The sequence below is a fragment of the Cupressus sempervirens genome, chromosome 7 (assembly GCF_028749045.1).
Source record: "Cupressus sempervirens isolate cs-2001-9-10 chromosome 7, ASM2874904v1, whole genome shotgun sequence".
NCBI classification, from domain to species: Eukaryota; Viridiplantae; Streptophyta; class Pinopsida; order Cupressales; family Cupressaceae; genus Cupressus; species Cupressus sempervirens.
Window position 1 is genome coordinate 534,021,584 of NC_143124.1, and position 144,179 is coordinate 534,165,762.

Below are 144,179 nucleotides of genomic sequence, written 5' to 3' on the forward strand. Positions count from 1 at the left end.
ACAGTCTTATTCATGCATTTAGCCACTCCATTTTCCTATGGAGTCCTTGGAACAATTTTTTTTCTACAAATATCATTAGTGAAGACATAATCTTAAAATTCATGACTGCAATACTCACCACCATTATCAAATTTGAGATATTTTAATTTCTTACTAGTCTCATTTTCAACCAAGCATTTCCATTTCTTAAAAGTTTGAAATACATCAGATTTTTGTCTCATACTTTTCTAGTTGCATCATCAATAAATGTAATGTAATAATGAGAGCCACCAAGGGAAGATGCTTGAGTTGATCCCCATACATCTGTATGCACAAACTCTAATCTCAAACTTCTCTTTTCCTTCTTGCTCTTCACAAAACTCACTCTCTTTTATTTTCCTTACAAAAACTTTCACAAAAATCCATATTAACACATTACAAACCTGGTAAAAATTTCTTTGAATGAAGTACTTTCATACATTTCTAACTCATGTGCCCAAGTCAGTTGTGCCATAGTGCTATATTAAAATCTATAACAACTATTTATTCTCCCTACTCAATTGTAGCAATTGTTCCTAAACATTCATTTTTCTCTACAACAATCAAAGTAGAAACAATATGACCTATATAAATATATAAGGTGCCTACTTTCACACCTTTTTCTACTACAATGGAACCTTTTGAAACCTTCCAATTTTTATCATTAAAAGTAACTACACAACCCTCATCACCAAGTTTCCCTGGCAAAATTAAATTCCTACTCAGACTTTGAACATGTCTTACCTCATGTAGTAGCCAATGATTCCCATTTTGCATTTTAATATTAACTTTTCCCTTTCCAACAATCTGACAGGGTTCATTATCGCCCAAATAAACAAGCCCAAAATCCACTTAGACATAATAAATGAAATAATCTTTATGAGGTTTAGCATGAAATGAAGCACCAAAATCTTAAACCCATGAATCATCAACACTTTCTAAAGAAAGAAGAAAAACATCCTTTTTGAATTTGTTATTTACCAATTTTTCCTCCTTGTTCCCTTCTGGCTTATCTCCTTCATTGTTCTTTCGATTCCAACAACCTTTCTTCTTATGCCCTAGTTTACCATAGTACCAACAATTTGTCAATCCTCTAGATTGAGATTTCTTTCCCTTTGACATTCCCCTTGATTTCCATGATTTCCATAATTATTTCCTCTCTCAATCATTTTGCCTCTTCTTTGTGCATTCAAAGTGCTTCCTGATGTAGATCCACTTGAGATTTTCCTATGAATTTCCTCACTCAGAATAACACCAATCACATCATCAAATTTTAGGGTATTAGATCCAAAAATAGAATTACTCACAATCATTACCAAGTCATTCTAGCTTTTAGACAAAGAACACAAAATCAAGAGAGCCCTATTTCTTCATCAGAATTGATACCCACAAAAGATAGCTAACTAGTAACAGTATTAAACTCATTTAAATGATCTATAACAAATCTACCTTCTATCATCTTCATATTAAATAAACACTTCATGAGAAATACCTTGTTTGAAGAGAAGGGCTTTTCATATAGTTTCACTAGGGTTTGCATCAACTCTTCCATCATCTTCACTTTTGTAATATTAAATATCACTGATGGTGCCAAGCATAATCAGATGCTTCCGAGTGTCTTTTAATCTTAAATCTCCCAGTTCTCATTTGTCATAGTTCCCTATTTCTTAGATTTTATTTCTATTAACTTCCATAAATCCTTCTGATAAAGATAGCCTTCCATTTGCATCTTTCATAACTAAAAGTTCTACCCATTAAAATTCTCAACCTTTAGCTTACCCTTTTCTTCCATAGCTCTCACTCAACTATGAGACTCCCACATGACCATGAGACCTTCCTATAGAGGATCACTAAAAAGATGATGAACTTTGGCTAAAAACAACAATGACCATATGGCTCCAATACCACTTGTTAGGATTAACCTCAAAAAAAAAATAACAATAACATGCAAATATAACCAATACCAGAAAAAGTAGATCGCATAAAAGAGAACATAGGACACCAATATTTAATGTGGTTCACCCAATCCCTAGGCTATGTCCACCAATAGAAAGTCCAATTTTATTATTATCCAATGATTACAATCTGCAATCCCTTATAGCTCAATACCACTGCAAGAAGCTACAATATCGCTGTTACATTATGAAATCCCTAACCCTATGACTTTTTATACAAGATTTTACCACTTACAAAATTAGTTCTAGAATAAGTCATCCAATAAAAAATAGCAGCTAACACGTTTTACAATATAAGGTCATTTTTGGCTTCGGAGGTGCTGCCCCCCAAAACCCCTGCTAGGGCATTACACCTGGGGCACTACCCTAGGACCCCATAGGGGTGCTACCCCTCTGACCCCATCTTGGGGTGCTACCCACAAACCCTCATAGAAATAATATGGGGAGAAACTAGTGCCAAATAAACCTCTGGGTCTCATTAGGCTCCACATCACAACATCCACCTCACCTCTATCATATGTCAACAACTTCACTCAAATTTTCTAATGTGTAGGAAGAGTTTAATAACCATATTATCTATCAGTGTGAGGAGGATTGGTTTTGGTGTGGGAACTTAGCATTTGATTTTTTGTAATAGAAAGATTCAGATGGTATGTGGTGAGTAATCTCAAATGTTTGAGGTTTACTTTGAAGTTTTAAAAATAAATAGAACAATCATTAATCCCACACCAATCATGAAATTGATTTATGTGTGTTTAAAATATAAAAACACTCACATTAGAGGTGTCTTTAAGACATAGAGATTTTATGATGAGGCTCATGCATGATGAGCTTGGATGGATATCTAGTGGTAACACTACAAGATATTTTGATCTAACATGTAGGTGATAGGAGGTGATGTGGTGATAGGATAGTGAATAGGCACATGCCACATGGCACAAAAACCAAGGAAAGCTTAGAATTTGCAGCTTTGCAATGGTATGGACATAGTTAAGGTTAATGATGGAGACAAGGAGATGAAAATTAGTTAACTACTTCATGAAATCTCTGGTTAAGTCTCACAGTTAAGGAAAGGGGAATAGAAGTGGAGATGAAAGGAATTTGGAACTTCTCGGCAGTTAAGCTCATAGTTAGCTTGAAGGTGGAGATGTGGAGATGGTAGTTATTTCCACATCTCAGTGGTTAATGTTAAGTAGAGGTTAGAGGTGGAGAAGTAGAGAAATTGCACCATGTGAGAAGGGATGTTGATGAGTTCATGAGGTAGTAGATCTAGCCTATCAAGCAATAACACATGGCACATTAGTCAATTGGGTTTGACCAATGAGGATTGTAGTCAAGTGCAAAGTTTGAAATATTAAAAGATATTAAAAAAATCCTTCAAAAATTAAGTGCACATTCTTGGATATGAAAATTTTAAATAAACTTGGGATATAATGTAAAGTTCAAACTATGAAAATGGTTAAATATTTTCAACATTTAAAATGCTCTATTCAAGGCTAATGGCCAAAATTTTCAAATGCACACCAAGGGCCTTGATGTTTGCCAAAATATCAAGTGTCATATATCAACAAAAAGGGGAGAAGATGAAGTTTTCAAAACTATAATCAAAATATGTGCAAGTCATCAATGGTGAAAGATATGGGTAGATTTGTAAAATTAGGGGTATTCTCAATATAACAAGTGTTTTCCATGGTGGGGCTTCAAATTTAGTTCAAAGAAAAATAGAGAAGTTTTTTGGCTCTGAATTTGGGGGAAATTGTTCCTAAGTTTATTTTTATGCCTCTAAGACTATTAAGCATGTGTTTTGGCATGAATTGTAGTGAAATTTGTGTCTTCTTCCAAATTAGTTGCGTTTTCCATTAGTTTGAAGATATTTTGATCATATGGTAGAGGCAAAATTTCAATTGAAGAAATGAGAAGAGAGAGGTTTTGCAATAGCATGTGGAAGATTTTCAAGTGGACAAGTGATAGTTTTAGACCAGATCTAGGAATTTTTCATGTCTTCTTATTCTCATATTTTCTCTTTCTCTAGTTGTTGGTTGGTTCCATATTTTTGGAGAAGTTTTCCATAGCTATGATACTACCATGCTCGACATTTCTCTCTTATATGAACAATAGTGATGAAGTTATAGAGATAGTTCTAGTCTATTTTGTTATTTCATGAGTTATTTTCATGCATATTTTATGTATTTGTTTCAAAGAAATGAATTAAATGCAGCAATGAGTTTATCTTCAATTTGATTCTTGTCTTCTATTTACAGTATTTGTAATCTTCTATGGCTTGTGAACAAAGAGCATAAACCTAGTTGTAACTTGTTTTAGGTTGTATGTTTTGGTATATTTTTCTTTTGATTCAAGGAGTCATGTAGATGCTTGATTTATCATCATAGGGTTACAGATTTTATGAAGGGATTGGTTGAGTATGAGATTCAGTCATGATGCAGATGTCTAATTCACAAAGTGATAGGATAGATCTGGAGTCTTGATATATGAGATATATCACTGATATCCAAGGATGTATGTTTATGGTTTGTGGAATTTTCCAATAGATAAGGCATTGATCAACTATAGGATCTATATGTTTTGTTGCTCATATCTTGGTTATGCTGAAATCAACATATTAATCAAAGTATTTTCCCTTTTATGTTGAAGAGATCAAAGGTTTAACCCTCACTTATCTTGTGAATGCATAGGTCATGTTATTTCCTATTTCCTACCTCTGTTATTACATGAGTATAGAAGGATTTAGGGTTTTATCTGCTTTATATAGACTCAAAATTATGGTTTTACACTAGTCACAGTATGGAGTCTAAGGTTTACTTGCCTAGGTCTTGTAGATCCTAAAGAAGAAAAGAAAGGAGTTTTACTTATAGTTGGCCAAAATTCTATTCAAATGCATTCATCATAGGAGTTAGCTACCCATAGGTGCACTTTGATTTAATTATTTGGCTATTGAAAAAATGTTAAATTAGGATCCAATAGAGTGTTCATTAGATCAAGATAGGAATTTTGTAGAATTCATTGTTGTAGATCTCTTGTTGAATCTTTGTCTTCTTTGTGACTATTATATCGATCTTGTTTATGGAAATCGTATGTTAAAATGAAACCCTTGTTTTATGTAGTGCCTCTCCCATTTGATTTTTGTAAGTCATCTTGATGGATGCAACCTTGTTGATCTCCCCTTGAGAAGGGACCATAATTGGGACCATGAGTAGTCTACACCCTTGAGCTGATTGGATTTTTGTTACTATACCAGTTGTTATGATTTTACTTTGGTTGATTATGAGATTATGATGTTTTAGATGGTTCACGGAGGTTTGTGCTAGTAGTTAACAAGATCAATGTGGTATCATGATGCTCTTCTATGATTACTTTGAGATGTGTGTAGAGATTGCACTATAGATTATTATCTTGCTACACTAGACTAGGTTATTGTACTAATGGCTAGTCATGTATATGTTTGTGTTCACTTATGTGTTTTAAGTGCCTTTTCATGTTGTTTAAACAACCATTGTTAAGTACTTAAATAATTAGAAATGAATTTTCCATGTTAGTTTATTGTGTTTTTCAGTTGATCATATTTGCATGATGATACTTTCTTTTGAGATGATAGTATGTTTTATGATGATATCCAATCTTTTGATATTTGGACATATCTTTGATTATTTTGGATGTGAAATCAACATTATGGTTATTTATTTCATTCTTTCTTTGTGATTCTTTATGCAAAAGTGAGCAATGTAAATAGATTATTTCAGTATAAATATGTATTTATCACAATGGCTATATTATTATATGCAATTGCACTTGATCTTGTGGTTTAGTGTGCAAGATTTATGTCCATGGCAAAGGCACATGGTATTAGTAATTCACCTATTCATATTTTATAAATGTCATCCCTGTATCGTTAACATAACTTATTTAAATGTTTAAATTAACCCTTCTGATAATTTGATTAAATTCATACTCATTTACATTAAGTGATTAGCCTTGTGAATGTGTCTATGCATTTAGAGGTACACATTGTCACAAAATTGTTAAGGATTCTATGATTTTGGTTTTTGGGTTTTTGGACTTTATTTTAATTAATTTTAATTTTTGACAACTTTTCCATAGATAAGTTCCAATTACTTGGAATGGCCTATTTTGATTTTGGTTGATTCAAGGTTTAACTAGTTTAGCTAGTTATTTACCTTGATTGATTATTCACTCAAAAAGTGAATAAGTATCTAAAAAGGAATTTTATTCCTCACTCCTCACTTTTGAATTAGAAAGTTTGAGAGTAAAACCCAAAATCCTCTTCATGAGAAATTACTGTTATATTTTTTGTGGGAGCTACAAGTGTGGGATCATTACAAGATCGATCTTGTTTGATCTAGTTGTGAGAGATCTTGGACTGCCATGATTTTTGGCTACTTCTATGAGATTTTTATTTTATGGTTCAGATTTCCATTTTTCCCCTTTTGGGTACAAGGTAGGGCTCTCCCATTTTATTGTTTTAGCTTCATTTCTACTTCTATTTTTGGTAGTCATTTGTTAGGAGGCTAAGAACTAGTGTTCTCCTCCATTTATGTATGCTAGCTCTACCCTGTTGGGTGGGTATGAGAATTTTCCCATTTTTCAGGATGAGAGTTTGGGATTTTGACAAATTATACTATCCATTTTTGCATATGGACTCCAAACCTAGATTTTATTGGATTTTCATGGCTTTTGCACCCTAACACCAAATAGGTTTTATTTTTAAAGTTTTAAAGTCTTGGAGTTTTTACCTTGATTTGTATGCCATCCAGTTTTCTTGGGTTTTATTGGTATAATTTTGGTCATGGACTTGGATCATCCGTTGGGATGCCAATTATATCATTGTTGCATCTTTTTTTAACATTGGGATGTGTGCCATATCTATACTCTCTGCATTGTATTCAGTTGAGTGATTTTATACCTGGTTTTATTATTTCTTTTGGACCCTTGTTGTTATTTTGTGGACACTAGGATTCATGTAGAATCCATTCTCTCGGATTGAGGCCACTTGAGTGAGTTCATGATTTTTGGTCTTGTTACATCATTGGGATTCATGTAGAATCCATACTCCCAGATTAAGGCTGGTTGAGTGTGTTTATGATGCACGGTATTATTGTTCTTTGGATTTGTGTGGAATCTGTTCTCCCAAGTTTGGTTTTGGTTGAGTGTGTTTTTCTTGTGCTCTCATCCAACCCTTGTGTTTTGATATTTGTGATGGTGGTGTGCCCACTAAAGAGCACATGCGAGTGCATTTATTGGATGACTTACGAGGCCCAAACTCCCAGTGGTAATGTGGTTGAGTTATCTCTTTGGGGTTGGGTTAGGAATATGCATGCCTATGGGCGCTCATCATTGGATGAGTATGGGTAGGGTAGGGTAGCCTCATGGAGGGGCTTCTACTACAATTTTTCTAACTTTTCCTAGGTTGATAGTTAGAAGGCTTAATTAGTGATAACTAAATAAAACACTAGGTGGTAATAAAACTTAAAATAATTAAAATGTATGAGCACCAGATTAAGTTCGAGGACATAGTGTGTTAGCCTTCCATTTGGAAGAGAGATCAACACCTCACTAGCTTGGGCTACTAGATGCCATGTTATTTCCCCTCCAAGCAAGTCTCTACACACTTATCCATTGAGTGTATAACTAGAACATGTAGTACTTGCATTATCTCATGATATTACTTTTAGTCATCATTATTGTCTAGCATGAGTGTTAGCCATGAATATTTGTTTCATGTGTGTTTGTGGTTGTATCATTATCTCCATCAGCATGATGAGAGTGGACTTATGGATTTTACATAGTTGGGAGGTGTAGCTACCTATATCACTATTGGAGGACTAATGTACAGAAATGATCTATTGTCCTAATACGATCGTTAACAGATATTTTAACTTGATACTTTGAGTTCTAAAGTATATTTTCTTGTAATTTATGCTTTCATTAGAATGCTTGGATATCATGTTTAGATGATGTTAGTTATTTGACACATTCTTATATTATGATGTTTATCATATGATTAGATGATGGGATTTTGATTAGTTGGAATATATATTATTTTACGTCTTAGCATGTTAGATTTCATGTTCATATGATGTTTAGCATATGATTAGATGATGTGATTTGATTAGTTGGAATGTCTATTTCTTTACTAGTTAGCATGTTAGGTTTCCTATTCTTATGATGTTATTACATTTTAGTAGTGATGTCCTCATATGACAACTTTGATTATCTAGTTAGCAGTTTAGGATGTTATGAATAGGGGATGGCTAGGACCTTCGAGGTCTCATGATGCTATTACGGTTGGTGTAGGAGCTGATGAAATCCAACTCCATAGCTCACCAAGATCACCTGCATTCAAATAACCTGTCGAAGGGAAACCAAGAAGGAAGAGGTGGAGCTTAGAAAAACCCTAAATGGACTTGAGAGAGAACATATTACAAAAATAGGAAAATGTATTTACAATGAAAATGTGTTGAGAGGTACAATGAGAGAGCCCGAATAAAAAGGCCTCATGGAAGCTTGTAGAACAAGTTGAAAAGTGGTAGAAGATAAGATTGACAACTAAGAACTCTTCTACAGAAAGGTGGAACATGCTAGAAGGGAACAAACTCCTGTGTTGTTAACAACTCATCACTGCAACTATTAACTACTAAATATTAAATAAATACATTAACCTAAGTAAGCTTAAGTAAATATAATAAATAATTATTTATTTATTCTAACACCCCCCTTAAGTGCAACTTAGGAGAATGCCTTAAGCTCACAAAACTAAGATGAAATGTAGAATGGGTCCTGGCAATGAGGCCATGTAAGGTACCCATGTACAATGCAAGAAATGCAACCTCTAAAAATGGGGAAAGAGAGAAAACCACATAGGAAAAACCCTCTCCAAAAAAGAGGTAAGAACCTAGTGAAGAACTAAAGAAGCCTCCAACTAGGGGAATGTCCCCTAAAATAGGAACAAAGAGTGATCATGAAGAGCATCACTAAAGCATGAAGAAGCCAAAAAATATGCCATAAAAAAGAAATTGCTAATTTGAAGAACCTCCATGGAAGAAGAAGGCACAAACTGAGCATGTCTATATGGTAGATGATCCATCTCCCTGAAATGCATAGGTAGCCAGCCACTATAATCACCTTGTATATAGGATCAACCACTGAATACATAGCTCACACTATCAAACCATCAAACCAAAGATGTATTAGAACAATATCATAACCCCCCCTTAATGTAGATGGGGTGAGGTGATAGGCAACTAAGAAGGTGAGCCAAAATCCTTTGTAGATAGAATCAAGAACGATGAGAGAGGAAGAGGTACAAACACCTATAAAGACACAATCACATCGACATTGCATGGGAAAACAAAAGGAAGAAGGCTTAAAATAGCAAAAAACTATCCCCCATGGTGCTTTATAAAAAGAGTGCAAGTACAACTATCTCAAAACAACATTCATGAACATGAAATGCAAAAGTGGCACTTTATCTCAGTGCATATACAAAAAAATGCTTACAAATGATGTTTGCAATGATTAGAAAAGGAAAAAAATTGATACAAAAGATAGTACAATCCAAAACAAAAGAAACTATGCCAAGAAAATGATCCTTAGACCTGAAACGCCCAAGATATCCACCATGGAGAAAAAATGCCAAAAATATGATAGAAAGAGCACGGGCTAGAATCTAAGGAAAAAGACTACATTTCTAAAAAGGTGACAAAACTAGCTTTCCAAAAATATAATGTTTTCAAAAAACTAACATGGGACACAAAATATATGCATGTCAGAGTCAAAAATAGAACTTTAGACTTCAACTAAAAAAAGGGGCAACAAAACTACATCAAAACCTAAAAATACCTACACCAATGTCTTCATCTCAGAACTAGTTTTTTGGAACTTCTTTTGGATTGGAAAAATACCTTAGTATGCTCAAGTTATGGCCAAAAAATTGCAAGCAAGTCCAAAATGACCCTAGAGAGGTGCAAGAGGCATGCTGATGCAGTGCTGACTTCATGTTGATGTCAGCAAATCATATGATTAAATTTGATGGCCTAGTAGTCATTGTAGCAAAAAAGGGGCCATGTGGCAGGCCATGTGGATTCCACATGGTAGGTACGGCTGATGTGGGAGGGTCCATGTGGCAAAGTGCCATGTGGCACCTATGCCATGTGTTAATATCTGTACGGCGCTGACTGTGCATTAAAACCTCCACATAGAAAGTGAAGAAACTGACATGTAGACTAGCATTGCAACCTAGGTAGAGTGGCCTAGTGGAGAAAAATGCTAGCAGAGTAGACGCAAAGGCAGCGGGAAGAAGTGTTGCCACTGGGCCGAGGCTAAAGGAAGGCGGCGGCCAGGTCGAGCGAACTAGTGGTGGCACTACTAGTTGTGGCCACTATGGGCTACACATAGGTGGCACATTGGTGGCCCAATAGTGGCATGGTGGTGGTGGTGGTGCCTTATTTAATTCTTTAAAAAAAAATTTTGCTCTATGCATCTGTATGATCCATACAAAAAGCCCTTAGACTAAATTTTTTTTGCCTCCCAAAGCCTTGTCTCCAAAATTGACAAATTTTATATGATCCTGACTACAAATGGCCTTCCAAATCCAATAGAAACATTTTTTAGGCCCAAAGTGCTCTAAAAAAATTATCTTCGCTCGGATTGACAAAAAAATCACAAACAAACTAGGGTTTATGTCTCCGAATTGTGGCTTCAAAAATCCTTCAAGTAAGAAGTAGCAACCTGGCTTTGATACCATGTAGGAGTTGATGAAATCCAACTCCACAACTCACCAAGATCACCTGCATTCAAATAACCTATCGAAGGGAAACCAAGCAGGAAGAGGTGGAGCTTAGAAAAACCATAAATGGAATTGAGAGAGAACATATTGCAAAAATAGGAAAATGTATTTACAATAAAAATGTGTTGAGAGATACAATGAGAGAGCCTGAATATAAAGGCCTCATGGAAGCTTGTAGAACAAGTTGGAAAGTGGTAGAAGATAAGGTTGACAACTAAGCACTCTTCCACAAAAAGGTGGAACATGCAGAAGGGAACAAATTCCCGTGTTGACAACAACTCATCACTACAACTATTAACTACTAAATATTAAATAAATGCATTAACCTAAGTAAGCTTAAGTAAATAGAATAATTAATTAATTATTTACTCTAATAGTTGGGAAGAACTGTGCACAAGTTTTGGTTGTGTTGGTACTTTATTTTTTATGTTTTCCTTCTTATGATGTTTGGTTTATGAACCATGTTTGTACATTGTGATGTTGTTTTCCACATGTTCCTTCATATGTTGTTAAGGATTAGATGGATAGTTTTATTCTACTCCCTATTTCATGGTGTTGTGTATTTCTTGTGTTTGAGTGACCAAGCCTCAATTTGTGGATTTAGTACTCCCCTATGTGGAGGAATTGTCTTTTCTAGTTTTTTATCCTTTGATTTTTTGGTGTGCTATTATGGTTCCTTGTGCAAAATTTTACTTACAAAGCCTTACATTTCCTCATGTTGCACCTAGTACTTCCTCATGCAAACCTCAGCACTAGTGCACTACTTTTTTACTACTAGTCTCAGAATTTCCTCGCATGATATGGAATTTCCTTGCATGGCTTGGTGTACTTTCTCGTGCAAAGAGGCACTTCCTCGTGCGAGATTGTTAGTTGTAATTTCTCTTGCATGAAAAATAGGGGGCATCTTTGCTATTTTTAGAGAATGCAATTTGGACTTTTGAGTACCCTTTAGGAATGCTAGTGTTTCCATGCTTCACTAGATCGAATATTTTAGGTTTTGTTGTCATCTTGGATTCTCATCGTCAGTTTGAGCATGTCAATTTGGTTGTGGCATCTAGAGATTTGTTGGTTGTTGGGATTTTTGGTAAAGTCTTCTATTGTGATCTTTGTGATCCGTGTATGATGTTTTCATGTGCATTCATACTTGTTTAAAAAAAAATATATCTTGGCTTATATTTATCATTGTTCCAAGGATCTCCAAGTAGGGCATTACATTTAAAAAGTTATTGTTCTTCGTTGCTGAAGTGTCTGTGAGAGAAAAATATTTGATACCCTTATTGTGAATTCTTGATTTGATGGAAATTAGTTTGTGGTTAGCGTTTTGACCCAAAAAGAAAAGGGTATTAATTCAATGACATGAAAGTATTCTCCCTATTAGAATTATAATGAGAAAGTTTACATATATAATATATAATATATAATTTACCATGGTAATTAAATAATTATTGTGATAATTTTATAATTTTTTAAGACAATAATTGGAAAACAAATTTTATTTTGTTTGAAAATAAATAAATTTAAAAAAATATGTTTTTTTTTTTTTGGGGGGGGGGGGGGGGAGGAGGGGGGAGCGACACCACCTCCCCAATCCCCAACACTCTACAAAAACATTTGTAGGTGATGCGATAGTCTACTGTAGTAGCAAAAGGTACTATCTTATGATAGTATGTTGTTGTTGCGGGCATGAGGGTTGTCATAGCCATATAGCCTACAGTCTCTAAAAAAAAAGTAAAAGCTAATTTTTTTCTAGTCTTTTTAATTTAGTTTTTATTAATTAGATTTTTTTAACTAGTTATTATTAATTTATTATATGAATAGTTTAAAATTATAAATTTTATTTAAAATAAAATTAGTTTGATTTAATATATAATTTAGTTGAAATAGTATTGAGTCAAGTTTTAATTAGTTAAGTTTTTTGTTATATTTTAATAATATTAAGTTAGATTTTATTATTTAATATTTATTAAATATAATTGCTATTTAATTAATTAAACTTAAAAATGAAATATAAATGAGAATCTTCTGTAAACTTTAAATCAATTATTTTATTTTCATATGGATTATCATTGGATAATAATAAAAACATAGTTTATTTGGGAAGGTATGGGCACATTAAGATACAAATATGAAATTTATAATTTGATCAATATAAAACTTGAAACCTTTATCCAATTATGAATGGTTATGAAATGAAAATTTTAAAAAGTTGCAAACTAATTGTTATGACTTTATATCATAAACCAAAATAACTTAATGAGTACAATTATTTTAAATGCATGTTGAATTGTCATGTTTTGTCTTGTAAGGGGTTTTGGGAAAAATCTAGGATTTTGGCCAGTTAGGTATGTTTACCAAAGGCTTGGGAGGTGTTTGATTTATGATATTGTACTATAATATTGTAATTTTTGTGATTTAACTTTTGATGAATTGATAAGTATTTATTGTGATTTCCAGTTGCTTGTATAGGACTAATGTGGACATTGTGATTTTATGATATTCTTTGTTATGAGCTTAGGGTAGGTTATCTTTATGTATGTTGGGAAGTGGCTTGCAATGGAGGTCAGAACCCTAAAGATGTTGCCTAAGTGACCCACTATATGTTGTATTAATAAGTGATAACATTTCATTAAAGGGGTTCAAATGAATTAACAAGAGTTAGTGTATTACCTTGCCCATGCCTCGAGTTCTAGTACACATTAGAATGGGAGTAGAGAGGATGCTCAATTGTGACCTTGCCTCATTAGTATTCCTTGTCTGTAAGAAAGGATATCGATGTCACATTGAGTCACTAGGGGACCAAAGTTCAAATAGGCTGTCAGGGTAACCTTAGAGTAGGCTCATGTGATGACAATTTCCCACATGCATTTAGGTATGCTACATGTCTTTGTTGCCTCTAGGATTAAATGTTACTTGTGTACTTGGTACCTTTGAGATAGATTATTATCAAGATGCCTTAATCTAGATTATTGTTGACTTTTGGATTGTTATCCATTAGAGACTTGATTTTATCTCATCAGCATGGTAAGAGTGGGCCATTTAGGTTCCATGAGATTAGGTGGTACTATTTCTTATACCATTGAGATTCTATAGTTGGATGTCAATGCTAGATGTATTTGTACAATTGTTCCATTCTTCTGCTCTTGTGATTATATTCTATGGTCATTTTTTGATTTATTGTACTTGGTTTATTTGAGATCCTATGAGATATTGTAACTTATCTTGATGTATATAATTTTAGCATTTCATACCCTGTGACTTGTACAGAGGATGAATATTCATTTTGGTTATGTCATGTGGCATCTTATGTATTTGTATATTATTTCTTATAATTTTATATTTATGGTTATTCTATGATGTGGACTTTGTTTATTTATCAAATTTAATCTTAATAACAATTATGAATGTGATCCAACATCATGGAACCCTTGAGAGATGTAATTTTTATTTTATTGCTTATGTATGTATGTGATTTATTGCTTCATCTTTGTTATCTTTGTTAGAAATAATAGTTCACCAAGATAATTGAGATGGGGGTGAATTAGTTATCTGATAATTGAAACATTTATCTTCTTTTAAAAAATTTAACCATTCAACCAAAGTAAACAACAACCATAACAAGATACACTTAGAAAATTACACCAGATATGTTAAATAGGGAAACTCTTGATCAACGAGAAAATCCCAGTGGGAATGATGCCCACAAGATTATGTACTAATATAAATATTCCTTGTTAGAGGATGGACCCTGTTAGGAGTCTATTACAACATTCAGTATATAGAGTCCCTATTAGGAGATTCCAACCCTATTAGGAATTTTGCTAACCCTATTAAGAGTTGTAGTACAATGTATGCAAGATGATCCCATTTCCCAAACATGCAATTTCAACTACAAGAAGAGCTCAATGCTCAAACATGCATTTTACTATTATGTTCTTCTTTCCTTTATTATTTCAATTGAACCAATCACTATTAGACATTGTAGAGTAGGTCACAAACCTCAAATCAAAATACCAAACCTCAGATCGCTCAGCAAAACCTTAGCAATGAAGTTTCCTTCACTTTTGCACTGCTTTGCTTAACTTTGCATTCATCTCTCTTTGCTTATAATTACTTTGCATCAATACAATTCATGTCATTCATCATATCATCATTGATAAAGGAAAATTTCACTCCTTTATATTGAGTCCATAAAATAATTTTCTAAGTCAACTACTAGACCTTCTTAATTAATTATTATGGGGCCACATTAAGAACACATTACACTTAGTGATAACATTAATCTTTTTCCTTGTAATTTGAATAACTTTTTGTACACACAATATTATGATGACTGAACTTAGCCACGTCATCAAAAACATGTCTTCTTCATGTCCTCAACCTCGATTCTCAAAATATCAACTCTACTAAGAGATATAACAAGTTTACCAAAACATGCCTCATAAACTCTATCTCAAAATAGACATCACCAAATCTTACACAACTTCTTCTAGACTTATTATTTCTTCTTCTGAAATTAACTACATACACAAAATACTTAGAAGTATCTCCCATAACCTTGAATATTTATAATACTTAACTAGCCATCTGTACCAACTTGATCTTTCCATTGTTCTTTTGTCAGATACCACAAAAAAATGCTTTGTTGACATCAATGACAAACTTAGTCATGAATATAACATATCTACAATACTTCTGCATAGGAATATCATCAACATTCATGCTTGCAACAATCTCCCCCTTTGGCATTGATGGTAACATAGATGAAAAACATCTAGTTCCAAGAATACCAACAAAAAACTATTCATCTTTTCAAATCTTCTTCATCAATCATTCTCCCCCATTGATATACCTCAATGTGCTTTCTATCAAACTATCATTCCATGCTATACTTATTTTAATACATTGAACTCTTGTTGAACTTTTTCAACTATTAAGCATATTATTTTTCATGCCAAACTTCTCCCCCATTGACACTAATGTCAAAGGTTTCAACAACCAACTTTACTGGACCAAACTATGCAACAAGTAATTCTTACTTAGCTCAAGTGTCCAAAGACACTATTCAAAATGACATCCAACAAGAGCCCTAGATGACTCTATCCATCATAGATACTCCTCCATACAAGAAGCATCAGCATTCAGTCCAGACAACAATTATGCTCTGTTAAACTAGATTAATGCACTCTTACATATTCTACTCTGATGTAGGAAGAGGCATAACCCAAAGCATACCTCGCAAATACTCAAAAGTCTCTTTAGGAAGAGGCTTAGTGAATATATCTACAATCTATTCTTTAGTGCTCACTTACTCCAATCTAATTTTCTTTTTTTGCAACTTTCTCTCTCAACATATGATACTTAATAGAAATGTGCTTGCTCTTAGAATGCAACATTAGATTCTTAGACATATTTATCGTGCTTGTGTTGTCACAATGTATAACAATAGGTTCATTGATTTTTGTCCTTATATCCTTCAACATTTTCTTTATCCAAATGACTTGGTTGCAATTTTTTTCTGCTCCAACATATTTTGCTTCTATTGTACTTTGTGATGTACAATCTTGCTTCTTTCTTAGCCAAGAAACCAATCTTCCTCTAAGAAAGAAGGCTCCACCACTAGTTCTCTTTCTCTCATCCATATTGTCTGCCCAATTTGCATCAATATAAGCACTTAGAGTAAAATCATTAGATCTATCATACCATAATCCAAACTCAAATGTTCCCTTTAGATATCCAAATATCCTTTTGAATACTGCATAATGTGCTTCTCTGGGATCATCTTGGAATCTCACAACAATTCCAACTGCATTTTCTATATATGGCCTTGTGTGGGTCAGATATTGTAATCCTCCAATCATAGATTTGTACTTTTTCTTCTCAATAGTATCTATCTCATCCTTCATAGATAACTTGTGTCTAGTTATCGTAGGTGTTCCAATGAGTTTGCATGTTTCCAAACCAAAAATTTTTAGTAAATCCTTCAAGTACTTAGTCTAAGAAATAAAGATCCATTCTTTATTCTATACAATCTACAATCTTAGAAAATATTTCATCTCTCCTATAATACTCATTTCAAATTCTTTCTTCATCTCCTAAGCAAACTTCTCACTTTCTTCATCATTTCCTTCAAATATGATATCATCAACAAATCATTATCAAATTCTTTCAAATAGAGATTACTATCTATCATACCTTTGTTATATCCAAGCTTTGTCAAATGCTTGTCCAACCTTGAATACTAGGTTTTGGGTGCTATTTTCAAGTCATACAATGCTTTCCTCAATCTAAAAACTATGTCCTTGCCATCTATCAAAGGAAATCCTTCAACCTACTCAATGTTCACTCCTTCAAGTTCTCCATTTAGAAATGTTGACTTGACATCCATCTAATAAAATTTGAATTTCTTCTATGTTGCATAGGCTAAGAATAATCTTACTGCTTCTATTCTAGCCATTGGAGCATAAGTCTCCTTGTAATCTATCCCTTCTTTTTGTGAGTAAACCTTATATACCAATCTTGCTTTTTTCCTTACAACTTCACCTTGTTCATTCATCTTGTTTCTGAACACCCATTTAGTTCCTATCACATTCTTGTATGCTGCTCCAAATTCCCATGTCTCATTCTTTACTATTTGATCCAATTCCTCTTTCATAGCTTATTTCCAATAATCATTTTTACATGCTTCATCTACATTCTTAGGCTCAACTTGAGATATCAAGTATAGTTCTTCATCGACTCCACTTCTTTTCATCACACCTTTGTCTTTTCTTTTGATGATCTATTCAAATGGTTGATGATCTATTCAAATGGGTGATTATTTATCATATTCTTTCTTGAAGCAGGAGTTGCTATCTCAACTCTTGGCTCTACTAAAGGTTCTGAGCTTTGTTCCTGCCTTGGCTCTCCTTCATTCTGCAAATCATTGTTAGTCTCAAGAAATACCTCATCATACCTTGGCTTAGTAACAACATCATCATCTAAATTGTAATCAAATATTCTCTCTTGCATCTTGAATTTCTCATTAATTCTCACATTTGTGATTTCCATAATAGTCACCAAAGTTGTTTCTTCTTATACTTGCTTTTCATTAACCAATCTAGACTCATTAACATAGAATTTCTAGGATCTTTCCATACTTGCTCTAAATTCTTCAACTTTATTAGAGAGTAGATTCTTTCTATCTTTTCTCAATCTCTTAGAACATCTACTCAAAAAATGACCAAACTCTTTACATGTCCAACAAACAAAAAATTTCATACCTTCTGGCTCTCTCTTTGTAAGTAGATCAATACCTCCCTTTATCTTTATGTCTTCTTTTGATCTAGATCTATCTTCTCTTGTGCTACTATTCCATTGTATACAACAAAAGGATTATGGATCAGAGAACTCAATATTCTGCTCTTTACACAAATATGATAACTCACTAAGAATTTCCATCATTTGGGTGTCAAAATTTCCTCTATCAGAACTATCTTTCTTGAACATGCTCACCATGGATCTCCCAAAGATATTAAACTTTATCTTCAAGGACCTAATGCTCTGATACCATGCTCTATGGTGACTTGATCAACTCAGAGTCTTGATGCTCTATACTTTTCTCCTCTTTGGCTTCTTTGCATGATCACACCTTATGACCAATTCCCTCTCATACATGCACACTTGATCTCTAACCTGTAACTCCTAATAAAGAAGTTTTGTTCTCAATTTCAGCTCAAATCTTAATTTTCTTTTGAGAAAATGGTATTATTTTCCCTCCAAATCGTTTCTTCTAGAAACTTCATGATAAATCCATTAGCATTCACCTTGAATTGGTTTGCATGGTTTACATAAAATTTTGTGACATCTACTCATCATCCTTATCATCCAACTAATTCACAAATTTTGATGTAACAACCTTATCACTGCTAATCTGGCGAATCTTTGACTTTAAAAAAAATAATGCAGTAACTCAACATCATTGATTTACTAATGCTTGGCTCCTACTATGTTATTTGGCTTCTATTTTTATTTACTAGCACTCGACACTTGAAAAAATTTTGTGAAACTCGGCACCTGATCTTTACTCAGCACTAGAAAGTTGCTCGGTACTTAAAGATCACTCGACACCTAATCTTCACTCGGCACCTAATCTTCACTCAAAACTTGAAGGCCACTCGGCACACACTAAGTTGAACTTGCTCAACTTCAATTGAGAATCTATTTGGCACTTACTAGCTAGCTTGGTTCTCTCCAATGAACTTAGTTAATCCTTACATCTTTGATGTGTCTTAGTGTGTCCATCCTCTATGTCTTAGAGTATGTCATCATTATACTTATTTCATCAATGGCTTAGCTGATCCTTGTACTTTATTACAACATCATAACTTCAACCTTTCTCTAGGTACTCTAGTTACATCTTATTGATTTCCACCTCTTGTCAATCAACTAATTGATAGTATTTGGATCACTAAAGCAATTGTCATTCCTGCAAGTAGCAAGTTTGACATCAATAAAAAAACAATGATTGAAACATTCTTTACCAGTTCTATTATTCTTCATTCATGTTCTTTTCAATCATTTGAAACAAAATAGAGGTTAGGTAAGGCTACATAGATGAGAGACCTAAAATGATCTATATCAAACCCTTCACCAGGGAAGGTATTGGTTATATTGTAGAGTAGTGGTTGATTTCCTTAGACAAATACTTTGTGGTGCAAAATTAGTGACCTAATAGGTTAATTTCTTTTGGGTTCCCTGGTGGGACCTTGAAAGTCTCAAGATTGAGGGGGAGAAATGATAGATGAGGGTAAGCTGAAGGCTGAAAAGTTTAATGGTCAAAACTTTCAGTTATGAAAAATGAAAATGGAGGACTATCTTTTCCAAAAGGATTTATGCACCCATTGAAAGAAAAAGCCAAGAAATAGGGAACCTTGACAAATGAGGAGTGGGAAATTTTGGATAGAAAGGCACTTGGAAGTATTCGGTTATGCTTGGCACAATCATTGACATTTAACTTTACAAAAGAGAAGACATCATAAGAATTGATGCAAACCCTAGTGAAGTTATATGAGAATCCCTCCACTTCAATTAAGGTATTTCTCATGAAGTGTTTATTTAATATAGAGATGGAAGAAGGCAGATCTATTGCAGATCATTTAGAAGAGTTTAATACGATTACTAGTTAGTTATCTTCTGTGAATGTCAATTTTGATGAAGAAATTAGGGCTCTCTTGATTTTGTGTTCTTTATTTGAAAGTTGGAATGACTTGGTAATGGTTGTCATTAATTATGTTTCTAGATCTAATACCCTAAAATTTGATGATTTAATTGGTGTTATTATGAGTGAGGAAACTTGTAAGAAAACCTCAAGTGGATCTACATAAAGAAGTGCTTTTGAAATGCACAAAGCAAAGGTAGAATGACTGAGAGAGGAAGTAATTTTAGAAATCATGGGAAATCAAGAGGAAAATTAAAGGGGAAGAGATCTTAATCTAGAGGACCAAGAGATTATTGGTATTGTAGGAAACCAAGGCATAAAAAGAATGATTGCTCAACTCAAAAGAACAATGAAGGAGATAACTAGAAGGGAACAAGGAGGCAAATGTGGTAAGTAACAAATTTGAAGAGAATGGTTTGCTTATTTCTTTAGAAAGTGTTGATGATTTAGGGATTTTAGATTGAAGGGGTTTCATTTCATGCTACTCCCTATAGAGATTATTCCCTATATTATGTCCAAGGGTATTTTGGGCTTGTCTATTTGGGGAATAATGAACCCTATCAGATTGTTGAAAGGGAAAAAATTAACATTACGTTGCAGAATAGGAATCATTGGCTATTACAAGAGGTAAGAAATATTCTAAGGTTGAGTAGGAATTTAATTTCATTAGGGAAACTAGGTGATGAGGCTTGCGTAGTTACTTTTAATGACAAAAATTGGAACATTTCAAAAGGTTCCCTTGTAGTAGCAAAATGTGTGAAAGTAGGCACCTTACATCTTTGTACAGATCATATTGTTTCTTCTACTTTAATTGTTTCAGAGAAAAATGAATGTTCAAGAACAATTGGTGCACTTGAGCAAGGAGAAAAAACTTTTGTTGTACATTCTAACATAGTGCTATGGAGAAATAGATGTGGCACATGAGTGTGAAAGGCACAAAATTACTTCATTCAAAAAAAAATTTACTAGGTCTAAAATGTATCAATATGGATTTCTATGAAAATTTTGTATATGGAAAAAAAAAGAGAGTGAGTTTTGTGAAGAGTGGGAAGGAAAAGAAAAATGAGAAATTAGAGCTTGTGCATACAAATGTATGGGGACCATCTCAGGTGTCTTCCCTTGGAAGCTCTCATTATTTTGTTACATTCATTGATGATGCAACTAGAAAAATATTGGTTTATTTCCTTATATAGAAATCTAATATAGTTTAAACTTTTAAGAAATGAAAATGCTTGGTTGAAAATGAGCCTAGTAAAAGATTAGAATGTCTTAGATCTAATAATGGTGGTGAGTATTGTAATTATCAATTTGAATATTATTTCTCCACTAATGGTATTCATAGATAAAAAATTGTTCCAAGGACTCCATAAGAAAATGGAGTGTGCAAGGATCATGAGGTTTCATATTGGGATGACCTTAAACATGTTGGCAAAGGCTATCAATACTATTGTATATTTGATTAGTAAAGGTCTCTTCACTCATTTAGGTTGATGTATTCTAGAGGAAGCATGGACTGGTAAGAAGGTGATTTATTTATTTCTCAAAGCCTTTGCTTTTGAAGCATTTTCATATATAGATTCTGAAAATAGAACCAAGCTAGAAGCTAAGTCAAATAAATGTGTATTTGTTGGATATGGCATTGATGAATTTGGTTATAGGCTTTGAGATTTTAAAAACTGTAGAACTGTAAGAAGTAGTGATCTCATATTTAATGAGAAAACATTGTAAAAATATTTTTTGCAGCAATATGAGAAGAAATAAAATGACTATGTAGTGTTGGATGATACTTGAAATGAAGATGGTCTAGCAGTCCCTTATTCTTTGCAATAACCACAACAAAAAATACCACACACCCCAATGAATGTTAGATGATCAACAAGGCTAAGTAGACTTCCAAAAAGATTTTCTCCCTCTTTGTACTCTAGTTTACTAACTGATGTTGGTGAACTTAGATGTTATGATGAAGTTGTGTAGGTGGATACTAAGATCTAGTGAGAGTTTGCAATGATAGAAGAAATGGAGTCCTTGCTGAAAAATTGGACTTCATATTTATGCAAGTTTCCTACAAGTAAAAGGGCTTTATAGAATAAATGGTTTTATAGGTTGAAAGAAGAGGATGGAGGTAAAAAAATATTTAAAGCTAGGTTAGTTGTAAAAGGATTTGGATAGAAAAAGGCATTGATTTTGATGAGATATTTTTTTTTTGTTAAAATGACTTCTATTCATATTGTTTTAAGTATTGTGGCTACTAAAGATTTGCATTTAGAGCAAATTGATGTTAAAAAAAACTTTTCTTCATGGTGATTTGGATGAAGAGATATATATTGCACAACCATAGGTATTTGAGGTCAAAGGTAAGGACAAGTTAGAGTGTATATTGAAGAAAAGTGTAAATGGCTTGAAGAAAGCAGCTCAGCAATGGCATCTTAAATTTGATAGTTTGATGCATTATCATGGTTACACTCAGTGTCATTCTGACCATCATGTTTATTTTAAGAGGTTAGATGATGAAATCTACATTATTTTATGTTTATATGTTGATGATATTCTTGTAGTTGTGTCTAACATGGATCATATTAATGAGTTAAAATGATAGTTAGTGCATTCATTTTCTATGATGGATTTGGGGATAAAAAAATAAATACTTATTTTGAAGATTTGCAAAGATAGAAAAAAAATAGAAAATTGACTTTATCTTAGGCTGATTATATTGCAAAGGTATTGAAATGTTTCTCTATGGAGAATGCTAAGTTATCCACACACCTTTACCTAGTCATCTAAAATTGACTAGGGACATGTGTCCCAAGACATGGGAAGAGGAGGAAAAATTGTCCAAGGTACCCTATGCTTTAGCTATAGGAATTTTAATGTATCCCATGGTATGTACTAGGCCAAATATTACACTTACAATGGGTGTTGTTAGGGGGTATACGAGTCATCTTGGAATTGAGCATTAGAATGCAGTCAAATGGATTCTCAAATATTTGAAAGGAACATCCTATAAGTGTTTACATTTTGGGGCTCTACTACTACTTTATAGAGCTATGTTGACTTATATTTGATATGGGATCCCAATACAAGGTGGATTAATATAGGTTATGTATTTACTATTAGTGGGGAAGTAGTGAGCTAGGTTTCTAGGTTATAAAAGGTGAATGATTTATTCACTATAGAGGTAGAGTATGTTGTTTCTATAGAGGTAGCCAAGGAGATGATATGGCTTCAGTTCTTAATGGAATAATTGGGACACCCATAGAGGGATAATTATTTGTTCATAAATATCTAGAGTGTCATTCATCTTACAAATAATTTTTCTCTACATTCAAAGAAAAAACACATAGAGTTGTATTATCATTTCACTCAGTCAATTTTAGATGATAGATAGTTAAAGTTGGAGAAGATACATATAGATGATAATCTATCAGATGTCTACCAAAGAAGTAGCAAGGGAGACAATAAAATCCTCTTCAATTTTGGTTGGTCTTCTAGACTAAATAGAATAAAAGAATAGTAGAGTCAAAGGTGGTTTGATATTCCAATGGGAGCTATAGGTTTAGTGGTGCTATGATCAGTCTCTAAGTGGGAGGTTATTATTCTAGAGTCTGATTAGTCTCCAAGTGGAAGATTATTGTGATGTGGAGCCTAATCAGACTTAGTAGTTTTTTCGATGTGGTTTCCCCCATATTATTTCTATGGGGGTTTAGGGATAAGACCCCATGTAGGTTTTTGGGGCCCCAAAGCCAAAAATGACTTGACTATTGTAAAAGGTGTTAGCTATTATTTTTTATTGGATGACTTATTCTAGCCCTAATTTTGTAAAAGGGAAAGTCTTGTATAAAATGATGTAAGGTTAGGGATTCAATTATGTATGATGAGGTTGTAGCTTATTGTGATAGTATTGAGCTATAAGGGATTGTAGATTGTAATCACTAGATAATAATAATATTGGACTTGCTATTGGTAGACATTGAAATCCTTGTGTCTTGTGTTCTCTTCTATGTGATTTATTGTTTTCTGATATTGGTTATATTTTCATGTAACTATCATTTATTTCTATGGTTAATCTTAATAGTTGAATTAGTGTAGATTCTTTTATGTATTAGAATAGAACACCTAGTTTAATTAGAAGGCTTGTAACTCTTTCATCTTGCTAGTTAGCTTGCATTGTTTGTATTTCACATAGTTTGGTTGTATTTTTCATAGCATCTCATAGTGTTTCTTTGACACCAGCATCCTTTCTCTTATCTTAGAATCTCTTATTTCATGTTGTATTTGTAAGGGGTTGCATTCTTAGGCTCTGCTGAGAGCCATTTTACTTCTATTTGTATTCCTTTGCATGCCATGACTAGGGAGCTCTAGGTTGATATTTAAGGCTCACAGTTCATGAGATACCTTGAATAGAAGGACATAGAGAAGTGCACATTTCTATGTGTACAATATATATGAAAAGGGGTAAAATATTCTCCCAATAAAGCTTAGGAGATGTCAATCAAAAGTCCCCCCAAATAATTACTTCAAACCCTAGTCATAAGGCAACATGAACCTCACCAAATAACCAAGGCCCTAATGTTGCCACATTAATGAAAGTTAATGCAATATAAATCTACGGACCAAAGCATTTCCCCAATGTGCTAAATAACTTGCCAATCTAACCATTTAAATAACCTCTAATAGATTTAATCATTCTTGAGTAGTTCAAGAGAAATAGATTGTCATTCCCAATCCTCAAGTTGAAGTTGTTATATTTAGAATTAGCTTGAGAAATATCATTATGGTAATGAAAATCATTGACCATTAATGTCCTATTCCAATTGTGAGTCCAATACACCATCTTTAAATGGTGTCTCATCAATGATAGCTTCTAGAGCCGCACACAAATTTAGTCGCCAAAGGATTCAAAAGATGATAAATTCCCTTTGCATAATACAAGGAATAAACTACAGCAAAAGGATGAAACAAAAAAAAACTTCTACAATAAGATGTTCTTGAAAAACCAATTACCAAAACAAAATCAATAGACACTTATAAATCTCTTACCCAAATCTGATGCCAAACACTCTACATTGTAACATCATTAGACCTTTGGTATTCTATAAACCTATGATCCAATAAAATGTAACTCATTTTAAATTTAGGAAAAATATGTCATGTTTGATCATACAACCACCAACCCATTAAATGGTTATCTTGCAAGTCCAAAATCTAAATGTATGTGCAAATTGATAGGGAGGTTAGATGAACCAATCATTAGTTCATGCTCTTAGTATTCTTGTAAGAATTTTAGGGTGTCTTCCCCATACCACTTGCCACCTATAGGACCTTAATAGTCTAAGGATCCTCTGATCTCTCTATCCAACCCAAATCCCAAGGAAGATTCATCAATCAAGTCTAAACTTGATGCATTCTTGCTCCACTCACCATGGCCTTTAAAAAACCATCAAAGATTTTAACCTCCAAATCTTGAGCTAAGCCTTGAAAAGGTGTCGAGGTGCTATAAAATAATTCAACTCAACCAAGTAGGTGTGTTATAATTCCCACTTGATTCATCTTCTCATCTGATTTCATCCTGTTGGTCTTAGATTGGTTTTGACAATTGAGTGTCAACACACTTAAGAAATTTTCTAAGTTGATGCCAAGTATAATATAGATTTTAAGTAGATAGACAGTGCTGAGCAAGATTCAATTGTCGAGTGACTAATAGATGCAAAGTTAGCATATGTGCTAATTGAACTATAAGTGCCAAGCAAGATAGATTTCTATAGATGCTAAGCAAAATAGAATTTCTATAGCTGTTGAGCAAGACAAAATTTGTATATGTGTTGAGCATTAGTAATTAGTAAGTGTCGAGTAACACAAAATTAGCATAAGAGTTTGTGCCCTCACAAACTAAGATGTAAACCATTTTTGAGCCAACACAAGATGAATCTCGAAGGATTAAAAGATAAGATCAAATCTTTCTAATTCCCTATGAAATCAACATGCAACCAATCAAAAAAATGGAAAGATTTGAGGGGAAAAGATGGATGAATCTCAATCATAGATTCATACCTAACCCTAAGTCACAAAATCTTTTTAAGGAGGTCAAAACCCCATAATTTAATAATGTATAGGAATGTATGGGAATGCATGAGAGAATGCTAGTGAATTTTGAAGGAATTGAAATGGGTGTAAAGACTTAGAAGAAGGACAACATTGCAGTATCAATTATTAAAATAGAGTATTAAAACTTTGAGAAGAATCATATTAGATCAATGAGGATCAGATCAAAATGGACAAAACAAGGATCTAAAATCAGCAATTGAGGATTGTAAGTTATTAGGTCAACACATTCTACTATACTTTCTATCCATTGTATTAGGAGAATGAAAATCCTATGAAGATGGGTTGGTTTAACAACCATTTTGTAAATTTGTTTCATGTTGTTCTAAGCTTCCTTTCTCTGATGTTCTTTTCTCTTAGACTTATGTTGATGTAAAGGTTTCAGGTCATTTAAAACCTATTTTTACTTCCATTTTGTAAATTCTTTAACAGGGTGACATTCCAAATGAATGTTTGTAAATCCTTTAGATAAGTCACTTTTAATAGGGTGGTGGAGCCTTTAACAAGGCAGGCCTTTCATAGGGTAGACCTTTGATAATGGTCAAACTTTCTAACCTTAACAAGTTATATATTGTTGTAGTGATAAGTTGTAGGTGTCATCCCCACCCCAGTTTTACCTTCTCATTTTGGAGGGTTTTTGGGTGATCAAATATTGTGTTGTCTATTTTCATGCATGTGTATTGATTTCAATTTTATAGCTTAAAGTTTGGTACTTCTAATTCAACCCCCCCCCCCCCCACCCCCCCCCCACCCTCCTCCTCTGAGAAGTATTCTTCCCACATGTAAATACAAAAAATTGGTATCAAAACCAAGTTCTTACAAGGAGAAGCCTTATAGCTTGAAGAAAAGATCTAGAAATAGAGGTTTGCAAGCTTGGGAATATTATAGACAATCAAGAGATTGAGATACATCTCATTCTACACTCTCTAGAAGAAGCTAGGGAAGAATTGAGGAAATCCATATACAAAAGAAAAGAAATTGCCAAAGCTGAAAATGATACATGGTACAAGGAGATTGACACCTCAAAAGTGTTTGCCAATGGAGATTCTAAAGAGTTTGAGGTAACAATTGTAGACCTAATGGAGAAGAATAGAGTTCAAGAAGAAGAGATTAGAACTCTCAAAATTGAACAAGAGTCACAAGCCATGATGCTTTATGAAGTGAATGAACAAAAGAAAAGAGCTATTGAAGATAAATATATGATGGAATATGACAAGAGAAACCTTGACAATAGACTAGAGGAAAAGTCATTTGAGGTTGCAAGAATTTCCAACATGTAGTTAGACACCCTAAGTGAAATGATGAATGCCCATGATGAGCTAAATGTCAAAGATATTGAGATCTCCACACTAAAGATGCAAAATGAACAACTAAAAAATGAATTGAGAAGAGAAAAAGAAATTGTAGAAAGCTTCAAGAAACCTAATGAATCCATCAAGTAATTTGAATAGCTATTGAAATCACCAAGATCTAGCAATGACACTTCAGGACTAGGATACACTAGTACTAAAAAAGGAGTCATCAAAGACTGCAGAAGAAAGAAGTGACAAAGGTAAGAACACAAAACACACTTGTCATTTTTGTGGTAAAAAGGGGCATACCTCTAATTTATGTAGGAGCAAGAATAAAAATCAACATGACAAACCTAAAAACATGGGTCATTGTCACAAGTGCAATAAGCAAGGTCATCAGGCATATGACTACAAGACTAGAACCATCAGGACACCAAGATTTTAAGGTTATTGCTACAACTACAAGAAGTATGGACATAAAGCCTTTGAATGCATATCTAAGCCTATATGGACACCAAACCAACCAGAAAAGAAAAATAGTCATGGACATCACTACAATTTGCACTACAACACTAGGAAGAGCTATCACTATTGTCAAGAATATGGACATGTTGGGTGTTCATTTTGCATGAGGTCAATGGCAAGAATTCATAGTGTAATTCCTCTCTTGAAAAGCAAATATTTTTAAGGATCCACTCCAAGGTTTAGTGTTTGTCTTGCGATGTACCAAAATCCACTCAGTAGAAGATAAATGTGAGTGTTCACAAGGAGGCCTTTGCTGGTTCTAAAAACTTTTTTTAATCTTGGAATCGAAGTAAAATCTGTTTGCTATCTCAAAATATCACACCAAAAGAACAATATTTTTGTATTTTCTATTTTTTCAATGAATGCAACTCTAACAATGCAGCTACTATGAGGTCCTACTCTAACAAGGGGTTAGCAAAGCAAATAACCAAACTGAAAGAAAATAACATAAAATTAAATAACTTGAAGTTGAAATTCCTAAATGGACATAAGCTACAAAACACAACATGTTGCGAGTTAAACCTTCGAAGAAATCAGTAGGAAACCAATGAAAATAGGAGTAGCACTTCCTAGAATCCACTACGTAATTGTCAATGAGAATCTTTAACAAATCAAATGATTTTTCACTCTTCATCAAATCACAAGGCCACGAAAAGTGCACTCATGCGAGACAAAAAGCTATGTAGACACAATTGGGTGATCTCTTCTCAAGCTCATTACCTCAGTAGAATTCATACATCTGTAGCAAACACTAGAATTGAAAGATTGCACATCCAGAAACAATGCAATAAACCTTTGGCTCAATCACAATCTCATGAATAAAATCCACAAAACAATGACACATTCAAGCAAGAATAACTACACTCTGAATGCTAGCACCAAAAGCATAATTTTTATTGCATAATAACGGCGACCCTTTTTACATTTTACAATGGGGCATTTATAAGAAATCATCTCCTCAATTTGTGTTGAGAATGAGAGATATCTTAAATGCAATAAAATACTTTTTAATAATAAAAACAAACTAAATATATACAAACTATCAATTAATCTAGTGCTTAGAGGGACTCCATCTATATTTTACTCATTATTCGAATGCATGAGCCCTTTACATGTCAAAAACAATGAAATCATGAGAGAGAAAGTAGGAGGAAGCCATCAGTAAAAGTAGAATTTCACGAAGGCATCAAAAATGGAAATTGGCCCTTCACTAGGCATGTGTCGGAGTTAACTTGCCATCAGAATGCACTCTCGATGCATAGAAAGCACTATTTTTGGAACTGGCAGTCAACTATCAGTGCACCTCTAAATTGTGGAGCTACAAAACTCAAAAATGTAGAGCTATAGACCTACATACCTACAGAGCTCAAAAATGTAGACTTGCATACCTATGGAGCTAAAAAATGTAGAGTTGTGGACTTGTGTACCTGCAGAGCTACACACCTTGATAGCTCAAATCACCAAAAAATCAAAGTTGTTAATTTTGAAAATGGTTTATGGGTTTTTCTCAAATGGGGTTTTAGATCACTTTTTGTATATATTCTTTTCTCATTTTTGATGATTTATACCCTCTTTATAGCCAATCACTTTCATAAACTTGAACTTCTTCTGCTTCTTCGATCTAAAATCCTAAGGCACCTGTGTTGAATCTTACCATTAATAGCTACATAAGATGAGGAACCTATTCCACTTCATGTTTCCAACCTCTGTATCTTTGACCTTTGTCTTCTCTCCAACTGCCCTATCCTTCTTAGCAAGAAACCAAGTGATCCAGATGATCAAATGTTTGAAAAATTTTCATTTTTTTCACAAATTTTTCTAGGCATTTTTAAATGGCTTTTTCGAAGGTCTTCTACTCAAAATTTCAAGTTGATACTTTCATTGGTCCCTAAAACTAGGCAACCAAAGGCTCACTATTTTAGGGACTAAAATTAGATCTTCAGTTCTTCTTTCCAATGGTATAAGCAGTTTTCAAATTTTAAGCTTCGAGTCAAAAGTTATGACCCTGACAAGTTAAGGATACCTTTTTTACCTACAAAAAGAATCAAACATTAGCTAGAAGAGATGAAAATGCTTAATTAAGACAGATTTTAGTGCGCTATGTGCATCCTTTTATTTTGTTTTTTAAAAAATATTTTAGTTGGTTTTTTGAAAAATGTGTAGGTGTGTGGTGCAAAGGCACGAGTGGAGGAGAGTGTGGAGCTCGTGGCAAAGGAGCGCAATTTGTTATTATGGGCACGCGCACTAGCAGGGTGCGCACAACATGCCTTCATGAGGGGCACATGCGATGTCGCAATGGAGGGCATGTGCGACATGCCTCCATAAGGGGAGTGTGTGGCACCTCCATGGGTGGTAGGTGCGTGCGCCACCATGGAGGGCACACACTGTGTGCCTCCATGGGAGGGGCATGCAGTGCACCTCCATGGATGGCATGCGCATGCCACTATGTAGGGTGCATGTGCAATGCCTCAATGGGGGGCACAAGGTGTGCCTCCATGGATGGTACACATGCACCACCATGGAGGGCACACACCACACACCTCCATAAAGGGTGCGCATGGTGCCTCCATGGAGCATGTGTGCAGTACACCTCCATGAGGGGTGAGCACACAGTAGCGCCACCATGGTGGATGCACGTGTGGCATGATTTTATTTTATTTTATTATTATTATATTTTTTTCTTTTCTAATTTTTGATGATACTAACACTTTTGACTTCTAATGTTTTCTGCCAACTCTTGAATTATGAGTCCGAAGTCAAAAAAAAGTAGGGGGCCCCCATTCCTGACTAGAAATGAGGTGTGTGTTGTGGAACCACAACAAATAGCCCTAAAAAAAGGAAGAAATGACCAAGACATTTCTTCATCAGAAAACATTCTTCTAACGTGTGTCAAACACCAATCGAACTTTGAACACCTCAAGTGTATTTTGAATGACTTCATAGTCAAAAATCTCAAAATTTGAAACCTTCAAGCTTAGTGTGTGCATTGTGTATTCATTCCCTCTGATATGTTGGATGCATTCAATCAAAGTTTTCTAACAACTCAAAACAATCTTCCACTCCTCCTAGCTCATTCATTTGGAATCTCCACAAAGACTCTTTATCAATCACTTGCTTGACGAGATGAGAGAATCAGTTTGAGGACTCTTGGTGGGATACCACATTCTTTTAATTTTTGGCCTTTTGCATAATTGCTTCATATCATTAAACATGTAACTTTTGATGAAACAATACTTTTGAATACAAGACACTTTGTTTTGCAATGTATCTTTAGCCATTTTAGATCTTTAGAATCCTTCACACTTAACATTGTCTTTTCTTTCTTTCTTTTCTTTTTTTTTTGTTTTTTTTTTTTTTGTATCCTGACTATGGTTAGACTATGTAGTCAGAACATCAGTGTCATTTCTTGGATTTGATCTCTTGTGAACATCCCTTGCATTCCTCTTTTAGAACTTTTTAGGACACTCTCATGCCAAACAATGATCTTAGCAACCTTTCGAGGAGACTCCTCCTGTTTGAACCAGTCAAAGTTTGGATCATCTGTTCATCATTTTTTACATAAATTCAACAACACCTAAAACAATCAAATTTTTAAATTTGAAAAGTGTTGAGAACTTGTTGGTCTAGGCTTCTAATTTTTAGACTGAAAGTCCCCTATTTCCACAAGAAATGTCAATTGCTTGGTTAGTATAAGACACAGTTGTCCAAATATTTTGACAAAGAAATACCTCTTCCTAAAATCAGAACCAAAGAGTGGTTAGTAAAATCTTGAGAAACATCTCAAGTACACCTTACCCCTGGGACTGACATGACTTAAAGAGAAAAAGAAACAAAACCCAAACAAAAAGACTCGACTCAAAGCAAACTAACACCTAACTAGAAAGACTAAAAAGACTAAGAAAAACAAAAACAAAAACTTATTTACAAAATAATTGAATAATAAGAATGTGGGGTAGTTGTCAGTAGATTTCTCATTACGTGAAATAGTAATGAACCACCCCATATAGTTCTAAAAAATGCTAACTTGTCTTTGTACTCAGAAAAATAAACTCTGGAAAATCTTGGTTCAAATTCGGGGCACAAATCATACAAAATTAGAAGTTATGGTAACTCTTTATGGCCATGATTAATCCACAAACAAATTCTCTTATCTTTAGCATCATATTCAAATTTAAAATCATCAAACTGAGAGGGATAATGGAAAGATATTAGCTCATCCAGCAAGTCCCCCACCATAGGGGTGCACTAACACATTGTAATTTCTCCTTCTGGTGGTCTCATCTCATGGTACACCACTTCATGCACACATGGAGACACTGTAGGTTCTATTCTAGGCTCCCTTGGACTAGAAAACTCAATTACTAGCTTCCCTTCTGAATTACAGGATTCATTACTATCATCGAACAAGATGTTTTCTGCCTCGTATCCCAAAGAAGCTTGTTGAAAATCATACTTTCCCTCCATTACGATCTCCCAAGCTAACAAGAAATCAAAAAAAATTTCTTCTGAATGGAACCCAAATGGATGGATTCTAAATGACTCATTTATTGCATGGTTTGATATATGTGTATAATACCCACAAATAGACATCTCCTCAGTCAAGCTTGAGACCAAATTGAACACTCTATCCATCTCTTCTAATGACAAATCTTGTTTTGAGGGATCTATCTTATCTTTATCCAATGGGGAATCAATATCATAGTAGGAAGAATTGGTATCTTCTTCTTGATGACTTTGTGATTCAAAAATCTCACCAACCTCAAGATCTTCTACATTTCCATCACTTTTTGCAACTTCATGGAGTTTTGGAACTTCAAAATTTCTCGCACCCTCAAGATTTCTTGGCATATCCACACTTATTGCGACATCAACACTTGGAAGAATTTCTTCATTGAGTGGGAACACAAACTTCTCTTGACCATCTTCATCATTTAGTCCTCCTATAGATTTATCATGTGATTCAAACACCATTGCACTAAACTATAGGGTTGTCCATCAATGATTTGGTGAGGCCAATTTGAAACATCATTGTGCCCATACCCATTTTCACTTGCACTCATACTTATAATATGATTTTTCTCATTGTTGATATTGTTGTAAAGGCCAAAATTTCCACTCTAATTTTGAAAATAATTGTTCTAGGTAGAAAGTTGTCTTGGATGATTGCCTTGGTTTCTTCACTAGTACATTTGAGACCATTTTTCGACCATTATTGGTCAAAATTTTGACCCAATTTTTGACCAAACTTTGACCAACTTCGACCAACCCATTGGTCAAAATTTTTTTGGTCAAAATTTTGACCATCCTTCTGGTTGGCTAAAATTTTGACCAATACATTGGTCGAAAAACCTCCATAGCCATGGTGCAAGTTCTGCCAAGAATTGGTCAAAATTTTGACCAATGAAGGTAGAAAATTTTGACCAATAAAGGTAGAAATTTTGACCAAAGAAGGGAAAAAAATTGACCAATAAAGGTAGAAATTTTGACCAATAAAGGTCAAAAATTTTGACCAATAAAGGTAGAAATTTTGACCAATGAAGGTCAAAAATTCTGACCAATGAAGGTAGAAATTTTGACCAATGAAGGTAAAAAATTTTGACCAATGAAGGTAGAAATTTTGACTAATGAAGGTAGAAATTTCTACCGACAGGTAGGTGTAAAAATTTTTTTAGGCATTCTATAAAACAGTCACATGCCTTGCATATGATATGACATTTTGCATGCATCCTACAGTCTCTCATTCGGCTGATGATGGATTACGGAGAGTGATCTGAAACCATGATGCTAAAAAACACACACAATAAAATCCAAAATGAACTTGCATTACAAATGGATTGTGGAAATCTAATATTGTTAATTTTGCATGCATGTCTACTAGAACAAATATATGTTTAAGTTGTGATTGTCCTAGTAGACATGCATGCAATTTTACCAATATCAGATTTCCACAATCCATTTGTAGTGCAAGTTCATTTTGGATTTGATTGTGTGTTTTTTAGCATCATGGTTTCAAATCACTCTATGTAATCCATCATTAGCTAGATGAGAGAGAGTGTAGGATGCATGCAAAATGTCATATCATATGCAAGGCATGTGAACTGTTTTATAGGATGCCTGAAAAAAATTGACAGTAACTAATATGAAAAATATATAATTAGTTATATGATTGAGACAAATCATGTACCATTGAGTTGGTCAAAATTTTGACCAAATAAATTTTGACCAATGGGTTGGTCAAATTTGGTCAAAAATTGGGTCAAAAATTTGATCAATGAAGGTCAAAAAATGAACCCAAATGCACTAGTGCAAGTATGCTCGCCAAGTTGACTCTTTGAGTTCAGTCATCAAGTCACCCCACCAAAGTGCCTCATCAAGGTTAGTCTTTAGGTCCGCTCATCGAGCTTGCTCACCAAGTCAACTCGCCATCTCATGTCTCTAAGTGGCCTCACTAAGTCGACTCGCCAACTTGCCCCACCAAGTTTCCACTTTAAGCCCACTCACCATGTTAGATCACCAAGCCGACTCCCCAAGTTAGCTCGCCAAGCTAACAATTGAAGTACGCTCACCAAGTCGACTCTCTAAGTTCGCTCACCAAGTCTTTGCCCTAGGCCAACTCTGTAGGTCATCTCACCAAGTCACCCCCACCCAGTCACCTCAACGAGTTGACTCATTAAGTCATCTCACCAAGTCTATTGTTCAAGTACACACGCCGAGTCAGCTCGCCAAGCCAGCCCACCAAGTCATGTCACCAAGTCGATTGTTCAAGTATGCTCACAAATTTGACTCTTTAAGTTCACTCATCAAGTCACCCCACCAAAGCACCTCATCAAGGTCAGTCTTTAAGTCCACTCACCAAGTCAACTCGCCAAGTCACCACACCAAGTTGACTCACCTCTCGACTCACCAAGTGGACTTGCTAAGTCGGCTCACCAACTTGCCCCACGAAGTTGACTATTCAAGTATGCTTTCCAAGTTGACTCTTTGAGTTTGATCATCAAGTCACCCCACCAAAGTGCCTCATCAAGGTTAGTCTTTTTGTCTGCTCATCGAGCTTGCTCACCAAATTAGCTTGCCATGTCGCATCTCTAAGTGGCCTCGCTAAGTCGGCTCTCCAACTTGCCCCACCAAGTTGCCACTTTAAGCCCACTCACCATGTTAGATCGCATCTCTAAGTGGCCTCTTCTTTAGTCAAATAAATTTGTTCTTCAACAGTTTCAAGAAGTACTGATGGATCAACCAACCCTAAAAACATTAAGAGATGAAACCAAAATCACATCAGTTGTCTGAGTGAAAATATATATCTTTGGTTATATTCTAAGATAAGAAGCAAAACAAGCAGTGCCAAAAATTTACCAAAATCTAGGGAGGCAATTGCTTCATCCATAGCAATATTACTGTCTGAAAAAAGATGAGTTCTTCTAGAAATTTCTTCCAACTCTATTCGCTTCTTTAGAACAAGTTCCTTCATCTTGCTTCCTTTCAGCTCCTCTAGCCTTGCAACCTCTGCTTCAACCTGTAGAATAATAATCATATTACATATACAAAAAGAAAAAGTGAGCTTACATGCACAAGAATGATATCAATATCTGCAAACATTAGATTGGATATAGGTCAACCTGCATACATTTTCAATGAATTCCTCTGACAAAGAATTGGGAGAGCAAATTTCATGCTCTGAAGCTGTAATATTACAAGTAACACTCTGGAACATCAGTTGCTCTTCAATAGGTGTGTCCATTAACTAGAGTTCAAGCATAGTAGTAGCCAAATCTTGAAGCTGTAAACATTTGCAGTAGAAGAGTTTTAGCACTGACACAGATCACAAAACACACAACTTGCACAAAACAATACAACAAAATAAAATAAGTTGTGCAATTAAAACAAATGACCTATAAAAGAACTTACCTTTTGCATTCTATTTCTTTTTTCTTCTCGCAATCTATGAATTGTCATTGCTAATCTTTCAATAGTATCATCACTAATGCTCTTTGCCTGTTCTCACTCATCCAAGCTTGGATGCACTTCTTTCATAGTGTATGAGAAATCTATGCCAAGGACCAAGCATAATTCATGAAGGGTATTACAATACTCAATTACTTCGAACAAGTGATTATTCTGGGGTAAAAACAACAGAGAGTGAGAACAAGGAAATGTGGAACAAAGACAATGAATGTAATAAAGGTGTTAGGACACATTAAATGAAATGATGTGGTAATCAAGAGGAAGTTTACGGTAAATTAAGACAAAGCACAAGTAGGTTGACATATACAGTTTAAGAAATGGTATTTTGACACATCTTATGTTACTGGCCATCAAAATTCATCAAATGTTAGGAAAAAATAAATGAAAAACAATCAGTCTAGTGTCTACAAAAAAGCCCCTCATAAATGAAAAATAGACATCAATGACAACTACCTCATAATATGTTTTCAAGCCAGAATCAGATAAGAATAACTGGGGTCACATATTAGAACTTTATATGCAATCTAGAGAATAAATATTTTAAAAGGATCCCTACATATAAAACAAGACTTCAAACATTCAGTAAGATGGGAGAGTGAAGAAAGCATTAAAAGCCCCTCATAAATGAAAAATAGACATCAATGACAACTACCTCATAATATGTTTTCAAGCTAGAATCAGATTAGAATAACTGGGGTCACATATTAGAATTTTATATGAAATCTAGAGAATAAATATTTTAAAAGGATCTCTACATATAAAATAAGACTTCAAACATTTAGTAAGATGGGAGAGTGAACAAAGCATTAAGATTGAAGCAATGTGTCGCTAAAAAGTAGGGAACTATGAATTAACACCAGGAAAAACTGATTGAACTGCAGTGATTACAATTGATCTCATGAGTAATAATATTACCCCATACTTGTAAACAATAATTCTATATCGCAGATTGGCCATTGGATTGAAGAAAGTTTGAATCCCTTAAAATCGCTGACATAACATAACAAAGCCTAGATGTTTGAGCAAAATATGAAATGAACCAATCATAAAATCCTTACCTTCTCCTCTTGAAGTGCTTGGAGTTGCCTCTGGTATTCTTCAAGCTTTCTTACAGATAAATTGCTATAGTCTACACTAATAGCAGAAGGATTGAGTTGCATATCTCCAGTAATTTCATTTGAAATCCTTTGAATTTGTGTCTTAACATCCACAATCTGCTTAATCCAATCTTCCTTTCTCCGTCGCATTTCTTCCAAGTGTGGAGTAATAGCTTCAATTTGTTCCTTCAAGCTACCTGGCTTTCTTTCTCCCTACATAATCAAAGTGTGTGCACATGTTTCGCTTCAAAATTTTGACATAAAAGGTAATGATACAAAGACTCATAAATTCCATTAAGCCAGAGTGGTCTGAAGAGTCTCTCATTATGTGTTTAGGAGATTGTTTATCTATAATAATTAAGTAAGAAACATTTTACTAAATCTTACAATGAATTATTACTGAACCTGCTTGAGCAGAGGGCGATCTCCAAGCACTAAAATTATGGAAGCAAGCTCTGATTCATAATCTACTATCATCTGATGAAGTTGAGCCCTCGATCGGTTCGCTTGATCCACTTTGCATGTGTATACCTCCAAACACTCTTGTTCGAGCTGAAGCAACATTTTATCTCTTTCATCATCCAGTTCCCCTATTTCATCCCATATCAACTAAAATCAACCAACTACTAGTTAATATCTCACCCAAATATCTTTCAGGCTATTAAAACATTATGATTCATAAGCTTCATTATGTTATCATCATCACATATATCATTAATACCCAGAAAAATAAACCTGTGTAAATCTGCAAATTCTTTTATCAGAAACATATTTTGACTGAAAGGAAATAGACTCAAAAAGTTAAAAGAAATTCAGTAGGGCCAATAGACTTTAAGATACAATTGCCCAGTGGGAAAACCAGCATGAATTCAACTAAAATAAGCACACAATTTATTCATTTTGTCAACAAAAAGAAAGAATCTCATATAAAACAATTTTACTTGCAGCTCGTATAGAAGAGAACCACAAGTTGTTTCCAAATGGTATAGTTGATCCTGTTGCATGCTTGACATTTTGAATATGCTACTAGGTGATTCCAAACTATTCTGTATCCACCAACAATAGCAGCTTTATTAGATCAGGAATTTATGTAAAATAGATTTAAACATTTGTAAAATATGAAACCCTACTTAATTTTATTTCCATGAAAAGATTCTTATTATCAGGCCCAGACTTCCAAGTCTAGAAAAGATAAATGCTTGGTAATATTAATTTGCCGCAAAATACTTGCATATTTTTGATTCGTTGTCTATAGCTTAAAACATGAATACATCTACTAAACAAAATACAAATCACTCAACAAATTTGAATGTGGTAGAAGAGTGATCAACAACACAGTGAATCGAGTCTATAGGTTTGTGGCATTGACAACACTTGCTAGTTTGAGAAGAGATTCAAAAGGAGGCCTGGTTCAGGATGCATTTCAACAACAAGCAAGACCAAAGACATGATGCATGCATCACTCTGATGAAAAGACTGGCAACGAATAACATGCAAACATATGCTTATTTTATAAACGTCAATGAAATCTATTTTCTCCTGATCAAATCAAAAGACTACAAGACATCACTCAAGGCATTCGCATCATGATCTTAGCCAAATTACAAGAAGTCATTGTAATCAAATTACTTTCTTTCAATATAATGGGAGGAATCTCCTTTCACAGCAATTCACCAAAAACAAAAAACTCAAAACATGTAGAAAACAAAAAGTAGAGAATGCCATTTAAAGAACTTTTTCGGTGTGTTGAAGAAAGCTGGTAGGCAATATGGTACAGAACTAGATTAAATGTATACCCACCATTTTAATCTCAAACAAGACATCCAATGAATTTTTATCCTATCTTAAAACAAAATCAAGATTCATGAAACTACCAATTTAAAAGGTTCATAGTGCGTTCTATCCATTAAGCAAAGTGCAACTTGAGATAAAATTGTTTGAAAAGTTTGGATCAAGGATGTTCTACTTCTAGATGAAGAGGTTCTGCAAGTCTAAAATAAAACTACAGCTCCAAAATCAATGACAATTTTTCTGTTTATAGTGTTATTGCTGCCACAAACATAGGAAATATACATAAGAATATGCCCACTATTTAGAAACATCAAGACAGTAAGACACGAGATCTTGAAGGGAAAAGAAGAGCAGGTTCATAGAATTAAAATTACAATTAATGAAAAAAAATCATTTTGGCATATATGTGAAAAAGGAAAACTTGCACAGTCTAAGCCAAGGATAAATTCCATTTTAATTTTAGGCTAGGCATAAAATGCATTCACCAAGCACAAATGATTAAATAATATCTAGAGAAATTCTTGATCTATTTCTCTAAATTTAAGCTCCTTCTAAACATAATATAGAAACTCTAACAAAAAGCTATTTAACTATTAGAAGTTACAGTGTTTTGATAGATAGGACTAGCACCTTCAGGCCCTAGCTACCTTGTGGTAGATAACTATCACGCTTGACCCAAGCAAAACAATCTAGCTGGCATGCAAATTTAGCACGGCATTCACCTTGAATTTTATCACAATGGAATCCAAGTTCCTACAGTCAACCAACAGTAATATCAGAATGATACAGTATCTTCACATAATGCAAACAACTTTAGGATAACGATTTACTGGAGATGAAAACTTATAAGCAACCAAACACAAATTAACAAATCATTTTGATAGGGTCCAAGTGAGAAATTGCAAAACCTTCTCCTATTTGAAAACATAAATTAAACTTGAATTTTAAACTATATTAGTTTTCATGAATAAGGGGACCAGGTAAAAAACATTAGAGTGCTAGTCTCAAATAACAATCAACTGGAAATGATATAGGAAGAGTTGTTCCTAGAGCAAGAGAATAAAATAAATCAAAAGAGAGAAATGTATATATAACATTTTAAGTTTTAATTTTAATTTTAATTCTATCCAAACATAGGAAAAGTTAACAGTAACAGATTTCCACAATCCATTTGTAAAGATACTGAGTTTTCTGGATTAGATTGTGTTTGTTTATTTCATCAACGTTTTGGATCACACTACATGATCCATCATCAGGATAAGAAAGTGCAGGGTAGTAAGATATGCAGACTGGACCTTTCTCAAGAATTATAAGAAGAGAAGGGGGAAGCTCGTAAAACCATGCAAAGCTAAAAATAGAAAAAAAAAGCAAAAAGGTACCCCCACCAAAAAGTATAAGAAAGAAGAAAAAATGAAAGAAAAAGGTTTAAAAGAAGGAAACTAAACAGAAAAAATAGCTACATATATATAGAAACAACAATATCCTGCCTATATATATATATATATATATATATATATATATATATATATATATATATATATATATATATATACGTAAAATAGCTATTAATATATTGGCTATTATATGATAAAATAGCTATATGAGTAATGTATAGCTATGTAACCACTTACAATAGCTAAAGGATCAAAATATAGTTATATACAAGAAAAATACGATATACTATGAAAGAAATATATAAATAAAAAAGAAATATGTATATCTAGGAAATATATGCCAATATATATATATGTCTATATGCGAAATAAGTAAAATATACTAGACATATATATATATATATATATATATATATATATATAAAGGGTTGAAAAAAAAAACAACAATCTATATGTATACCAATTTTATGAAAACAAGAAAGTGAAATTGACCAAAACTGCAAAGAGAACTGAATAAAAATAAATAAGAAGGAAGAAAATGCCAAGCATGTAGGGGTAAAGGAGAAAATTCATACCTACTTAGTAGACTAGATGACAAGGATAGAGCAGAAGAATCGGTAGGAGGACGCACAAAAAAAAAGGAGAAAACCACGTGAAAAAATAAACAACACTAGAGACAACCAGACACTAAAATAAAAGAAACCCCGGTGTCTAAGCACAAAACCCACTCACAAGAAAGAAGCAAGAAGTGTGCTCAGGATAGAGAGAGAGAGAGAGAGAGAGAGAGAGAGAGAGAACACTGCCCACCATGGAAGAAGAAACAAGCACCAAAAAAGGAAAGAGGAGAAGAGAGGGGGAAAAAGAGAACGAGAAGAGGAAACAGCGAAACAAAAGAACTAGAAGAGCACACAAGAAGGGAAACCGAGAAAGCATCAAAGGTGGTGGAGTTTGTTGAGCGTGCTCGAATGGCGATTGTCAAGGGAATCAAGCAAGGGGCACCACGAATGGTTAATGGACCACCCATCATCCTGATTGAGGTTAATGGGATGATAGCTAATGGCAATAGCCTCCTTTAACTTCCTTTTGAAAAGATTGTCCTCTTTTGATAGGATTTTGGTATTCTCCGAACAAATATGATGCTTGGTGGAAGTTGAGTGCTCAGCTAGGGCGGATTTTAGTATCCTCTCATGCTTGATGTCAGCACTGTGTTCTCGAATTCTGGTGATGACAAAGCGACCAGTTTCACCAATGTAGGGCATGCCACATGAGCACTCAATCTTGTAGACCCCTGAGTCTAGAAGAGAGTTGTTTGAATCCTTGAGCGGGGGGATACAATTTCTTAACTTAGAAAGGGGTTTGAAGGCTACCTGGATGCCCTTTCTGGTCAAGATTTTGCCAATTTTTTGGGAGATGCCCTCAACAAAAGGAAGAGAAGCGAGAAGGGGAGGTGGGTTAGAGGAGATCTTATGACTGATGCCAGAAAGATAAGAGGACTTGGCTTGGGTGAGGGCCTTGGAGATTTTCTTATGAGAGTACCCGTTGAACTTAAAAACTTGGCGTAGATGATCAAGCTCTTGGGGTAAGTTATCAGCATTGCAAATTCTATAAGCTCTAAGGGAAAGAGTCTTGAGGATACCAACTTTCTGGGATGGGTGGTGGTGGGAAGAAGAATGGAGGTAAAGATCAGTGTGGGTGGCTTTACGATACACTCGACGATCGAAGGTCCCATCAGGCTTCTTCATGATGAGGACGTCGAGGAAGGGCAACTGGTTGCCAGATTCAAGCTCCTTGGTGAAGGAAATGGTGGGGGCAAGCTTGTTGATGTGTTTGAGAAACTCCTCAAGTTTTTCCAACCCATGTGGCCAGCACACGTTGGTGTCATCAACATAACGCTTCCACCATTTGGGCTTGAGGGGAAAGGTGTGGAGAGCCATCTCCTCGAAATGCTCCATATAGAGGTTTGCTATGACTGGGGAAAGGGGAGAACCCATCGCCACTCCCTCCACCTGCTCATAGATGACGTTCTGGAAAGAGAAGAAAGTGGATCTTAAGCAGAACTCCACCAAACTAGCTAGCTCATCCCCAACCTTACGCCTCACAATTTGCACAGCGTCATGAATAGGAACCTTGGTGAAGAGCGAAACAACATCAAAACTAACCAAGACATCACCAGGCTCCCACTTGACATCTTGAATAAATTGGACAAAATGGTAAGAATCTTTGATGAAAGAGTTGGACTGCCCCAACAACGGAGAGATAATCTTGGCAAGGTGAGAATCTAATGTGTAGGTGGGGGATCCAATGGTGTCCACAATAGGTCGTAAGGGAACACCCTCCTTATAAATTTTTGGAGCCCCATATATGCAAGGGGTCACTTCCTTTGAAGGAACCAATTTTTTCTTAATCACGTCATCAAAGGAGGAGTTAGACACGAGAACTTTGACTTTGACAGGAAAAGTTAATTCTAAAGCTCGCACAAGTCCCAGCTAAAAATATTTTTTGTAAAATAGACTTAATTAATGGGGTCATGAGACTGGAGCCTAAGAAGCATCAATGCATTCAGACCTAGACAAATGAGGTAAGAAAAGAGTAAAACATTCTAACCATAATTGCAAAACTTGTTTAGTACTCAAAAGCCAGATTGCTACGCGAGTTGTTATTAAATTCATGGTGATTCTTCCCTATAAAACTGATTTGGCAGTAGGGAAAAACACAATTTTTTTGCTAATACTTGTCCAAATCCACATTAAAAGCTTTTTCTGCCTACAGTTTTTAAGAAAAACACTATTTTTCACTTCATTTCCAAACACAATTGGCAACTTAGTGTAATTAATCTTTCATATTTTACTTCATTTATTAATTTAAGTTATCTTGGCCGTGCATTTCATATTTTATATTTTAGTATGTCAGCAACAAAGGATTTTTTATCAACAATAGTATGAATAATATTTTGTCACATGCTTGTCCTAAGGTCAAATGGGATAAGTAATGGAATATACTTCTTTATACATAAGAACATAACAAACACTAATATATAATAATCTATAGGATGGGCACGGTGAGAGAGAGGGATGGAGCGGGTGGGAACTACAATTCGAATCACATTTTTTCAAATCTGGAGAAAGGCGGGAGACAGGAGAGCACATCTGCAGGAGAGCATGCAGCAAGGCATGCAGCAAGCACAGGGCAGGAAACGGAGGGGAAAGATGAGGATGCCTCAAAGGATGGGGACCCATGGGTTATGATGCCCCAACCAGGTGAGAAGATTCCCCCTCCCCCCCATGTGGGCAGTGGGCCATCTGGGGCATGGGGACGCTGGTCGAATCTATTCCGGATAAAACCATAAGGTAAATCGTCTTTCCCAAAAGTCATTGACAAATCTGATAAGGAGAAAGGTATTTTTGCTCTGGAAATCCCTAGGGAAATTATTGACCACAATATCCTAAGCATGGCGAACACTCTGGTAGGAAAATTTGTAGGGCCAAGACCTAATATTGATGTAGTGAGGACATTTACCAGGAGAAAATGGGACCTTAAAGGGCATGTAGAAGTGACTGCTATGGCCAAAGGCTTCATGTCTTTCGAGTTCTCTTGCTCGGAAGATTTTTCTTGTATACTATGTGCTAAAAACTGGTCTTTGGGCAGATCCAACCTAATATTGCAAAAATGGACATCCAACTTGGATTTGAACAATGATTTCCAATCTCAGGTTCCAGTTTGGTTAAGACTTCTAGAACTTCCTTTGGAATATTGGCATGAGGATGTCTTTGATGGCATAGCTAGGACCTTTAGAGAGCTCCTCTCCATTGACCCTGTCACAGCAGCTAAGAAAAGATTGAACTACGCAAGAATCTGTGTAGGAGTCATCGAAGGCCAGGACATGCCTCAAGTTTTAGAACTACAATCTCGTCTGGGAAACAGATCTCAAAAGATTGACTATGAAAGTGTGCCTTTTGCTTGTTTCCATTGTAAGAAGGCTGGCCACAAGGCTAGATCATGCCCACTTTTCAAAGGGAAGAGTACGGTGGGAAAGGATCGTCCACAAGGGGGGATAAAAGATTCTCTAGATCCCAAAAAAGAATGGAGGAAAAAAGCATCGCAAGTCAAGGCAAATGGAGAGGCAAAAGGAAAAACAAATACTGCTCCTAATGCGCCCCAAGAGAAATCAGGGCCTCCTCGGGCGACTAGAAACGTAGGAGGGGGAGAAGAGAAAGGAGTGAAAGACGATTCAACACCTCTCCCCAATGCGAAGGAATCTGAGAAGAAACATGAGGAGATAGGTGAAAATATGACTCTTCCCCCTCTGGATTCTCAGGAGGATGACTTGAAACTATCCTTTGTCCCAAACTCCATGGAAGAACTAAAGGAGGGGGAACCCATGCCCCAGGACCCTAACCTGGTGTGCTGTCCCCCCCCTTCAATAGTAAATAGAATCATAGAGAGGCTGTCTGCATCGACAATGGAAGATTTGGCGAGAATTGATGCTTGGCTGGACAAAGGACTAGAGGGAGAAGAGAATCCCTGGACAGAAGTTAGGAGTAGAAAGAAGAAGAATAGTAGGGACCCTTCTCCAGTATCTCCCCCTTCTACTAGAAGCATGGCCAAGGCTGATCTCGGCCACAAACCTAACCTAGTGGGAAGGAAAAACAAGAATGAAATCAGGAAAGAGGAAGCCAGAAGAAACATTAAGGATGGTATGCAGCGCACCATCCAGGAAGCATGTTCAGTAGTTAAATCATGAAGATCTTATCTTGGAATATTCGTGGACTCAATGGAATCCACAAGCAATAAGTTATTAGAAATATGATAAGGGACCAAAGGCCTGATGTGTTTCTAATCCAGGAAACTAAAATGAAGAAGGAAAGGATGGAAAATATTAAGTTCAACAATAGCATGAAGGGCATAGCCTCTAACTCTGAAGGAGCATCTGGAGGACTACTGTTCCTTTTCAATGATAAGTATCTCAATATAGTAGCTGAGTATGATGAAGATAACATTCTTTTCTGCAGAGTTCAACATTTGCACACCAATGATTCCTGGTTTTTAGTGAATATTTATGCCCCCAATAATAAGAGAGATAGAAAAAACTTCTGGACCAAAGTTGGTAATATGGTGCAAGATTGTGACATTAAGAAAGGTATAATCATGGGAGACTTTAACACACCGCTAGAAGATAAAGAGAAAAAGGGAGGTATGCCCCTGGATTGGGAAAGTAAACAAGATCTTTCTAACTTCATAAATAATCTGGCCCTTATGGATGTAGAGCTTAAGGGCGGATCCTTTACCTGGTCAAACAAGAGAAAAGGCCATGATTGCATTCAGGTTAGGCTGGATAGAGCTCTTATATCTTCGGACTGGCTTCAATCCTTCAGCTGCAGACTATCTCTGCTTCCTAGAATTGGTTCGGACCACTCTTCCATTTCTCTTTTAGTTTCCCCTCTGGTATATAGGAGATACCATCCTTTCAGGTTTGAGAAAATGTGGACCTCTCACCCTGACCTCCTGAATAATATCAAGAAATGGTGGGGGATAGAGGTGGAGGGCTCAGCCATGTTCAGAGTCACCAGAAAACTTAGCAATGTGAAGAGGATGATTAAAATTTGGAACAAGTCTGATTTTGGTCATATCTTCCATGAAAAGAAAGAGTTATTTGATAATCTAACTATTATCCAAGATTGCATTCAGAAGGAAGGTTACACTGAGACCAACAGGGTTTTGGAGCTCAAGACCCTGTCTGAAATTCATAACAGTATTAATAAGGAAGAAAAATTTTGGAGGCAAAGATCGAGGATCACCTGGCTAAAGGAAGGAGATCGAAACACTAAGTTTTTTCACCTAACCACCCTCAAGCACCGTGCTAGTAACAGGATCTATGGTATCAAAAAGGGGCAGGAGCTGTTAACTGAAGAATCTGCCATCTCGGAAGAAGCTGTTTCCTTTTTCTCTAGCCTTCTCTCTGAGGACCCAATGCTTTCCAATTTGGACCAGGAGGATTTGTTACACTGTATCCCTCAGCTCATTCAACCTATCCATAATAAACAGCTCTGTGCTATTCCTAATGCTTCAGAAGTTAAAGAGGCTCTCTTTTCTCTGCCTGCTGACAAGGCTCCAGGCCCGGACAGTTTTCCCACTTTTTTCTTCCAAAGGTTTTGGCCGGTGATCATGGGAGAGGTTGTTCAGGCTGTCCAGGAATTCTTTGGAGCCAAATCTATTCTCAAGGAGCTAAACTCGACTTTTGTGGTTCTCATTCCTAAATCCCCTAGGGCAGACTCGTTGGACAATTTTAGACCTATTAGTCTGTGCAACTCACTCTACAAGATCATCTCTAAAGTTCTCACTTTAAGAATGCTCAAGATCTTGCCCATGATAATCTCGCAGCATCAATCAGGTTTTGTTCTAGGGAGACAAATTTTGGATTCTGTCCAGATGGTGCACGAAGTCATCCACTCTCTTGAGGCATCCAAACGGGAAGGTATGTTTCTCAAACTAGATCTTTCTAAAGCTTATGACAGGGTAGACTGGTCTCTCCTTGGAAAGGTCCTCTCGACTTTTGGCTTTGATAGTAAAGTTTGCAAAATTATCTCTCAATTGGTGTCCACCTCCTCCTTGGTTGTTCTGGTTAATGGAGTCCCTTCTAATTTTTTCAAACCTTCCAGAGGCCTCAGACAAGGAGACTCCCTTTCGCCCATTTTGTTCATCATTTTAGCTGAATGCTTATGAAGGATTATAGACTGTAGAAACCATGAGGCTTGTATCAAAGGGATCCTTCCCTCCTCTAATTGCGTTCCCTTCACTCATCAGCAATTTGTTGACGATACTATCTTGGGGGGGGAAGCTTCTGTCAAAGAGGCCAGAGCCCTGAAGAAGATTCTTGATACTTTCTCCAGTGGGATGGGTTAGCTGATCAATTGCAACAAAAGCTCACTCTTTTTCATCAACACCTCTGAGTTTAGACAAAGAAAAATTGCCAGGATTCTGGGTTGTGGGGTAGGCTCTTTCCCCTCTACCTATCTTGGTCTCCCTTTGGGATCCTCACCCCCGGAGTCTTTTTGGAATGGTATTTTGGACAGATTCAACAGGAAGATGGCTGGTTGGAAAGGAGTCTCTCTTAGTCAAGTGGGGAAATGCCTCTTAGTCAAATCTTCTCTTCAAAATCTGCCAATCTACACCCTGAGCCTCTTTGGAATTCCGGAGAAAATAGCTGAAAGAATGGAGAAAATCCAGAGAGACTTCCTTTGGAATGGTAATGAAGGGAAGAAAAGATACCCTCTTGTTGCTTGGGAGAAGGTTTGCCTCCCTAAGAGGTACGGAGGTCTGGGCATTAGAAAGATCACCCACCTCAATAAGGCTCTCCTAGCTAAACAAATATGGCGGATCTTTAGTAGTACCGGTGAATGGCGGGACACCTTGGTAAACAAGTACCTTAGAAGACCCACTCTTCTTTTCACCCTTTTTAATGAAGATATCCCAAAAGGATCGAATATTTGGAATGGGATCATGAAAGCCAGGGACCTGGCTAAGGCTAGGGTATCATGGAAATTGGGAAATGGGAAGGACATCCAGTTCTGGTCGGATAGATGGCTATCCCAAGATCCACTTACCAATAACCCTATTTTTGAGAGATGGATGCAAGCTTGTACTGATCAAATTGGGTCCAAAGTTTGTGATTATTGGAATGGCCAGGAATGGAGTGACCTATCCCTCATCTCTGAGGACTTGACTCCTATAATGCTTATGCTCAATTCCATGATTCCTATCAATTTGGGGGATGAGCTGGTCTGGAGGGATAATCCCAATGGAAGATACTCTGTTGCCTGAGGCTATAATTCCCTTTGGAGCTTAAAAGAGAAGGCCCCTTGGGCGGAGGCTTGGATTTCGGGTCTCACTCCAAAGATCAACATTTTTTACTGGCTGGCTCTTCAGAACAAAATCCTTACTCATGACAATCTCATGAAGCAAGGACATGTTATGCCCAGTAGATGTCCCTTGTGTAAGAATCAGGCTGAGACCGAAAATCACATTTTCATCTTATGTGACTATGCCAGGGAGGTGTGGAATGTCATCACACATGATAATGAAACCCTCTAGTGCAAACCAGATAATCTCATGGATTTTTTCCATCAGTGGAAAGGTCTTTGTAAGATTGCTGGTCGGTAGGATCACTCGGACTGGATTTTACCCCATTTTTGCTGGGGAATTTGGAAGGAAAGGAATAATAGAATATTTAGAGATAGAGAGGAGCCGGCTATAATCCTTGGCAGGAAGGTCTCGAAGAATATAAAGGAAAATCTCCAAGTGCTGAAGGAGGAAGAAGAAGAAGAAGGGGACAGAAAGATAGCTAAAGAAAAAGACAGGAACCTCAAAAGGCAGGATGCTAGTTGGCTTCTCCCCCTAGATGGTTGGTCAAAAGCCAACTTTGATGGGGCTTCTAAGGGTAACCGAGGCCCTTCAGGTTGCGGTGGAATCATAAGGAATAGCTATGGGAAGGGAATAGCTACCTTTGCTTCCCCGCTGGGAATCCAGACTATTCATCTGGCTGAAGCAAGAGCTGCGAGTAAGGTGGTCAAGTTGGCTTTTGAAGCTGGGATTACTAAACTCTGGCTTGAGGGGGACTCCAAAAACATTATTAATACCATTAATGGTATTTCCCCTCCCTCGTGGATGATTGCAAACATAATTGCTGAGACTTGCGCCACTCTCACAAAGTTCGATAAGGTCCACGTCACTTATGTTTACAGAGAGGCAAACCCAATCGCTGATTGGTTTGCTAATAAAGGGGTTAACGCCACCAATAATCTGACCTGGCATGCCGGAAAAGATTTTTCGGCGGAGGCAAAGTTGCTTATCGACCAAGATAAAATCTTGGGAAGGATGGCTCAAATCCAATGCAATTATGGATAATAAAGATTGCTTAATAAATGGTAAGTGCCATTACTGGCATCATGATTTTCACCAGCAAAAGGGGTTTCCTCTGACATTTCGACACATTCGAAAGGATGATACCATTATTTTCAGAAAGGGGTATATTCACGAGTATCATAAAAGAAACATCACCATTTTTTCGAATGCAAATAACTTGCACAGTTCAGAGTTCATGAGAATTGTGGAAGTTGATCAGGTAAACATGATAGGTGAGAGGAGCAGAAAGGAGCCGGTGGGGGAAGTTCAGAAGTGGAAGAACAAGGCCAAAGTTTGGAGAGAGCTGGAAAAGGGTGGGGTTACTAATTTCTTCGAGAAACTTCATGGCTCGGATCCTGAGATCACTAACAGCATGGTGAATTCGTGGAATAATGGTAAGGTTAAGGTGAACGGGGTCTACTTTCAAATTACTGAGGATGTGGTTGCTGAAGTCACGGGGATTCCTATGGAGGGGCATAAATTCTTCATAGACAAGAAGATGTCTTCTAATGCAATCAAGGATTTTGTGAAAAACACTGAAGAGCTGAACAAGCTGGGCAAGAAAGAGACGTTTTTTGTAACGGATACTATAAAAAAGATCTGGAGGTATGTTCTCTACGCTGTAATTGAATATATAACCCTAGACCCCAGGTTTGATAGGGTTAGGACTCACCATTTTGTGATTCTGAATCATTTTCGCCATGGTAGTAAGATCTCCTTCCCGTATTATCTTTTTAACTCGATGAACAAGGCCATTTCTAGTTTTAAAAAGAAAGCTACCGTCAACCCGGCACTGCATGAGGGTCTTCTGCTTCTGATTCATGAGCATTTCCATGCTCAAACCATTAGCAAAAACCCTATCCAGGGGGCAGATGTTGACAAGAGCAGCTCCAATTTTTCCTCAGATTCCGACGATGTCGAGAGCATCAGCTCTGATGAGGTTTTTGAGCATTCAGGTAAGAAGACTAAAAGCCATAAGAAGGATTACCCCTCTATCAAATTACCCAGCAGAAAGAGCCCTAGAGGTCATACCCCAGCTAAAATTGGCTCTGCTGAGGTGGAGGAGGAAATGGATACTGATGATTCTGACAAGGTTTCGAACGAGGAGCTGGATGAGGAGAAACTGAGAAAAAGATAGAAGAGGGAGGGAGAGAGCATGGAGCGCTCCAGTAGTCAGGGAAAGGATTCTCTGCCCATTCCCCTCTCCCCTATACATCCTTAGCCTCCTTTGGAGGAAAATGACAACTCTGGACAGATTGAGGGGGAAGTGCAAGTTAATAACAGAAGGAAGGCTTGGAAGAACTTCAATGTGAGAACGGCCACTATGGGAATCTACAGAGAAGCGATGAACCCCCAACTCCTGGTGGACGACCTCGAGAAGCCTAGACTCAATGAGCTAATTGACCCGGCTATGGTGGCTATTTCTGATAATGGAAGAGAAACGGGCATGAATCTATTGAACAATGCCCGCAATAGCATGATCGACAACTTTAGATCAATTAAATGGCTTTTCCATGAGCTTGAGGATGTCAGAGATAGGGTTTCCCAAATGGAAAAAATCAAGAGCAAGACAGGTGCTGAAAGCCAAGGTGACTGGAATAGCTGGGAGACTCTGATGGAGAGGAGAGTAAAAAATATTGAGAACTACAATCACAACCTGGCAAGCCAAATGATCTCCCTCCTCGCTTCGATCAACGACAACATCATCTCTCTCTTGGAAAATCTCAAAGACAGGAACCAGATGGAGGAAGATTATAAACAGAATAGAGACAAAGATAGGCTGGATGTGGATAAAGCCAAGGATAGCACTATGGAGCAGGATTTGACGAATGCCCAGGATCATAAGGCAGAAGAGCAACAAGAGGGTGCCGAAGCTGCCCAGACCATGCTCGAGATGGAGAAGTAGTCTACTTGGTTGGGTCTCTGTCCTTTGGTTTTTGTTTCTCCTGGCTTTGGCTTTTTGTCTGGTCTCTGTTTTTCTGGTTGGTTCTCTGGCCTTTTTAGTGGGCAGTTATTTCGGGCTGGGCCTTTGGGCTTATTTTTAGCCGTAAGGCTTATGTTTTGGCTGGGCATTTTTTTTCTTAATTTTAGCCTTTCTTGTTGTTAAACTTATGGGTTTCAGGACCCCTTAAAACCTGTTTACCTTATCAAAAACAAACACTAATATATAAAATAAAGAAATATCAACTTTCATGAATTTAAGATATTAAAATCTCAATTCTTATAATTTCAATTTCAATACATTGCTTAGTTACAAATAATTTGTTTACTTTTAAATACTTTATAGAAATTATTAACTCCATTCAAAGTAAGAGATGCTTCTAACATGTACCATCCAATTTCAAATTTTAAATTGGGCAGCCATTATTCTTCCCATAAAATATGATTTCTATCAACTTTTAGTAGTTACTAAATTTGAATATAAAATCAAATGTCAATATGATACTTCCACATGTCAATTTCTAAGCTAAAACATGATTTCATAACGTTTGCCCCACTCAACCTATTGCTCAAACTTTTAGATCTTAAACTATAAGAAATCCACAAAAAGAGAAGCTCGGTGTAACCATGTGATTAGTTCAAATCATACTTTAAAATACAGAATACTTTTTATAAATTGCAGGCCATGTAAACCTTGACATTCCAACTAATAAGTCGAAATCATTCTTCTCCATTGACAGCGCTTTCTATGTCTGGTCTTTTGGTTGGTTTTCAAAATAGTGGTTCTCCATTCTTATTTACAAATATATTTCTTCTTAGCTGTGACGTTTGCCCATAGCTAAGCAGAATCTCTGTAAATAAGAAAAATGTTTCCATCCATTCTCTACTATCTATATAAAAGAGTGGTAGGGTTGCTAAACTCTTAAGACCCACATTTCTGGCTACATCATCATTCTATTCAACTTGTCTCTACCAATGGATGAAAAGAAGAATAAGGCATGTTTCACCGAAACACTCTTTTAACATTACCATATACATTGATTGACCCATATTTTGTAGACAATGAAGTTGATTAAATGATCTTGCTTGGTTTTTTGTATGTGCAGTGTTCATGGCCGAAGTTGGTTGCCAGGAAATGGCTAAATATAAAGTCAAAACCTAAAAAGTTTCAAGCTAATGGATTTATTGAAGGTAATCCCATTCTCACAAGGAAGAATGTGCACTTGATTTTTATAACTGTGGTTCAGTTTGTCCTTGTTTTGGATGTTCATGGTCGTATTGCACTATTGCTTTTACTTTTGAAAACTTTCTAGCTTTCTTCAATGAAGTGTAGTTTATCCTAAGATATTTCAAATTTCTCAAGGAGACCTCTAATACTACAGATCAATGCTCTTTAAAAAAGTTAACTTTTCTAGTATAAGGTCAAATATTTTGGTGCTCAAATCACTGTTTTGAAAACAATGATAAGTTGGGTGTTAATTTGATAACTTACCAAAAGACATCAACTCATTGGGAACCACTCTTTCCTATCTTTGCATTGCTGTCAATTGTTATTAGATTTTCTAATGAGGGGAGGTCTATTTAGTGGCCAAGTAGAATTCAAGTTTTCAAGGTTTCATATTTGATACAAATAAAAATGATAAGTTGGTACAATTAGATTTTGTATTAATCAACATTTTGAATCAAGTTCCATGATCCTATTTGTATATCTGAATTGGCACAGCTATATTTCTTACTACTTTTCTCGAACATGACAGAAAATTTGGTGACCAGACCTACATATGACACACCAGAAAGACATGAGACTTATATGTCTCAAGATACAAACGTGCAAGATCTAAGGTATATCACTTATTAAAGTGGATTCAGATAAATTTAGCTGAGATTTGATAAGGTGTTACTATTTTTCCACTACCTATAAAATCTTTTCTTCTAAAACACTGAGCTATCAATTTAACCCCTGTTGCATTACAAGAAAAATATGACTTCAAATTTTTTTTTTTGGGGTTGCAGGGTATTTGTGGGAACATGGAATGTAGGAGGTGAAGTGCCCCACAATGGCCTCAATTTGGATTAATGGGTATCATCAACTCCAGTAGATATCTATGTTTTTGGGTAAAAACAATATCCTCCCATCTCATTCCAATCAATTGTATCAACAGAAAATGTGTTTACTCTTCTTTTTCTAGTCAATTGGATTTCAATTCATGGGCAAGTCATTTTTTTAGGTGCATACAGGTAATCCTGTTCCTGTTGGGCCAGGGTGATTCCTCCTTTGGCTGAGTGTTCATCCAATCTTTTGATTTTCTTGGAAGTGGCCCTTGATTAACTATCTTCTAGAGATTATCAAGTGGAATCTCATCTCACTATCTTTAATGGCAGGTGTAGTATAACAACTGTGCCTGTGTAGTGTGCATTTGAGGTCTAAAAATAAACAGCTTTCATTTTACTTTTTTCATTTTGATTACCCCAACATGCCAGTTAGTCGATTTTACTACATGCTGACCATCAATAGCTAACAATAAACAAATCAAATACAAACTTCACAAGCATAGATAGTAGCTGCCAAAAGACTGAATTTCTTGGATAAAAACCTAAGTCAGACTAATCAAAAGCTTGGTGTCTGAACAAAAAAGACATCATGAATGAAGTGTATATTGAAAAATGTTGGCAATAGGAGCTATATTAAATGTAATTAGCTTGTTGTCAATCAGTTTCAATTAGGAACAACAGCTTTCTCCTAAATAATATTCTGTTGCATTTTTTCTACTATTCATTTTTATAGTTTAAAAAATAACTGCTTAAACTTAGAAAATTATAGATTGCACCGACAAAACTAAGTTCTCAATCTCAAAATCTGAACCTTTTTCTCAAAAACTTGGAATCTGAGCATTCAATATACTGATAGAGCAACTAATAAATTATGAAATTCCATGAACCTTAAGTAGTGTCTTCCATAATGGGAATCTTAGTCACATAAAGCTATCAATTTGTGGATAAAAAGGAAAAAGCTAAAAGTCATGGTAATACTCTTAAAAAATGATAGAAACATCACTGATTAAGGCTTCACAATCCCTGAATCCCATATTTTACAAAACCTCTCTTTCAAAAGTAAAGGATCCATTTAATTGCATTTAGTTACTACGTCATATACATGCATAACTAAAACTTTCAAAAGATACTCATTTTAACATTTAATTATTAGTCTATTTATGCTTAATGCATTTGTTATCAAAATTAATTATTTTTATATAACTTATAATTTATATATAATGAATATATTTATATAATTAAAAATCAACTAACTAATTGTTCTCTCCAAACCACCGAAAGTGAAAGATATTCATCGAACATCAAAAAAGAAGTCTTCCCATGACCTTTTCATTTATTGATATTGATATTATCTCCTCTCAGAGAAGATGTTATATTCCTTAGTTTTAACCCCCTTTTTTGGATATCTCAATTGTTTTTGCAGGTTTCAGGAAATTGTGCCATTAAATGCTAGGAACATATTGGGTATAGAAGACAATGGTCCTGCTACAAAATGGTTAGCCCTTATTCTCCATACATTGAAAAAAGATAGAAACCAAAGCATCAGTTTTACATTTTGTAGAAAGGATGGGTCAATATCTTCAGAGGATCAAATTTATAGTTCTGATTCTGATTTTGAGGGTTCTCAAGGGCATAATAATTTTGCTCCATCTGGGTCACTTTCATCAGAAGATGAAAGTTCATTCAGTGGGAGAGATTCACCATATTCTCTTTACCGTAGCCCAATCTCATACAGTTCTTCATCAGAAAGATCCTCATCCAACTTGGGTGAGATGAATTACAACTTTAATTCAAGTGGGCCAAATTATTGCTTGGCAGCTAGCAAACAGATGGTTGGCATTTTTCTATGTGTTTGGGTGCGTAGTGATCTGAGAAAACATGTTAGAGATATAAAAGTTTCTTTGTTGGTTGTGGGTTAATGGGCTACCTTGGAAACAAGGTATAATTAGAAAACTTGTTTCATGTTTTCCACACTATTCAAATGAACTATTATTGTAGGGAATAGTTCATTTCAAGATTTTAAAAGTTTTTCAATATTCTTGTATCTAAGATTACTCATACTCCAGAGGAATACCTATTTAACAGATATTTTACTTGTTTACAGGGCTCTGTTTTGATCAGCATGCTTTTCAATCAGACAAGCTTCTACTTTGTTTGTAGCCATTTGACATCAGGAGAGAAAGAAGGTGATGAGGTATTGAGGAATTCTGATGTGAGGGAGATAATGAAGAAGACCCACTTTCGCCAAACAAACAAGATTCTCTCACAGAAAACCCTAGAGAGAATTTTGGAGCATGAGTAGGTTTTAATATTGTATCCTTATACTCCCAAATAGATATTGAATAACTCAATACCATTAAATTTTTAAAGAAAAAGAAAATGAGAAAACTTCATATGAGATCTTACAATTATCTATAATAATTTATGACAAAGGTTTAGGTAATATGTTGTCTGTCTAATTTGGTTCTATATTTTCTTTCCTTCTGCAGTCGAATTATTTGGCTTAGAGATTTGAATTATCATCTTGCACTCCATTATTCTGACAGTAAACAACTCATGGGAGAAAAAAACTAGGAAACTCTATTCAAAAAATATTAGGTAGATACATAATCTATGGAATTGGATTGAAATGCCAGGGTTTGGATTAATTTTATGACCCAAATCATAAAAAAATCATTCTTAATGGATAATTCTATTGAACATTCATAGATTTGATAAGTAGGAGATAATTTCCACAGCTAGTCAAATTGTGATATGAATATCAAGATTTAACTGTGTGACTTTTGAGTCAAACTCGATGACCCATATTTCATGAGTAGTGATTCAACATGAATCCATCTCTCATGAGAATAAATGGAACACTTAGAACTCATTGGATCTAGGTGATGCTCACAGGGGTGAAGCACCGGGACTTCCCGGGAGGTCACCCATCCCAGTACTACTCCAGCCTGAGCGCGCTTAACTACAGAGTTTCCTCCATAGTTAAACCCAAAGCTTGCAACCCCATTTGCAAAACCTTCACCAAGTGTTGTGCCTTATGAACCATTCATTAGAAAGCCCCTTAAGCTCATCAATTGATAAGTAGGAGATAATTTCCACAGCTAGTCAAATTGTGATATGAATATCAGGATTTAACTGTGTGACTTTTGAGTCAAACTCGATGACCCATATTTCATGAGTAGTGATTCAACATGAATCCATCTCTCATGAGAATAAATGGAACACTTAGAACTCATTGGATCTAGGTGATGCTCACAGGGGTGAAGCACCGAGACTTCCCGGGAGGTCACCCATCCCAGTACTACTCCAGCCTGAGCGCGCTTAACTACAGAGTTTCCTCCATAGTTAAACCCAAAGCTTGCAACCCCATTTGCAAAACCTTCACCAAGTGTTGTGCCTTATGAACCATTCATTAGAAAGCCCCTTAAGCTCATCAATTGATAAGTAGGAGATAATTTCCACAGCGCTCAGGCTGGAGTAGTACTGGGATGGGTGACCTCCCGGGAAGTCCCGGTGCTTCACCCCTGTGAGCATCACCTAGATCCAATGAGTTCTAAGTGTTCCATTTATTCTCATGAGAGATGGATTCATGTTGAATCACTACTCATGAAATATGGGTCATCGAGTTTGACTCAAAAGTCACACAGTTAAATCCTGATATTCATATCACATTCATAGATTTGCTAAGATTTTATTGAAACTTTTTTTCAAAAATCTTTTTCTCTGTATATTCAGTGGGATCTGAATATCCAAGGGCGTGCAGTAAGGTGTCTTAGACTTGGCTCCTACTCATGGCCATGATGGATTTGATTTGAGGTAAGTCTTTCGAACCCAAACTGTGGTCTTCGAGCACCAATATTTAAACAGGAGTTAACAAAAAGAAAACAAACTTTGAAAAATATAATGTTACATTATTCCTCCCTGAAATTTAAAGGCATCTATCGGTTCATTGGAAGAAATAGAAGTTTGAAGCTTAAAAAATGACAAACTAGGGTACGCCCATGGCTTCCACTGTTACAACAAGTCATTCTTCCTCAATACTCCACTAATCGATCTCAGATCAAAATGAAAATGGATGAATGAAGACAAGAGAAACTTACAAAGAGCATCTACTAGCATTTCACACTGAGGACAGATCTTTTTGAGGCATTTAGAAGAGTGAAAACCATTTTTGCATGCAACTCCTGCGTGCGGGCAAATGCATAACAATGAAATAGCAAAATCCCTTTTTCAGTTTAACATTATGAAGCCCGTGTTGGTCAAAATTTTGACCAACATGAAAATGGATTTTAAAAAAAAGATGTTTTTCCTTCCATATTTTGACCAATCTAAAACATTTTAATAGATGGTTGAAAATTTTGGTCGAAAAATAGGGTCAAATGTACTAGTGCTTGAAGAATTCAACTTTATTCTCACAAGTTCATTGGATAAAAGAAACATTGTCTCCTTCATGGCCTTAAGCTCTCTAGCCATATTATTTTCTGCTTTAGTGGATGCAACTGCCTTTTGGGGCTCATACCCTAAATATGTAATTGTTGGCATTGGAGTAGCAGTAACTTGATTTGTGAATGTAATAGCCTCTTTGAAGACCTTTTCAATGGTATCAATGTCTCTAGGTGGGAGCCTTCTTAGAAAAATAGAAGTTAATGAATCCATTGTCCCAAAATATTTCTGGATGGTAGCCTCTTGTGGTATAATGTAGGGAAACTCCATTCTTTGATACATCCAATCGAAGCAATGATTAAACTATGAAATAGTCTCATGGGGATCCCTCTTAATCGAGATGAACTGGTGATATAATATGGCTGGATCAATATAGATCTTGAATTTTTCTAGAAACTTTCTCTCAAAAGAATTCCAATTCCTTATTGATGATGGTGGCAGATTGAAGTACCGATTGAATGCCATTTCTCCCAAAGTGTAAGGAAAAAGGCAGCATACCACATCCATATGTTGAATCTAGTTTTGATTACAAATCTCTTTGAAAATTTTAAGATGATCTTCTACTATTCATGATTCTCCATAGATGAATCGTGGGAAAAACTTTTCAAGATTTTTGGGCAAGTCATGTAATGGTCCAATTAGGTTCAAAGGTGAACTTTGGGCATTGAAGAAAGACATGGTGCATAATGATGGAAATATGTGAAGTGGAACGTAAAGTGAACGATGATGATTAAATGTGTAATGTGAATGGGTGGAGTTCTTGGAATCCTTTTATCACTGTGATGCTTGTGAAAGTGACTAAGTTCTAACAATTTGTGTTTATTCTAGAAAAGTGAACCTCTAGAGAAGCACACTTTCTCAAAATAGTGCACCACAGAATTTTGCAGACCTGTAGATTTGCGGAGCTATGGACCTAGACACCTAAGTTTTTGAAAAACTCAAAAAATTTCCTGAACTTGTGCAAAGTGCAGATTATTGCAAGAGTATAAAATTTTAAAACTTTGTCAAATTTCCTTCATTCCAAGGAGTGTAAAATGGTTCATGCCCTCCTTCTAGTGCCACTTATGTTGGGCATTCATTTTGCACAAGGTCAATGGTAGGAATCCATAGTGTAATTCCTCTCTTGAAAAGAAAATCTTTTTAAGGATCCACTCCAAGGTTCAGTATTTGTCTTGCGACATACCAAAATCTGCTCAGTAGAAGATAAATGTGAGTGTTCACAAGGAGGCCTTTGCTGGTTCTAAAAACTCTTTTATCTTGGAATCGAAGTAAAATCTATTCGCTATCTCAAAATATCACACCAAAAGAACAATATTTTTGTATTTTCTATTTTTTCAATGAATGCAACTCTAACAATGTAGCTACTATGAGGTCCTACTGTAACAAGGGGTTAACAAAGAAAATAACAAAACTGAAAGAAAATAACATGAAATTAAATAACTTGAAGTTGAAATTCCTAAGTGGACATAAGCTACACAACACAACATGTTGTGAGTTAAACCTTTGAAGAAATCAATAGGAAACCAATGAAAATAGGAGTAGTGCTTCCTAGAATCCATTGATGCAATCGTCAGTGAGAAATTTTAACAAATCGAATGATGTTTCACTCTTCATCAAATCGCAAGGCCACGAAAAGTGCACTCATGTGAAACAAAAAGCTATGTAGACACAATCGAGTGATCTCTTCTCAAGCTCGTTATGTCAGCAGAATTCATACATCTATAGCAAACACCAAAACTAAAAGATCGTACATCCAGAAACAATGCAATAAACCTTTGGCTCAATCACAATATCATGAATAAAATCCACAAAACAATGACACATTCAAGAAAGAATAACTACCCTCTAAATGCTAGCACCAAAAGAATAATTTTATTGCATAATAACAATGGCCCTTTTTGCATAATAATAGGACATGTTCTAGAGAACTGCATAAGAACACACTTTAGTGGCAACTACAATAGGCGGTTGAGTCAAACCACTTTTTTTAGTTGCCTAAAGACTAGACATATCAGCAAGTATTTCTCAATAAGATCAAAGGCACCCAACTCAAAGTCCAACAAATGAAAAGGGAAAGTTGATTTTGAACACATTAGAGGAGAAATGAATAGAACATGGAAAAGAAAAGATGGAAGCAGCACATCCAATGGAGGGATCACTTCACCTAAAAGGTCAAGTGGTCACACTTCATTTGACTAAGTAAAAAAAAAGGTGTGTGGGACTAATATTCAAATGCTTTATCATACATCAGTTCCCAAAATAAATTATCACTAAAAAGGATAGATCAGCACAAACAAAGATGCAAAGTTTGTATATGTCGAGTTGTTGACAGAACTAGTGGAAGTTGAGTAATTGGTTGCTACCAAGTGAAGGGAAACTCCAGAGTATGCCAAGTGTTGGAAAAACAATGGAAGCTGAATGAAATAGAATAGTATAAGGAGCCAAGTGGATAGTTGTATATGCACTAAGCATTAAATGCTATGAAATGAAAGGTATAAGATTGATTTTTTGATCATTTTTCATCATTGCGAACATAGAGCAAGAGCAAGAAGAGTGTAGAAATGGTTTCCAAGAAGAGATTGATGCCTTTGCAAAGATTCCAACCAAGATTAAACATCATTTTATCAATTCAAGGTATTTAAACTAGTGTTGAGCTACGCAATTAAGCAATTTTTACGTCTTGAAACCCTAGTTTGAAGAAATGACATCTAGCTCTAGGAAACCCCAGGACAAGGAGCTGTTTGAGGTTCAATTGGTCAGTAATGACATTAAACAACTTGACTTTAGACTAATTCCTAAAGTTGCATATAAAAACAACCCTATCAAAGCTTTATCCATTATTCCACCTAAAGTTGTGATGGTGCAAGATGTTAGAAAGTTTTATAACTATAAAATAGGTGTAATTGGTGACATGGAGATTCAGCAAGCATATGATAAACTTTGTGAGAATGAAGTTTTGAAGGAAGATTTTTAGATTGTTGAAAGGAATGGCTTAACCTGTGCCCTAGATTTGTCTACTATATTCAAAACTAAATGGATAAGAATTGTGTTAAGTAGAATCCATGATGGATGCCTATCATTAGAAGATGGACCCATTAAACTGTCTAAAATAATTATACATAGAGTAATCGGGTACCCAACTCTAGAATGGCCAAAAACCCTAAGGAGTGATTCTAAAGAAGCCATAAAGAAGAACACTGGGGAAAAGTGGAACAAGAGAGGGATGACTATTGAAACCATCAAAGATCCTCTTGTAGAATTTGTTGTTAGGGTCATATCCCATAAATTCTACTAGTCAAGTCGACTCAATAGTTTACGTTGTATTGAAATGGATGTGAGATACAAAATTGTTAAGAAGGATCATACTTATGATTTAGCTGAACTACAATTACAATAGATTATGGAGAATTTGGGAGCCATAAGAAGGTCCAAGGGAGCTCAATGAAAATTTGGAGCAATTTTGATATGCATATTCTTTTATGTATAGAATGAATTTCCTTCTTTCGAAAAGGTAAGCTAGAAAACAAACAGGTTAATAGCAGTACACGTGAATGAATACATAAAATAGATGGGGATAAATTTTAAAACCATAATGACTAGCTACTTTGAAGACTTTAAGAAGTCAATAAAATAGAGACTCGGGATACTTGTCTCTCTTGTTGAACAACATATTAATGACATTTTCTTCTTAGTTGACATTGATTTCACATACATCCAAGTAGCAATACCAAGGGTGAGATAGCTAAGGCCACTTGGATATGAAATCAGTATTGATGAGGTATCAACAAAAATCATAGCATTACTAGCAGAGGATATTGATAAAAGTGCAAAACCTTTTGGCACTTTTGATGTTGTGAAGTCCAAAGTTGAAATGGAGTTGAAAATTGCTTTAACTCTAAAGAAAAAGGATAGATTAGTGAAAAAGATTAAGGCTATATTTGGTGAAGGCACTACAAAAGGTGAGGAAGATCATGAAGATGAAGAAGATGAAGAAGAGCAGGATCAAGGGCCACTTGCATTGACCCAAGGCATGGGAGAAGATGCAGAAGAGGTACAAGGTGCTAAGGAGGAAGAGGAAACCAAGGAAGCACATACCAAGTCAGAGGCAAAGAAAAGGAAAGCCACCACCAAACTAGTTGTCAAGTCCAAGAAAGTTGCTAAGCCTAGCCCAGAAAAGCCTAACACAAGGGCCAGTACAAGAGCCACAACAAAGAAAGCTAAGGAGAAAGAAAAGAAGAAGGCCACTAAATAGGAAGGACCAGAAAAGAAGGAGCTAAGAAGAAAATATGTTGCACCCCATGAATCAAATGAAGAAAGAATAGAATCTAGTGACAATAGACAATTCAGAGTGGTAAGTCACACCACTAAGTCTGATTTAGAAAAAATATGTGATACATTAGGGATAATGCAAACTTGTAAGGTTTAAAAGGTATTAATTTTAATAAGTTGAATAGAGAGGAATAGAACATGGTTGAAGGGTCAGTCTACACCATGATGGAAAAGTTCAAGAACACTCCACTTGAACTTGACAATTCAATGCCTAAGGAGTTATATTCAATTGTAGAAAATAAATGGCATTATTACCTTAATATGGAAAGAGAAATAAGAGAGTTAACATTGGCTAAAGTAATGCTTGAACTAACTAAAGGAAAAATTAGCAAAGCAAATAAGAAACATGGGAACAAATTTACACCCAACTATAAAGCATTTAGTATACTATAGAATAAAATTGAAGATGTTGTGAAAAAGTCCACACAAATGTGGAAGTTGATTTATGGGCTAACAACTATGAAAGAAGAAGAGGTAGACCATTTTGAGGGAAGAAACATTGAAGAAGAAGAGGAAAATGATAAGAAGGATGAAGGAGAAAAAGAAAAGGAAGATAACAAAGTGGAGAAGGAGGCACAAAAAGATGATATGGAAACTACTGAGGAGCAGCAACAAGAATAGAGTGTGCAAGACACACAATTTCCACCACCAAGTCCTCCACATATAACTCTCACACCTGTAGATATAGTAACTATACAAGATGTTCCTAACAATTTTGGTTAGAACATAAATCCACTAATTGCAGAGGATCTTAAAAAGATCCTTCACCAGACTACCCTACAAGCACAACTATGTACAAATCTAGTCTTGGTGAGTGTGGAAGAACTACAAAAAGTTGTAGCTAACTTCACAAGGGATAAGGTGAATCCACAAGAACCACCTTATCATACCCAATAGCTACAAGTGCACAATAAAAAATGCAAATAGTAGTAGATACATCTACAAAGGTTGACTCCACAATACCAGTCACTACTACTATCGTGGAGCTAGTAAAGGATCAAACATAATAGATGGATACCTCTATCTCTATAGCACATGAACAAGGTGCACCCCCATAGATAAAAATAATTGAAAAAGAAATATTTGAAGAGGAAAAGGAAAGTCCTAAGGAGAAGGAACAAGAGGCAATAAAAACATTGATAAATTTGCCTACAATAGGGAAACCAACTAGAACAACTCAAAATCCAAGCACTGAGGCAATACCACTTAAAATTTTTGCACCAAGCTCGAGCTCTACAAAGGTTACAAGGGTACTTTACTATGGAGACCCTACACTAGATGAGGACATAGTCATTCCCAAGTATGACTATGAAAATATGAATATTGATAAGATAAATGAAGTGCAAGAGGCACTAGAAAAGAAAAAGAAATAGGAGATACTCAAAAATGAGTATAAAAAAAAGCAAGCATTAATTGAGATTAAAGACATCTTTCTAGATGCATTTAGCTTGCAGGTACCTGATGAAACCAAGCCTATTATGGAACACATATCCAGTATAGTGGACCAGGTACAAAATGAAGACCTTGATGCAAATGCAAAACTATTAGAATGGTTTGAAAAGAAGTTTCAAACAAACATGAATGAAAGAATATCAAGTGAAATAGCACTTTCACAAGTTGATTTGGCCAAGAAGATTGAAAAGGTAAAGGTAGTACTTGAGAATATATTATCATTGTACTCAAAATTATGTGACCCATCAATTTTCACACAAGAAACCAACCAACGAATAATGAGCTTAGAGAGAAATCTAAGTTATCAAGCATGCAACTACCCAAGGATCCAACTCAAAGTAAGAAGTATTTTCAAACTATACTTCACACTCAGAAGGAACTAGTTGTGTTAACAGTAGATGAGGCAAATACCAAGGCCAAGTTAATACAAATTCAATCTGCCATAGCCCCACACATGGAAATTTTGTAGAAAGAATTGGCCTATGCTAAAAATGTATTAAAGAAAGACACCAAGCTTTCTACATTGGAAGGCCTAGTTCACCATGTAGCAAACACAACCATCTAGCTTAAAACATTGGAAATTACATAAGAAAACTAGGATGTTTCTCTAAGGATAGTAATGGATTTAAATAAATCATTTTTGGATAAATATTTAGTTAATGTATAAATCCCTTTGACATAAGTATCAAAAAAGGGGGAGATAAAATTTTGGGAGATAATATTGTTGAATTGGGGGAGATAAATTTTGAGGGGGAGAAAATAGAAAATCCAAAAGAATAATTGCAAGGGAAGATGTGTAAAAGGGGGAGTCAATATAGAGAGAAAGAATGGCAAGGTAGAGATAAAGAGTATTAGAATCAGCATGAGACAAATTCAGCATGAAAAGTTGTGGATACAACAAAGGCACATCAACTCAGAGGGAGTTACAAAATTTGAGGTATCTTCACAAAATTTTGAACAATTTTTTGAAGTTTTGTATATATGCCGAACAAATGTATGTTATACTCAAAGAGATTAGATTCATCATGTATAGTTAAGTGTTTTTGACACTCATGTCAAAGGGGGAGATTGTTGGTCTTAGATTGGTTTTGACAATTGAGTGTCAACACACTTAAAAAAAATTCTAAGTTGATGCTGAGTATAATATAGATGCCGAGTAGATAGACGGTGCCGAGAAAGTTTCAACTGCTGAGTGACTAATAGATGTCGAGTCAATATTTGTTCTGAGTGAGCTATAAGTGTTGAGCAAGAAATAATTTCTATAGGTGTCGAGCAAGATAGAATTTCCATGTGTGTCGAGCATCAGTAATTAGTAAGTGTTGAGTAACACATAATCAACATAAGAGTGTGTGCCCTCACAAAATAAGATGTAAGCCATTTTTGAGCTGACACAAGATGAATCTTGAAGAATGAAAAGATAAGATCAAATATTTTTAATTCCCTATGAAATCAACATGCAACCAATTAGAAAAATGGAAATATTTGAGTGGGAAAGATGGATGAATCTCAATCGTAGATTCATAACTAACCCTAAGTCATGAAAACTTTTTAAGCAGGTCAAAACCCCATAATTCAGTAATGTATAGGAATGTATGGGAATGCATGAGATAATGCTAGTGAAGTTTGAAGGAAGTGAAATCGGTTTAAAGACTTAGAAGAAGGAAAACATTGTAGTATTAGTTATCAAAATAGAGTATCAACACTTTGAGCATAATCATATCAGGTCAACACATTCTACTATACTTTCTAGCCATTGTATTAGGAGAATGAAAATCCTATGAAGATAGATTAGTTTAATAGCCATTTTGTAAATCCTTTAATAGGGTGACATTCCAAGTGAATGTTTGTGAATCCTTTAGATAGGTCACTTTTAACAAGGTGTTGGAGCCTTTATCAAGGTAGGCCTTTCATAGGGAAAACCATTTATGATGGTCAAACTTTATAACCTTGACAAGTTACATATTGCTGTAGCGATAAGTTGTGGGTGTCATCCCAACCCCAGTTTTACCTTCTCATTTTGGATGGTTTCTGGGTGATCAAATATTGTGTTGTCTATTTTTATGCATGCATATTTATTTCAATTTTATAGCTTAAATTTTGGTACTTCTAATTCACCCCCCCCAACTTATAATTATTCTCCCCACTTTTAAATTCCAACACATCCATTCTTCACAAATAGGCCTAAAAGGCTACTAGTCCCAATTAAGTCTCCTATAGTGAGAAAATGGTGATTTTCTCCCAATCCTTCCAAAATAACTCTAAAATTTTTCCTATGATTCTTTTATCATGTGCCAACATCTCAAGGATTTTTAGGGTCTTGGGGTCACCACCTTTTTTACATTACCCTAACTCAATTTGAGTGAATTTAGGGGTTTTAGGACTCCAACTGGTTATTATGTAAGTTGGAAACTGTGAGGCTATCAAATGGATTGGTATGAATGCACTCTCTTCACCATATCTTTTCCAAACTCAAATCTTCAATCTCCAAGTGGAATCATGGATCTAGCTATCAATCTTTGCAAGTTATGTTGATTTCTTGTCAATCTTCCCTAGCTAGACTCACCACAGGCTCACCTAAGGAAAGATTTTAAAAATGGATTCCCTAAATTTGAGGGACCAAGCTTCTATAAATTGAAATTATATGGATTCTACTCACTATTCTCAAGAGCCTATATAGTTTGAATAGAGGGAAAGTGAGTTAGAACTCCATCTTCGACAACTACCTGGACAGAACCAATAGCAATGCAAGAACAAAACTATTTACAAAAAGGAAGTAAATGAATACAGAATTCCTATCTAATGCAAAATATAATTAAGAAACTATCTAAAATAATCTAGGTGTCATAGTAGCAAGTTCAATCCTTTTCTAATTGCTATCATGGAAATGTACAAAGATTTCTCAGAAACCACTTCAAAAGTCCAATGTTCAGAACTTATGTCCATACAATGGGTGTCTAACCCTACATCTTGGGTAGGACATGGATTTTATAGGTTGGATGGATGTTTATTTTTCCCTTAGGATTCTATTACATTGAGTTTCAATTTTTTGACAATGTTGGTCAAGCAACTTTTACATCTTTTTGGCAACTTTTCCCCAACTTAGCCAAATGAGCTCCAATGCTTTCCAAACTTAACAAAAGACCTCAACTAAGGTTAAAAGATCATCTTAACCAATCCTAGACCCCATTTACCTCATTATGACATTATCATCATGCTTGTGTCATGAAGGGCCTTTACATCTTGTTGATCCCTAATTGTAGTTACAAGTGTCCTAGGACTCTTCAATTCACACTCTATTGTACTTCAACCATGGTCCACATGACCCTATGTAAAACTGAAAAAAATTCCCTAAAGAAACACACACACACACACAAAAACCTTGGACTAATCAAGCAATCCTTGGGTGGTCTTGCACCATTTTCCCCCTCTAGACAACTTTCAAGGTACATGAGGAGAAATCGAAGGCAAATCAATGTCTCACTTCTTGAAGTTAGCTTCCTCTACCGATGTGGCTTCATATTCTAATTGTGCCTTCTACTATATTATATGCTCCATATATACCTTATGCCTAGTTGATTTCTTCACCCTAGATTCCAAGATCCTTTCTTCTTGTAATTGAAACTTGGGAGGCAAGACTTTAACACTTACATCCCCCAATATCTCCTAGCTATTCTAGTTCACATCTGTCAATGGTCCTTTGTATTTGGCTAAGTCAAACACATATAACACTAGTTAAAGACTTAACTTTTCTAGAATTTCCACCTTGTATACATTCTATCCATACTTGGCTAATACCTTGCATGGTCCTACTTTCTTCATCTACAACTTAGTTGGAATTCACTTCTGCAACCTAGACTTGTTTAGGTGGACCATAACATCATCTCCCACTTTAAACAGTACATCTCTCCTTAAAATATACAGTTTATTCTTTAGCTTGTGGGTAGTTTACATTATAGTTTTCTTCAATGACTTCTTATATCTCTTTCATTTTTTGTGAGAATTCTTCTGCATGTCCACTTATATACTCCATGGCTCCTAAATCTTTGAGTTCACACACTCCTCTTGGGTGAAAACTATCTCAAAAGGACTCCTTCTTTTGGTCTTATTCACACTTTCATTGTAAGCTTATTAATCTTGTGGGATGATTAAGTCCCATGTTTTTCCATAATCCTTGCTTAGGCATTTGAGAAGGTTACCTAACAGCCTATTGATCAGCTTAGTTTGATTTTTTTTTTGAGGATGGTAAGCTCAACCAAAAGATAAATTAGTTCTCAATATGATCCATAAAGTCTTCCAAAAATGACTCATAAACTTCACATCTATGTCAGATATTATGCTTAGGGGTAGTCCATGTATCCTTACAATCTCTTTGAAGATCAAATGAGAAATATAACTAGCATCATGGGTGGTTTTGCAAGGGATAACATGACTCATTTTGTTAAACCTATCTACAACCATAGAGACACTATACATTCATGTCTTAGTCTTAGGAAGACCTACCACAAAATCCATGCTAATGCATTCCCATGGTCTATTGGAAATAGTCAATTGTTGGTACAAACTTGCATTTCTAGCTCCTCCTTTATCTTTCATACATACCACACATTGTTCCACATACCTTCTAACATCTCTTGGCAACTTGGGACAATAGTAAAACCTTTGTACCAAATCTATTGTCTTATTGATACCAAAATGACCACTTAGACTACCATTGTACTTCTCTTGAATGAGATTCTCTCTCATGGAATCCTGAGGAACACACATTGATTCCCCTTGAAAAAAAGTCCACTTTTTAGTGTATATTTTGAGAATTAACTATGAAAATGATTTTGGAATCATAACATACCTTATATGCTTCAGAGAACTCTTCATCATCTCTATAGAGGTCTTTGAAACTCTCGATGCCAATGCTTTGGAGTTGTATCTCTTATACTGTCAACATCCTCCTAGTTAGTGCATCTACCACTTTCCTCAATTGTCCTTTCTTATGCTTTATAGTGAATGTGAAACCTTACAAATATTATATCCACTTCAAGTGTTTATTACTCAACTTTTCTTATGTGTTGACATAGCTAAGTTCTTGGTTATATGTAAACATCATTTCCTAAGTGCTTGGCTAGGAGATAATGTCTACATTTCCTAGGTTTACTGCATTAGAGAATATAACTTTAAGTCATAAGAAGAGTACTTTTTCTTAGCTTGATTGAGTTTCTCAATAAAGAAAGCTATAGGTCTTCCTTCTTGGTTTAATACTCCTCCTACTGCAATCCCACTTGCATCACACTATACTATGAAAAATTTATCAAAACTAGGTAACAAAGAATAGGTTGGGTAACCACTTCATGTTTCAATTACTCAAGAGCTCTACCTACTTCAAGTGTCCATTTGAACTTGATCTTTAATCCACCCTTGATGGTATCTAATACAATGCACAAATATAGCTAAGTTCCTTATAAACTTTCTCCAAAATTCAGCTAACCCATGGAAACTTCGTATCTCTATCCCTATTGTTGGTGTTGGTTAGTTCAAGATAGCCTCTACCTTTCTTGGGTCCATCTTCAATGAACCTTGTGACACTACAAATCCTAGATAGACAAGTTCTTTCTTGAGGAATTCACATCTTTCTAAGTTGATAGACAATTTCTCTTCCTATAATATTTTGAGAATAATCTCCAAGTGTTGTATATGTTCCTCCTTGGTTTTAATAAAGATTATTATATCATCTAGGTATACTACCACAAAATTTCTAGTCTAATCATTAAGCACTTCATTCATTAGTCTCATGATTGTGCTATGGGAATTTGTAAGCCCAAATGGCATAACTCTCCATTCGTACAAACCTTTAGTGGTTTTGAATGTTGTTTTCCACTCATCTCCTTCTTGGATCCTAATCTAATGGTAGCCACTTTTTAAGTCTAACTTAGTGAAATACCTAGATCCTCCTATGAAATCCATCAAATCCTTAATCGTAGGTATAAGAAATCTGTATTTGATTGTAATCTAATTTATTTCCATAAAATCAGTACAAAGCCTCCACTTACCACATTTCTTGGATTCCAATACCACTAGTATTTCACAAGGGTTGATGCTCTTCTTGATCAATCCTTGGTCTAGTAGCTCCTATACTTGTCTAGTCACTTCTTCGTTCTACGTTGGGGTGAGCTTGTAGGTTGCCTTGTTTAGTAAAGAAGCCCTTGAGATAAAGTCTATATGGTGACTAATAGACCTTTTAGGAGGAAATTTTGAAAGTGTCCCATCATTTATTATATTATTGAACTTCTTAAGTAGGTCTTGCACTTCTTTAGGTATTGGTACCTACATGGTCTTTTCTTTTTCTTTAGGTTGTACCATTATAGCATATCCTTCACCTCCTTGTTGAAGGGTATTAACAAACTCCTTTCCACTACTTAATAGGACACTAGGAGTCTATGATTGTGTTTCCTCTTCCTCCATCAAAGACTATATTTTGAAGGTCCTTCCATCCTTCTTGAAATAAATGGTGTTCTCATTTCCATCATAGATGGCTCCTCTATCATATTGCCTTGGTCTTCCCAATAGGAGATTGTATGCATCCATAGGCATCACATCACAAATCAAATTGTCTTTATTGTTGAAAATTTTCTATATGTAGTGATGTAATTTTTGTCATTAATGGAAACTAATGATGTACATGTTGTAGAAAACCTTAGAAATAAAGATATTTGGCTTTTCGTACTTAGAAAATTGTCTAAGTATGAAACTAGTTTATAGCAGTGTATCATTTTGATGGATGACTTGTTTATATGAAGTTATATGCATGAGAGAGGTTAGATGGAGATAGTATACATGTTTATGATGATGTGTATAGCCTTGGACATTAGTATGGAAAGTACATAAAAGAGTTATGTAAGATTTACAGAATAGTGGAATGAAAGGCAAAGGAATTATTTTGTCTACAAAATAATTACTTGACTAATTAGGGTTGACATCCTAGATGTTTACTCTAAGTTGGAAAATATATTGTGGTCCTAGCTGACCTAGCAAATTTTTTTGAAAAGGAATGGTATTTATGCAAAGACATCTTGTGAAATTATGTGGAAGTGATTTTGTAAGTAACATGAAAAAGTTATGAATGTGAAGTTTTGTATCATATGCAGAAGCAAATTTTGATAACTTGATTTTGTGATCCAAGATCAAGATAAAGTTAAAATTCAGCTAAAATAAGGTACAACATCCATACTTTTGTATTCAAGGAACTTTATTACTTGTTTAGGCAGTGAGCTCTTCTTGTAATTGAAAGTGCATGCTTGGGTAGTGAGCTCTTCTTGCACACATTGTACCACAACTCTTAATAGGTTTGGAATCTCCTAATAGGGATTCAAAGTCTCCTAATAGGGACTCCTATGTACTAAATGAGTTTATAGACTCCTAATAGGGTCCATCCTCTAATAAGGAACATTTATATTAGTACATTATCTTGTGGGTATCATCCCCACTATGGTTTTCCCTTGGCCAAGGTTTCCCTAGTTTTTAAAAAAATGGTGTTATGAGTTCTCCTTATGTATGGTTATAACTACTATTCAGCATTACTTGTTTACTTTCTTATCCATGATTCAAAGTAATAAATAATATCCAGTTGGCAACAAAAGTTTGTAGAATACTGATTCACCCCACCCCACCCCCCCCCCCCCCCCCAACTCTCAGTATTTCTAAAAATTGGTATTAGAGCATAGTTACTCAAAAGAGGTTTAACATATTGAGTAAGATCCCTATGGATATGGAATAGTTGATGAAGAACCTTGAAGAGGCACTTGAACAAATTGATCTCCTTACTGAAGAGATAAGCTAAAAGATACATATGAAGACTCTAAAGTATACATTGGAAAATTGGATGACAAGATTGAACATCTCAAATCCAAGCATGAATCTATTGATTCTAAAACTAGTGATGATGAATATTCAAAATTGAAGAAAAAATACAAGATCTTGAAGCATGAATTGAAGATTACCAATCTAAAGTTGAATTTGAAGAATGTTCCTAGCAAAGTTGAATCTAATTTGAAGATTAAGAATTCAGATCTTAGAGCGAATCTAGCAAAGAGGACATCTAAATTTGAAAAATTAAAAGAAGATCATGAAGAACTTCATAAGTACAATACTATTTTGAAAGGTGAACTAACTCAATGCAAGCTATAGCTTGAAAAGCTCTATTCTAGTAGAGAAAATCTTGATGAATCAATGTCAATATAAAGACCTATCTATGATAAGACTAGTTGTAGTTACCTATTTAACATGTGTGCAAAGAAAGCTTAAAGTAGATCAGATCTAAAAGAAAAAGATAAATCTGATGATATGATTGAATCTAGTCAATCTTCTGAACCTAAGCAAGTGGAATCTCCTAAGGAAACCAAGTATGGATTTAGAGGTAAGTGTTTTTCATTTAATGAAATAGGTCATATGGAAATAAATTGTACAAATAATTCATTTAATCATGTTATGAATTTTTGTTGTCATAATTGTCATGGTATGGGTCATAAAGCAATTGATTGTAAGAAGCCTAACTATGATAATGATAAAAGAAATAGCAAAATGTATGGAAATACTAACCTTATAGATAGAAGAAGATCTAATAAGAGGAGATCAAGAGAAAGATGAACTTTTGAAGAAAGAAAAAAAATCATGTGTTATAAGTGTAACAACTTTGGACACATAGCCTAGAATTGTCAAGCACCTATTGATCAATAGAATCCTAGAAGAAGAACCTTAGTATGTCAGTTATGAAACAAATTTGAACATACAGAAAAGTATTATAGAATGGATCGAAGCAAAAATGGAAGAAAATTTGGAAATAATAGAAGGAATCATGAAAGAAACTTCAGGAACAACAACAACAATGGAAGAAACTTCAAAAATGATAGAAGGAATCATGAAAGTAACTCTGAAACTAAGAAAGAAAATGAAGATTGAACAAATGTAGTTAGTGAACTTTGAGAAGAAATTGATGAGGTATTTGTAAAGGGATTAAATATTTTTGAGGAAAAGTTAGATGAATCAAAGACAAGAAGATTGAAGTCAGGAATTGAGTTTGATTCAACCAAGTTGAATTAAGCTTGTTCTCAATATTAGAATTTGAAATTTTCATTTAGAGACTAGATTGTGAGTAGAGAGTTAAGAGAAGATGTATCTAGATGAGTTTAGACTGTAGCTAAGATATCTTGTGATTTAGATCTTATCAAAACAAGTTACGAAGGAAATAAGAGTTATTATTATAGCATAGAAAGTTTATTCTATGACAGAAGATGAAATCTATGTTTTCATAGTAAATTTCATGGAGTGAAATTTTTTGGAGAATTGTCATGATGAAAGGAAGATATGATTAACCTTGAATAGCATCCAAAAATTAGATAGATGATCTTGAGCAAATATTTGATTTCAAAGAAAAATAAATAGCTTTTTCAATTTGGAAAAGCACACAATTAATGCAAGTTCTAGCTATCTAAATTGATTATTTCCACATTGTGATTATCTAAAAGGCATAGAGCACCCAGAAGAAAATTGACAAAGTGATTTCAAGCAAAACCCTACTTTGAAAAAAGGTATTTTATCATTTTCCACACATAAATTCTTTGATAAAATTCTATTTGGTGTAATCATGGACATGTCAATAGTTTAGAATGCTGAGAATGTTGAGAGACCCAAATAGAAGGTTGTTCCTATGAAACCCTTAAAGGAGAACCCTAATTTGGCTTTATCTATTACTTCAAAAAATGTAGTATATTTGGAATATGTAGGAAGATACTTTTCTAGAAAATTTGGAAATATTGGAGGAGAATTCATGAAGAAAGATATCGAAATTTTTTTCAATCATGATATGATTGTAAAGTCCAAATATGAGCATCTGAAGGATTTAGCCTTAGTCAGATATTATTTTTACCACAAAATTGATACCAAAAAGTGGATTCAAATTATATTAAGAAGAATTTATAATGGAAAGATTTGGATGGGAGAAGATGTAGTTGACATCTCTATTGACCTTATTCATGAGGTTACTAATCTTAGCAAACAAGACAGTGAACCCATTAGTGAGAAACTAGTGAGAATCCTCTTGAATTCACTCAAAAATAATTTACATATAATTTTATGCCACTAGCTCATCATCCTTATCGTCCAAATGGTCCATAAAATTCAAGGTAACAACTCTATCAACTCAGATTTGGTGAATCTTTGACTTTTCCAATAATGCAACAACTTGGCACTATTGATATTCTTGTGCTAAGCACATACTGTGTTACTCAACATCAACTACATTTTACTGATGCTCGGCTCCTATTACTTTGCTTGACACCTAAAGTTTGCTTGGCACCTTTTGTATCACTCAGCACACACTAGATTTTCCACTTGCTTGGCATCTACTAAAAATTATCTTGGCTTGAGCTAGCTTATTTGGTACTCACTAATGAACTTAGTTTAAACCTTGTAGTCAACCTTGTTACAACTTATTCCTCCAAAGTTTCTAAGTGTTTCCAACCTCTGTATCTTTTAGTATGTTATCAATACATCATTTAACCATTTTCTTAGTTGATCCTTACACTTCATTACAAAACTATAACTTAACCTTTCCCTTAGGTATTCTTGTTACATCTTTTTGATTAAATCCTCTTCATCAATCAACTAAGCTATAGTACTTGGATCTTATAAGAAATTGTCATTCCTACAAATAGTAGGTTTGACATCAATGAAAAAACAATGATTGAAAATATTCAACAATCTTTCTCTCTTTCTCAATCAATCTTCTTCTTACAATGATCTTTTCAATCAAATTTCCAACAATCTCCCTCTTTGGCATTGATGGGAAACCAAAATGATCAACCATAAAGCCAAACTATTCAACTATCATAACTCCCTCTAAATTCTTTACTAATAAACTATCTTCTTTCTCTTTGTTCTGCTATTTCTCTAATTGATTCTTTTCTATACTGACTCCCTCTAAGCTTTGATTCTCCTTTTGTATATCTAATAATTCTTTTGCTTTACTTACTAACTCCCTCTTACATTCTCTCCCTCTATATGCATTGCTCATCTTATGCTATTCTAATATTAGTTTCTTAATTCATTTCCCTCTAATTGAATGTTGTTGATCAGTGCTTTGTCTATTGAATGTTGTTGAGTAATTTTTTCTCTTTCTCCCTCTTTGACATCAATGCCAAAGACATACTATTTCAGCATCTTAACATGCAAGTATAGCTTTTGTAGGTAGTCCAATTTTCTCCCTCTATCACCTTGCTTGTGACTGATTTGGAACTTTAGTACATAGATTACTTTAGGCATGATCCTAAAGTAAACATCCTCTACATCAATGTGTAATATTTCAACAATCAATTCATTTGATGTAGGGCAGTCTTACCTATTCTCCAGTAGCTTTGTCTAGAAACATCACCCGTAACTTACCTCTAAGATACTCAAAAGCATCTTTAGGTAGTGCCTTTGTAAAGATGTCAACAATATATTCCTTTGAGCTAACATATTCCATCCTCACTTGTTTGTCTTCCACCAATTCTCTTACATAATGATACTTAATTGCAACATGCTTTGTTTTACCATGCATCACATGATTCTTTGATATGTTGATGGCACTTGTATTATCACAATAAAGTATCAAAGGATCATTTACCTCTTCTTTCATACCTTGCAATAGATGTTTGATCTATACAATATTGGTGCAATTAATAGTAGCTACAACATACTCAACTTTAGTTGTGGATTGTGAGGTACAACTTTTCTTTTTTCTAGTCTAGGCAATCAATATTTTACCTAAGAAAAGTGCTCCTCTACTGGTGCTTTTTCTATCATCAATATTACCACCCTAGTCTACATCAATGTAGGCTCTTAGTTCAAACTTTTCACTCCTCTTGTAGTAAAAACCAAAGTAATCAGTTCCTTTTAGGTACCTTAGTATTCTCTTTACTGCCATCAGATGGTTTTCTCTTGGATTTGCAAAAAAATTTGCCACTATTCCAATAGCTAATGCAATGTTTGGTCTACTATGTACAACATACTACAACTTTCCAATCATTGATTTTTACATTGTCTAATTCACTTCAGCTGACTCACCATTCTTGGATAACTTATGTCCTATTACCATTGGTGTGCTGATTGGTTTTGAATCTTCTAATCCAAATTTCTTGAGTATCTCCTTGATGTATTTAGTTTGGGTTACAAATATTCCATGCTTAAGTTGATGTACTTGCAATCCAACAAAGAATTTGAGTAATTTGATATCAGAAAAATCTTTGCATAGAGTATCTTTTCCTCCAAATATTATATCATCAACAAAGATTTTAGATATCTAAATTTCTTTACAATTTTTTTCCTTGATGTACAAGTTTCTATTGTCATTCGTTCTCTCAAATCCTATCTTCACAAGATATTTGTGTAGTCTCTCGTACCATGCTCTAGGTGTTTTTTTTAGACCATAGAGTGCTTTGTGCAATTTTAAAACTATAGCTCCACTAGAGTCATTTCATACAACTCATTGATGTGTTCTATCAAACTAGGTTGCACGATAAGCATCACTTCCAATGACTCTACTCAGTGTCTTTATGAATTAAGAAAGTAGGAAAGAATTCGTATCAAACAAATGTAAGATCTATGGCTATAATTTAGAGAAATAGCAAATGCAACAACAGATGGTAATCCATGTTGCCAAGGGTTTGTGCCTTGCAGAAAAATGTAAACTCAAACAACAACAAATCCCTCAAGTTGTTCTATGTAGACTTCCTCTTCTAGTATGCCATTTAGAAAAGTAGACTTGACATCTATCTGGTAGCCTTTGATACCTTTTTAAGTAGCATATGCGAGTAGTGTTCTTACTCCTTTCATTCTTGCAACAGGGGAAAATGTTTCCCCATAGTCCAATCCTTCTTCTTGTGCATAACCTTTGCAAACTAGCCTGGCTTAATTTCTTGTGATTTCACCATTCTCATCAAGTTTGTTCCTAAAGACCCATTTGGTGTCAATTACATTCTTGTCATCTGGCCTAGGAACTAGGGTCCAAGTTTTATTTTTCTCAATCTAATCTATCTCCTCTTCCATAGCTCTAAACCGGTTATCATCTTCCAGTGCATCTTTTATTATTTTAGGTTCAACCTTGCTTAACAGACATGATTCATTCCTCAGTTTGTTCCTAGTCATTAATCTGGCATCCTTGTCACCAATAATTTTTTCTAAAAGGTGGTGTCTTCTCACATACTTGGATAGTCTTGGTTATTTCCTTGTTTCCATGTTTGGTTCTTCATCATTAGAATTATTGTGCACTTCTCTTTCTGGTATTTCATCATCTATTCCATGTGTACTATTTTTAGAATCAAAAAGTGCATTTTCTTCATTCTATAACTCAACTTCTAAATGCAGCTTGACATTCACTGGTTGTGACTCAACTAATACTGAAATTTGTTACTGATTTCCAACTTGATTGGTAGCATTATCTTCAACAGTCATTCCTTCATAGAAGTATACAAAGGATTTATAATCTTCTGGTGGGTTGATTTCATCAACCTAAACTTTTGCATGCTCATTAAAATTTACATTTTAACTCTCCACAATCTTGTTAGTATTAGTATTCAAACACTTATATGCTTTACTTCTAGTGGAGTATCCAAGGAATATGCCTTCATCACTTTTTACATCAAACTTTCCATTTGTAGTATCTTTAAGAATATAGCATTTACAACCAAATACATTGAAATGTTTTACATTAGGTGAGTGACCATACCATAATTCCAAAGTTGTTGCATTTGTTCCTCTCTTGACTTGGACTCTATTCAGTGTGTAAATAGTAGTACTCACAACTTCTCTCCAATACTTTAGAGCAACATTTTTCTCCATCATCAATGTTCTAGCACAGTCTATCACTAATTTATTTCTTCTTTCTATAATACCATTTTGTGGGGGAGTTCTTGGTGCTAAAATTTTCCTTTTGATACCTTTGTCATTGCAAAATATCTCAAATTCTTTTGATGTAAACTCTCCTCCTCTATCTGATCTCAGGCACTTCAGACTTTTACTTGTTTCCTTCTCAACTCTGGCCAAATGCCACTTAAACATTTGAAATGCATTAAATTTTTTCTTCAAAAACATGGTAGTATTATCCTGGAATAGTCATCTACAAATAGCATTATTTACTTATATCCTAGGTAGCTTTGCACTTCTATTGGGCCACATAAGTCTATATGGACTAGTTCTAGTACTTCTTTGGAAGTGTATGTTTTGCTCTTGAAACTAGACTTAGTCATCTTTCCTAGTTGAAATTGTTTGCACATTATGTTTTTAGGTTTCTTCAACTTGGGAAAATATTTGACTTTCTTCTTTCTACTGATGCTAATTAGATTGTCAAAATTAACATGACATAATCTTTTATACCATAACCACACATCATCAATTTTAACAACAAGAAAAGTTGCATCTTCCATATCTAGGTAAAAAAAATTACTCCTAGTTTGTTCACCTTTTCCTATCAAATTACCATCAGTGTCATAGATTTTGGCAGTTTTGTTTGCAAATTCTACTATGCAACCCACATTGTCTAACTATGATACACTCAACAAATTGTAATTCAATCCTTCAACATAGTATGCATTATCACATGAAATTTTCTCTTTAAGTTTAATGGAGCCTTTTCCTTTGATTTGACCGGGAGCATCATTTCTAAATCTAACACTATTTCCATCATATTGAGTAAAGGTAATCAACTTACTTTTGTCTCCTATCATGTGATGTGAGCATCCACTATCTATGATCCACTTGTCATTCTTGTTCACATAGCTTACTAGTACAGTTGCCTCATCTTCATCTGATTCATCCTTCATGGCTACATAGACTACTTCATCATCATTCTCATCAAAATCTTCTTTAGCAATGTAGCATATTTTGCCTTTGTCCTTGTAATCTCTGCTATCATCTTCTTTCTTGTTCTTGTACTTATTTCCTTCTTTGTAGTTCTTCTTCTGTGTACACCTTGTAGCAGTATGTCCTACTTCATTGCAATTGAAACAAATGATAAGAAGCTTACCTTTGAATTTACCTTTGCCTCTATAGAATCTTCTAGCCAATAATGCTTCCAATTGTTTCACATCTTCCCTAGTTGTGCTGCTATCACTGGATGCATGTTTTCCTTTTTTACTCTTCTTCTTTGATTTCTCCTCCTTAGTGTCTTTCAATGTTAGCTTAGCCTTGAAAGTAGATTCAAGATTCTCTGGTCTGTAGTTGTCAAAATTGGATAATTCAAATGTAGTAAGTCTTCCCACTATTCCTTCAAAAGTTAGTGTGTTCCTTAGTACACACCTTAGTTCTTGGATGGCTGAAACTCTAATAGCATAGATAGGGAGCAGGGTTCTCAAGTATTTTCTATTGACAGTCTAATTGACCACCTATACTTCTTATTGCACTTACCACTTCTTTCATTCTAGAGCCATATTGAGAAGCATTTTCACCTTCCTCCATTTTCATGGCATCAGACTTTCCTTTGAGGATTTCTCTCTTTGCTCTCTAAACATTTTAATCTCCTCCATAGATATTTGATAGGGCTTTCCACATCTTGAATGCAGTGTCACATCCTTTGATGTCATCAAATTCAGCATAACTGAGTGCAGAGGCAATCTCTAGCACTTCTTGATTGTGCTCCTTCCTTTTGTTCAAATCATCTATAGAGAGGGGTCTAGCTAGATCTACATGTTCCACTCCAATTGAGGTTTGTGCATAGTCACCTATTGTTCCAAGGTGTAGTTTCATCAGACTCTTCCATATAATGAAGTTATCTTTGTTAAGCTTGGGAACTTCTCTCTTTGACATCTTGATCTTCCTCCTTCTAGTACCTTGAAACTAAATCAGTAGATGACTCTGATACCAATTGTTAGAAATGCTTTAGAATAACTAAGAAGGGGGGAATGAATACGTTATTCAAGGTCCAAATTTCCTATTCAAACTTTTCATCAAGTAAAGTGTGCCTATCAAACTATTCATTCATTCAAGCTTAAAACATTCCTTCTTAGCAAGTTAGAACCACCAGCAACATGCTACTCAATTTTCACTCTTTTGAAGTGATGCCTTATGAAATGCCTACCTTGTTAAATGCTACAACACACTATTAAATGTAACCTAATTAAAGGATTTAACCACCCTATTAGAAGCGGGTCTAGTTAGAGGACTTTTAGAACATTCACTTGGAATGCCAACCTATTAAAGGATTTACAAATGGCTATTAAACCAACCTAAGTCCATAGGATTTTGTTTTACCCTAACTGATACAATTGCTAGAGAGTAACAATAAGGGGCTTTGACCTAATTACAACATACAACTTAACTTGCATATTTTAGATCACTTCTTCAGTTGTTCACAATTTTCTTAGCTTTTTGTCTCTGCAACTCTAACAACTTGCCCTCTTTTCAAGCTTTGTCTCCCTAAGTCTCCATGCTCAATGTACAATGTAATCCTCCTTTAAATGACTAATTGAAGTAGATTCTTTGTGCTTTGTTCTTCCTTCCCCTTGATGTATTTTCTTTGACACCCTTCAACTACTTCATAATTTGGCACTCCAGTAGCTCTTGCTTCTTGGTCTATGACTCCTTAAATAGAAGTCTAGAATCCTTTTCCCACTCAATTCTTCCATCCTTTCAGTTTGAATGGATTAGGTAGGATTCATTGAATCTAACCCATATTTTTTTCCTCTAGAAACATCATGAATAATCTTCTTGAATTCACTCAAAAATGGTTTACATAGAATTCTATGCTAGTAGCTCATCATCCTTATCCTCCAACTCGTCCACAAAATTCAAGGTAAAAACTCTGTCAGCTCAGATTTGGCAAATCTTTGACTTTTTCAATAATGCAGCAGCTCAACACAATTGAAATTTTGGTGCTCGACACTTACTGTGTTAGTCAGTATCAACCGACAATGGATTCACTCAGCATCCACTAATTTTTTCTGATGCTTGGCTCCTGTTACTTTTCTTGGCACCTAAAGTTTTCTCAGCACCTTCTATATCACTCAGCACACACTAGATTTTCCACTTGCTTAGCATCTACTAAAAATTTGCTCGGCTTGAACTAGCTTACCTAGCCCTCACTAATAAACTTAGTTTAAGCCTTGCAGTCAACCTTGTTACAACTTACTCCTCCAAAGTTTCTAAGTGTGGCCAACCTCTATATCTTTTAGTATGTTATTAATACATCATTTAACCATTGTCTTAGCTAATCCTTGCACTTCATTACAAAACCATAACTCAACCTTTCCCTTAGGTATTCTTCTTACATCTTTTTGATTAAATCCTCTTCATCAATCAACTAAGTGATAGTACTTGGATCTTATAAGCAATTGTCATTCCTAGAAATAGCAGGTTTGACATCAATGACTAAACAATGATTGAAAAAATTTAACAATCTTTCTCTCTTTCTCAATCAATCTTCTTCTTACAATGATCTTTTCAATCAAATTTCCAAAAACCCTCACCTTTTGTGCCTTTTTGATTCCATGAAATTAAAAATAGCTTTCCATCCCTTCTATCTAGTCCATGACTAGATTTGTCTCCATCTTCTCATTGAAAAATGGTATTTTCTCCAATGTCATTCCACTCCTTGCTTTCAGTGCCTTCAAGAATGGTTCCTCTATAAGGACAGGATCAGGTGTAGGTTCTTCATCCTTTATAGCTACCTCTTTCTTCTTTCCTTCAACCTTACCTTTGACTTCCTCGGTCATTTCTTCCACTTGATCCAACTTTTCTTCTAGTTGGGCTAATCTATTTTTGAGCAATCTATTTTCTTCCTTTTTCTCAGTCACATTATTTTCTAACTCTACATTTTTCATCATTGTAGTTTCTCCTATTAATTCCTTAGTTTGAAACATTTATCCACAACCCTAATCTTTTGAGGCTTTGATACCAATCTTATAGGGAGGTTGAATGAACCAATTATTGGTTCATGCTCTTAGTATTCTTGTAAGAATTTTGGGGTTTTTTCCCGACACCACTTTCCACCTATAAAACCTTAATAGTCTAAGGATCCCTTGGTCTCTTTATCCAACACAACTACCAAGAAAGATTCATCAATCAAGTCAAAACTTCATGCATTCTTGCTCCACTCACCATAGCCCTTAAAAAACCATAAAGTCTTTTAACCTCCAAATCTTGAACTAAGCTTTCTAGAGGTGTGAATGTTCTATAAACTACTTCAACTCAACCAACTAGGTGTGTTATAATTCCCACTTGGTTCATATTCTCATCAAACTTCATCAGTTCTTCACAAATAGGTCTAAAAGGATACTAACCCCAATTAGGTCTCCTAAAGTGAGAAAATAGGGATTTTCTACTAATCCTTCCAAAAAAAACCCTACAAATTTTCCTAGGATTCATGGATCATGTGCCAACCTCTCAAGGATTTTTGGAGTCTTGGGATCACCACCTCTTGTACAATACCTAAACTCAATTTGAGTGAATTTAGGGCTTTTAGGAGTCTAACTAGTTGTTCTGCAAGTTGGAAAGTGTAAGCTTGTCAAATGGATTGGTATGACCACACCCTCTTCACCATACCTTTTCTAGACTCCTATCTTCAATCTCCAAATGAAATCATGGCTCTAGTTATCCACCTCTAAAAGTTACATGTCAATTTCTTCTTAGTCTTCCCTAGCTAGACTCACCATAGGCTTGCATAGGGAAAGACTTTAAAAATGGCTTTCCTGCATTTAAGGGTCCAAGATGTTGCATTGAAAGTACATGGATTCTACTCACTATTCCCAAGAGGTCATATAGTTTGGATGATCGGAACGTGAGTTAGAACTCCATCTTTTCCAAGTACTTGGATAGAAGTAGCAACAATTCAAGAAAAAAACTATTTATAGAAAGGAAGTAAATGAACAAAAAAATTCCTATCTAATGCAAAATAAAATTAAGAAAACATCTAAACTAATCACACTAGGTGTTAGAGTAGAAAGTTCAATCCTTTACTGACTACTATCATGGAAATGTACAAAATTCTCTTAGAACCCACTTCAAAACTCCAATTTTTAGAACTTATATCCATACAATGGGTGTCCAACCCTATGTCTTAGTTAGGGAATGCCTTTCATAGGGTGGTTGGGTTGTTATTTTCCCCTTAGGGTTCTTTTCCATCAAGTTGCAACTTTTTGACAATGTTACTCAAGTAACTTTTTAAAGTTGCAAAATGCAACTTATACATATTTTTGGAAACTTTTTCCCAACTTAGCCAAATGAACTCCAGTTCTTTCCAAACTTAACCAAATACCTCAACTAAGGTAAAAAATCATCCTAACCCATCCTAGACCCTACTAACCTCATGATGATTTCATCATCATGTTTTTGTCATCAAGGGCCTTTATATCTTGTTGATCCCTAATTGCACTTACAAGTGTCCTAGGACTCTTCAAATCCACACCCTATTGTACTTCTACCATGTTACACATGACCTTATGTAAAACACAACCAAAATTCACTAAAGGAACACACACAAAAAAACATGGATTGATCAAGCAATCCTTGGGTGCTCCTACACCACAAATGATATCCAATAGTGATGGCAATTAAGATTTCCATCCTCATAATAAATAAATGTTCATATTCATTATGTATAGAAGACATGTTACATAGATATGACTAAAACCAAATTTTATGCTCCACTTACCACTGGCCTCATCTTCATGAAAAGTAAGCGAAGATCCCCAAGTATCATTAAGTTCACTTTAAAAATTCCATGTATCTCTAATAATCTAGAAAAAGTAGAGAGAAAAATTGAATGACCACTCAAAATAGAACTAATCATTGAAACAAGAAGTTCAAGATTTTGGCCATCACAAACAAGATTTTCCAAAAAGCCTTCTAGTTTATTACCTTTCATGTATGTGGTAAACCCAAAAGTCTTGGAAGGAATCCATTAATTTCCAAATTTGATTTAATATGTATGAAATTTTTTGATTGATGAAGAATCTCAAGATACATGCATTGATAACCACCATTGAATCACCTTCAATGTGCACCTTCACTAAGTTCATCTTCTTTTCCATAGTCAGACCAACACAAACAACATGTGCCTCAACCAAATGGTTCATCCCCCAAGATTATAGGACTTTCTTTAACTATAAACACTTTTCCTTGATGGTATCTAATACAAGTTCCAATGCCTAAAATTCTTGGATTACCCCATGAAGAGCCATAAAATTTAATCTTTGTAAAACCTTAAGATGGAGGGGTCCATTTCATTATTTCCTTGCCTACAATTCCCTTTGTCTTTACATTAGGAACAAGTCCCATTGGAATGTATTTCCATTCTCTAGTAATTCTACCATCCCAAGCTGAAAAATGAATTGTTATCTTTCAGATTTGCACCCTATGCTAATATTTAAAAAACTAGACATAATTTGGAGAAACATGGAATTATTTCAAGGTTACAGGTGATCTAGTATAACTGAAATAAACCTCTAGAGAAGCCTATTTTACTTGAGTATCACCTAAAATTAAAACTTTTCTTAAGGGATTTAGGGTAAGAAATAAATTTGAACTTCAAATAGCTTGAACTACAACTTTTTACTATAGGAGGTGATTCACCAAAAATTAAAGCTATAAAAATCATTAATTACATAGATAACCCTCGCATACATTTTGAAATGACACTAACCAAAATTGTATCAGTGCATTATTCTTTCACAAAAAGATCTAAAATTTCATGAAATAAGAGAGGAAGAAATCAACTCTTCATTACAACAAATTAAAATGAATTCCCCTGATACTACTTGGAACCTACAACAACACAATTGAAACCAAAAAAAAGGTATTACTATTAGACAAAAATGAAACAAAAATAATATTTCATTAACAATTTCTATTAATCATATGTTGAATATACTAATTCTGCAATATACGAGAATGTCTTTATGCAAAATAATGGCTACCAATATATATAATTGCATCTACAACAAGTGAGCTACAAAAATCCAAATAGAGAAGATCCATGATTGAACAAGAATCACTAAGTGTCTAGTCATATTAAAATCATGAAACGTCTACAAAGTGAATGAAACAATCACTAATCCATCTCTCAATTGACTAGGGTTGAATGGAGGAAAATAGCCCAAAAGTAGCCATTCCACTCTCTCAAAATGAAGTCATACACCTAAAAAAGTTCAACCAAGTCATAACCAACCTAGTGACTCATTAAAATTGCCCCAAAAATGCTCCAATTGGTCATAACTACCATCCAATTCTTAGAGGAAAGCCAAATTTGACCTTAAGTCTTCTCCAATCCCCCTACGTACTCTCTATATATTGGGAAAATAAAATTAATTGTAAGAAGTCCCCAGCTCATAAATACATCTCATTCATTCAAATTAGAGTCATTACTTACTGTTTATGAAATATTTTAATAACAACAAACTGATATATAACGTTATCAGATAATAATTATTAAATTGCAACACAGATATATTGAAAAAAAAATTATTTTATTTTATTTTATATATTAATAATATAATATCAAGAGATATATATCATCATTTTATTAAATAAAATAATATAATAGCAATAAAGATGTCATAAAAAAATCCTTTATGAACCCGAAATACATTTCAAAATTATTAAATAAAAAATTGAACATGCTTGATCAACCTAAAAGTTATTCATTTTCAACCAATTCACTTTGCAAATTTCATTCTTTGACTAGCATCCATGAATGGAATGAGGGTTTTAGTGGAGAAAAATGTAGAATTTGTTGTTTAAAAGGGCCACCATGAATGTCAATGCCACCTTAAAAGGAAAAAAATAAAATTTGTTTGAGTTTTTAGAGCTCAACTTAGTTTTTCCTATTTGTTTTTGGCTCCAACTTATGATGCCATCATAGAAGTATTTGGTTGAAGGTTTTGAGTGTTTTCCTTACAAATCTATCATGGTATGATGCAATTTTCTTCTAATATTTTCTTTCTCACAAAATCTAAGATTTTTTTGATAAAAATAGAGGAAAAATATTTGATTTTTACTCTCTCAAAAATCTTTTAAAAATTGTGCATTAAAAAGAAGGAAAAGATGTGTAGTTTCCTTTACCCTTTAACTAAAACCAATGTTATTTATTTATTTCTCAGATCTAAAGATATTAGGGAAAAAAATGTTTTGGTAAGAAAACATGTTTCTCTCCTTTTTACCCATTGTAGCATGAAGAAAAAGTACTCCATTTGTTGATCCAAAACTCATAATACTATGCTCTTGTAGTGTTCTATTTGGATATCATTTACTTACAATTCTGTTTGAAGAAAATATTTGCTTGATTGGAAATATCTATTGCATGCCTTTGTAACACTTATTTTAGAACAACATAAAAACTTAGCCTTCTTTAGTTTGAAAATTTAAACAATAATGATTTATTTCTTAGCATTTAGTTGTTTTTTGGACCTCCATTCTCTCCTTTATGTCCACCACTATTATCTTTCAACATTTCAAACTTGTGGAAATATATGACTGTCCTTTTCTTTATTAATTGGCATGTGACATTGAATGCTCGTACAATAGGCCATCATTATTTTTCTTCACTTTTATTATTCTAAGAATATATCTTAGCATTCTTTTACTTTTCTTGGACAACAAATGTATGCTTTTTACTAATTTTAAAAGTGTTGAGAAATTTAGCCTCATAGTGAATTGTAGCAAATTCCATATGTAATATATGTTAATATGTGTGTGTGTTGATGGATTTATGTTGATATCTGTAAATATGCCATTCCAAGAATATCACATTGAGATGATATATCTCCATATGCTTGAGAGAATATTGTGCTATATATATATATATATATATATATAATTATGTTAAGATTATAGCTACAATCAGATTGATTTAATCGTAAGATACAATGTTGATATATATATATATATACACACACACACACATATATACATATACACACATATATATACATATATACATATATATATACATATACATATGCATATACATATATACATACATATATACATATATATAGAGTACATATGTTATGTTGTGATTTATATTGTTAATATATATTAACTAATAATGATTAACCATAGATACATGTTTCCTCATGAGACATGCCTCCAACTCTCATATTTATAAAATATTAGGATCTAAATTTGGAACATATCTATAACAATGAAAATATAATTACATTTGCAAAAATCGATCCATGTTACTCAACATGATATCTGAGCCAAACTACAAATGTTAGAAAGGATAAGGAAAGATGATAGAAATCATACATGATCCAATGAACTAAAGTTCTAGTAGAAGATATATCGAGCGATCTATTATTATAAGCTTGATATATGATTAGGAGAGAGATATTGTATTTCCAAACATCTCTACCTTGAAACTCACCTCTTATCGAATCCCAATTACATAATATGTTCTTAGTTGCAATGAAACATAGATTAGAGGGGAGATGAGTATATTGGAGAATATGTTTCACATATCATAGAATGTTTTCACATGTTAAATAAGGCAAGAAATATGCATGAATATCATAGAGTAGATGTTTTATAGCAGGAAAAGAGTATCTATCATAGATGGAGAAATAAGGACAACAATTATGCAATCAAGTTTTTTCCATAATACAAAGATGAAGTTTAACAATAAAAATAGAAGGTATTAATCATAAAGTGAAAGAACGATTGTCATAGAAGTAAAAGGAAACAACAATCTTTTCTTAATACCACTCTATGTAGTAGGTCAAAGATGTGATGGTAATATGTTGAAGATGCGGCCAGGCTTAGCTGGCACACTGGAACCATTGACTAACAATGGCTAGGACTGGGCCTAGCCACTCTTAGCCAATAGCTTGGAGCTACACTTATGCATTGGTCTCATGGTATTGGTTAAGAGTGGTTGGGCCCATTCCTAACCACTATTAGTCAATGGTTCAAGCGTGCTAGTTAAGCCACTCGGGAAAGATATGATTATGGAAGAAACATTAAGATATTGTCAAAAGTAGCATTAATATATAATATAGGCATGGTCAAACAAAGAGAAGGACAAAGAGTATTATAGGATATGACTATTAATGGTGGTAGTAAGGCCTCTAGTATGAAAACAATATAAAGTGGGAACAACACCCATGATTCTTAATCGAGTGACTTATCATTTCTACCAAATCAAAATGTACAGAGATATAAATTTGTTATACAGGGATATAATTTCAATGGAACTTTGCTTTCAAATATAGCAACTTTAATACTTGGTCTAGAAATAACGTAAATCTAAAAGTAGTATATATGTTCCATGCCATGAGTTTTTAAATAGGAAGGCCCAATTAAATTAATAGAGGGAATGTTAAATGTTAAATGGGGTCACCATAAGTAAAAGACATCAATTGCATGGAATTATTATTGGAAATAAATAGCACATAAGGATGGATGAATGTTCAAGGTGGACCCATTGCATACTTGAGAAATATATAAAGAGAACTAGATGTTCTATATTCATAGAGTACTAAGTAGGTAAACAAAATATATTGAAAAAATAGATATAAAACTATTCCCATTAGTTGGGTGTAATAAATAGGAAACAATTTTCTCAATTTTGTAATTTTGACATAATAAATAGGAAACTTAAAAATTTACATAAGGGTTAGTGAAATGAGACCACCCAATACTATAAAGTTGATTATAATTAAAGGGAAAAGATGTATGTGTTACACCTATATTGTATGGGGGATATATAACTTAAATATATGATATAAATAAGAGATTAAAGTGGTGATTCAATAATAAGGAAATTACCTTTTCCTACATAGATATAATCTTGTGTACCATAGAAGGTGTCACACAAAGAACAAGGCTCATTTCTGTATGACTTCATGCCCATGTCAGGGAAGAAAGAGGAAGGAAGGAATACATTGCTATTTGGTGTAAGAACCAATTATTATCAATACCAAGGAAATGACATGACGTACAAGGTTACATACACGTGGAAAAATGACAAAACAAGAATGTTTGGTGGCAAGTAAAGGTAATATGGAGATGGGTAAAATTAGATAATCCAATAGTGTGTAGTATATTGATGATGTCATCTACAAAAAAGGACCAAGCCTCACAAGGTAAGTTTTTGATTGAATGAGCCATGGGAATGGGTTCTAATCTATTGCTATTTTTAATATTCAACAATGACAACCCACACAAATGTCTCCTAAATTGCACATGATAATCTAATATTATTAACAAAGAAGATTGAGTTGAAATAAATTTGGTATTAATGGATGCATATAATATTGAGTATTTATATATTGTTGACTTATATACTTCTATGGGAGAGAAGTTTGGGAGAAGATATATTGCAAGCTTACTCTTTCATATGTTGGGAGGAAATAATATTAGATTTTATTGGGAATCCTTTGTCCTTTCCCAAGTACTAATATGAGTGGTGACTAGATGAAGAATTAGTTCCTATTATTATGGATGCAAATAAGATATTAACTTTCATTATTGACAAAACAATCATTAATATTAGGTCTATGAATTCATTACCTAGCAATATGTATAGGATGCCACTGAACATTTAGTTAAGTGAATATCTAAAATTGGTGTCGAGAATAGTATCATGAGTGAATCTTCAAATCTAACTATGGCATCACATATACCAATCATTGTTCAACATTGCTTTGACAAATTGAATAATATAGTATGATTGAGATTGTATAGGAAGGAATAAGAAAAACAAAACAAAAAGGATGCTTTCCATGTTTGATATAATGTGGGATTGTTCAATGATATAAGAGTGAGAATTTTAAATTCTAAGGGAAATTATAACCAATGTTTCATTCCCACTTGAACCATCCTTGTTGGGGAGAAGATTCAAAGGGGGAATGTCTCTTGAACAAAATAAGAAAATATTTTCTAAATTAATGTAAATGGACCTTCATTGAAGCAATTTGTATCAAAGTTGTCAAGATAAGTGTTTCTTATTCTTAAGTATCACATTTATCTACTTATTGTAGTCTCTCTATTATTTGTATTTCTATATGTATGATAAAGAATTACTTTCCTTGATCATTTCCTTTTTCCCTAGAGATGTTCTTGCAAGAAGAGATGGTCAATACTCTACACTTATTGTGTAGAACTCAATTATATGACAAAAGCTCCAAAGAACCTTTGATCTAGAATTAATTAGTTATTCAATATTCATGTTGGATAAAGTAAGGCTCTTGAAGAAAATATATTTGATGATTGAGATTATGGGTACTCTTCCATTAAGAGGGGGTTTGACATGAAATATTGATATTCATAGAAACACATGTGTGTAAATGCATGATTTTGATAGGCCTACCCCTACATACATCATGAGAAAGTAACCACTTATCACTAGAAAATCAAAAGATTGATATCAGATTTAGAGTGAGTTCAACAGGCATCCTTGGGTGAAGAGAGCTTCTAAAGAAGTAATTAGAGGACCTAACTTCCCAGGATCGATGTTCAAAGGGAGAATTTTGAGGTGAAATCCTTTATAAATGATATCTTATCTATGAGGATAATTTCTAAGTAACTTTTAATGTAATGTATTCTTTGCTATGAGATAAAATTGAGGTGAAATCCTTTGTATCACCCTCTAACTTGGTTCATAGTGGTTTCTATTTAACATATAATATGTAATGAAAGGTGGAAATCTTCCATTAACATATATAAACAAAAGGTAACCATTGTAAGGTGACGATCTTATAAATTGTAGATATTATGATATAATTCAATAAGTTGTTGTCTTAGAGTGTTGGAAGTCATTATAATGAATGTATTATAAGCATGATATATGATTAGGAGAGAGAGAGATTATATTTCCAAACATCTCTACCTTGAAGCTCACCTCTTACCAATTCCCCATTACATAAAATGTTTTCAATTTTAATCTTACATGGATTAGAGGGGAGATGAGTATATTGGATAATATGTTGCACATATCATAGAATATTTTCACATGTTAAATAAGGCAAGACATGTGCATGAGTATTATAGAGTAGATGTTTTACATAAGGAGAATAATATCTATCATAGTTAGAAAAATAAGGACAACCATTATGAAATCAAGCTTGTTCCATAATACAAAGATGAAGGTCAACAACAAAATAGAAGGGAGTAATCATAAGTGAAAGAATGATTGTCATAGAAGAGAAATGATATAAAAACTTGTTCTTAAGACCACTCTATGTAGCAAACTTAAGATGTGATGGTGATATGTTTTAGATTACGGTAAAAACAGGTTTTGAAGGGACCCCAAAATCCTTTCACATCCTCAAAAAAGGAAAAAACAAGCCATCCAACAAGATAAACCTACAAAAAAGTACAACCAAAATAAGGTTTTACAGGGACCTAAAACCACTAAAAAAGTCGAAATAAAGAACCCAAGTTTTACAAGGACTTGGAACCATCAGTACATATTAAAAACTAAAAGCCAAAAAATGGGACTAAACACAGGAACCAAAAGTAACAACCAGCAAATAGGACCTGAACAGGAACCTGACCAAAAACTAGGAAGCTATTGTAGTTCTATAATCATCTTAACTTCCTCCTTACCAATCTTTTCCATGTCCTGGATGGAGTTAGCAGCCAAAGATGCAGCAGCAATCAAAGCTTTCTTCCTCGAACTATGTCTAGTCCTCTTTCTTGAGCCCTCTAAAGATATGGTTCCTTCATTAGCTCTTTTGCCAAATGTTGCTGCAGCTGCACAGATGCTTGAGGTAACTTGCTCCATTTTTGTTCCACTTTCCTTGATGAGCACCCTAAGATTCTACTCATAATCCTTCAGTTTTTTTGGGATATCTCCCATTTGTACCTCCATGTGTTGAATAATAGCCCGGTCAACCTCCTGTTTATGTTGCAAGATATCCACTTTCTTGTTCAACCCCATAATTTCATTGTATAACTAGGAGTCAACTTGAAGGAAAGAGTCAACTTTTTGTTTAGCAGAGTGAAGGAAGGAAAGTTTGGTTTCCCTCACCAGGGATTCACCCGCGTCATCAACAGTGGTGTGTGCTAAGGGGCCAACTTTATCAATATGAATCCCCCCATCCAACGGCTCCTACTTACTAGACTCTACATGAATATGATAGCTCTAGCCCCCCTTATCTTGTCACTCAATCTCCTTAATAGGAGTGAAAGCTTTCCCCATTTTTTCCTCCTCACTCAAAATGGCTTGATCATCATTTAAATTATCTTTCTCTTTATCACCTCCCCCTGACACAATATGAGTATCCTCATTATCAGACTTAATCTATTCCAAATTATCCTTAGTAGTATCTTCCTCTCTCCCTTCCTCATTATTGTCTTTCAAATCTGGGTAACCATCTAGTTTAGAGCTAAACTCCCCAGCATCCATCCCCTCCTCTTCCTCAGGTACATTCTTGTCTGAGCCTTCAGTGCTCTCCACCTCCATATCTTCTTCCTCAATTTGTCTTTGAGAGCTCGAGGGTTTTGGTTTAGCCTTAATTTTCTCTTTAACACTCTCATCAGTTTTACCTTTTAAGGGTTTAGGGCTCTTTTGCTTTCCAGCGGATGGAGACAAAGCAATGGACTCAGCAGTGGATAGAGATGAAGTGATATGTTAAAGATGCAGATCTCAACAGTTGAAGAAAAGATGTCATGTCACCTCCAATGCAAGTCAGTGTGGAAAGAAATGCCTTAAAAGATATGATTATGGAAGAAATATTAAGATATTTTTAGAAGAAGCATTAATATATAAGACAAGCATGGTTAAACCAAAAAGCACAAAGACTATTACAGGATACAACTATTAATGGTGGTAGTAAAGCCTCTAATATGAAAAGAATATAAAGTGGAAACATTAACCATGTTTCTTAACTAAGTGACATATTGTTTCCACCAAATTAGAATGAATAGAGATATAAAAATATTATATAGGGATATAGTTTCAATGGAACTTAGCTTTCAAATATAGAAAATTCAATACTATTGGAAATATTGCTAGATAGATGTCTGATGTATTGTAATTTATGGAAACATGTATTTAGTATTTCATTTATGTAATCATAGATAGAAAATTTTCTAAGTGTTAAATAGATTGCAATATTATAGTGACAAATACGACATGTACAGACAAGTGATTTTCGATTAGGGCATGCATGGTTAAGGATTGATAGATGACAATATGGTGATGATGTATGTCAGTGTGTAGACCTATACAAATGGTATGATGCAAGTTATAGTTGATTTACCAGTTCTAGTAATTAACATAACAGAGCATATCATATCAAAGAATTGGATTATATGACTTAAGGAATTATTTTGGTGACAAAATAATTACTAAGTCATGATGGGTCAACATCCTATATGTTTACCCTAAGTTAGTTTTATATTTAGTCAAGTGTGTGAAAGCACCTAAGGTCGATTGAGTAGAGTGTTACTAATTTGTGAGATATAAGTAAAGATTTTATCTTGTGCAGATAATGTGAAGTATAGATGTGATGTGAACTATTGTGAAGAAATATTATATGATATGTGAACCTTATGTGACACAAAATCTAATATACAATCAGAGTAAGTGCAAGATACATCACTAAGATAGTATTTTATATACCTACTCTTGTAAAGAAACTTTTTTGTATAATTGCATGTTAGGGCAATGGGCTCTTCTTACATACATTGTATTTGATCTACCAACTCCTAACAAGGTTGAAGAAACTCTTACCAAGGTTGAGGCTTTTAACAGGGCCTAGTCCTCTAACAAGGACTCTAGACACTATATATATTTCATAGACTCCTAATATGGTCAATATCCTTAATAGGATTCTTTTATTTAGTGGATCATCTTGTGGGTATTCCCCCCCCCCCCCCCCCCCCACGTGCCCCTCCTCTTAGTATTATCTATTTCTAATAATTCATATCAGAACCTAGTTACTTAGAATAGGCTTAACATCTTGAGTAAGATTCATATGGATATGGAATAGTTGAAGAGAGACCTTGAAGAAGCTCTTGAACAAATTGATCTCCTCACAAAAGAAAGATATAGCATGAAAGATAGGTATGAGGATAGAAAAGTCTACATTGGTAATTTGACAGATAAGATTGATGATCTAAAATGTGGTAAGGAATTAAATGTGTAGATTAGTAAAAATTATGAAGTATGAGTTCTCAAGAAAGAAAATGATATTTTGAAACATGAGTTGGAAATTATTGAGCTTAAGTTGAGTCTTAAGAAAGATGATAGTAAGAATGAACCTGATCTGAAATCTGAGAATGCAAACCTTAGATCCTAGTTGAGTCAAATAACATCTAAATTAGATTCTATTAAGATTGAGCATGTAGAATTAGAAAATTACAATACCATTATGAAAGGAGAATTGACACAAGATAAGCAATAATTAGAAAAACTTTATTCTAGTAGTGAGAAAATTGGTGAATAGATATTTCACCGAAGACCTTCAAATGACAAGACAGGTCTTAGATATCTTATTGGAGAAGAGTTAGAAAAGAGAGTTGAAATTAGAGAAGAACCAAATCTAGTTGTTGAGTCCTATAAAGAATCTAGGATCTAAGTAAGATTGAATCAAGAACTATTGCTGAAGTATCTAAAGAGATTGAACTAGTTGGTTTTTTTGTGAAACATGATGAACCTAAGGAAACAAAGAAAGTTGATAAACCTAAGCAAGATGAACTAGCTAAGGAAGTTAGACATGAATTTAGAGGTAGATGTTTCATATGCAATGAAGTTGGTCATATGAAAAAAGATTGCACATGTGAGTCCTTCAAACCTATTACTAATTTCTATTGTTATAATTGTCATGGTTATGGACATAAAGTAGTAGATTATAAGAAGCCTAAGTTTGATAGTAATAATGCAAATAGTAGAATGTTTAGGAATATTAACCCTGTAGGTAATGAAAGAGGAAGATCACAAAGAAGATCTAATGATGGAGAAAGATCTAATGGCAAAAGGAAGCATGTTGTATGTTATGGGTATAATAATCCTAGACATATTACAAGAGATTGTAGAGTGCCTAAAAATTAGAATGGAACTAATCAAAGAAGAAATGCACTTGTATGTTAGTTATGTGATAACTTTAGACACACAACAAGATTCTATAGAATGGATAGAAGGAACATCAATAGGAATCCCAATTATATAAGGAACATTAAGAAGAATGATAGAAGGAATGACAAAAACAATGATAACAATTAGAAAGAAGCAGTAAAAGAACTTGTTGAAAAATTTAAACAATTGTTTGTAAAAGCTAAGGATCTAGAAAGTTCTTATACAATTTTGGAGGAATAATATTTTGATGCACCTGATAAGAAATTGAAGTCAAGAATTATTTGTCACTCATCCTATTTGAGTTAATTATTTTAGTAGAGGAAAAGTGTCAATTGGTTAGAACTAATATTGGAAAGAGGATTAGAAGTTGTACAATTAACAGAAGATAGAGGACATAGAGAGGAAGCTATAGTCAAGTGGACAAGAACAGATATGATTGTAGAAAGTTGTAAGAAATGGACTAAAATGATCCTAAGTGGAGTTCATGATGAGGTGTTTTGGATAGGTGATGTACCAATTGTAATTGGAAATAACCTAATCCACAAGGTCACATGTCTAAGAAATGAGAGATGCAATCCAGTGAATGATGGGAATGTAAGAAAGATAGTTGAGACAAACTTGTATACTAGGTTTAATGGAAGAAACATGAAGGTGGACATGATTCAGGACAAAGGAGTCAAGGTGTTAAGTAAAATTTTACGATACAAGTTTAACCATAGTTCTAGGGTAAACTTAGTGCCAATAGAATTTATGCATGTAGCATATGTTATGAAAATATAGAAAGGAAAGTAAACTTATATGAGATAGTAAGAACACAACTATTGGACAATATTGCAAAGCTAAAGAAGACCAAGAATGCAATCTTTAGATTTGGGTCTTTGTTAACCCATCTATTCTTCTATGCAACCAATTTATTCCCTAGTGTGACTATTGGAAATATATATATGATAGGATAAGTTACTAAGAGAGGAGGGGTGAATCAATAACCAATAAAACTAAGTCTTTATTTACCAATTAATCCTTTATGTGTATTCTGATCTAATTGTAGGAATGAAAAAATGAAAACTTTAAAACATTCATAACACTTTGGCACATAATATGGTGACCCAAAAACTTTCCAAATAGAAAGTAAAATTGGGGTGGGGATGATGCCCACAAGCTTTAGTACTATAGTATAAAGTTGGCCTATTAAGGCTCACAATGATCACTTTTGATGATCTTCTCTATTAGGATCAATACGAACTACTAGGTCCACCTTGTAAAAGTATAGATATACTATGAATTATGTTGTAATTCCCCACCTAGAGATCCTTGGAAACAAGGATGAAAAACAAGCAAGATAAATTTCTTTCTAACCAAGTGTAAGTGCACATGATAACAACCTACAAAGATCATAAAGATTGCAATGGAAGACTGATAATCAACCAACACTAATAGATCTCCAAATGCCACTACCAACCAAAATATAAATAAGAAAATATACGAGATCAACCAAGTTGATAGAAAAAAGCTGATTCCTACAAACTGGCTAAGTCTGAAATCCTGAAGCCCTGAAATTTGGCTAAGTTTGGATTTTTGAAGCTCTAAAATTTCCTAGAATCTTTATCTTAGCCTGTAGAGGTCTGAAACCCATCTCAAATGAATCGTCGCATATATTAACATATATCTTAAGTATAAGGAATTAAATATATGTCAAGTTAAATGATATATTTTAAACCCCAAGAAACTGACTACTGAAACACACACAACTAGAATCAAAATGCAACACCATAGGGTTGAAGAACACCAAAGAGGGTATCCAAATCAACTCGTAAAAAGTTCAAACCAAACCAAAAAGTACCCACTGCCTACTCACATAGGTTTCTACAAAAACCAGGTGATACTTTAATATAGCATAGAAAAGTATTGCATGACATTTGTAAAAAAGGAGGGCAACATTTTTTAGGGACTAGATGGTACTTCTCCCAAAGGTGTGCAACACTTTAAGAGTGTTGTATGACATTTCTTACAAGGAGGTGTGATACTTTCCAGTATTGCGTGACATTTCTCCAAGAGGCATGCGATAGAATCAGGGGATGTACGATACAGTTTAAATGGACATGTGATACAATTTTGTGTCACACCATGCTAATAAAAATTTTCCCATAGAAACACAAGAACACTTAAGGAAAACACAAAAGGGGAAAAATAGAGTAAAACTAAGTTCAGAATCTCCACACCGGGGAGTACCGGATCCACATATTGAGGCAAGAACCCTCGAATTGAGTAAGGAAATATAGAAAGAACAAGATCTAACCATCTAACAGATAAGAGTAAAGGTATAGAAGGAACATCGTAGTGAACTAAAGCAACATCACAATAATTGAAATAACATCACAATGTACAAAACAACCAACTAATTATGTGGTTCCTCCCAACTGTTAATGGGGTTATCCCACTTTCCTAGTTTTGATAAAAACTAGGTGGATAGTTTCGATCGAAACTATGTAAGCGGTTTGCTAATTGCATGGTTAAACCACCAATAGTTTTGATAGAAACTAAGAAATTTTGTTTCTATTGAAAGTTTGTAAAATAGTTTCGATAGAAACTAAGTTTCTATCGAAACTAGCTAGTTAGAAGCCCCCATGAATAGTTTGAAGTTTTTTCAATGATTTCCTTTCTTCGGAGTTGAATTACCAGGTTCAAATGGAATACTAAAGACCTGAAATTGTACATGATTGAAGTACTTTGAACTAGCTTTCTAATGACTATGAATTTGGTGCTTTTCAAATTTTTTAGGTATATATTTTTTAACATGAATTAAATATAGGTTTATTGTAAAAAATAAAATAAGATATTCAACGCTCATGGAAAAATAGTAAATATAAAAATAATTTTTTTGAAAAATAAGTACGGTCTCCGTATTTGAGTCACCTTTCAATCAAATTTTACTTTTTAAAAATTGGGTAAATATATAATAAGTTACATGTGTCAAAAGCCATGTATGTCTAAATTAACTACAATAAAATATGAAATACTAACGATAAAGATATAAGACCAACTCTACAGTTTAGGTATGGATGTTAACAAACTAAATTCGAAAGAATCACATTGATATCTATTGTAGAAAAAAAGTTATGTGTGTCAAAAACAGTGTCACTCTTTAAAAATCAGGTTTTTGATATCATACCAATTTTCATAGGAGAAAAAATAATTCAATAAAATCAATTTAAAAAAAAATTTTAAAAATAGATTTAGAATCTAGACACAAAATCCTAAAAGACTCTAGTTTACTTCATCTTCAAATTCCTAACCGTTAAATAGGAATTTGCATTTGAACGTGAACGTTTTCTTAAAAATTCAGAGTTCAGTGTCAGTTTAGGCAAAAAAGTGTAACCCACTATTATGGGTTCACCCAATGGCGTCATAAGACCATCATGGGCCCTAGCCATACCCCCCACGTGTAACATCCCAAGCCACCAATTAAATCATTGGTACTATCATGATAGGGAGGTCACTACTAAACATGCTAATAACCAAAAGCATAAGGAAATCTAACATGCTAGTAGTACAACAGAAGATAAACTTGCAAATAGATAACATCACCTATCACATGCTAATCATCATAATAAGGAATGTGTCGAAACTAAGACATGATAAACAACATCCCAATGAAAGCATAAATCACAAGAAGCATACTTCGTAAATTGAAGTACCAAGTGAATAGGTTCAACAATGGTCACACTAGGATACAAGACTGTCTCTGTACACCAATCCCTAGTAGTGGTGAATGTAGCTATTCCTCCCAAACATGTGGTACCCATAGGTCCACATCCACCATGCTGATGGAGATAAAGATCCAACCACAAACATGCAAAACAATATCCATGGCTAACACACATGCCAAGTAGTATGATGAGTGAATCCAAGATACAGACAATGCATAAACTACAGGTCTTGGTCAGACATCTCAATGGGCTACTATGTAGGGACTGACATCATGGAGAGTCACTTGGCATCAAAATCCCAAGCTTAGATCTATGCAGACTCAACTCCCTCAATGGAACGCTCATACACCATGTAGACTCAACTTCCTCAACGGAAGGCTCATACACTAAAGTACTATTTTATTATCTTTAATGTTATTACCACCCAATGTTTTATTTAGTTATCACTTCTATAAAGCTTCCTCTACCAACCTCTAGCACCATGAATGTAGAGCTATGAGATAGAAGCCTCCTCCATATGCTACCCTACCCTACCCATGCTCATCCAACGATGAGTGCCCATAGGCATGCAAACTCCAAACCCAACCCCAATGATCACAACTTTCAAAAGTATCATGGAAGATCGGGCCCTGCAGGTCACCTGACAAATGTACACGTGTGTGGTGCACCACCATCATGAAGATAATACACAAGGATAGGATGAGAACACAAACAAGAGTCAATCAACCAAAACATAATTAGGATGACAGATGCCACACACATCCCAATGCAACATAAAGTGCAAAAGTGGTCTAATAGATATCTAAATAGATCATCCAAGTCCACGACCCACATTGTACCAAGAAAACCCTAGAAAATAGGGTGGCATGCAAAACGAGGCAAAAATCCCAAATTTTGGAAATTTTTCAAAATTAAAACCCATTTGGCCTTTGGGTGCAAAAACCCTAAAAATTCAAAAATAAATGAAATTGGACACTGTATGCAAAAATAGCTAGCATAACAGCCCAAAAATCAAAAACCCTATTTTAAAAATAGGGAAAATATTCATACCCAACCAACCAGGCAAAACCAACAAACAGAAATAGAGGGGAAAACTAGTTCTCAACCTCCTAATATACTGCTACAAGAAATGGGAGCTAAAACAGAGTGAAAACAACAAAATGAGAAAGCCCTACCTAATAGAAAAAGGGGCCAAAATAGTAACTCACCCAATAAATAAATCACTCGCTAAATCTGCTAAAAAAGATGACAAAGTAAAAACTCCCTGAGTCGAATCCAACAAGATCAACCTCATATAGATCCCATGCTCATAGCTCCTAGAATGAACAAAAAATGAATCCTTCAGAAGAGGATTTACAAATTTTCTCTCAAAACTCTATTTCGAAAAAGTGAGAAGTGAATAATGAATTCACTTTTTGAGTGAATAGTTGATTTTAGAAATTAGCCAGCTAGAGTAGCTAAACTCTGAATCAACCCAAATGAAAATAGGTTATTATCCATAATGGAAATTAACCTAAGGAAAAGCTACCAAAAATTAAATCCGAAAATATTTAAAAACCCAAAATCACATAAAATCACTTAACACTTTCACAACAAATGTGAACTTCCAAATGCACAGACACATTCACTGGTCTAATCACATAATGTAGATGAGTTCAAATTTACTAATCACTAAAAGGTTTAAATTTAAACAACTAAATAAGGGTATGTCAACCATACAGGGATGACATTGGAAAAAATATGAATAGTTGAATCACTAACTCCATTTTCCATAGCTAGGAATATAATTTCTGCACACTAAAACACATGATCAAGTGCAATTGTATATAATATCATAGCCGAAGCAACATGTATTAAAATACCTATTTAACCCATTTGCATCACTCACATTCATAAAAAGCGTAAAGATACAAGAATGAAGTAAATAATTGTAGCATAAAATTCATCTCATAACATAATCAACAAATATGACCAAATAAACCATAAAACTGAATAACATCATAGATCTACTATCATCTCAAAATAGCATCAACATGCAAAATGATAAACTGAATAGTATAGCAGCATAGCATCTATGGAACTGAGTCAAAGTATAACATCTGACCCTCAAGTCATCACAAGGTACAAAATAAGAGGAACAAGTATCTCTCAAATCAAAATAAACAACAAGGTACATAATGCAAACATGAGAGGCAGTACATATGCACTCGATAAAGAGATTTTAAAAAGAGTGTTAAGTAAACCTTGTGAAAGGATTTAACTGATCCACATATTAGGATGAAATAGTGGTTGGCCTCTGATCTGCAACTTGGTTTTCTCAATAAGATTCCTTTGAGTGTAATAATTACCTTGCTATGATAGATAAATATTTTTTGCTCCTTATACTATTGTAGCCTTTTTACTTCATACTTCTTCTCTTCTCTACTTGTTACATAACTTTCATACTTTTTTCATAAAATGTTAGCTATAATACAAGTTTACAAAAAATACACAAAGTTAGCCCAACTACAAGAACTTAGGTTCTGAAGACTAGCTCGGTAAGGTTTTGATGCTTGCCATCCATTGTCAATGCTTGGCATCATCATGCACTTGGTAGATGTAGAAGCTTGGTCCATACTGATCACTTCTAAGTAGTTTGAACTCAATCTATAGTAGTGACTCAGTGAATACTACAACACTTGGCATATAAACTAAATCACTTTGTTCACGTTACATAGCTTGATCAATGCTATCACTATGAGCTCGGTATGAACTAAATCACTTGGTTCACATTGAGTGGCTCAATCAACAGTGGATTCAAATCACTATAATTGTGAACTCAATAAGTACTACACAACTCGGTTTGCACTAAGAAACTCAGTAAACACTAAGAAGCTCGATTTACACTGATAATCACCAACCTAGTGGAAACTACTTAGCATAAACTAAATACTATTCTTTGAACTCAGTAGCAATTGTAGAACTTGGTAAAGCCTAAAATGATTGGTTGATTTTGTTAACTATACAATAAGCTTGGTAAATATTGAATAAGTGTGTTTCACTAATAAAAAACTTGATTGCAATGTCAACAATCTCCCCCTTTGACATTGGTGACAAAAACACTTATCAATCAAAATTGAATTCTCAAAAGTTCAAAAAACCTTTTATTCTTCATCTTGTTTTTTCAACTTGGTAGCATACTTTGTTTTTGAGATTTTTCAAAATTATTTTTGTAAGAGATATTTTTCTAAATATCTATATATGTATATGTATGATAGAATGATGCTCCCCCATACATATATATACAATATTATATACATCTTCTGATCTTCTCCCTTTTATATTATATCTTCTTTTATAATATGCTTTACATGCTATATACATTTACATCTTCTACCCTTTTACAATATGTTATCTACATCCTCTCCCCCTTTTGACATAAATGTCAAAGGTGTAATCTATACAGTAATACCAAAATGTGACAAGAAATAAGAATGTACCTTTAGAATCAGTTCCATTGTCTTGTCCCCATTTTCTTGCAACACTTTGCTTGTGTGCAATGCAATCTAAACTTTTGTTGATAGTTCTATCATGTGGTCTACAACAGAGAAGTTGTTATCATGGATGAGGGTTTTAGCATGTGCAATATGTTTCTACAATGCATCCATGTTTGGGAGAATCATGCCCTATATATCTACAAGTGTAGCTCTTATCTAAGCTTCTTCCTTTAGAAATTCTACTTGCATATCAATTAAAAATCTAATCTTTTTATAGTGGGTAGAGTTATAACTCGAGCCAAGTTGCAATTGTTGTGCACTTATCTTTAGATGTTCATCAATCTTTGAAAGTTTATCTTTAATTTCCTTGGTGAAATTGGATGTTTCATAGAGCTTACCAAACAAAGAATTCACATTGTTGCAATGAGCTTAGAATAGTAGAAAAGTCTACTTGTTGTATAACAATCTTTTGTGCTACTAGCTCCAAAACTTTATTCTCTACTCTCTACAACAATTTCTCTTGTCCATTCAAATATTTGTTGAATTTCTAGACTACTTCTACTAACTGAGCCAAAATTGGTTGAGAAATGCCAACCTCTATGTTGAGTGCCTTTGTAAGAATATTCTTTGCATCTTCAAGCACTTGAAATGCTTTATTCCTTTCCTCTCTAAGCCTCTATTGAAGGGTATTTTTTAGTGGCTAATATTTGTAATTTTGTGAATTTTAGAAGTGTTTTGCTAGTAATTTGGCTAATAATTTAAGATTTAATGCAACCTAAATTGCCACATTTTTATTAAATTTAGTTCTAAAATATTTAAAATCACTCTATAATATATTTTATTAAAAAAATTTAACTCAAAGATTTGCCACAATATTCAATAAATGATTAGATCTAATTCACCTAAATATTATATATTATCAAAGAAATTAAAATTAATTCACCAACGATTACCAATATTTAGTTTTCACTATTGATTTAAATATAATGTAATTATCCTCATAATTTCCATGAGATAAAACATGTTCAATTTTGATTTGTAATATCCCATGACAATTAGTGAACTTCCTATTATTATTGAGATTTGCTAATATTTTCTACTCAAAATTTATGATTCCAAAATAATCGCCAATGTAAATAATATTTAAAATAAAAAATTTGAGAGATTCGCTAATAAAAATAATTTGGTTTTTCAAAATAATGAAAGATTTTCTAATAATTTATATATTTTTCTAGAGGGGGGTTTCTTAAAGTTTACCCTACACTGTTGCTTAACTTTCTTCTAAAGAAGTTCTCCTATTATGTGCATTTGATCAGGATTAAGATTGGAGATATCCCAATTCGGGATAACTATCTCCTCATCAAGATCAATTTCTTCTTCCTTTTCTATTCCTTTACTCAAAACATTTGTACTCAATTGAGGCTTGATCTCAACTATCCTTGTACTTACTATTTGTATGCTAGGAATAGAAACAATAGTAGAAATAGTAGGACTTGTAGAAAAAGTAGATACTACACTTATTGAAGAAATACCTTGTGTGACCAAAACTAATGGAGGAGGAAGTGTTGGTTACATAGTAGATGAAGTGATTGGCACTTTTGTTAATGAATTTTCAAGCTAAATAGGTGTGGAGATTGGTTGAGTGCTTGAACTTACAATGTTTAACACCACCAATTCTGCAATAGCTTTCTTTGAGCTTGATGTCTTCAATTATTTGCTTAGAAAATGTGGAAGTGAGGCTATGACTGTTATTGCAATCTTCTCAAGATCAGTCTCCTCAATGTTCTAAGCCTCAGGGAGATCTTCCTTAGTAGCTTCCTATTTCTAGTCCTCATCATCTATATTGTCATAATGTGTTACCTCTTCATCATTAATTTCCTCTTCCTTGCCATGTTCACCATCATCTTCATCCTTATCACTGACATCAACAACAAAATCACTTTTTTTGTGAAGACTATAAATATTTTTCCATGTGTTGGTGACATTCCTTACCACATGTTGAATGTTGTTTATCAATATCAGACAAGTGACGAATCTCAAAGTAAGTTTTTCTTCATTCTTCTTTATGGAATCTTTTATTTCTTTTTCATTCAAGCTCAGTATGATTTTCCTCAGGGTCTTCTCATAAATATCTTTAGCTTTATTTGCATGCTCCTATCTTGGCTTGATTTTCTCCATTAGTTCATTGGGAATCTATTGTGCAAGTTGATCTAGAAAGTATTTCCATATACCTAGGTTTGATACAATCATGTCTTCAACTTCTTGCTTCTCTTATATAGTTCTAGTTTCATACTTCAATGATTTCAAGTTTGTTATGTCTACTTTTGAATCTATTTCTTTCTATCTTTCCTAAAAGGTGGGTGGAGGCTTCTTGAAAATTACATCAGTTGCTTCTTCACCCAACTTCAGTTTCTTCCTAGATGTCCTCCTTGTGAATACTGCAATAGATGCCTTTTTAAGTTTTCTTATAATAACCTTAATGTTCTTCTTTAGCTCTTCTTCTTCTGACTTCTCTTCTTCCTCTACATCATCTTCCTCAATGTCATCTCCTTTACCTTCACTCAATAGGAGAGTGGTACTATTTTGTTTCAACTTTGCTATTCTCTTCTTCCCTTTGTTGACTGCTTGAGGTAGTTTTATCTCAAGTTCTATTCTTGCTTTTTCTTCCTTATAAGTTCCAAAATATGTAGCTTTTGGATCAACATGCTCATTTAATATGCTTCAATGATATCTTTGGTTTCATCAATATTAACCTCATAACCTAGAGGCTTGACCCATATAATCTATAATCTATATTTCTACTGATTGCTTATCATTCCTTGATATTTTCCCTTTAGATTTCTTCTTACTAAATCTTTATCAGACCATCCTTTCTATATATTTCCATTTCTTCTTCTCCATTCTTCCCCCTTTTTGTGAGATTCACTACTTTATTATATATTTTGAAATAAGAAAAGTTGTGTCTTTCCAAATTATTTAATTATATTTCTTATTTATATATATTTTTAATAATAAATCTATTTATTTTTATAATCTCTATATTATATTTCATATTTACATATATTTACATATATAATATTTATATTTATATTTTATTATTATCATACATTGATAATATAATTATCAATATTTATTTAACCATTATTATATTTATCTAAGTAACATATTATTGTGCTACTAATATATTCTTATTTACTTGAATATTCATTATATCATTGTTATTAATTCATAATGAACTTATAATATAATTTTTTATTTACTCATAATTATTATATATATATATATATATAATTTATATAATATATTCATTAATAACTATTTATTTCTACTTATCTATTTATCCATACTAACATGATTAGGGGACATGACATCAAATGACATAATGTTCTTGACCACTTTTAATCCAAGATCCATTGCTTCACATGATACCTTATCGAGTTGCTTGAGTTTCATGTCTTATGTGCAATCACATGTATATCAAACTTCAATTCCATATCTGTGACACAACTGATCTTCATTCCCCTTCCATCCAACTCAACAAGGGTTTTCTTATCCAATTCTACCTGACTTAGGGTTTTGGTCATTTTTACCTTGGTTAGCATTGGAAGACCTGTGATCCTATGAATCATTTTTTTCATTATCAAAATAGGTTTCTCCAACCACAACTACCCATTATGCACATGACTAAGAATAAATCTTATCCACTTAATCTGAAAGTCTCGTGACATGTGAGGAATGTGATTCAAACCCTTAGCTTCTAAGTGTTGATGTTCTAGTTTTAATACCACATTCATACATAATTTTCCCAATGACTCATCCATTTCTAGAGTTCCTTTATCTTGAATTGAACATTGAAAATGTGAACGAATATCGTTAATCAATAGTACCTTGGATAGAATCTAGTATTGTGCTCCAACTAGATCTAGGGTTTTCCACAATAGATGGACTCAACTTGAAATTTGATGCTTTCCATTCAACACTTCAAACCAACATTTATGACCCTCTCTTTCTTTTGTTGCTGGAAGATTCCATGGCTCAGTAGGGTTTGTGAGATAACATGAAAATATTCAATAGTAATTTGCATGGATCGCTCAGATGCACTAAAATTGCTCTGCACAAATGGCTTTTAAAAATTTGTGATAACAAATGAATTTGATTTCTCCCTTTTTATCAAATTTCACCTTTCAATTTCCATAAATGCCTAGTATATTTTCTTGGTAGATGATAGACTATCTTCCACTCAACTTACATTAAGTGCTTTGTAGATTCATCCATGACTTGGTGTCCACACAACAATTTTAGTAACTCCTGAACTTGCTCAGTAGGGTCTTGCAACCTGGCCTTGCTCAGTAATGACTAGAACTTTCTATGATACTTGGTGATCCATTTGCATCTTGAATGTTGATATGGATCTTTCCATTTTTTTGACTAGAACTAATGTAAGATGTCTGCTTCAGAATCCTAGTTCCAGTTCTCCTTGTGGTAGATCAAGTAGAAATGCTTGAGTCACCCAATTCTTGAGTGACATTTGCTTCATTTCTTGGACTAGAATTCTCAAAAGATTTTGGAATCTATTGTTGTCTCATCTACTTTATGATGTTATTAGCTTTTGCCTTATTTTCATCTTTAATTCTTCCATTATTCATATAGTTCTTGGCAAGATGACCAAGTTCTATACAAATGAAACATCTTCTGGTGGTGTCTTTTGTCCTCATGTGATGTTTTACACAATTCATTCTAATGTGTCCATATTATCCAAAGTAATGACATCAGCACCAAGTGTTATAGTCCCAACCAAATATAACTTTTACAATCTATTCTAATAGATTCAATATATTAGTTTTGCATTCAGATGATTTGTGCTCATGCTTCTTGCATTTGTGACATTTTCCTTCAAATTCAAGTCTCTCTTTGCATTCATTAGCTCTATGACCATAGTGATTGCAATTGTAGTATTTTTCATTGAATTTAGCTTTTCCATTGCTCCAACATTTTTTTTATGTATGACCTAACTTACACAGTGATTGCATGTAGGTCTTTGATTCTTTTTATCTCCTTTCTTGGCTAATTCACCTTCTTTTGTATATCCAATTCTTGCTTTCCCCTTTTTTTTGTATTGGATTTGTTCATTTAGTTGATCCATGTCTACTTGAAATTTCATCATTCTATCATTGGTTTTCCTTTCAATGTTTAGATCATTCTGCAATCTTTCATTCTTTGATCTTAGATTCATGATTTCTTCATTTGCATTGGTGAGCTAATTAATGAAGTCTACCTGCTAAAGGGATAGGTGTTGAATTTCATTGTTCTTTTCTTCTATCTCTTCTTTTATCTTATTTTTCTCCTTCATGACTTCACATAATCTCATTGACTGAACTTATTGCTCTCTTCTCAATTTTCTTACTTCTTCTTGAAGTGAACCATTCTTTTATTGGCTCACTTACTTCACCTGAATTAATTTATGAATGGATGTCTTCAATTCTTTCTTCAATTTAGAGTTGGTCATTCATCTATACTACAAGATCTTTCTTCTTTTCAAGGATTGAGAGAGTTACTCCTTTTCTTTCTTAAGTTTGCCAATGGCTAATTCCAAATCCAAATTTTGAATCTCAATAGCCTTGTCATGTCTAAATACCTCCATTACCTCTGATATTTTCTCAAGTTGTTAAACTTCTTTTATAAGAACCACAAAGCTTTGATACTAATTGTTGCAAATATATATGATAGGCTAAGTTACTAAGAGGGGAGGGGTGAATCAGTAACCAATAAAACTTAATCTTTATTTATCAATTGATCCTTTATGTCTATTCGAATCTTATTGCATGAATGAATAACTGAAAGCATTAAAACATTCATCATATTTTGACACACAATATGGTAACCTAGAAACCTTCCAAATAGAAATTAAAACTAGGGTGGGGATTGTTAGTTTTTGGTGACTGATTAGGAAAGTAATTATTAATTATAACCCTAAAGTGGTAAAAATACTTGTATAAAAGAGCTTAGGGTTAGGGATTGTTTCATAAGGTGATGAGAAAATTGGTTCTTGCAATAGGATTGAGTTATAAGGGATTACAGATTGTAATTAGGTTGTAATCATTGAATCATAAAAATATTGGACTTGCTATTTGGTGGATGTAGCCCAAGGATTGGGTGAACCATGTTAAATCTTGGTGCCTTGTGTTCTTTTCTGTGTGATCTATTATTTTTTGATATTGGTTATATTTGCATGTAATTGTTATTTATGTCTATGGTTTAATCCTAACAAGTGGTATCAGTGCAAGGTTGTTTTTTTAGTTATCCTCTATAAGAATGTTTCATAGTTGAGTGGGAGTCTCATGATTGAGTGGGAGTGATGGAAGATGAGGGTAAGCTGAGGGTTGATAGGTTTAATGGGTAGAACTTCTAGTTATGGAAGATGCAAATTGAAGACTATCTTTATCAGAAGGATTTATGGAAGCCGTTGGAAGGGAAAACTAAGAATCAAGGATCTATGTCAAATGGTGAATGGGATCTTTTAGAAAGAAAGGCACTTGGAAGCATTTGATTATGCCTAGAACCATCAGTGGCATTTAATATTACAAAAGTGAAGACAACGGAAGAGTTGATGAAAACCCTAGAAAAACTATACAAAAAGCCATCTGCTTCAAATAAGGTATTTCTCATGAAGTGCTTATTTAATATAAAAATGGAAGAAGGTGGATCTATTGTAAATTGTTTAAATGAATTAAATACTATTATTAGTCAGTTATCTTCTATGGGTATCAATTTTGATGAAGAAATTATGCCTCTCTTGATTTTGTGTTCTTTGCCTGAAAGCTTAAATGGCTTGGTAATGGCTATGAGTAATTATATTCCTAGATCTAGTACCCTAAAATATGATGATGTGATCAGTGTTGTTTTGAGTGAGGAAACTTGTGGGAAAACCTTAGGTGGATCTACATCAAGAAGTGCTTTGAATGCACAAAGTAGGAGCAGAATGACTGAGACAGGAAGCAATTCTAGAAATCATGAGAAATCAAGAGGAAAGTCAAAGGGGAGGAGGTCTCAATCGAGAGGACTGAAAGACTACTAGTACTATGGAAAACCAAGGCATAAAAAGAAATATTGTTGGAATCAAAAGAAAAATGAAAGAGATAAACTCAATGGAGAAAAGGAGGCAAATGTGGTAAGTAAAAAAACCAAAGAGGATACTTTGCTTCTATCTTTAGAAAGTATTGATGATTCATAAGTTTTATATTCTGGTGCTTCATTTCATGCTACACCTCATAGGGATTATTTCATTGATTATGTCTAAGGGGATTTTGGACTTGTTTATTTGGGGGATAATGAACCCTATCAAATTATTGGAAAGGGAAATTTAGGATTAAGTTGTAGAATGGGAATCATTTGCTACTACATGAGGTAAGACATGTTCCAATGCTGAGTAGGAATTTAATTTCAGCAGGGCAACTTGGTAATGAGGGTTGTATAGCTACTTTTAATGATAAAAATTGGAAGGTTTCAAAAGGTTCCCTTGTAGTAGCAAAAGGTGTGAAACTAGGCACCTTATATATTTGTACAAGTCATATTGTTCCTTCTACTTTAATTGTTTCAAAGAAAAATGAATGTTCAAAAATAGTTGTTGCAGTTGAGTAGGGATAACAAATAGCTACTATAAATTCTGATACAGTGTTGTAGCACAACAAACTTGGGCACATGAGTGAGAAAGGTATGAAAATAATTCATTCAAAGAAAGTTTTATTGGGCCTAAAATGTGTTAATATGGATTTCTATGAAAGTTGTGCGTATGGAAAATAAAAGAGAGTGAGTTTTGTGAAGATTGGGAAGGAAAACAAAAATGAGAAATCAGAGCTTGTGCATACCAATGTATGGGGACAGACTTAGGTATCTTCCCTTGGTGGCTTTAAATATTATGTTACATTTACTGATGATGCAACTAGAAAGGTATGGGTTTATTTCCTTAGATAGAAATCTGATGTATTTCAAACTTTTAAGAAATAAAAATGCTTGGTTGAAACTGAGACTGGTAAGAAAATAAAATGTCTTAGATCTGATAATGGTGGTGAGTATTGTAGTCATGAATTTGAAGATCATTGCTCCACTAATGGTATTCATAGACAAAAAAATATTCCAAGGACTCCACAAGAAAATAAAGTGGTTGAATGTATGAACAAGACTATAATGGAGTGTGCAATGAGCATGAGGTTGCATGTTGGGTTGCCCTTACACATGTGGGTGGAGGCTGTTAATATTATTGTATATTTGATTAACAAAGGTCCCTCTACTCCTTTGGGCTATGGTATTCTAGAGGAAGCATGGACTAGTAAGAAGGTGAGTTATTCTTTTCTCAAAACCTTCAATTGTGAAGCATTTGCTCACATATATTCTAAAAATAGAACCAAGCTAGAAGCTAAGTCAAAGTAATGTGTATTTTTTGGATATGGCATTAATGAATTTAGTTATAGGCTCTGAAATTTTGAAAATCATAAAATTGTAAGAAGGAAGGATGTCATATTCAATGAGAAAGTGTTGTACAAAGATTTTCTGCAGCAACATGAGAAGAAAGAATATGATTATGTAGAGCTGGATGATACTCCAAAAGATGATGTTCCAACAATTCCTCATAATGTGCAACAACCGCAACAAAAAATACCACACACACCAATGAATGTTAGAGGGTTAACAAGGCAAATTAGACCTCCAAAAAGATTTTCTCTCTTTGTATTCAATTTTACTTACTGATGTTGGTGAACCTGGATGTTATGATGAAGTTGTGTAGGTGGATACTAAGATTTAGTGGGAGTCTACGATGAAAGATGAAATGGACTCTTTGCTGAAGAATAAGACATGGGATTTCTGCTAGTTGCCTGCTGATAAAAGAGCTTTACAAAATAAGTGGGTTTATAGGTCAAAAGAAGAGGATGGAGGTAAGAAAAGATTTAAAGCCAAGTTAGTTGTAAAAGGATTTGCATAGAAAAAGGGTATTGACTTTGATGAAATATTTTCTCCTGTTGTTAAAATGACTTCTATCTATACTATATTAAGTATTGTGGCTACTAAAGATTTTCATGTAGAACAGCTTGATGTTAAAACAACCTTCCTTTGTGGTGATTTGGATGAAGAGACATATATGCCTTAGCCACAAGGATTTGAGGTAAAAGGTAAGGAGAACTTAGTGTGAAAATTGAAGAAAAGTTTATATGGCTTGAAGTAAGCACCTTGGCAATGGTATCTAAAATTTGATAGTTTTATGCATGAGCATGGCTATAGCATGTGCCATTCAAATCACTGTGTTTATTTTAAGAGGTTGGATGATGAAAACTATATTATTTTATGTTTATATGTTGATGATATGCTTGTAGCTAGGTCTAACATGGATCATATTAAGGGGCTAAAATGCCAGTTAGCACATGCATTTTCTATGAAGGATTTGGGAGCAAAAAAAAATCCTTGGTATGAAGATTTGCATAAATAGGAAGAATAGAAAATTGACACTATGTTAGGTTGATTATGTTGAGAAGGTTTTGCAAAAGTTCTCTATGGAGAATGCTAAAGTTATCAACACACCTTTATCTAGTCATTTGAAGTTGACTAAGGAGATGTGTCCCAAGACACAAGAATAGGAGGATAAGATGTCCAAGGTACCCTATGCTTCAACTATAGGAAGCTTGATATATGTTATGGTATGTACCAGGTCATATATTGCACATGTAGTGGGAGTTATTTGTAGGTATATGAGTCATCCAAGAATTGAGCATTGGAATGTAGTTAAATGGATTCTTAGATATCTGAGAGGAACATCCAACAAGCGTTTACACTTTGGGGGCTCTACTATTGATTTACAAGGCTATGTTGACTCAAATTTGGCAAGGGATATTGGTACCAGATAGAGTACTATAGGTTATGTCTTTACTATTGTTGGGCAGCCATGAGCTAGGTTTCTAGGTTACAGAAGGATAATGCTTTATCCACTATAGAGGTAGAGTATGTAACTACTACAGATGCAACCAAGGAGATGATATGGCTTCAGTTATTCTTGGAAGAATTGGGACACCCTCAAAAGGATAATTATTTGTTTATAGATAGTTAGAGTGTCATTCATCTTGCCAAGAATTTAGCTCTGCATTAAAAGACCAAACACATACAGTTACAATACCATTTCATTTGGCCAGTTTTGGAGAATGGATAGTTAAAGCTAGACAAGATAGATACAGATGACAATCTAGTAGATATTTTTATAGAGGTAGTAACAAAGGAGAAGCTAAACTCCTCTTCAACTTCAATTGGTCTTCTAGACTGAACATGAATAAAAGAACAACAAAGTCTAGGGTGGTTTGATCTAGTGGAAGTCTCATGGAGTAGTGACATAGCTATAGGATCAGTCTCCAAGTGGTAGATTTTCATTTAGTGTGGAGCTTGATCAGTTCCCAAGTGGGAGATTGTTAATTTGTGGTGACTGATCAAGAAAGTACTATACATACTTCATAAAAATAAATTGGGCCATATTTTATTAAGATTTTGGGCTGACATGTAATTATTAATTATAACCCTAAAGTAGTAAAAATATTTGTATAAAAGGGCTTAGGGTTAGGGATTGTTTCATAAGGTGATGTGAAAATTGGTTCTTGTAGCAGTATTGAGTTGTAAGGGATTATGGATTGTAATTAGGTTGTAATCACTAGATCGTAAAAATATTGGACTTGTTATTTGGTGGACATAGCCTAAGGATTTGGTGAACCGCGTTAAATCTTGGTGCCTTTTGTTCTTTTCTATGTGATTTATTATTTTCTAATATTGGTTATATTTGCATAATATTGTTATTTATGTTTGTAATTTAATCCTAATAGGGATGATACCCATAAGCTCTAGTACTATAGTATAAAGTTGGTCTGTTAAGGCTTACAATGATCACTTCTGATGATCTTCCCTATTAGGAGCAATAAGGACTATTAGGTCCACCTTGTAAAAGGATTTACAAACATACAATGAAGTATGAACTCCTGTAAAGAGATTTATAAAAGATTGTTAAGTCTACCTTGTGAAAGAATATAATTGATCCACCTGTTAGGATGAAATAGTGGCTAACCTCTGATCTGGAACTTGGTTTGTTGAATGAGATTCCTTTAAGTGTAATGATCACCTTGCTATGATAGATAAATCTTTGTTTCTCCTTGTACTGATGTAGCATTTTCAATTTGTACTTCATCTCTTCTCTACTTGTTACATAACTTTCATAATTGTTTTGTATGTGATACAATACATTACATATATATCAATTCAAATTACAAATCAACAAAGCTGGCTACAATACAAGTTTACACAAAATACACAAAGTCAACCCAACTATAGGAACTCAAGTTCTGAAGATTAGCATGGTGAGGTTGTAATACTCAAAATTCACTATCAATGCTTGGCATTATCATGCACTCAATAGACATAGAAGCTCGGTCCATACTAATCACTTCAAGTAGTCTAAACTTGGTCTGCACTAGTGACTTGGTCAATACTACAAAACTTGGAATATAAAATGAATTGCTTGATTCATGCTATGTAGCTTAGTCAATGCTATCACTACAATCTTGATATAAAATGAATCACTTGGTTAACACTAAGTGGCTTTATCAATATTAGATTCACATCACTGTAATTGCAAACTCGATAAGCACTAGACAACTTAATTTGCACTGAGAAACTAGGTAAACACTAAGAAGCTCAGTTTACACTAATAATCACCAACCTTGTGGAAACTACTCAACACAAACCAGATATTATTCTTTGAACTTGGTAAAGCCTAAAATGCTTGGTTATGTCATGCCCAAAAATTCAAGGCAAAAACACACCAAATTTTTTTATTTTTTTCTGAGATACTAATAATTTAACCCACTAAGTTGATAGTTTTAAATTAGTTTAAAACACATGTACATTGCAAGACATTCAATACTTTTCCCTTAACAGTGTCCTGACAATATCATAAAATTTTATGACCAATGGGTATGAATAGATCGTTAAAATTGAGCATTCATTATTACTTTACTTTTAAACAAATATACAATTTGTCATTTACCTTACAATAACCCTTGCAAAGTTCAACTAACAATTCATTCTAGGTTAATCCAATTATTTGCTTAACATTTAAAGTTTATACTAACTTTTAAATTAAAACTAATTATTTCTCTAAAGGTAAATACTAACATATTTATTAAATCTAATATAACAACATTTATTAAATTCAGGCTAATATTATCTAATCAATATAGTTAATTAAATCATAAACAATAATTCTACATTATCAATCCATCCTCTTTAAACTTACCCCATAATTAACATAATACCAAACAATAATCTTAGAAGTCTTAACCAAATAATACAACCAATAACAAAGTTAATTAATTTTCAAATGAATTCTAACACTATTACAAATCTAACATTAATGATCCAAATCACATATACTAAATACCCTTTTTACTAAAAATTAATATGATTAACAACATATCCTAACAAAACATCTAAACTAAACTAGAACTAACTATCTCCAAGGCTTAATAGCTAAACAAATAAATACAAATTAATTAATAGAAATTAAATAAATAAGTTACTAAAATATGGAACTACTAAAATAAAAAAAATTAAACTCACCTATACTAATTCCTTCTTCCCTAAACATGCAAATCTATTCTCAACCTTCAAACTAATATTAAACTTAAAATTTCTACCACTTACGAATTAAACTTAAACTTTCTACCACTTACCAAAAATTCATACTAATAAAAATCATTAACTAAATTATAATCTACAATGATTCTCTTTTCTAACAATAAAAATTAACTATACTAACTAATGAGTTGTATTTATTCCTAGATCACTAACTTACTACATCCCATGGCACTAAGACCAAGGTGGGTGACTTGGGCAAGGTATGATTTTTAAAACATTATAACATCCCTTGTGTTTTGCATTGGAAAACAACTCCTTTGAAGTTGAGCGCCTAGGATGGGATCACCAACCTATTTTCATGATTACCATTTAATGCATGCTTCCTCCCTTAAATACGTAGTACTTAGAGCAGCGGATCTAACATAAAGTCAGAATGGTGCCCCACATGCATTTCAAAGCCCTAGAAAGATAGGCACTTGGGCTAGTGTAAAAAGAGTTTAAATTTATTTATAGTGTTACTTAGATTTTGTTGGTTGGTATGGTGGTGCTTTCTAGGGTTGCGCCTAGTATTGAGGGAATGGGTGACTTAGGTTCTATAATAGTCTTGGCCTAGTTTTAGAACATATCTCAATGCATTTTAATTGAAGGAGATATGACAGAGATCACATGACACATATGAGCCTTCACTTTCAACTTAGGGTTTAAGCATTAGTTGTTCTTAAAAGTTATAGTAAGCTATTATCATTTAATGTACTATACTCTTGGGAATATTCTCCTTATTATTTTAATAGTTTGTAATCTTGAGTGAATTACTTTTCCTTGCTCCATACAAATTCCAAAAAGAAAATGTGCATCTACAGCCAACCTTTCTTATAGAATTTTAAGCTAAGTCCAATGAGGAGGTATTTCCTTCTATGCCATCAAGGTGATGAATCAATGAGTTTTCTATTATCGATGTAGGCTAGGGATTCATCATTTTAGATCACCCAAATGTTTATATTCCATTACTAATCTTCCAAAGGATAAACACATTCTCATGAGAGGTTAACTTTCTATTAAACAAGATATATCTCCATCTAAACATATATATGAACTATTCAGAACTTGATTCTTTCGTTGCATCACAATTCATAATAGTGAATCATAAAATTAAATCATATACATTGAAAGACAATTAACTTCTTACATGAGCCACCATAAATCGAATGTAACGTTAAAACTATTATTCAAAATATAATTATGATTGTTTTCTAAACAAGAAACTCTCTCATATATCACTGAGAAGGTAAACAACTCCTTCCATTCCAATTGAAAACTATGCACATATAGATAGAATCTTACAACACAATACAATTAGTTATGAGAAACTCCAAATTATTTTCTCTGCCATGAACCCATACATCATAGTGGTATATACAAATGGAGATTTACTTTTATAGCTCAGTACACAAAACAAAAAGAGCAGGATCTATACAAATACAACATTTGATGCTATGAAAAACAATATATCCTTCCAAACAAGACATATCCCTTCTTCTCTACTATGAAATCATTCATTGCAACCATATGAACAATATGGAGAGTTCTCTATTGCAGTTACAAGCAAAATGACAAGTTTTATCTTCATGAAACATCCATGAGATGATCATACCAAGCTTGTTTCCATTGCTCCCTTGAGTGCAAAATCTGCATATGCACCATAACAAAACAACAAGGACCATGGGTGCTTTCCACCCAAACATAGGCCTCAAAGAGACCACCCCCACGCTAGGGGAACAAGGCTCAAACTAGGTTACACACACATACATCACAAAATTTTGCATGAAGACACAACACAAAACACAATCAACACCCTTCCATGGCTTGCACAATGATTCACCATTGGAATCATAAAACGTTGGGTGAAGGTGGGCTCTTCAAGGAGGAGAAATTTTAACATCATAAGTATCATATTGCCAATGCATTTTGCCTCCCAAGGCCACCACAACATAAACAACATATTGTCACTGCATTGCCTCTCAAGGCCTCCAAAACAACCATCTTCTCCCCATCCAAAAAACCTCCTTGTACCTCCCAAACAACAAGATTCATGGCCATGATGGAGCCCATGCTCCATAAGAACAACCTCATCATGAGGTAAAAACAAAATTTTCTTTCTCACCTGCAATGTCAAGCCCAACTTATGCCCTTCACCCAAGGCTTCTCTGCCCTCCCAGGGGTGAGTGAAGCCTTCACACCCATAATCACAATCAACACTCACATTCTACAAGAAACAACAATAGAAAAATGAAGAACAACAAAACAAAACCAAGAAAGGATCTCCAAAAGCATAAAACACATTCACTTCTTCCCAACACAATGACAAGCTCATAACACAAGATTGACAATGCAATGCCTACTCCATTGATGAACTCCACACTTGCAGATTTGCTTAACTATACCAAAAGAAAGAAATGGAAAAGAAGCAAGTTTGAGATACCAACCTTGGTCCAAGCTAGGGTAAGGATAGTTGTAGTAGAGCTCCCTTCATCTCCCTCCAAAACCTAATAGTCTCTAAAATTAGAAGTGGGTAGACACCCCACTAGTTTGGCCAAGACCCTCTAATAAAGCCTTCCTACTAACTATTTTTAGCAAAAACACTAAACCACCTCTTCTTACAAACTTGTATCCCCTAAATTTTCTATTTTTGACTTAGTGGGAACATAGATAAGACAACTCTAAATTCGAATTGATGGAAGAATGCATGGCTAAAGGGGCTCCCTAGGCTATCTAGGCACTCACATGATCAAAATTAGGTCCCTAACATGATGTACTATCATATGGGTAACTTATTTTCACCTAAAAGACACTTAGGGACCACCTAATGACCCTTAAAAACCCTAGCCAAGTCCAAATTCGAATTTCCTTTGATTGAGACTCCTCATGGCATTTTTCTATGTGAAGTTAACTTGGGTTCTTCACTAAGGTTAGGTTTAGGTTAGATTTCTTCTTGAAAAACCGTGAATGACATGGCATCTCCATAAGGAAAACACAAGTGTCAAGTGACACACACAAAATATCACATTACATTATAAATAACTTGTTTTACAATAATACATGAACTAGGCTATTACACACACATACAATTCACATATACGAAATAAAACACATTACAATGAGGTTTGAATCTTTTCCACTGATTCAACCTTGGCTATGTCATGTTTGTAGTAGTTTGAGCCTTAATTCCCCTTTAACCCATGGTCAAATTCTTGCACACTAAACTCGAGCGTCAGTAGTCCAAGAAATCATATAAACATATGTAAAATAAATCATTATCTCATACATTTCATCATCTCAATTTAACTTTCCCTTTCTTAAGCATTTCAAATATAACCTTCAAATATTTAAATATCAAAACTCACATATCATATTTGACATTTGAGTTCCATACTTCATTCTTTATAATTAAATTACTTTTTCTAATAATTTCCATGTAAAATGCTCAAAATACTATAACATCAAACTTTACTTATCATAACATGGTCAATTTAATATTTTGAATAGCTTCATAGTCTATTTTTATCATTGCAACAAGATGTTGAATCCACAACTATTGAATCCCTAGGTATGCGGGTTAGGTCTCAATGCATAACAAAATTTATCTTTTAACTCTAATTTCCACTTTAAACATTACAATCTTACACTACAAGCATTTATAACATTCAATTTTTATTAAAGCAATGTAAACATGAATAAAATCATTAAATGCATCAATTAGGTCATAATATGCAGAAGTAATTACGAATCATCAAAATGCAAATATTAAAATGACATAACCCTACAGTCTCAAAAGTGTATCAATACATAGGATTAAAATCACCGTAATGCAATTATCTCATTGGTACTATGACGGATCAAGTGAGGCCTCACAGGTTAATACTATTAACTCTATAATAAGCTTGGTAGATACTGAATAAGTGCGTGTCACTAATAAAAAAACTTGACTACAATGTCAATAGTTACTAGTTGGGAAAGTGATGAATATTCTATGAAGTTTATAACACAATGTTATAAAGCTAGATTGGAGAATGTCAAAGGAAATGACATTGATAGAATGATGAAGAATTTTTAGACTAAAATGAAATAGAGATATAGAATCCCTCCTTCCATGGTAGAAAAGTATAAAGATGAGATATTTTTCATGGTGGAAACGGATACTACCTGTATGTAAGTAGTAGAACTTAGGGTGAAATTCAATGAACCTATGGGATATGAAATGAGTGAAGAACTCATAGAAGGGTATGTGCAGATCATACTCCAATCAAAGAAGGATATTGAATGCCCTACATGGGCTACATATGGAGAAAAGGTAAGGGAAGTACATTATGAACTTCAGAGCAAGAAAATCAAGAAGAACATGGAGAAGAAGATAGATTCAATTCTTAAGGAATGAGGTATGACTAGAGAAGAGTTTAATGATATCAAAGGTATTGTGCTAGAAATGAAAGCTAGTAGATAGACTAAGCTGATAGCAACAACACCAATTTCTATTGCAATACCATTTGAAAGCATAACAATTGCAAGACCTAGTACACAGATATCCACTGCATCCTATGTAGTAGTTGTGCAAGTACAACTAGTTAGAATACATCATCATCAACTTAAGAAATAATTAGAGGATGAAACTCCTATTGCATAGAGAAATTCTAATAGATTGGTGAAATTCAAGAAAGAATCTACACCAACCTCCAAGAAAATGCTCAAGAAGACTGCCAATGGACCCGAGAAAAGAAGAAAGACATTATGAATTAGTGATTCTAAGGAATCTAATGATGAATCTAAGGAGAGACCAATTGAGTAAGTAGTAGAAGAAGGAAGGACTTCAATAGGAAAGAAAGTATGGAAATCTAAGATAGAGAATCTGAACATGCATATTATTGATGATGATAATTTTGTATTATTGAATAAATATTATAGCTTGTATAACAATATGGATAGAAGACAAGTAGAAAATGTGATTATAAGGAACATGATCTTAAGAAATAAAAGATTTGATAGCATAAAAGGTAAGATCCAAAATATCTTTACAACAAGATATTAAACAGAAAGAGGAGAGTGGTAGAAGAAGACACCAAGCTAAGAGAGCATGATTAACAAATTGTATGAAGTGAACAGAAAGGAAGATTTGATTAGAGTTTTGAAGGGCATTGAACCCTTACTGAGGAAAAAAAGAAGAGGTATTCTTTTGATGGGAAGCAACTACAAAAGGTTAGGAAAGAAAATGAGGAAGCCATAGATAAATGCATGACTTATGTACCTCAAATCATAAAGGAGAGTGTGTAGCCACAATCAGACAATCTAGTCTACATGGAAGCCAATACACCATCTGATGCTGAAGAAGATGTTGAGGAGACACAACAAGCACACTCACCTACTCACATAGTTATGGGTACTGAATCTATACAAGTGGATAGTACACAAATAATAAGAGAGTCCTTTTGCAACATATGGAAAAACCATTGTTGGAAATATTACTACATATACCAGCTATGATGAAGTGGATGAAGAAGAAGAAAGAAAAAGGAATAGAGAAAATAAAAGGTTCGAAGAAGAGGAAAGGAAGAAACAAAGAGAAGAAGAGAAGAGGAGAGAAGAGGAAAGAAGAGGAAAGAAAGAAATAGAGAGAAGAAGAGAAGAGCATAGAAGAGGAAAGGAAGAAATAGGAAGAAGAAGTAAAGAGAGAAAAAGAGGAAAGAAAGAAGAAGCAAGAGGAAGAGGAAAGGAAGAAAGCAGAAGAAATTTTGAATTTAGGTAGACGTGGAAGATTGTGATGCAAGAGTCAGCATTCTTGCCCAATCTAAAACATTTGGAAACAGAATCTAGTAAGGTAAAATTTCAGCATGAAGCTGATATACTATATGTTGCACTAGTAGTTACAACTATTGCAACATTAGTAGCTAGCCCATCATAAACAATCAAACTATTACCCATACTATATGTTGATGATGATGATAAAAAAGGACTAATGTGCTATTTGAGAAAATTGTTTCAAAAGAATAAACCAGTTAATTCTTTAGAGAGAACACTGATAAAAGTCTTGAATAGGATGTAGAGGATAGTTCACACAACTATTACAGATCTATACTTATAGATTAAGGAAAAGAATTCTTTTGATGAAAAATTCTCAATCTTGTTTGAAATTTCTTCATTACAAGAAAAAGCCAAGCATGATGCATCATTGTTTGATATAGTATGCACTAATGTGAGAAATGATATGCAATTATTAGATGTATGCATAAAGGAATTGAGGAAGAACATTGATAAAGGTAAAAAGTTGTATGGACAGTGTGCACTATCATATAATTACCTATTAGATTTTAAGAATATGATAAAGGGTCAAATAAGTGAGCTTCATACACTCACTACTAGATTGCAGCAAATTGGGGAGTACATTGAAGATATTGGAACAAAAATGGAGAAGATTTACAATGCTATTAGAGGCATTAAAGATGATAAGAAATAGGTAATTAGAATGTTCTCTACTTGTAGATAAATTTTGTCACCCAAAATCAGCATTTTGCAAAGGAAATTGGAAGAGTGTCTTGTAGTTAAGGCCTCATATGACAAGTTTTCATATATTGACTTGAGCCTGCTAGAATTGGCATCCTATACACTTTGCATGCTCATTAGTATATCTAACATAGTCAAGGAGAGTTGGTAGAAATATTTGGAGCAACTAAAAATTGGTTTTGTAAATTTTTTTTCCAGAATAAAAAGTTGATCAGTGTAAGGTAGTATAGGTATACAATTTTTTTTTGTTACCTTTGTTGTTGATGCCAAAGGGGGAGAAGTATATGTAAGAAAAATTGTATATATATTTTTGTTTAAAGGAGAATTATATATGTATATGTAAGGTGAAGTGCACTTATATATCATTGTAAGGAGTGATAAGGAATGTAATGATCCATCAAAACATGAATAGAATATTTTTTGTTCTGAAGGTAATTTTTTGTGTAGTTACTTTTTGTATTCATTTTTGTATTATATCATTTTGGGACTTAGCCAATTTTCCCAAATGTTTCCATCAATGGAAAAGGGGGAAATTTTTGGCAATATGGCTAGATAGATGTCTAATGTATCGTCATTTATGGCAACATTTATTTAGTATTTCATTTATGCAATCATAGATGGAAAATTGTCTAAGTGTTAGAGAGATTGTAGTAGTATAGAGATTACAACATGTACAAACTACTAAGTTCAAGTTAGGACATGTGCAGTTAAGGATTGATAGAAAATAATCTAGTGATGATGTATGTTAGTGCATAGACATATGCAAATGGTATGGTGCAAGTTATAGTTGATTTACTAGTTCTAGTATTTAACAAAGCATATCAAAGAATTGGATTGTATGATTTTAAGAAATTAATTTGGTGACAAAATAATTACTAAGTCATGATGGGTTGACATCCTAGATGTTTACCCTAAGTTAATTTTATATTTAGTCAAGCATATGAAAGCACCTAAGGTTGATTGAGTAGAGTTTTATTAATTTTTGAGATATAAGTAAGGATTTTATCTTGTGAAGATAATGTGAAGTGTAGATGTGATGCAAACTATTGTAGAGAAATCTTATATGATATGCTAGCCTTGTGATGTGAAATCTGATATATGATCAAAGAAATTGAGAGATATAGTAGTAAGACATTATTGTATGTATACCTACCCTTGTGAAGAAAATTTATTGTATAATTTCATTTTAGGGCAATGGGCTCTTCTTGCATACATTTTATTTGATCTACCAACTCCTAACAGGGTTGAAGCAACTCTTAACAGGGTTGAGGCTTTTAACAAGGCCTAGTCCTCTAACAAGGACTTGTGACACTATGTATTTCATAGACTCCTAACACGGTCAATATCCTTAATAGGATTCTTTTGTTTAGTGGGTCATCTTGTGGGTGTCATCCCTATCAGGGTTTTCCCTTGGCTAGGGTTTCCTTAGTTAACAAATAATATTGTTATGAGTTCTCTTTATGCATGGGTATATTTTATGTTCAGCATTGTTGGTTTACTTTCATATGTAAGTTATAAAGTAATTAACAATATATAGTTGTGGGAAAAAGTTTATAGAATACCGATTCACCACGACCGCCCCCCCACCCCCCCGCCCACCTCGCCCTCAATATTATCAATTTCTAACAAATACTTGGTCCAAAAATAACATCAATCTAAAAGTAGTGAATATGTTCCATGAAACAAGTGTTTAAATACAAAGGACCAATAAAATAAATAGATGGACTATAATATGTTAAATGGGGGTCAACATAAGTAAAGGACATCAATTGCATGGAATTATGATTAGAAGTAAATAGCACATAAGGAGGGATGAATGTTCAAGGTGGACCCACCACATACTTGAGTAATATATAAAGAGAACTAGATGTTCTTTATTCATGGAGTACTAAGGAGGTAAACAAAATATATTGAACAAATAGAAATTAAAAATATTCCCACCAATTCGGTGTAATAAATAGGAGAAAACTTCTCAATAAATAGGAAACCCAAAAATTTGGGTAAGTGTTAGTGAAATGAGACACACAACACTATCAACTAAATTATAATTGAAGGGAAAAGATGTATGTGTTACACCCATATTGTTTGGGGGAGATATAATATAAATATAGGATATAAAGTGGAGATCAAAGTGGTGATTTGATAATAAGAAAATTACCTTTTCCTGCATAGATATGATCTTGTGTACTATAGAAGGTGTCAAAAAAATAACAAGGCTTGTTTCTTTATGAATTCAAAGGAAGGAATGCATTGCTATTTGGTGGAAGAACTAACTATTATCAATACCAAGTAAATGACACCATGTACAAGATTACACACATGTGGAAAAATGAGAATAGAAGTATGTTTGGTGGGAAGTAAAGGTAATATGGAGATGGGTAAAATTAGATAACCCAATGGTGTGTAGTATATTGATGGTGTTAACTAAACAAAGGACCAAGGCCCAGGGTAAGTGCACCAAGTTGTGGTGCCAAAAGGGGGGTATAAGTGGACACCTTTTTCCTGAAATCTACAAATTTTGAACTTCAACAAGAATTTGAAGATAGTTATGATCAAAATTTTAAGATATGACAAAAAAAAAAGTCATAGTCCTTTGAATCTAGTTTCTAAACTACTAAATTCTTCTCAAAATAGTTTAGTTTTAGGTCCTCAATAAAGGGGGCCACAAAAAGTGGTACTTTTAATTCCAAAAAAACATAACATAGTACAAAGTGTGGCCCCCCTAAAATTATAAGTTTTTTTTTGAAATTCTTTAATCGCTCTAGTTAAAAGTTACTTAACACTAGTTAGTTTATCCCAAATTTTTTGGGTAATTTTATAATGTGTATTTTTTTTTAATGATTTTTTTAACTAGACACATCCCAAAAATGTGAAATATCTATGTGCTCCCCCTATAAATAATTGAAAACTAATCTAAAATCAAAACTACTTTTTTTTCAAAGTGTGTGGAATGGAGTCTAGTTTCTAAAAAACTAAGTTGTTGCAAAATTTGATGAACGAGCTAAAATCTATAGCCCAATTAGTACATGGTGGTTTTTGACAAAAAATGAACATACATTCAAAAGAAATTATAGATGAAAGGCTTGAAATAGTTCAAATTAAAAATAAATTATATGGTTAGATAGCTAACACAGAGACCTATAATGCTATGTAACCTAATCTTCTCGATATCCAACCACGAGGAATCTTAAAGGGGAGCACAAAAGAAAAATCAATCATTTTTGGTATGTTTGCTCAAAAACATGTCTCAGACCTGTTTATAAACTCCAAACCTTTGGGTTGGATCTCCAAGGCAAAACCAAGCCTTAGGCTTGGGTTTAATGCAAAGCTTTCAATAGCGCGTGCACCCTATAGCGCACACATGCTATTGGAAGCATTGAATTCTCAGTAGCGTGTGCACACTATAGGGAGCATGCCCTATTGAGGCCTAAATTGCAAACCAAGACCAAAAGAGAGTTGGGTGGGGGGGAGGATAGGGGAATGTCTATGTGTGTGTGAGAGAGAGATAAAGAGATAGAGAGAGTAGGTAGTGGGAGAGGAAGAGCAAGAGAGAGGAGGATGGGAGTGCATGTGTGTGAAAGAGAGAGAGTATGAAATGGGAGATGGGGAAGACAGAGTAGCTCGAGAGAGAGTAGGGGATGGAAGAGAGAGTTGGTGATGGGAGAGGGACAGAGAGTGGGGATAGAAATACATGTAAGAGAGAAAGAGAGAGAGTAGGGAATAGGAGAGAGAGTGAAAATGTAAGAGAGATTAGGGGGTAGCAGAGAAAAAGAGAGTAGAGAGAGAGAGAGAGAGAGAGAGAGAGAGAGAGAGAGAGAGAGAGTGCATGTGTGAGAGAGTGAGAGTGAGAGAGAGTGACAGTGACAGTGAGAGAGAGAGAGAGAGAGAGAGAGAGAGAGTAGGTAGTGGGAGAGGGAGAGGGAGAGGGAGAGCGAGTGACAAAAAAAGTAGGGGATGGGAGAGGAGAGAGGGGGGATGGGTGTGTGTGTGTGAAAGAGAGAGAGTAGGGAATGAGAGAGGGGGGAGAGAGAGAGAGTAGGCAATGGTAGATAGATAGGAGAGAGAGGGAGAGAGTGAGAGTGAGAGAGAGAGAGAGAGATAGTAGGTGGTGGGAGAGGGAGTGGGAGGGAGAGAGAGTTGGAATGGAAGTGTGTAAGAGAGATAGAGTTGGGGATGGGAGAGAGTAGGCAGTGGGAGAGGGACTGCAAGAGAGAGAGAGGGAGGGAATGGGAATGTGTATTTATTTATAAGAGAGATACAGTAGGGGATGGGAGAGAGTGTGAGAGTTTGAGAGAGAGTAGGAGGTGGCAGAGAGAGCTCATACAGGATGGAGGTGAGAGAGAGAGTAGGGGATGAGAGAGAGTGTGTGAGAGAGAGTAGGGGATGGAAGAGAGAGTGAGAGTAGGGGATGTGAGAGAGAAAGTAGAGAGGGAGAGAGAGTACTTGAGAGAGATAGAGATAGTAGGCAATGCAAGAGGGAGTGGGAGAGGGAGAGAGAAGGGGGATGAGAGTGTGTGTGAAAAATCTAGAGAGTAGGGGATGGGAGAGGAGAGAGAGAGGGGTGATGGGAGTGTGTGTGTGAGAGAGAGACAAAGTAGGCGATGGGAGAGAGTGTGAGAGAGTAGGTGGTGGTAGAGAGAGCTCGTACAGGATGGGAGAGAGAGAGAGAGTGAGATTAGGGTATGGGAGAGTGTGAGAGAGAGTAGGGGATGGGAGAGAGTGTGAGAGAGAGTAGGTGGTGGTAGAGAGAGCTCGTACAAGATGGGAGAGAGAGAGAGAGTGAGATTAGGGGATGGAAGAGTGTGAGAGAGAGTAGGGGATGGGAGAGAGAGTGAGAGTAAGGGATGAGAGAGAGAGAGAGAGAGAGAGAGAGAGTAGAGAGGAAGATAGAGAACTTGAGAGAGAGAGAGAGATAGTAGGTAGTAGGAGAGGGAGTGGGAGAGGGAGCGGGAGAGAGATATGGGGGATGGGAGTGTTTGTGATAGATGTAGAGAGTAGGGGATGGGAGAGAACAAGAGTTGGGGGATAAGAGTGTGTGTGTCTATGAAAGAGAGAGAGTAGGGGATGGGGGAGAGAGTGTGAGAGTGTGAGAGAGAGTAGGGGATGGGAGAGAGTATGAGAATGTGAGAGAGAGTAGTGGGTGGTAGAGAGAGTATGGTGATGGGGGAGAGAAAGTAGGTGGTGGGAGAGGGAGAAAGAGAGGGGGGATGGGAGTGTGTATGTAAGAGAGACGGAGTAGGGGATGGGAGAGAGTGTGAGAGTGTGAGAGAGTAGGGGATAAGGGAGAGAAAGTAGGTGGTGGGAGAAGGAGTGGGAGAGGGAGAGAGAGAGGGGGGGATGGGAGTGTGTGTGTAAGAGAATCAGAGTAGGGGATGGGAGAGAGTGTGAGAGTGAGTAGGTGATGGTAGAGAGAGCTCGTACAGGATGGGAGAGAGAGAGAGGAGAGAGGGAGAGAGAGAGAGAGAGAGATGAAGCAGGTAGTAGGAGAGGGAGTGGGAGAGGGAGAGGAAGAGAGATAGGGGGGATGGGAGAGAAGAGAGTGGGGGGATAAGAGTGTGTGTGTCCATGAAAGAGAGAGAGTAGGGTATGGGAGAGAGTGTGAGAGTGGGAGAGAGAGTAGGGGGTGGAAAAGAGAGAGTATGGAAATGGAGGAGAGAAAGTAGGCAGTGGGAGAGGGGGAGAGAGAGGGGGAATGGGAATGTATGTAAGAGAGACAAAGTAGGGGATGGGAGAGAGTATGAGAGTGTGAGAGTAGGGGATGGGGGAGAGAAAGTAGGTGGTGGGAGAGGGAGAGAGGGGGGATGGGAGTGTGTGTGTAAGAGAGATAGATTAGGAGATGGGAGAGAGAGAGTGAGAGTGAGTAGGTGGTGGTAGAGAGAGCTCATACAGGATGGGAGAGAGAGAGTGAGATTAGGGGATGGGAGAGTGTGTGAGAGAGTAGGGAATGAGAGAGAGAGTGAGAGTAAGGGATGGGAGAGAGAGAGAGGGAGTAGAGAGGGAGAGAGAGAGATAGTAGGCAGTAGGAGAGGGAGAGGGAAAGAGATGGGGGGATGGGAGTGTTTGTAATAGATGTAGAGAGTACGGGATTGGAGAGAAGAGAGTGGGGGGATAAGAGTGTGTGTGAGAGATCTAAAGAGTAGGGGATGGGAGAGGAGAGAGGGTGAGAGAGATAGGGAGAGTAGGCAATGGGAGAGGGAGAGAGAGAAAGAGAGTAAAGGATGGGAGAGGGGAGAGAGAGAGAGTGTAAGGGATGAGAGAGGGGAGAGAGAGTAGGAAGAGAGAGAGGGTAGGGGATGGGAGAGAGAGTAGGGAGGATAGAGAGTAAGGAAGATGGAGAGTGATGCATTTGCACATAGTGCGTACTCACTTTATAGTGTGTACGTGCTATAGTGCATACACACTATGAGAAATCACCTAAAAATGGGAAAAAAGAAACTTTGGGGCCCATTTCATCCATTCTCTACTTTTGGTCTATTATGCACTCTATTATTCTAATAGAAATCACAAGTTTCAACATAGAAAATACTATTTCAACACTTTTGGAAGCTAGCAAACACCAAATTCAATCATTAGATACATGATTTGAAGACTTTTTGAATATGCCTTGTATAGAAAAGGTTAGTGCAATCTATTTTAAATATTTTTTGTTGATATATAGATAAAAATTTGATTATAATTTGACATGTTGTTTAATATATAGTGAATTCATTGAAATTTGTATGTTTGAATGAAATGTTATTTCAAAATGGTTAGAAATTTGACAAGTTGTTTGATATATATTGTGTATTCATTAAAATAATTATAATTTTTATATGTATTTGAATAATTTGTAATTTACACATTTTAAGTAATTCAGATGTTTGAATAATTTGACATGTAGAAATCATCATCATGCCAAGGAAGAAACCAAAAACTCAAACAAATGAAGATAGAGAGAGAGAGAGAGAGAGAGAGAGAGATTTGGAAATTAAAAGAGATAAAATGAAATTACTACATGAGCAAAGAAAATTGCAAAGCAATAATAAAGAATTGACTTTCGAAGAGGATCAAGAACCACTAGTACAAAGAAACAAAGAGGAAGAATTGGAAAGACAAAGAGAATGAATGAGACTATTACGCTCAAGAAGAAAATTGAATTGTGAAGCTACACCATCTCCCAATGTTGGAGTCATATCGTCCGCTACACCATCTTCCAATGTTGGAGTCATATCATTCGCTACACCATCTTCCAATGTTGGAGTCATATTTTCCGCTACACCATCTTCCAATGTTGAAGTCATATCATCCTCTCATGTTGAAGAGACACTAATTTGTAGTTTCGACAATGTACACACTCCATCATGTCATGTTGAAGGCACAACATCAACACATCAAGTAGGTGATATTACATCTTTTGCATCTTATTGTCAAGGCACATCATCTTGTGTTCAAGGTATGCAATACACTCGACCTTATGTTGATGTTCAAAATATTGAAAGAATGGAAGAGATTATAACACCTTCTAGAATTCATTTTATAAGACCAAAATATTTGATTGATATTGATACTAACATTTTGAAATCAATGCTTGACAAGATTAGCAAGCGTACTTGTCAAAGAAAAGTTAATCATATGTGGAGATTATTTTTTGAAGAATTAGATATTACAAGTCAATGCCAATTATTTGTTGAAATGATGAGAAATTTGAAATTTAGGCCTATCATGAAAATTCTTGGGCTAAGAATGATGGACGATTCAAATGAAAAAAATATTGTAAAGAATCTAATGAGTTCTTATAACAAAGTGGGTTCTAAATCATGCACCAAAGATAGTAATATCACAAGATGAGTACTTACATCAACAATAGTAAGTAGCCAAATGAAGATAGCTCGACTCATGAGAAAGACAAGCAAAACATTAAAAATTGGTAGAGGTACTCTAAGGAGAGCCATGCTAAGGTGTGAGAGATTGGAAGATCCAACAAAAAATGAGTTATGGACATTTAGCAGTAGACTACCATGAAAGGATAAAGAAATTAGTGAATCCTTGAAATCACTAATCGAAGATTTTTGAAAAAATGACACGTGTTTCCCCTAATCAAAGAGATGTTGTAAGAAGGAGGATTGGTAGCCAAAATCGCGACCCACATGCGAAACATTTTTTGGACTCAACTTAGACACAATTTTTTGCAAAATTTATTGGTATGTATCCTCAAATTTGAATAAGTCAAAATTTTTTTGAGATGGGTAAAGCTTTTTACGTGAAGATAAATCACACACACACAACTTGTTGTTGTAGGATACATATTGAATTTTCTAACCATTTTGATGTTTTTGGGTATATATGCATAGTTTTGCATTATCAATTTGTTTTGTAGGATTGTGACATGAATGAGCCACCAAGATCTTCAAGGAAATTCATATCCAATATTTTATTTGAAATAGGGGACGGCCAACAATTTTACAAGACATCATGCTTGGATGGTATGTGATTATTTTGTGGTTCTTTGCAACTTTTATCAACTTGTCAACATATGGATAGTACACATGCAATTGGAAATGAAATAGTAGATTACAAAAAATTTAAGATAGTGACATATGCTCTAAAAGATGGAAAACATGGTAAAAGATGTGATTTAGTCATTGAAAAAATTTCAATGTATGAGTTCATGAAGATTTTTTGTGAAAAGATTATTTACGAATATGCAAGGCATACCCATCTAGCTCGATGGTTGGATTTGCAATTCAAGTTTTGCAAGGTTACATTTCCACTAGATACCATTGTTTTGGTTGTAGATTTCGCAGAGAACTACACACTACAACCACAAAATGAGGTGCAAGAAAAGTATTATACTTCTCAATAGGTTTCCATATTTGTTCACATAACATTCATGCATTCACCTACAAGTACATAGGCTGACAGAAAGATTTTGAGGGAGTACCATTTTTACATCAGTGATGATCGATCACATTCTACAGAGTTTGTACATAGTTTTTTTCAACTATTTTATGAAGATTTGGCTAACAAGGGCATAATATATCGTTAGCACATTATTTGGTCAGACAATTGTGCATCTCAATTCAAAAATGCACAGATGTTCTATTGGTTGAGCAGGATGCACAGGTTGTGTAAAATTCAATATATGTGGAATTTCACAAAAGATGATCATGGTAAGGGAGAGCACGATGGTGTAGGTGCATGCATTAAAAGAGCCTTGGCTTGTGAAGAACTAAAGTACAAAGATGGAGCAATATTGATAGATGCAAAATCCATCATCCAAAGGTGACGCTACAATGGGTCCAAGTAAGGAAGGTGAGTCTATGGTTCATATATTGTTTTGGTTGATAGATAATACTAACATTGCACCATATCAGGATTGTTGCACACTAATAGGATCTAGTGAGTTACACTCTTTTAGAAGCTCTGATGCAGGTTCATGGAGTATCCACACACGAAAAATGGCATGCTATTGTCCATCATGTGCAAAGGAAAATTGGGATGACTGTGAGTCAACTAAACGGGTGAACAAATGGGATATACGGGTTTTGGACCCAATTGACACATATCATCCCCCACAAGCACTGGAAATGGTAGAGATGGATTCGTCTATTGACTTTGACTGCTTGTCAGATCTAGTGCAACCTAGTAATATATATATATATATATATATATATATTTATATATCTTTGTAATTTCAATATGTAACTTTATAACTTTTACCCGAGTATTTTTCTAAATTAATGACTGCATTTTGTACATTCGTCACTACAAGCCATGTTTTTTTTGTTATTGCACTTGAAGACAATGAAGAAGGGATAGATTATTATTTGTGTCATTGTGTTGAAGCCAAACAAAAATTGGATCACTTAGTTATAGATGGTGAAGGTTTAGAGTACCATGTTGGTGCAGTGGTTGTAACAGGCACATGGCTTAGACGATATTCTATGAAGAACCCTAACTTGTGGTTATTTGAGGATTGGAAAACAAAGAGGAAGATTATTCATTATTCAAAGATTTTTGTTGCATCAATAGTCCACTTGATAAAATATGGTGGAAAACCACATAATAAGATTCTTTGAAAAGTTTACGAGTTAGACCATGAGGCAATACTTGAGACATTAAAATGTCGAGCAGATCTAGTTGGCTTATTAGATTAAATAGAGAGAGAGAGAGAGAGAGAGAGAGAGGGAGGGAGAGAGAGAGAATAGGGCTAATTCTTATCTTAGATTTTTTACTATGCTAATTCTTCATTTGCGGGTCACCAAAGAAGAGGGCTAATAAAGTTGACGCACAAGTGATAAAGGGTGAGATGCCAAAATCATCTGTGAAATGGTATTATTAATTCACATCCTCAATATTTATTAGTGTTCTTTTTTCAAGTACCATTGTATGTTAATCATCTTATGATAATGGGGCAGTGACAGATATAGTTCTCTCTAAGGATAATGTAGCTATTTAAATCATGCATATTTGATGGCCATTTCCCTCTATTTTGCATTCCTTTTTCACAACACTATTTCTAACATGGTGTTGTTCAAGTTCATGAATGATCATAATATCTGTGACTATACAACAAAAGTGTGTGTTTGATGCAAAGCCCTCCTATATTCCCCTAGGAACCAAAACTCAACTTTGGGATTCTCTTGTATTCTTTGAATCTACCCAAGGAATTAGACTCTACTAGGGTTCAAGAGGAGGTCTCTGACTTGGTAACATCTTCCTACAACCATGTCTAAGGGGTTATAACCCAAATCTTCAGTTTGTCTTCTAAACACTTACATTGTTCACCATGCACCTAGTGTACCTTGGTGCCTCCAACATACCAAAAATTTTCCTTGGCTTCATACCATGACCCCAACACCTTCGATCATCTCAAAAAATCCCATCTAACATGTTCCAACTCCTTGCACACTCTCAGCAACTCATCTCTTACACTTTCTCTACCCATGTAGGAACTAGGAAGGAAAACCCTATTCAAGAAAGCCAAATGCAAAGTGCTACTATTGAAGGAAATGTCATGGGTTATATTGAGACCCTAAAAAATATAACTCTTGCATCAAAATAGGTCATTCCTAATACTATCTCAATGGAATAATTTTATTCTTTTGTCACTTCTATATGTATGGTACAAGATGGTCTAATAATCTAAGAAAACTAAATAAGTACTTGAAAATAAGTAGGAAGGAAGAAGAGAACAAGGATCTTTAGGAAGAACAGGATGAAGAAAGATAGAAAATATAGCTTAAAGGCATCACCAAACACTAGGAGGATATCAATAGTTCTAAATTATTTTATGCTTTGTTAGTGTCGACAACACTACTCTGGTTTTCTAGACTTGGTTGTTATCTTTCTATTTGTATAACATGCTTAAGAATTCAAAGGAATTCATTCCTAATATTAGGTAGATAGGGTCATGTTCTGGATAGTATGTTGAACCTTTTAATAGCTTTGTACCTTTCTCTACTCTTTGTACTCAAGTTATTGGTAATTCTTATCATATCACAACTATTCTTCATGGTTCATGCCCATTATGTGTTTCCCAATCTCATGAAGGAAGTTTTTGATCGATGAAGCATATATAATGGAACATATCTTGATGTTTTTGACCTTATGTGGACTTGAATCTTGGCTTTCCAATAATTTCACATCTCATGGAATTAGAACCATATTATTTGATTCCTGGCCTATATTTGTTATACATTTTCTTAGCATTTGGAAATTTAATATTTATTATGTGTGTTGGTCACATAATTATATAAATTTAGGTAGTTATCCTTAATCAAGAAAGTATTATGAAATTAGTAACAAGACTAGATCTCAAAATTTTGAGGATAAGAGATTTGAATTTGAAGTTAGAGTTGTATGCCTAACATGTAAAACTGCATGTTACAGGCTCATTGTAACTAAATTTCAAAATCTAGTAGTTTCATCATCCTTGTCTCTCAAAGAAATATCTTAGTATGACAAACTATACTAAGGAAATTTATTTATTAGATACCAGATCCAAGGTTATAGAGATGATGAAGTTAAAAGGCTTGAAAGGTATTTGAATACTTTTATAGAGCTTCAATACAAGATAAGATTAAATAAGTTAAGTTTCAAAACATAACATAAGATTATTAGTACCCTAAAGACTAAGTATAATTTTAAAAAAGATGATAAAATGTAAGGTGGAAGAGGTGGAAGATTTCAAGATGGAATTTTTAGGTCAACTCAAAACGAACAAATTTGTAACAATGTGCCAAGTGACCCTTCTAGGTCCTGATGGGAAAATCCCACAAATAGTCAAATCTAGGATGTTTTTAGGCTTTAATAGGTTTTTTCTAGCCTATCTAGCATGTTCCCATCAACACCTTTTAGTTTCCATACCCTGCAAGCCAAAATGCATAATTCACCCAAATGTTGTCAATGCATTTTCACAAGTCTATGACAGTAGCAAGACAAAATGATGGATAACTTTTGATTTTTTCAAATGAATCCTTGAATTAATGACCTTTCTAGATACCATTTATCCTTTTCTAAAACATATGTAAGAATTAGATGCAACTCCTTTAGAAAATATCTGAGATTCTACACATTGCCCCTATTTTCATCAATGAAGCAATAGTGCATTTAAAAAGAAACATATAGCAATACTCAATGTATGGACTTAAAACTTTGCATAGGCTCCTAAAATTCCTTCAATTAGACAAATCAACTCTCAATTTTAGTCTATGAGTTCCCTAACCCCAAAAGCCCCAATTCACCTTCTCAAAACCCTTGTTCCTAGGGCATCACCAATCTCACACGTGCCAAGCCTTCTTGGACTAATTCAAAATTTATACATCTATGTTTTATAACCATAAACATGAATCAACTCACAAATACTACCCTCCTTAAGGAAAATCTCTTCCTAATTGACTGTCCCCTCCAAATAACCCTTGTTTTCACAACTTTATTTGATTTGGTGGCCACCAAACTCAAGTTAGATCTTCATTTGATGGTTAGAAATATTTGTATAAGTTATATAAATGGAATCCCATGAAGAAACAATGAGAATTTCATGGAACGACCATGATTAGATGCAAAAAATTGTCAAAATGCTTAGAAATAAGACTGCTACAGCCAACCGTATAGAAATTTGATGAACAAAACTTCAAGTTTGAATGCTAAACTGAGTAAAGAATCTCAAAACATGTCTACTAAGATGTTACCAATCATTCCAACATGTGAAAGCACTCACAAAGCAAAGAGATCTTCAAATTACTCTTGAAACCAAGCACTTTCCTTCTATTTTTCTGAGACAGTCTGTACAAAACAAATATTTATAGACTTGGGAGATAGAAACTAACCCCCTTAACCAACTCCAACCAATTTCACTTCCTATTCCTTCATAAAATTTAAACTATGGAGTTTCCCTCCAAAATGCCCATGTAGCCATTACATTCAAGATTTAAATTTTTTAACTATTAAACTATGTTTTTAAAGACCTTTTTTAATCTTTTAACTTATCAAATGACATGTTAAGGTTATGATAACCTATAGGACCCTATCAAAGGACTCTCCTACCCTATGAAATCCCTAGATCCTATTCAATGGAAAAATTACAACTTTTCCAACATTGAAATCCATCAAGACATCATACAACATTATGACTTTTTTATGCTTTCAAATGCCATGATTGGTTGAAGGATTGCCCAATTGACTCTAGGAGTTTCTCCATGACCTTTGTGATGACTTGGAACTCCAATGTGCCTCTAATAAGCATATTGTGCTCCTAAATCATAGCCTAAGATTCTCTTGAAACTTGTTTTATAGTTCTTAATTTCAAAATAGATATGACTTTTTCATTGTAACATGTAGGCACAAATCTCATAATTTTACTCATGTTCATCATCATCGCTTAATGCTGTAGGGGTACCAAGGTCATTCTATGAAGATACATTCATTGAAGACACCAAGGACTAAGGATCCAATGGGCTTCTAATACAAGGAGACTCTACCCTGCAAGTGGACTCCACTTCACAGGCCCAACCATCAAACTTAGGGTACTCAAACAACTTGGATCAACACTTAGGAACTCCCTGCCACCAATAGGCCTACAAAGGAAAATACTTCTTAAATGGTTTCAACACTCAACTTTTTATATGGAAATGGTTATTATAGACTCAAACCAACAAGAAAAATCTCAAACTTGAGGTTTCTCAACACTCAACAATCAAATTTCAAAACTGTTACCAACACTTCCTACTAGGACAATTTCTAGTTTTAACGGTCAAACTCCCAAACCATAAAAAGGACACCATACTATTTTTTCATTTTAAAACACTCTTCAAAATCCCCTAATATATTCCATAAGATTAACCAACAACTCGGCTCCAGCATCAAGTTATGCCCACTTTGTATCACAGTCCTAAATGGCCGGTTTAGGATGGGTTACAACGAAAACATTAAAAAATGGGTTCATAGACTTGGTTCAACCTCTTGAATCTCTACTATATATCAAACTTGTCCTTCTACACCCTTCATTTGGGTCAGATTAATCAGTTTAGGAGCCTGATCCTTCTTTTTCCTTCAAATCTAGACCAGACATAAGATTATGTTCAGTCGAGGGCTTGCTAGTAAAAATATATGCCATGCTCCTATAGCCCTGAATATCTTCCATCTAAAATAACCCTCTCCTAACTTGTATTCCACAAAGTGACATTGAAATCCCATAGTGGGTTTGCAAGTTAGGATTCCATCTTGCTGAAACTCTCAAATTTGGAATAAATCTGACCTACCTACACTAAAACTGATATAAATTTTTTTGTATACAAGATAAAGACCTCAAACTAATTGAAATGTAATCTTGACTCAACACTCTATCCAATGATATAAGACTTGTACCACCACCCATCCATACAAGCCGTACATAATTGAAAAAATAGTAAAAAAGGCATAAAATTAGAGTTTTTTACTGACCAATGTTGTCCACCATCCGTATAATCACCTTTTACACATGTGGGGATCTTAAGTACATTCCTTTGAGTAGTTATAACTTCCATTTGGATGGTTGGAACACCATACAACCTCATGTTCAGTTTGACAACTATTATTTGCAAAAATTGTTCTTAGCAAATTTTTGCATTTTGCAATTTTTTGCACTTTTTTAGGTTTGTTTAATGGTTTTGAGTCTATAATAATCATTTGGAATGATTAGAATTCATATTTAGGTTGGTGGTTAGTTGAAATTCCAAAAGGTACAAAAATTGCAAAGTTGCATTAGTCTATATTCCTATATTCCTTTGAGGTTTTACAGTTGCCGAAACTTTTCTAAGTCATAGAATTGGAATCAAGTGAAAAATGTAAAAATTGCACTTTTTTGTGCAAAGTTTCATTGTTGAAAGTTGTAGAAGTTACTCAAATTTGTAACTTAGTGGAAAAAGGGTTATGGGATCAAACTGTCTACTCTATTAGCTTTGAGTGGTTGAATAAACCCTATCCCCAACCTTTTCCTATCCCCTTCAGCTCTCAAATTTTCTTGGGCATGCCAAATCGAAATGTCCCTAAGGGTCACTAAATGCCATAGGGCTATGATCTTTGATGAGGCATATCTTAGAGCTCATGTGAGGTATGGATGCAATTCTAGTTCCTAGAGGACCATGTTGTGGAGACCTACAATAACCTCTCTCACTTTTTGGAGATCACACTCTATTTTCATTTTACAATGCCATCTCGGGTGATGCTAAAACTTGTAGTATTGGCCAGTACAAAGTTTCCAACTGCCAAATCTCTCTCACCTTTCATTGTGGGATCAAACTATCTTCTCCATTAGCTTTGGGTGGCTGGGTAAAACCTATCCCCAACCTTTTCTTAACCCCTTCAGTGCTCAAACGTTCTTGGGCATGCCGAACTAGAATGTCCCTAAGGGTCACTAAATGCCATAGGGCTGCGATCTTTGAAAGGGCATATCTCAGAGCTCGTGTGAGGTATGGATGCAATTATAGTTCCTACTAGACCATGTTGTGGAGACTTACAATAACCTCTCTCACTTTTTGGAGATCACACTCTATTTTCATTTTATGATACCATCTCGGGTGATGTTGAAACTTGCAGTATTGGCTAGTACAAAGTTGCCAACTGCCAAATCTCTCTCACTTTTCATCATGGGATCAAACTATCTACTCTGTTAGCTCCAGGTGGCTAGGTAAACCTTATCCCTAACCTTTTCCTATCCCCTTCAGTGCTCAAACATTCTCGGGCACGCCGAACCAGAATCTCCCTAAGGGTCACTAAATGCCATAGGGCTGCGATCTTTGACAGGGCATATCTCAGAGCTCGTGTGAGGTATGGATGCAATTCTAGTTCCTAAAAGACCATGTTGTGGAGACCTACAATAACCTTTCTCACTTTTTGGAGATCACACTCTATTTTTATTTTACAATGCCATCTCGGGTGATGCTAAAACTTGTATTATTGGCCAGTACAAAGTTGCCAACTGCCAAATCTCTCTCACCTTTCATTGTGGGATCAAATTGTCTGCTCTGTTATCTCCAAGAGGTTGGATAAACCCTATCCCTAACCTCATCCTATCCCCTTTAATGCTCAAACATTCTCAAGCATTCTCAAACATTCTCCACTACACTAATTACAAACACTTTTGAGTTGTTTAGGAGTCTTTAAGACCTTCAAAATTGACTTGTAACTTTTTATGCTAACTTCAAAAATAAGAAATTTTATTAGATTAAATCTAGGCATTATCTTTCAAGAAAAAGTTATTAGCATTCTTATTTGGCCCCATCCAAAGTTTTGAAAAAGGTCTAGGAATAATTTGTGCTAAAATGTAAACTTAATTTAAATAGTAACCTTATGCAAATTCAAGGTTGACATTGTCCATGAACAAATCATTGCTCAATCAACCTTTTCCTCTCCAATTTGGAGTTCTCCCTTGTCTACCAAATTAGTCCAAAAAAAAACTCAAAAAAGCCTAACCATTCTCAAATTGATTATGTTTGAGAAGGGTACATTGCACTCACCTTCAAGGTGTGAATCTCTTTGTAATGATAACATTGCTCTCACAAAAGCCATAATATTGAAACCCAATGAATGCATTAAAATACCACATTGTAGGTCATGTGTCTAATGGCTTCTTGTTTACTCATTTTTTTAAATATTCATTACACATCCAAATTGTCACCAACTATGTAACTCTCTATCCTCCACTAAAAACATCAAATTGCTAAAGGCAACTCATTGTTCTATGTTGTTTGTCATGACTAGGGATGATAAGAGTATGAGTAGATATAAAATATTTTCTACAAAATATAAATATATTCCTATGTGACAATGGATAATCAATATTGACGAACTTTAAAGATGTTAAGAAAAAGGGGAAATTTAGTTAAAAACATTGATAAATTATTAATGAAGATAAAATATTGAATGGACTTATATCAAAGGTAGAGATGTAAAAATAGAAGATATGAGTCAAAGGGGGAGAAATGAACTATTGGTAAATGATACTCAAGGAGAGAAGTGTTATAGTTAATATATGAGTCAAGCAGAGACATGAAGTAGAGAAGTGTTGCAAGGAGGAGATGAAGGGTTTATTAGTTCTATGAGTATTTTCATAAGGGGGAATATATAATAGAAAAAAGTGGAAACATTATTGTGTTTCATCATAATTTAGAGATGATAAATATTGGTGAGTAGAGGAGGTTTGAGGCCATGCACCAATTCATGCACCAATTATCTAGTAATTACTTTGAAAACTAAACCTAGTGTGACCTTATTAGATCTATGTACTTTACATGGGTTAGGTGCTACAGGAATGGAATTGGGAATCTAGGCTTTTGAGTATTAAATAAATTTCAAAAGGGTGTCTGAATCTACCCATAGAATAGTTAGATTTCAACCTAAGAGGAATTTAAGTCCAGAAAATCAGAGTAGGAGACCTATAAGGAATTATATGATAGTCAACATTTTGTACTATATGAAAATTGGAGGGTTAAACCAAGAGTTGATTCTCAATCAATTCAACATAAGGAAGGTGTCCCAATAGAAACTTGGGGTTGGTGAAGCCATTGGTGAAGGGTTATAGTTATGGGCTTGGAATAGGGCTAGTATCCCTAAAACAAAAAGGTGCAAGATCTTGATTGGAGAAGTACTCACCTTGGAGGAGTTCAAAAATGACCTTATCACTTTGGATAGGCCAAAAAATGATATCCTAAAGGAGTAAGATATTAGGAAGGCCAAAAGTTTAGTTTGGTAGATTAGGAAGAAGAAAGTGCTTAAACCTCACTTCTTGCTCAACATCTCTGCATTAGTGAGGGGGAGATGAAGAGGATAGATGGCTACATAGATATGGCAAAAATAGAAATATAAAGAGGGGGGGGGGGGGAATAAGAGAGAGTGAGATACAAGGATAACATGAGCCAAAACTACCAAATTGCAGTGCTTGAATCCTTCATTAGAAAATTGACACCCAAATTTGAATATGAGTCTACAAAATAACATGTTCCTTCCACTTATCATACTCTTTTATTTCCTTTTAAAGATGCTCTATGATTTTCCATAACATGCATTGTAAATTTGTTAACAAGTATAGCTCCCTCTTACAAGTATCTTATGTGTCATCTTAGATTTGTCCCCCTCTCATGTGAGATATCTCTCTTTCTTATACATCACAACTATTTATGAAACTTTTATTTTTACCTTAATCTAGTTACTATAGAATAATAACAACACATTCCAATCAATTGGTGATTATGTTACAATCATTAATGTATGAAAACACATTAAACTATTAGTGATTATGTTACATTTATGATTTTTAAAATGACTTTTTTTTGCAAATAATCCATCTTTTCTCTACTATCTCTAACATTTTTCAATTGATGATAAAGAATGGTGGTTATGTATTGAAGCTCAACAAGCTAATTGTGTTTTTCTTCTTGTCTATATTCTTTTTGTAACAATGATTTTTTCTTCTACACAAACTTTGTGACCACTTGTGATTAAATTTTTATCTTATTTTTAACATAAATGTTTAGAGAACTTTTGATCTAATTTTGTTGGATAGAGTAATTTCAAACTATTGATTTATTTAATGGAGTTCCTAATAAATCTCAAGGTTCTCATTTAGGTGATCAATTGCCAGGAGGTCCACAAATATTGCCTGATAAAGTTTATTTCCAAGAGGTCCTAATCAATCTTGACTGATAAAGTTTATTTCCAATCAATATTGTATCAAAAATTCAAACTAATTAGGTATTGAATTAAACTTGATAAACAAATGATAGAGAAGGAAAACTTTAAACATGAACAAGATCATAAATCATATGATGATGACATATTGCAAATGATTAATTTATGCTTAAACAATGATAAAGTTTATTGTTAATCAATATTCTATCAAATTTTTGAGTAGATTAGGTATTGAATTTAATGTCATACATAAACATATCTAATTTAATGTCATACATGCACATATCTAATTTAATGTCATACATGAACATATCTAATTTAATATCATACATGAAAAAACATATAATATAAAATGATAACCAATAATGTCATGTACATTAACAAACACATAATATATTATGATAACCAATAGTGTCGTATATGAACAAACATATCATATATTAACCAATAATGTCATAAGTCGAATAATGTCATACATCAAATATAGAATGTCATATACATCAAATGTGTATCGAATATGTCCATTGATGCCTATATATACATGGTTAGATCAACTATATCTTTTCCTTCCCATGAGGGGAAGGAAACAATTCTCTCAATGTCCTCTGCAATTGTGTGGAGGGAGACGGTGGAGATGATGGGGTCCTCCTAACATGCTCACTCGACCTCTTGTTGAGGCTCTTCTCCAACTCCAACTAATACAAAGAAAGAAGATATGAATCAATATTTATTATACATTGAAATCAAATATATGTACACACAAAATCAATTATTTTCTTACTGCCATCAAATAGTCACTCTGTAAGTCCACCTCAAATGCTGGTGGACGATCAGGCGTGACAAGACCCTACAAGAATTCAATAAATATAATCACTTATAAATAACATTAGAAATTTTGAGACTAACTATTATAAACAAAAACTAAAATGAAAAAAATTCTTTCATACCTTCGTTAATGGCTATGAGCTAGCCACAGTTGTGGCCATTCCACTATCAACAAACTATCGTAGATGAGGAGGTGTGTCTGCCATCATGAGTTGCATGTCATACAATACACATTACATCTAACATGAAACATGAAATAAATATAATCAAATGAATTAAATTAACATGAAACAATTGTACCAGTGTGAAGCTTGTATGATGTCTATGCTTTAAGTCCATAGTAAAGGTTGAGGGTCCTGTGGAGAACTGATGCACATGCATAATTTTTTTTTCAATCCTTAATATGATTACATAATAAATATATGTATTAATTAAAATGATTAAATTGATACATACCTATGGACTCATGGAAGGGACAAAAATGGGGCCTAGAGGATCGTTGCTAGGCCTAGCAACACTCTGACCCTAAATTTTCAATAATGTCAATAGATGCTAATTAATTAATCATTCACTATACATATGAAATGTGATCAAATTAGTAAATTATAATTGTAATTTACCTATGTGTCAATGCTAAATGTGTCAGTCAGGAATTGATCGATGACAAGCCCATCATCCGCACCATCTCCAACATGAGTGCCAAATGTGCATAGGGATTTACATGAAGTGCAGATGTGACCACAATGCACAGAAGCATTAATGGTCCCTAGAGCATTGGCCTCTACATGTTCCTTCACAACTGAAGGAATAGTCACATGCTTGAGTTTTGGCTTGACAACAGGTGCCCTAACTACATTAGGGTCACAACGTGCTCCCAGCCTCTCAAATGATGACCCCCCACCTCTACCCTGGGAGTCTAGTATATCAAAATAATTAGGGATCTCCCCAAGGAAAAACTCACAATATAATTTCTTCAAAAAATACATGGGGACCTCATGATTGTTGCAAGGAAGGGCATCAAAAACCATCCACCGTCTATCCCAAAAATTATTTCTAATAGCATTGTGTATGCACCAATGGATGGGGAATTGTTTAGTACCCTCTCTAACAGTATTTTTCTCACCGGGTTTTCTAAATAATGCACATAAACTACCTTTTGGTATGTTTTTTTTAACATCTTCATATCACAATTTATTTGCATAAAATCTTTTTTGTTCATCCCTCTTAACCCGCCAAATATCTAACTGGCCACTAACTAAGGCTATTTGGGTGTTAATGGATTCGAGGGATGATGTCAATTGAGCCCTCATTGGATTGGTTTGTCCAGATTCTTTCAATCGAGCAATGAGTCTTTCTAATTCAATTTTTCCTCTCTCTATTTCATTTATTATATTGTCTTGTGTGCCTAGCGGAGGTCTTGCAATTGGTTTGGGTTGTGGAATTTTTTTTTCTTCTTGAGGAGGGTTTTGGTTTTGAGGTTCTTGAGGGTTTTGAGGTTCTTATGGATTTTCCAGTTGATTATGGACATTTCTTGATAAAAAATCAATTGAAATCCAAATAAATAAACAAATCTAAATGAAATTTGTAAAAACCCTACAAAACAATATAAAAAACCTACAAAACAATATGAAAAAAATCTCAAACAATGCAAAGTTAAGTTTATATCACTTACAGCATCGTCGTGGGTGTGCTTGTGGTCCTGGATTTTTTCAGCAAGGAGGTATTTTGGCAAAGGATGGTGAAAATGTTGGATTTTTAACTCGCGTATGCGCTGCTCTCTATAGGAATAGCAAAAAATCCTGATGAAAATGATGGGTTGTGGGTGTGCAGCCCATCATATATACTTTTTTTATTTTTCTAATAGTGCATATGCGCTATTCAAAATAGAAAAAAAAAAATCTTGTCACCTTTTTGGCACCACAACTTGGTGTATATGCCCCCCACATGATAAGTTTTTGATTGAATGAGTCATGGGAGTAGATTCAAATCCATTGCTATTTTTAATATTTGACAAGTATCAACAATGACAACCCACAAAAATGTCTCCTAAAATGCACATGATAATCCAATATTATTAACAAAGAAGATTGAGTTGAAATATATTCAGTATTAATGGATGCATATAATAATGAGTATCTATATATTTCTAACTTATATACTTTTGTGTAAGTGAAATTCGAAAGAAGATATATTGTGAGCTTACTCTTTCATGGGTTGAGAGGAAATAATATTAGATTTTATTGGGAATAATCTATTCTTGCCCAAGTACTAATATGAGTGGTGACCAAATGAAGACTTGGTTCCTATTATTATAGATGCATATAAGATATTAATCACAAGCCCTTTGCATTATTGACAAAACAATATTCATATTAGGGGTATGAATTCATCACCTAGTGATATGCATAGGATGCCACTGAACATTCAGCTAAGTGAATATCTAAAATTGGTGTCAAGAATAGTATCATGAGTGAATCTTCAAATCTAAATATGGCATCACATCTATGAATTATCATTCAATATTACTATGACAAATTGACTAATCTAGTATGATTGAGATCATATAAGAAGGAATAAGAAAAAAAGCAAAAGGAATTTTTCCATATTTGATATAATGCAAAAAAATTTAATAATATAATAGTGAGAATTTTACATTGTGGGGGGAATTATTACCAATTTTTCATTCCCACTTGAACCATTCTTAGAGGGGAGAAGATTCAAAGGGGACATGCCTCTCGAACACTCATAGAAACCATTTTCTAAACGATTATAAATGCACCTTCATTGAAAAAATTTGTATCAAAGTTGTCAAGATAAATGTTTCTTATTCTTAAGTATCACATTTAGAGTTACTCTCCTTGATATTTTCCTTTATCTCTAAAGATGTTCTTATAGGAAGAGATTTTTGATACTCTACACTTATAGATGAAAACTCAATTTTATGAAAATAGCTCCCAAGAAGCTTTGATATAGAATTAATTAGTTATTCAATGATCCTACTAGATAAAGTGAGGCTCTTAAATCTTTTATGATTGAGATTATGCGTACTCTTCCATTAAGATGAAGTCTGACATGAAAGATTTATATTCATAGAAACATGTGTGTGAATGCATGATTTTGATGGGCCCTAAGAAATTAACAACTTATCACTAGAAAATCAAAATATTGATATCAGATTCAAAGTGAGTTTGACAGGCATCCTTGGGTGAAGAGAGCTTTTGAAGAAGTAACTAGAGGACTTGACTTCCCAAGATCGATGTTCATAGGTAGAATTTTGAGGTGAAATCATTTGTAAATGATATCTTCTCTATGAGGAGAATTTCTAAGTAAAATTTATTGTTCTCTATGAGATAGAGTTGAGGTGAAAGACTATGTACCACCCTCTGACTTGGTTCATGGTGGTTACTATTTTACATATGATATGTAATGAAAGGTGATGATCTTTCATTGACATATATAAATAGAAGGAAACCATTGTAAGGTAACTATCTTATAAATGGTAGACTTGTTATCATGAT

General features: G+C 34.4%; 1 protein-coding gene and 1 pseudogene across 1 annotated transcript; both read right to left on the reverse strand.

Moving 5' to 3' along the window:
* Positions 1-35,074: 35,074 nt before the first annotated feature.
* On the reverse strand, positions 35,075-38,111 carry LOC149547865 (65-kDa microtubule-associated protein 3-like; annotated as a pseudogene).
* Positions 38,112-41,082: 2,971 nt separating this feature from the next.
* LOC149547866 (uncharacterized) lies at positions 41,083-91,004 on the reverse strand. The gene is made up of 2 exons (XM_089794199.1): positions 90,827-91,004; positions 41,083-42,338 (listed from the first exon to the last, which is right to left on the reverse strand). The coding sequence occupies exons 1-2, from the start codon at positions 91,002-91,004 to the stop codon at positions 41,083-41,085; spliced, it is 1,434 nt and encodes a 477-aa protein (XP_089650325.1).
* Positions 91,005-144,179: the final 53,175 nt, after the last annotated feature.

Excerpts from the sequence above, each read along its gene's own strand:
- LOC149547866 (XM_089794199.1), bottom strand. The coding sequence starts at position 91,004 with ATGGAGCAAGTTACCTCAAGCATCTGTGCAGCTGCAGCAACATTTGGC. Across the intron at positions 42,339-90,826 it reads CCAGGACATGGAAAAGATTG|ATGTCAAGTGGGAGCCTGGT; the intron begins GTAAGGAGGAAG and ends AATTTATTCAAG.